Source organism: Camellia sinensis, chromosome 3 (genome assembly GCF_055761805.1).
Source record: "Camellia sinensis isolate YWXY chromosome 3, ASM5576180v1, whole genome shotgun sequence".
NCBI classification, from domain to species: domain Eukaryota; kingdom Viridiplantae; phylum Streptophyta; class Magnoliopsida; order Ericales; family Theaceae; genus Camellia; species Camellia sinensis.
This window is the reverse complement of record NC_138963.1, coordinates 185591474-185735652: the sequence shown is the minus strand read 5'-3', so window position 1 is coordinate 185735652 and position 144179 is coordinate 185591474. Positions and strand designations below refer to the sequence as shown.

The window sequence follows — 144179 nt, the reverse complement described above, 5'->3', positions numbered from 1 at the left end:
CAATAGAATTAGAAATTCAAAAAAAAAAAAAAAACTCAATCACTCTAAAAATAAAAAAATATCACCCACATCCTCATCTTCATCATTATGACTATCATTAACAATTTATGCAATTTCATAATTCCACCAATCTAAATCAAACCAAACCCACCTTTGAATAATATAGTTGTAACAAAATTGACTGGATACAAATAGAGTTTCAACTTACAACAATGGAAAAACATGTTGTGTTTGGTTAGCCTCTCTAAATATATTTCCACCCCATGTTTTGCACATGGCGCTTGTTTAGAGTTTTCAAAATGTAATTCCACACTCAGTTTTGAAAATTCTATCAAAGGCGGAAAAATTTGGGCTAACCAGCCGTGGCACCGGTCACACAGCCGGTTGATCGGAACATTGCAATTTTATTTTATTTTATTTTTTTGTGTGCAATTGACATATGTTAATTTTTATATATTTGAAAAAAATATTTTTTGAATTTTAAATTTTTTTTTTATGTGTTTTAATAGAATTTTGGGTTGTATGTTTGGTTATGAGTTGTAAGTTTTTGTATCAAATAATCATATGTCACATCAAAAATTCCTCACTCAATTCAAAACTCTTTTCAAAACTCTTTCAGCAAACAAAATTTTCACACTTATATAATAATTCCAAAAATCACAAACTCAAAATACATATACTCTCAAATCATAGTTAGAAAGTTCTACCAAACGCAACCATAAATTTTCAAATACAAAGCAACAATGGACAAAGAATTTTGAACACAAAGTCACAATGGAGAAACACAAAACTTCACCACAACAATAGAGGAACATAATATTATTTCACCATCATGTGTAAATTAGAGCTTCTAAACCTTAGCACAATGAAACAATACCACAAATCTGAATGAAACTGATCAAAAAGAAAAACATGAATAATGGTAACTACTAAAATAGAGGTAGTAACAAAAAGGAAATGTGTATATTCTTTTTCTATATAATACATATCAATAATATACATAAGGTTATAATAGTCCAACAAACAATAAAAATTAACAAAAAAAGACCTCATGAAATAAAAGTATAAATACATGAGACTAACTAGGCTATAATTTTTTTTTTGTGGACTTATTGGATTAGAACACCTCTAAATGAGATTTATCAACAACAAAAAAAAAAAAACCCATAAATAAAGTGGCAAAATTCTTTGCATTAATATTATGTTAATATTAAATATAATATAAATAAAGACCTTTTTTGGGAAGTGAGTTAAAAGTCATTTCCCAACTTTTAACTTATTTTGGATCATATCATCTCTCACATTTTTTACGCATTGTTTCAAAAAAAAGCCAAAAAAAGTAATAATAATAATAAAAAAAACCAACTTTTAACTATATTCTCAAAACATTCCAAAATAATAAATATAATATAATATAGAAATGTGATAAATGTAACACTTAAAATTGGGAAAATTATTTTTTTACTCTTGCCACATACTGACGTGGTGTTCTGATTTAATTTTTATTAGTTAAAATAATGGGATCTACTAATCTTTTTGTCTTATTTTAAGAATTAATTGAGTAAATATCTCTCGGTAAATAATGTAAACTAATGTTCCAAGGCCACAAAATATATATATATATATATATATATTTAATATTTTTTGAACTAGCCAGGCCCACCAAATAACTTCTCTTAAAATTCAAAAAATTATTTGGTGCTCATTGGGCCTTCTAGACACCCAATTTTTGACCGACCTTAAGAGTCAGACATCATCGATTGAGTGCTCGGTGATTGCGCATGTTGTGCTCGTTTTGAGGTTTTGGAGTTTTCAGCTGAGTGCCTTGCCTCCAGGCCTCTGAACTCTTTGTGTTTCAGCTAGGTTTGCGGACCAAGCCTTGTTTTCGTTGCCTAAGGGAAGGAGAGGTCTTGTAGACCACTTTTCCCGTTTGGAGACTAGTTTTCGATTTTCGGAGCCTTCGGCCGTGCGCCTTGTCTCGGGATCGCTTAATGTTCTCCGTTTGGCGTGATTTTTGAACCACACCTTGTTTCCTTGGCCTAGAGAGCCAATGTGGTTTGGAAGATCACTTTTGTGGTCGTAAACCATTTTTGGTACTTGTCAACTAGTTTTCGAGGCTCCCGGCTGCGCGCTTTGCCTCTCGAACTTTGGTCTTGCATCCGTTTTGGTTTGTTTTTGGTACAAACCTTGTTTTCCTTGTTTGGAAGGTTGTACAACGGTGGGAGACCAGTTTCTCTCCCCACAAAACACTTTTCTTCCTGCCAGCCAGTTTTCTGGTCTGACAACTGGTCTCCCTGATCTTTAGACCATCAAAAGTGGTCGGCCACCACACCATTTGCTTGTTTTCATGCTGCTGACCTTCTCCCACCATGGCCGACCACTTTTATTTTTGGGAGACCACTTAAAGTGGACGGCCGACCACTTAAAGTAGCTGGCTGACCACTTGAAGTGGTCGGCTGCTTTTTGTCACATTGTTGGAGATATTTTTGGCCAGCTGGTACAACTGGAGAGCACAAGAACCATCCTCCATACACGTGTATGGAGGGATGGCCTTGAGCCTTAGCTTTTTCAAGAAGCTTGTGCTTTTGCTCTTTATAAGAGGAAGGCTCCCCCTCCCTCTTCCAGGTTCAGAATTTTGAGGCTTGAGTGATAGATACACACTTGTCTCTATATTTCTTTGTTTGTTCTTGTTTTGTGCCTTAAAGTGTCATTTTGTCTCAGTTTTGTACACAAACACACACTTAAACACCATTCTTTGGTTGCTGAGGCTTCTTGAGGTTTGTTTTGGAGTTCTTGGACTGGTTTGAGCTCAAAGAAGTTGCTGGAGTTGCAACTTTAAAGATGGTCTTCAAGGGAAAGCTTTTAACCTTTTAAACCCCCATTTTTGCTTAATCTTTTACCCCCACTTCCATGCTGTTTTAGGTTTGACTTTAAACTACAAAAAGTTCTGTTTTTCAGTCCTTGTGAAGTTTGTTTAAGGTCACTTTTGTGTTGGGGGTTGTCTATCCCCTCTTAGGCCTTGTTTGGCCTTGCTTTTGTGCCTTCTTTTTGAGCCTTTGGGACCACCTTGTTTTGACCTTCTCACCACTGAAACTCAGAAGAATTTCAGTGGTGGAAGTGGTGTTTTGAGGTCCCAACAAGGAGAGGGTCATCCCCTCTCCTTGTGTCTTAAATACTTACTTCTTTTGCCTCATGTGTGAGCATGTTTGTTAAGCTTATGTTGATCATATCTTAGCTTGTATTTGGGCTTATTTTAGCATGTCATGCCACTGTTTTTACTTGGTTTTGTCACTCCATGCATGCCTTATACACTTGTAGTGTAAATCACAGAAACTAGCTTTGTGTGCTTCATGAAGTAGCATGTCATTCTAGCTTGTTTTGTGTCCATTTCAGCATGTTTTTGGTGATGTTTTGCCATATCATACCTCTTTTAGGGTTTGGTTTGGTCCCCTTTTGCATGCTCTATGCACTTGTAGTGCATTTTCATGAATTAGCCTAACATGCATCATGCTTTAACATGTTATTCTAGCATGCTTTTAGCTTAATTTTAAGAAACTTTTGTCCATGTTTTAGCATGCTCTAGCTCTGATTTGTATTGTTTTGGCCATGCATGACTTGCTTTGTATAGCCATGGTTCATTCTAGCTTGTTAGCTTTGTGCATCGAGTCCACTAGCATGCATTTCTTGGCCTATTTGAATGATTTGGCATAATTTATTATGTGATTTCAGTCCATGCTTCGTGCTCATGTACTTGCATTTATCACTCATTTAATGCGTTGGAGGGTTTGCCCCTTTATGCCTTAACATGAATCATTGCGTATGCCTTTATGCCTTAGCTTGCGAGCCATCGTTTCAATGTGTTTTTGGGGTTATCTTGCCATGATATAACTCTAATTTTTGTTGGTTAAGTCATCCCATGCTTGGTCTTAATAGGTGTAGTGTAATCCACCTTATTTGCCTTGTATGCATCATGCCGTATACCCTTCATGCTAGCTTGTTTTGGCTTCCTTCCATGCATGTTTTAGTATCATTTTGACATGTTCTAGGACTATTTTGGGTTTCCTTTGCCATATCCTACATGCTTTGTATAGCTGTAGTGCAATTGGTCTTGCTAGCTTTGTGTTTTGTTGACTCATGCATGCTATCTTTGAGCTATTTAGATGGTTTGGCATCATTTAATACTTCATTTCAGAGCTTATAGTATTGCCATGTTCCCACTTCTTTCATGCTTTGAATGCCTTTAAGTGTTGTGCATTGTTGCCTTACTTATGGCCTAGCATGTATGCCATCTTGCCTAGGTCTTTGAGCCTCTATCTTAGCATGTTTTGGTCATTGTCTTGACCGATTTCAGCTCTGTCCATGTTTGGTTCATGCATTTGTGCCATGTATTGCATGCCTCCTTTGTAGTCCTCCTTATTAGCTTTCATGCTTTAGGACTTTTGTATGCTATGCTTGCTTTGTTTGAATGATTTGGCATCATTTCTCACTTAATTTCATTGCACTTAGTGTTGTTACACTTCCACATTTGTCACTCCTTAAGCCTTCTTAAGGGTTGTGCTCTTAGGCCTAGTTGATAGGCCAATGCATTGTGCATGCATGTCTTGCCATTTGTGCCTTTATTTTGGTGTTTTAGCCACTGATTTGGGCATGATTAAGGTCTGTCCATTTTGGTTTAAGTCCATCGAGTATTGTGTATGCCATGATCATATTGCATTGAGTATGCTAGTTGACATTTGCATTGTGTATGCTAGTTGCATTATATCATATTGTTGCATGCTTATGTTGTCTTGCATTGAGATGCATGCATTAGTATTGTGCATGTCATTAGCCTTGTTAGGTTGTTCATGTTGCATTGCATGCTTGTGCTGCACTGCATTTTCGCATATTCCATGTTACATAGCATTGTGCATGCCATGTTATGTGTTGCATTGTGTTTGGAATAGGTGTTAGTCCAAACACGAGAAACGAGGGACGTTTCATACTTAAAGTGATGAAACGTGTCTCAATTCTCGGTCGCCGACGCTCTTGATCATACATGATAGAGTTTTAGGCCTTGTGTGTTTATATGTGCATTCATTTTCATATTGAATTGTGCAACTTTGCCTCTCGGCCATCATGCATTGAAATGCGCGATTGGCGGCCCGAGGGTTGAGAACCACACTCCCTTGAGCTTATGAAATGATAGGGAGGGTGGTTGTGCACACATATCTTGCAAATACATTGTCATGCCCTCTTTTGCTCTCTGTTGCAGCAAATTGGAAGAATGCAGTAGCAACTGGTCGGCCAGCCAGAAAAACTAGCTGGCCGACCACTTTTTCTGGTTTGCAGTAGTAAACCGTGGTCGGCAGGTGGCTGCAGACACCAACAACTGGTTGGCCACACTTCCTCAAGTTCCCAAGGTGGAGTTGAAGCCTTCTGGAGCTTGGTGCAAGTTTCTGAGAGCATTTGCAAACAGAGGCAAATCGGGGCATCACGACGGATTTCTGAACGAGACGACCGGGTATACATGTATTCTTCTCCCTTTGAGGACCATTGTTTTATTGCTTTACTTAGCTAATGTGATTAGCTAGCTTATGCTTTGGCTTTGTACCTAATTAGTTAATGCGTTAATTATTCAATTTGTGTTGTAATAGCTTAATTAGTTAGCTTGTTAGTTAGCTAGTTCTGATTTGTAATAATTAGTTTAATTAACTTAGATTAGCTAGTTAGCTTCTTATTCGGACCCTCTTGCGAGAAGGCGTATTGTTGTAATAAGCGTGCAGGTGTGATGCATGTCTTCCAACCCCCATTTCTTTCTCCCTTTTACTTAACCGCTTACGATGGTTAGTTTTAGGGCATATTTCATTAGCATACCTTATGCTTGCATGCGTGCATCCATTCATCTGTCTTGCATGCACCAGACTCGGTGCACCATACTAACTGCATTGTATTTCAATTCCTATTTGAATACATGTATCAAGTTGCATTTCATATGCCATTCTAGAATAGCCTAGCCTATTTTAGCTGCATTTTTACATGTGTTGCATTAGCCATCTTAACATGAACTAGGATCATGCATGATTTCTAACTAGTTCTCTGTTTTGGCTCGGAGTACAATGTGAGTGTTTACGCTTTAGCATACTGCATGTGTGTTATTGACTGCCATGAAAGCATGCTTGCCATGAGGCTAACTGCTTATGTGATATAACTGCCAGAATGCCTGTGGGTGAAGGTTGGATTACTTGAATTGGAACAATTCATTAAAATTCCTAATTTAGCCTACTTACGAGTAGCAAACTCCAAACCATTTTCAAACGAATATGCAATGTTTTTGTTCCAAATTAGGTGATCTAGTCTATACTTGTATGCTATGTGCATCACGTAGTAAGATTAGCTAATTAATCGGAATAAGAGCACATGTGTTTTCAAAAACAAAATATCATGCTTAGTACATGCCGATTTTTGATCGGGCGAGCGGGGGTGCTCATTGCATGACCTTCCCCTCTCGTACCCAAGTTCCTGAGCTGAGGCAACTTTGGTGATGACGGACACGTGGCCTTAGGCACGAGTCAGGGTTTCCTAAATTTCCCCAAAATAAAATATTTAGGTGGCGACTCTGTATCTGGCAAAGCAGTCCATGTTTGACACTTCTTTATTAAAATCAGTTTTTCAAAAATGATTTGCCGAATTTGGACTCTTTGGTGATTTATCGGTCTTACATCGCACATTGTCAGATTAGATTCAGAACCGTGACATGAGTCCGAACTTGTAGTAGCTTAGAACAAAACGAGATCTGCGCCTCGCAGGCGTGGATATCAGAGAGTTCCCGAGAGCGCATGTACAGGCCTTACATGGTTTTACTCCTTATTAATTACAATTCGTCATATCTCTTTCTATTCTTCATATTTTCTCTTATTCTGTAAGAATAATGCTATATGTATTAATTAGTGCATATAACATTATTCATTAATTAATGTATCAATTGATAATGTGACACAATTTAAGAAATTTTTAATATTTATAATTTGTATAATAAATGGAGTCAATAATAATATCATAACTAGTATTGGTATATTAATTAATACACTAATTTATATATGTAACACTATTAATTCTTTAATCATCAAATATAAAATTATAAATCTCAACTTTTCTACCGTACCTAAGATCAACCAATAATTTCGAGTTCGGATCCTCTCCTTAACGTGTCTCTTTCATTTCCTACTGGCAACGGCTGAGATCAGCCATTGCAGATCCAACGGCTATAAAAAAAAAATTAAAACAAATTGAATTTGGTTTTCCCGGCCCAAAACCTACATACAACTTATACTCACTCTCACTCTCACTCTCACTCTCACTCTCACTCTCACTCATCTCTCTTCTCCTCCATGGAACCCACAGTTACCGGCAACCCACTCCCGACGATGGCGAGAAGCTCCTGAAACCCAACCGATCTGCTTTGCAAACCAGAGCCCTTATGCTCTTCTTTTCCACCTCACCGAACCTGTCTCACCAGCGACCCTTTCGACAGCGACCCACTCCCCAAACCTAACCCATTGCTTTGCCCTCATTCTCTCTGCCCTCACTTCGCGAACAATAGTTCCCTTGTGAGCAAACTAGTCTTTGTAGCTTCAATCATAGCAGCTCATAAATGAAAGTTTTTGAAAAGTGTTACTGAAAAGTGTTGTTAAAACTGTTGCTGTTCAAGTTGCTAAAAATGGTGCTGAAAATGGTTGCTGAAATTGTTGCTCATAACTGATTTTGTTGTTGTTGTTGTTGATGCTGTTATGGCATAAGATGTTTTTCGGTGACAATGTACATTTAGTAATGTTGTTGATGCTGTTATGGCATAAGATGGACATCCAAAAAATTTCAAGATTCTTGATACAAATTGTACTCATTATTTTCTTATTGATTTGTAATACGTGCTGATAAACTAAGTTTTGAGTTTGTAAGTTTCGGGTTAAATCACATCCAAGTTTTGATTCAAGAGTTGTTTGCTAGTTAACTACTTCTATATGTGATAATTTGGTGGTGAACTTGCTTCAAAGTGTATGATAAATTAGTTATGTTATCTATTGACAAGGATGATTTGGAAACTTAATTAGCTTGGAATTTTTGGGTCTATCCAAGAACAGTATCTAGAGTGATTCCTAAACCCTTATTCACTCCCTATCTCCAACATTAAATGGGTTTTATGACAGATTGCAAGAAGAAATTGCAAGTGGAGGACATTTTGCATACTCCAAACCTCAAATCATTTATGTAAAAATGATGCCCTTTTGTGGTGGAAGCTCTACTATAATTTCTATGCAAAAAATTGAACTTTTCCACAATCTAGGTCCACTTGCTATTTGTAGTGAAACATATTATGCTATCAACTCCATTGGTGAACCATTAATAACTATAATATTTTGTTAGTCATATGTGGAATAGAAATAAAAGAGAGTGAGAACATGCAGTTACTACTCAAGTGGATTCATTACCTTTTACACAAGGACAGTTTCATTCCAGAACTTATACAACATAATTACCAGATGCTTTTAGTGAATTAAACCTATTAATTACAGAGAGTTCTGGTTGACCATTAAAACTTCTATAAGCAATATATGCTTATGGTTCGCGAAACAGAGAAAATAAGGGATGGAGCGGTGGGTTGGGTTTCAAAGTGGGTCGCTGTTGTCGGGAGTGGGTCGCCGTAGAGAGTCTGTCTCCGGTGAGGCTGGGTTCAGTGGAGGAGAATGGATGAGGGTAAGGCTGAGTGAGAGAGAGGTCAAATGTGTGAAGAGTTGGATATGGGTTGGGACATCAAAGCCGTTGTATGTAAGAAGTGAAGGAGAAAAATGAAGGAGGGGATCCGCACCTAATAATTTCTCCTTGAAATTGAGAGTAGGAGCAAGGCCAACTGGAAGGAGTCAGCTTTGACATGATAGCTGGAGTGGCATGTCATACGTGATACATCCACCTCACCTTTAACTCCTGGTTAAGCGTCAATCGTAATTGAATAATGTTTTGTACCTCGAAACTGTTGGAAAAAATGGATTTTTGGTGACTTTAATTAAATATTAAAGTGAGTCCCAACCATTTATTGTGTTGGGTCCAAGTGGGTCTAGATACTTTGCAATGAGATCTTTACACCATAAATATAATGGCCAAAAATCATTGAGAATTGAAAGATAAATTGACCATGAAATTAGCTTCATGAAAGAGTTAATGGGGTTTGTAACTTCTGCCTTTATTGCAGAGTTTGATAGTGCATTAATGGGGTTTGTAACTCCTGCCTATATTGCAGAGGTTAATGGTGCATTAGTGACCAGCCATAAAGACTGGAGGCTTCTCCTCTCTCCCCTATACATGTATAAATTGAGACCCTTCTATCAAGTCTCAAACACAAAAATTGTTTCTTCTATTCTTTAGTCAGTTTGCTAAAAATTTCTTACAGTGAGAGAGTGCTGCCATTGTCGGTTTGCCAAAACTAACAGAAGGTACTTCTGACTTATGTTCCTCCAGCACTCACGGTGGGGCGGCTAATCTGTTTTAAGGACACTGTGGTATCACACAAAATTTAGTTTGATTTTTCGTTATCATATTCATATTAAATATGTTGTTATATTAGTCTTGTTTCATATTTATGTTTTATAATGTAATTTATCAAGTATGGTTTTATTTGATGTTCTTTCAGTTAATTTAATAAAGCATGAATTTATTTATTTTGTTTCAATTATCCAATTTAAACAACAATCTTAAAACATATTATGTATTTCTCATGGAAAAGAAAAAATAAATAGATTCATATGTAATTTATATCCGTTAGTCCACTGTTGCATCATATTGTTACGTATGTGACTATTGCATACTGATCATAAAAACTTGTTGCTCAGAATTGTTTATTTTCGTTTCTATGTGTGTAATAGCATGTTTGCAGAATATGTCAAGAATTATCTAAAAGTCATGATTAGGATATTATATTATGTAACATATGTTTGGTTTTGAAAGATTAGAATGGTGTATAGACCACTGTTTCTAATATCATAGTGCTTGATTATAAAATTAATTCCATATGAATGTTGCTGTATTGGTTTTTATGTGGTTTTATAAAACATGGTGTGAGGTTTTGCTTCCTTTTTTTTTTTTTTTTGTGTGTGTGTGTGTAATACCAACAAGATTTGATGCTATTGTGTTTGTCTACAGTCTATTTAATATTTGTAATAGTTCACTGGTTTTTCTTTTTCCATGTAAATTAGTATATACTTTTGTATAATAATAAGCTCATTACTTATAATTTCATATATGATTGTCATAATTGGACTATGAATTTCATATAAGAATAGGATGAATGCTACTGGTTTCATCCTAATTGACTAATGTTGCATATATATATTTTGGTTTTGCATGCTTCTAGCTGTACTATCTAATTTGCATGTGAAATTGCTTCTAGTTTTCTAGAATTATACACATAAGTTATTTCCATGTTTATTATTTAATAATTGGTATATAACTCATGGCAATAAATTTAATTTTAGTATTTGAGATTATAAATTTTAAGGTTTGGAACTTGTGTATTTATTTCCATGAATAGTGTGTGATTTAATTAGATGAATTAAATTTTGAATTTAATTTATTTATTTTGGAGTTATAAAATTTGTGTAACTTGCCTATATTTATTTACATGGTTATTGTGAATTAAATTCTTATATAATTCATGGCAATTAATTTGTAATTTAATAGTTAGAGTTGTTAGTTTTGTAAGTTATTTAGGAGTTATAAGGCTTTGTAACTTGTATAGTATCTTAATTCATTATTTGTTTTGCTATTCTATGATTTGCTAGAAGGTTAAATAATATTTGATTGTATGTACAATTTCTTTAGATTAGTTGCTTTGTATTATGTTGTCGTTTACTACTAACTTTCTTTGTAGGCATACCTAAGCGTGGAAAGGAATTTTATGGACTACTTATAATCCTCAATTGGATTGGTTTATTTTTCCTTTATATTTGAAGCAATTTTTTGCTTGAGATTTATTTGGTTTGTTTACCAAGTTTGTAAAAGCAAGTTTTATTTGCTTATATTGTTGTAGCAATTGTTTTATATTGCTTATAAAAGTTTTGGACCTTGGTTTGTTTTAACCTAGTTCATCCCTTGGAAATTTAATTTTAAAAAATTGTTTCTCACAGACTAGGAGTCAATATGCTCTTGAAAGTTTTGTCAAAAGGTTAACTGGGTTTTAAGTGAGACTGTTGTGACCCCTCCAGTCTTCCTGGGAACATTCTTGACCATGTTCGATTCTAGGTTTAGTGGTAAGATTAATTTTGAATTAACTTTTCAACTATGAAATTTTCTAGTGTTAAGTTTCAATTTTGAAAAACACAGAACATGATATTCTAGTGTAATTTTCAGAAATGACCACTATTACTGATGCTGCTGCTACTGCTAACGTTGGTGAGGATCTGAACCTCGGGGCAACTGGGTTGCCAACCCCTACTGTTGTGACCTCTGTGGTCAACCCTGGTGTTACTTTGGCTGTTCCAGGAGGACCGCTCAGTCATCATGAGCGCCCAGAGAAATTTGCTGGGGTGAACTTCAAGTGATGGCAGCAAAAGATGCTGTTCTACTTGACCACGTTGAACCTTGCAAAGGTTTTGAGTGAGGATCCTCCAGCTATGGCAGAGAATGAGCCAGACATGCAGAAAGTCATGGCGCTTGACACATGGAAGCAGACAGACTATCTTTGCCGGAACTATGTGTTCAACAGCTTGGCAGATTCATTATATAGTGTGTTTTGTGCCAAGAGCTCAGGAAAGGAGTTATGGGAATCTTTGGACAAGAAATACAGGACTGAGGAAGTTAGGGCAAAGAAATTTGTAGTTGGCCGGTTCCTGGACTTTAAAATGATCGATTTAAAAACTGTGATAAGCCAAGTCCAAGAGTTCCAAGTGATCTTGTATGAGATTCATGCTGAGGGGATGCCGTTGAACGAGTCATTCCAAGTCGTTGTGATCATTGAGAAAGTTCCTAATGGTTGGAAGGACTTCAAGAACTACTTGAAGCATAAGCGCAAGGAAATGTCTGTTGAAGAACTGATTGTCCGATTCCGAATTGAGGAGGATAATAGAAAGAAAGGAGGGAGTACCTCCTCTGTAAAGGCCAATATCATCGAGCATGGCAAATCTTCTAAGGTGAGGAAAAAGCCTCTTGTGAACAAGGGCTCAAAGCTGGGGCCAAGGGGTGGTGTTGCAAAGAAGCCGACATACAAGCCGTAAGAACTTGGTTATCGGTTCTTAGGGAAGTGCTACAACTGTGGTAGCGAGGGGCATCGGGCTAGTGACTGCCGCAAGCAGAAGAAGCCATACAAGACCAAACCTCGTGCTCATATGGCAGATATACAAGAGCACTCCCATGAGGAGGATGATATGCACTTGTCTGCCGTTGTCTCTGAGGTGAATCCGGTGGGTTCAAACCCAAGAAAATGGTGGATTGATACTAGGGCTACACAACACATCTGCTCCGAGAAGAAGCTGTTTACAACTTTTAAGCCAGTTACAAACGATGAGAAGTTATTTATGGGAAACTATGTTACCTCGATTATCGAGGGGAAAGGAAAGGTGGTCCTGAAGTTGACTTCAAGAAAGGAGCTGACCTTGAACGACGTCTTGTATGTTCCGGACATTCGTAAGAATCTTGTCTTAGGGTCTCTTCTCAACAAACATGGTTTTCGTATGGTTTTTGAGTCCGACAAGGTCGTTTTGACCAAGAGCGGAGTGTATGTGGGTAAGGGTTATATGTTGGGGGAGGGGATACGTTTAAACTCAATGTAATGACTGTTATCCCAAAGATGAATAAAGATGCATCTTCTTCTGCTTATATGCTTGAGTCTTCCAATTTGTGGCATGGTAGACTAGGACATGTGAACTTTGAATTTTTACGTAGATTAATCAAGTTAGATCTCATACCATCTTTTAAGATTAATCCAAAACATAAGTGTGAGACTTGTGTTGAAAGCGAAGTTGACAAGGGAGCATTTTGGCAACAAGCTAAAAAAGCCATTTTTTTTGGTTTTTTAGCTTTTTTAGCCGAAAAAAATAACTTTTTACCTAAAAGAAGCCAGTTTTTTTGCCAAAAAAACATAAAAAAAGCCAAAAAACTAAAAAGCTAACTTTTTACCAACTTCCTAAAACACTCCAAGATCTTCGTTTCATTTTATTAAAAGAAGTTCAAAGCTGTTGGACTTAGTGCATAGTGATGTGTGTGACTTAAAGTTTATACAATCACGTGGTGGCAATAAATACTTCATCACTTTTATTGATGATTGCACTAAGTATTGTTATGTCTATTTGCTCAAAAGCAAAGATGAGGCTATTGACAAATTTGTTCTTTATAAGAATGAAGTTGAGAATCAATTAGGCCACAAGATTAAGGCTTTAAGAAGTGATCGTGGTGGTGAGTATGAATCACCGTTTATTGAGATTTGTACTCAATCTGGGATTATCCACCAAACCACGGCGCCTTATTCTCCTCAGTCAAATGGGATTGCTGAACGGAAGAATATGACGCTAAAGGAGATGATGAATGCCATGTTGCTAAGTTCTAGAATGCCACAGAACTTGTGAGGGGAAACAATTCTCTCTGCGAATTACATTCTAGATAGAATCCTTCGGAAGAAAGTAGACAAGACTCCATATGAGTTCTGGAAAGGTTGGAAGCCTTCTTATAATTTTCTACGAATGTGGGGGTGTCTTGCAAAAGTGGCGGTACCTACACCCAAGCGGGTTAGGATAGGTTTGAAAATCGTGGATTGTATATTCATTGGTTATGCACAAAATAGTAGTGCATATAGGTTTCTTGTGCACAAGTCTGATATTTCAGATATCCACAAGAATACCATAAGGAGTCAAGGAATGTGTCTTTCTTTGAAAACACATTTCCTTGCCAAACCCAAGGAGAGGATCAAAGTTCTGAGAAGGAACTTGAAGATAATGATCAAGATGATAATCAAGTAGATGATCAAGATAAGAAAGTAGATGAGCCTAGAAGGAGTAAGAGGGCTAGGACTACCAAGTCCTTTGACCCAGACTTTTTGACTTATATGTTAGAGGGAGAACCTCGAACTTTCCATGAAGCGGTGACTTCACTAGAAAGTCCCTTATGGAAAGAAGCTATTAAAAGTGAAATTGACTCCATCTTACAGAACCATACTTGGGAGTTGGTTGATCTACCCCCAGGCAGTAAGGCCTTGGGGAGTAAATGGATCTTTAGAAGAAAGATGAAGACTGATGGGTTAATTGATAAATATAAAGCTAGACTAGTTATCCAAGGATATAGGCAGCGAGAAGGTCTAGATTACTTTGATACATATTCACTAGTGACAAGAATTACATCCATTCGCATAGTGATTGCGATAGCCGCTTTACGTGGTCTAGAGATACATCAGATGGATGTAAAGATAGCTTTCTTAAATGGAGATTTAGATGAAGAAATCTACATGGAACAACTCGAGGGGTTTTCAGCTCCAGAGAAAAATAAGAAAGTTTGTAAGCTTGTCAAGTCATTATATGGTTTGAAACAAGTGCCTAAGCAATGACATGAGAAGTTTGACAACGCTATGTTGTCAAATAGGTTTAGAATCAATGAGTGTGACAAGTGCATATATGTTAAAGACACTGACAGGGGTTATGTCATTTTGTGTCTATACGTAAACGACATACTCATTGTTGGTAGTAATGATGAAATGGTTCGAATTACCAAGAGATTGTTAAACTCAAAGTTTGACATGAAAGATATGGGCCTTGAAGATGTCATTCTAGCTATTAAGATTACCAGAACATCTAGTGGTATTGTATTTTCTCAGTCTCACTATGTTGAGAAGATATTTGAGAAATTTATTAAATCAGATACAAGTGTGTCTAGGACACCAGTAGACGTGAGTCTACATTTGACCAAGAATAATGGTGAGAGTGTCTCTCAGCTAGAATATTCTCAGGTCATTGGAAGTTTGATGTATCTGATGAGTTGTATAAGGCCGGATATAGCCTACTCTGTTAGTAGGCTTAGTAGATACACGAGTAATCCTAATGCCACTCATTAGAGAGGCGTTATGCGGGTGTTAGGTTATCTACGCTACACCCGGGATTATGGGCTGTATTATACCAGATACCCAGCGGTACTAGAAGGGTATAGTGACCCTAACTAGATATCTGATATAAAAGACTCCAAATCCACTAGTTGTTATGTGTTTACCCTCGGAGGGGCAGTCGTGTCATGGAAATCTTCCAAGCAAACGTGTATATCGAGATCAACAATGGAATCTGAGTTTATTGTGTTGGATAAAGCAACTAAAGAGGCTGAATGGCTTCGCCAGTTCGGTAAGGATATTCCACGTTGGCCGAAACCTGTGCCTGTTATCTGTATTCATTGCGATAGCCAATCGGTAATTGGATGACACAGAGTCATATGTATAATGGAAAGTCTAGACATATCCGTCATAGACATAATTCCATACGACAATTACTCTCTAATGGAATTGTCTCTCTAGACCATGTAAAGTCTAAGGACAACATTGCGGATCCACTAACCAAAGGGTTAACTCGAGAGTTAGTAGAAACGTCGTCAAGAGGAATGGGGTTAAGGCCCTTAGTAATGTTACCGGAACGAAAAGCCCAACCTAGTTGACTGGAGATCCCAAGATCTAGGTTCAAAAGGACAACCTAATTTCGTGTAATGGATGAGTCACTGAAGAGGTAAATCCTCTTGCCCATTCCTTTGTACAGTGATACCCGATTGGGGTAGAAGGTTAAGCTAATGCTTTTAATGACCTAAGTGATATGATAGTCAACCGGGGTATAATGAGATACCTTATATAGGTCACCTATGTGAGTGCGAAGTGGGGCCGCTTCTTTAAGAATTGGTAAGGCTGAATTCTTTAAAACCACTCATTGAACCAGGCTAGTGTTCTAGGGCCATACCGGATACACAAATGAGAACAAGAACAATGGTTGGACTAACTCCTGTGTGAGGTCTATTGTCTCGGTTTACAAAAATCGCAGAACAGTTCAAGACATCACGTTCACTAGTCAGCCAGTAAATCCGATAGGTTGTCACTACGAAAGGTTCAAGGCCAACAGCTACCTTTTCTGATGCAGGGTTAGTCTGTATGCTCTCTCTCCAAGTCTTTGTTGAACGGTGTCTGTTTGTTAAGTCATTCGGTCAATTTTTATTCATGTGGGGGATTGTTGGAAAAAATGGATTTTTGGTGACTTTAATTATATTAAAGTGGGTCCCAACCATCTATTGTGTTGGGCCCAAGTGGGTCTAGATACTTTGCAATGAGATCTTTACACCACAAATAAAATGGCCAAAAACCATTGAGAAATGAATGAGAAATTGCCCATGAAGTTAGCTTCATGAAAGAGTTAATGGGGTTTGTAACTTCTGCCTTTATTGCAGAGTTTAATAGTGCATTAATGGGGTTTGTAACTCCTGCCTTTATTGCAGAGGTTAATGGTGCATTAGTGACCAGCCATAAAGACTGAAGGCTTCTCCTCTCTCCCCTATACATGTATAAATTGAGACCCTCCTGTCAAGTCTCAAACGCAGAAATTGTTTCTTCCATTCTTTAGCCAGTTTGCTAGAAATTTCTTACTGTGAGAGAGTGCTGCCATTGTCGGTTTGCCAAAGCTAACATAAAGTACTTCTGAGTTAGCCGGTTTAAACCATCTTATCTTGGGAGACAGAAGTTGACGTTCCTCCAGCACTCACGGTGAAGCGGCTAATCTGTTTTAAGGACACTGTGGTATCACACAGAATTTAGTTTGATTTTTTGTTATCATATTCAGATTAAATATGTTATTATATTAGTCTTGCTTCATATTTATGCTCTATGATGTAATTTATCAAGTATGGTTTTATTTGATGTTCTTTCAGTTAATTTAATAAAGTATGAATTTATTTATTTTGTTTCAAGTACCCAATTTAAACAACAATCTTAAAACATATTATGTATTTCTCATGGAAAATAAAAAATAAATAGATTCATATGTAATTTATATCTTTTAGTCCACTGTTGCATCATATTGTTATGTATATGACTATTGCATACTGATCATAAAAACTTGTTGCTTAGAATTGTTTATTTTCACTTCAATGTGTGTAATAGCATGTTTGCAGAATATGTCAAGAATTATCTAAAGGTCATGATTAGGATATTATATTATGTAATATATGTTTGGTTCTGGAAGATTAGAATGGTGTATAGACCACTGTTTCTAATATCATAGTGCTTGATTATAAAATTAATTCCATATGAATGTTGCTGTATTGGTTTTTATGTGGTTCTATAAAACATGGTGTGAGTTTTTTTTTTTTTTTTTTTGTGTGTGTGTGTAATACCAACAAGATTTGATGCTATTGTGTCTGTCTACAGTCTATTTAATATTTGTAATAGTTCACTGGTTTTTCTTTTCCCATGTAAATTAGTATATACTTTTGTATAATAATAAGCTCATTACTTATAATTTCATATATGATTGTCATAATTGGACTATGAATTTCATATAAGAATAGGATGAATGCTACTGGTTTCATCCTAATTGACTAATGTTGCATATGTATATTTGGTTTTGCATGTTTCTAGCTTTACTATCTAATTTGCATGTGAAATTGCTTCTAGTTTTCTAGAATTATACACATAAGTTATTTCTATGTTTATTATTTAATAATTGGTATATAACACATGGCAATAAATTTAATTTTAGTATTTGAGATTATAAATTTTAAGGTTTGTAACTTGTGTATTTATTTCCATGTATAGTGTGTGATTTAATTGGATGAATTAAATTTTGAATTTAATTTATTTCTTTGAATTCAAAAAATTTTAAATTTTAAATTTTTAATAGTGTGTATTTATTCAAAAAATTAAATTCAAAAATTTGAAATTAAACACATTAATCAATACCATTTTTCAATATCTAACAAAAAAAAAAATGTTTGTTTACGCACTAAAACACATGCGTGAACAAAATGGAAGTCATTTGTTTTTGATGTAACCAAAAAAAAAAAAAAAAAAAGTAATTTTTTTTGATTATTTTAGTTTGTGGATTAAAAAGTCTCGTTTAAGATATATAGATTTTTTGATTTTTTAACTTTTGAGAGAAAAAAAATAAAATAATTATGAATTGAATGTGATATTTTGTCCTATTTAATTAAAATAACTTATTTTGTCTTATATGATTATTTTAGCCCAAATCTTCTTCCCAAACAAACACTTAAAAGTTAGTTAAAATGATCACGATCATATTTTCAACAATTGCGATTGTCATCCTATCCCCAACACCTATTTGCAAGCCATACAATATAAATGATTAACAGTTTATGGTCTCATTTGATAATTTAATATTTTTTTTAAAATTTAAAAACTCACTAAAAAAATTAAAAAGTCAATAACATATACTAAAAATTTAATAATTTTCTTTTATCTATGCTTTTTGCAAATCTTTTTGCAAAAAATTAAGAAATCATTCCAAACATATATTAATTTTTTTACCTCATATTTTAGTTAAAAAAATCAAAAAGTTACTAAAATATTTTGTTCTCAAACGAGGCCTAAATGATAAGTTTACTTTTTTACTTATTACGAAAAAAAAAACGTATAAAAAAATAGAGAGGTAATATGATTCAAATAAGTTAATTAGTTAGCTTTTTTAGATGTTGCAAAAATAGGTCACTACTACAAAAACAGATAAAGATCATACTTTTTTTTGTGATGTTTGTTATTTAATCACACCTTTTTAGTTTTATTAAAATGTGATCTTTGAGAGTGTGATTAAAAGGGCTCATTTTTAATCACACATTTTAAGTGTAATTAATAACATTTAGATCACACCTTTTAAGTGTGATTGATAACATTTAGATCACACTTTTTAAGTGTGATTAAAAACATTCAGATCACACCTTTTAAGTGTGATTGATAATATTTAGATCACATCTTTTAAGTGTGATTAAAAATATTTAGATCACACATTTTTAAGTGTGATTAATAACATTTAGATCACAACTTTTAAGTGTGATTAAAATATTTAGATCACAACTTTTAAGTGTGATTAATAACATTTAGATCACATCTTTTAAGCGTGATTAATAAATAATAAAACCTGTGATAATAAACATTTAGATCACAGATTTTAAGTGTGATTAATATCTAATAAAACACGTGATTAATAATCAGATAAGGTCACATGTTATATGCATTTGAAGAATGTAATACACACTATATACTATATTTTGAATCACAGCCATATATTGAATGGAACAACGTCATATATTTCATAAATGAAAGTTAAATGTTCAAAAAGTATATACAAAGAAATTAGTAAAAAGTTTTTAACTGTGCTTACATATATTAAAAAATAAAAAAAAACTTGAAAAAACTAAGTTGTTGAATTCTTTGACCATATTTTGCATTTCTCAAATAAATTTCTGACCTGAAAAATAAAAACACAAATTAATTCAGAAACCGCTAGAAGCATACGAATAAACTTAGGCCTCGTTTGGGGTGACCTATATAATCCATCTTTTTATATTTTTATCTTTTTTCTATCACATTACCTCTCTACTTTTTTACACATCTTTTCGTAAAAAGACAAAAAGTACACTTTTTTAGGACACCCCAAACCAACCCTTAATATTTTTGTAGAGACTTACAAAAGACAAAATCGAACATTTTCTCATCACATTGACTCTTCATCTCCTGCATCAATAGAAAATGAATAACAACTTTGATTGTTACTAATATAAACTGTTTGGATTACCATATAAAAACATGACATATACATAGAATTAATAAATCCAAAATGAAAATCTTCAATGTATGAGCTGATATTTTAAAGTCATAAAACCAAATATACATAGAATCAACAAATCTAAAATGAAATCTTGAAGTGATTATATATTCTTTACCAACTAACGAAATTGTTGATTAGTAATTTAAAGAACGGAAGTTATATATACTTACATTGGATTTCAATTCATATTTTTTAGTACGAAATTAATTCATTCAACTCGTACTTCATCAAGTTCGGTTTCCGTGTAAGTCTTTTTTCCATTGAACTACAAGAGGTTATTTACAAACAATTAGATAATGAAGAAGATGTACAAGTATCATGAATATAATAGTAATAAAAGTTTTGAATTTATCTCACATTTTGTTTTCTTAGGATGCTTTGATCTCTAATGAGGTCTTTCATATACCGCATTACATAAAACCCACATTCCACGTTTGTAAGCTGTTGCGGGGACTATATAAAAGTATTTTCATTATTATTAGAAACTATATATAAAGTGTTATGATCAAGCTGAATAATCATTAGCATAATATAAGTATGATAAAATTAGAGAAAATGATATTGATTACCTGAACTACTTTCCAAACTGGATTGGTCCTCCTCCTCCTTTGGGTAGTTTCATAAATTTTCAAAGCACTTTACAAAAGAAATTCCAAATGTCAAAATATTTTTAGAGTAACTCAAATTGCTTAAAAATGTACGAACTAGCCAAACTTACGTGTTTATTACAATTTCAAAGCTTGTGTTTATTTTAGAATTAATCGGATCAAGTAAATACACAATCATCAATGTTAGATCAATGACTAACAATATCCAATGGTACCTACAATTGAACAAGTCACAAGTATAAGCTTAATAATTTATTATCATTTAAGCACATGAAATAAATAGTTTTAGATAATTATCCAATATTATAAGGAATTAAAACCAATTGTTCTAGCCTAGCCTCCTCTAATCTCCTTGCAAGCAACACTGATTTTGATTTCTCCCTAGCCATAGTTTTTTACTAACGACACAAGGGTTAACAAATACAAATTGTTTCCTCCAATTAGAAGCCTCCAACACTTGATGGAGATGACTAATAAAATAAACAAATTTTAATTAAATTTGTAATTCATAAAACACTAACACTGGTATTTTATCATCTCAATTTATTTACTTGTGTTAAAGAAATGTGACAGAGCATTGACATGCATAATATTTACTCGTGAATATTTTAAATGAAAAATGCTCTCTTGTACAAAAATTATGATGGTATGTATAGCATAATAGCAATTTCGTTTTGGAAAATATTTTTTGACAACATTTTGACTATGCAAAGTAATTAGATACCTGTCCCAATAAACTATTTCATGATGAATGATTGTACAAGATTTATATAATGAAAATTTTATTTTAATTTAAAAAAAAATAGATGAAATTTTAAAATTTAAACTATGTAGGTTGCTAGGATAGTTATAAGAATATATATAAACATATATGCAAGACTCTTTGTATAATTAAGAAAAAAACCTTCATTCAAATTAGACAAACCCGGTAAATTGAAAGGACAAAACAGGAAAACAAAATACAAGTCTCAAAGCAACTTATAGATATAAGTTCTACTTTCCTCACAATGAACTTCATTTTGAGCCAAAAATCATCTGTCACCAAATTCATGTCTCCCTATCTCAAAACACTCTACTTGGGGCAGATTCTCTGTTTTCATGCTGTACAAAAAACAAACAAACAAACAAACAAACAAACTCACAAGCTCAACATAACTTGTCTACTAGCCACTCCTTCTGACTATATGTTCACAATCTCACATAACCATTTCATCAAACAACTGATAAACATATTGTCAAACCCCTCCTATCCAAACAAGAAGCTAGTTACAGAAATATGACTCTAAAATGCCCATAATAATGCAAGATTAAAAGCCTTAGCATAACAAGAAGTTTTAGGAAAATGTGTGATTCACAAGTGTAAAAGACTATATACCATATATAGTTGAAGTTTACCTATATAGAAATTTGTCAAGAAATAGTACAACAAATGCCTGAAACAGAATTGTATTAATTTGAATTCTTCACAAAAATATAGTAGCCCATGTTGCAAAAAAATCGGCACTAGCAAGGTCGTCAATGTTGGAAAATCATTGTTGGTGCTTGAAAGTTGAAACTTCTTACCAGCTTCTGAGTTATTGGAGCGATCTTTAGTGTAGATGTTAAAATTGTTGTTTGAAGTGTACATCTAAGTGTAAGTGACATGAGAGAGGGCTTTTAAAACTGAATAATTATAGCACGTTACTAGAGGGAGACTTTAAACAACTAATTCCCAAGAACTTTCAAAATAAGGCATAACCTACCAAATAAGCAACACCTTGACAGCAAATCCAAAATTCAAGACACATCTATAAATCCAAATCCATATCCATGTCAACCAAAATAAAATGCATATATATATTAGTAAATAAAAGAGCAAAGAGAAACAAATCTGGAGAGTAAATAAGAGAGCAAAGAGAAAGAGAAACTTATCAGTTACCAAAAATAAAAATAAAAAGATAAAATCAGTAAGAATAACCTAATCATGTAGACTTCTCCACCCTCTGTTAAGCCCACCAACCATCAACAAAATCTTTACCCAATCATGTACTTTTGTAAGAAAACCTAGAAGAATTGCATGAGATGCACAATAACGCTTTGAATGTGAATGCAATAGTTCCAAAGAAGTCACAGAAAGCCACACAAAATGTCTGAGTTACTTACCAATTCATGAGAGAGGGGATCAATGATTTGAAGGTGTAAATATATATATATATATATATATATTCATTTGATGTCTTGCTCATGCTGCTTTCTTTGCTACTTGCTGAAGGTTTTTTGCTATGTAGTTACGGCATTTTATAGTTTTGGCTAGGTTGTTGTACATGTAACAATTTTGGTTACATAAAGAGTTGATAAAAATGGTAAAGTATACAGACCCGCAGGTCCATTCACATTGACCTATCAAATTATCACATAAAGAGTTGATAAAAAGCACTAAAGTTTAATGTTAAAGATTACCCCTAGATGGATTAAAGAGTCAACAGATGGCTTTGTCTAGTATCTGATAGCAGTAACAAAGACAAAGACGAAGGGATCGGTAAACAAAAGGATATGCAGAGAATATCCACAGAGATTGTGGTTCCCTCCATTCATCTCTACAGATAAAAGAAAAGTTTCCAATTTTTTAGGAAATTGAAAAATAGTTGCTATACCAATTTGAGGAGCAGGAGCAATAGCACAAGAGTGTAACTTTCAAAATGGGTAGGCATGATAGCACTCAACAGCACCTATGCTATACAATTTTACATCTTAAAATTATTAGGTATTATATTTTTAATTATTTTATATTTTTGCCCTCATTTACCTCAACAACCAAGGACTATAACAACCAAGCATGATCAAGCAAAACTGAAAAACAAAAAAAAAAAGGTGTTGAACATAGATCCCATGAATGAGCGTGTGAAGATTCTGTTATGGAATTAATAAATAATACCAATCTCCACGACTTGGGTAAACAATCACACACATAATTAATCTAAAAATGGACAAGAAGATCAAACACTCAAACAAGAAACATAAGAGATTTATGTGGTTCACCCAAACAAAATAATTCTTTTTTTAAGAAAGCAAGCCTTTCATAAATGAATTTTTTTGGGGAGGTCAGACAATTTTTTTTCTCTCTATATATCAATCTCCAAGTTAAAGATAAATGAATTTTTCCTTACATCCATCTCATCATGGGACCAAATCATTAAGCACCCAAGCACAACAGCTCATGCCTCACCTTTGACATGCAAAACTTTTTCCTTACATATTCTATTGAGTTTCCAAAACTTGTTTTTTGAAATCTTTTTGAAAAACTAGAAACTAGTTTTTTTTTTTTATTTTAAATACACCGTTAAAAAAAATTAAAATTTTCAAAGATTATTTATGCCCCATAAAGAGAAAAACATATGAAAATAATTATTATTTTTTAATTTTTTTCAACTGAACTTGTTTTTGAAAAAAAATTTAGAAACAAATTCTGAAAACTCAACCAAACAGAATAAACTATCTAAGTTAGAGTTAAGAACTACAAAGTACCAACTATAGCGACCCCGGTCTTTTCCCATTTGATTATTGTATCCGGACTTAGGTTCCGTAGATTCTGTTATTGTATATTTGTTGTTGTTGTCCCTTATTTTCTTATTTGGAGTTATAGGATGTGTTGGGCAGGTTTGTTTCAGGTTGGTTGGGTTTAGAAACCTAGTGTTGCTGTCCAGAATTTTGGTTCTTCGCTCGAGCGAGTGGTTGGTCGCTCGAGCGAGATGTTGTTTTTGATTCTTCGCTCGAGCTAGGGTTTGGTCGCTCGAGCGAGAGGTTGCGTCCAGTATGGACCTGTAGCATTGCATTCTTGGCTCGAGCGAGATTTTCTTTGCTCGAGCGAGGTTTTCTTGTGTCTTGTCGCTCGAGCGACCATGTCTTCGCTCGAGCGAGCCTGTCCAGTTTATATACGCAGCAGCGGGTTTTGATCAGTCTTTTTCATCTTCTTTTTGATTCCAAACCCTAGGTCCGACATCTCTCTCTCCCTACTCACCTTCTCTCTTAGATTTGCTCCACTTAGGGTGTGTTTCTACCCTAGATCCTTCATTAAAAAGGTAGAGTGAGTCGAGGGCTTCCATTTAATCTGAACATTTGGCAATTTGGAGCACTTTGGTATTTGGGTATTCATCTTTGTCTTCTCCATTTGGGTTGTTTTTCTTCGAGGTAGGGATTTCCTACTCCATTTTATAGGTTTTGTTCTAAGTTTTGGTATATTGATATGTTGGGGTTACTTTGATAATTTTGGGAAAAACCCTAGTTGAATTAATAAATTAATTTGTATATTTAATTCATGGAAATGGGGAATTCATTGATTAAATGGCATAGTTGGTTAATTTAAATCACTCGTCTATTGAATTGTTGGTATATTTATTTCCAAGTCTAGAAATAACTGTTTTGGGCTATCGGTGGAGGATAGTCGTGCTTGTTGTAGACTCTGCATGTGGATTAGGGATAACTGAAACTAATCATTGATTAAGTCATCAATCTTGACTGTTGAATTAATACAGACATTATGTGTATTGATTGTGTGTTGTATATGTTATGTGTTTGCATACATTGTTTTGTGTGGGAGGAGATAATGGATGTACTCCACGGTTTAGGGGAAGATAGGGGATGGACCTCTAAATCGGATTTTGTTTTGGGAGGAGATAGGGGATGGACTCCATTAGCATCACTTTTATGTGTGCTTATCTATATTGAAGTGTTTTTATTGATACAACACTAAAATGTGTATCAAACTGGAAGTATGAAGTGTTTTGATTTGAGCCTGAGTCTCATTTGTTTGTTGATTTGGAAGAATGTGAATTTGATATATATATGGTTCACTGTTGTAAGTTTGGCCAGGTTCTGAGCCATAGTGATAATGTTGAAAAGTAAAACGTATCTTAGACATTAATATCATGAAACTGTATAGAGATATAACTGATTATCTTGGTTAACCAATTATTGAATGCTATTGCTTTATTCAATGCTTATATTTGGTTTAGTATATTTCTGCTGGGCTGTGGCTCACCCTTTATGGGAACATCATTTTCAGGTTCAGGTGATAAGCTACCTCCAAGGACTTAGCTTGGGAGGGTTTGGGCTTCTGGATTTTGAAGAAGATTATCTTTAGTTAATTGTCTTTATTTATTAGTACATGTAAACATTCAAGCCTAGGGCTTTTCTAGTATTGAGTTAGAACTCATATTTTTGTATCCAAGTGTTGGCTTGGAAAGATGTAAGCCTGTTGGGCAACTTATTCGATGTTACATGTAATGCTTTTACTTAGTAATACTCTGATGAATGAATTAATAAAATGTTTTCATTAAATAATGTATGTCAATGATATATATAATGGGTTTATTTGGAGGGCGTTACAACTTGGAATCAGAGCGTACCGGGTTTGAATATTTTGGGTACGTGGGAAGTGATTAGTATCACATTGGGTTCGTCTCGTTTGATAGAGACTTAGTGTAATGCTATATGCTTATGTGATAATATGTTTATGTGATTATGTGGGTATGGAATCTAGTTTCTAGGATGTTGATTGGACCTTGAGTTTCTTATAGTCTTGTTGGAAAGACACTTGATCACTGCTGCTTCCAACCGGAACTATAGTAACGCATTGGAACTATCATTATTCCGGGAATGAAATTCGTAGGTGCTTATGTGATTATGTGCTTACATGGAATGAATTATTGTTGTCCAATGCATTAGGACGCGAGTGTTTAGCTTCGGCACATTTATTAATGTGCTAATGTCTGTGTTTCCTTTATTAGGATGTCAGGACGAGGACGAGGACGCGGACGCGGTAGGCGTGGTAGGCCGGGTAGGCAGGAGGTGCCTGTGCCAGAGGAAATTCCGGCAGTTCAGGAGGGAATTGGCCAAGCCAATGTGGCCGAACCAGTAGGCCAGCAGGCTATGGGCGCTTTAGCCCGAGAGATAGCAGGGGCATTCAGGGAGTCAGTAGGCATCCTCAGAGCTGAGAATCAAGCTCAGGTTGTTGTTGCGGATGCTGGACCTGCCTTTCTGAAGAGGGAGTTCTTCCTGTCTAATCCGGATGAATTTGTGGGTGATCCTAAAGAGCCGCTTAAGGCAGATGAATGGCTCGAACAGACAACGAAGACGTTTGAGATGCTTGGCATCGAAGACGAAGGGTTGAAAGTGACCTTGGCATCTTTCCAGTTGAAGGGGGATGCGGGTCAGTGGTGGAAGTTTACTAAGGGTCGTATAGGAGGTACATGAGAGGCTTTTGTGAATGCTTTCCAGGAGAAGTTTTTATCTCCAGCAGTTAGGGAGAAGCTGAGAGACCAGTTCTGCCAGCTTAAACAGTCGAGTTCTTCAGTGGCCGAGTTTGAGGCTGCATTTACTAGCTTGTCCAGGTTTGCACCTGAGTTGGTGGCGTCTGAGGAACGCCGTTGTATCGAGTTTGAGAAGAAGTTGAGGCGTGGCCTCAAGCTGAGAGTTGGGGGAACTATGATTCGGGATTATGGGCGTATGGTTGATGCTGCAGTCCATATGGAGATCATGATGCAGGAGGAGGAGGAAGGATAGAAGGGCTCCAAGAGGAGTCAGGATAGTCAGAGTGATGGTAGGAGACAGAAGGGTTTTAATCCTCAACAGTCTCAGGGTAGCTTTTCTAGATCGACTTTTCCTATGCCGAGTGCTAGTTCGGGGAAAGGCAGTCAGGGAGACATTACCTGCTTCAAGTGTGGCCAGCTGGGTCACAAGTCTCCAGTTTGTCCTCAGAGGGGAGGAGTTCAGAGAGCAGCATCTTCTTCGGCTCGATCTCAGAGCCAGAGTCAGGGTAGAGGCCAGCCACTCTCGTGTTATCAGTGTGGTCAGCCAGGGCATATGAAGAGGTATTGCCCGCAGTTAGGTGGCACACCTGGTGCATCTGGTTTGAGGCCGATTCAGGGTCAGCAGCCAGCTCAGTCAGGTCAGGCCTCGAGGGCCAATCAGGGGGCTTCATCGTTCCAGTCAGTGCAGCAATCTTATGCACCTAGGGTTGAGCAGGTTGATCAGAGGTCGTCTGGGCGCGTGTATGCTGTTACCGCGCAGGATCTTGTGCCGGCACCATCAGTTGTGAGAGGTACCTTTTTGTTTTGCAACTCGGTTGCTAATGTTTTGATCGATACGGGTGCATCTCATTCCTTTGTGTCTGCTGCATTTGGAGTTGGAGTTAGCACAGTTAACATCTCCTATTTGTGTAGTGTCACCTCTTGGGGGTGAATTGATCTTGAAACAAGGTGTTAGGGGTTGTGATATAGAGGTTGACTATCATAGAATCCCATTTTCCTTTGTAGTTATGCCTATGAGGGGTTTCGATGTTATTTTGGGTATGGACTGGTTATCGTCATACCGGGCAGTTATTGATTGCTACCGCCAGAGGGTCACTTGTTGTACCGTGAGTGGAGAGTATTTTTATTTTCTGGGGGACCGGGTTGGTGATGTGTTGCCACCGGGGTATGTTCCGCGAGGACGGAGTGAACTTAGTGGTCTACTTGCTAACCTTTCGATTAGTAAGGATGATGAGACTCAGATTGTGTTACCAAGGGTGGTTTGTGAGTACTCGGACGTCTTTCCCGAGGATCTTGTTGGTTTGCCACCGCATCGGGAGATTGAGTTCTCTATTGACCTAGTGCCCGGCACGGCGCCGATTTCCATGGCACCTTATCATTTTGCCCCAGCCGAGTTAGTTGAGTTGAAGATTCAGCTCCAGGAGTTGCTAGATAAGGGCTTTATACGTCCTAGTGTTTCGCCGTGGGGAGCACCGACCCTCTTTGTTAAAAAGAAAGGTGGTGCTTTGAGACTTTGTATAGATTACCGGAAGTTGAATCGGGCTACGGTCAAGAATAAGTACCCTATGCCCCGTATAGATGACCTGTTTGACCAGTTGAAGGGTTCCCGTTGTTTTTCTAAGATAGACTTGAGATCGGGTTACCACCAATTGAGGGTCAGGGATGAGGATATTTCGAAGACGGCATTCCGTACGCGGTATGGCCATTATGAGTTTCTGGTGATGCCATTCGGGCTCACCAATGCACCGGCAGTCTTTATGGACTTGATGAACCGGATATTCCGGGAATTTTTAGATCGTTTTGTAGTTGTCTTCGTGGACGACATCCTTATCTATTCACCCTCTGAGGAGAAGCACGAGGAACACTTGAGAGTGGTGCTTGAGTTACTTAGAGCCCATAAGCTTTATGTCAAGTTTGGGAAGTGTGAGTTTTGGCTAGAAAAGGTCAAGTTCTTAGGCCATGTCGTTTCTGGGGAAGGAGTGTCTGTTGATACATCCAAGATTGAGGCAGTGCAAGATTGGGCACAGCCTAAGAGTGTGTTTGAGATCCGCAGTTTTCTGGGGTTAGCTGGGTATTATCGCCGGTTTGTGAAAGATTTCTCCAGATTAGCTTCGCCTTTGACTAGATTGACTCGGAAGGGAGTCAAATTTGTATGGAGTGAGACTTGTGAAAAGTCGTTCCAGGAGTTGAAAGTTAGACTGACCACCGCTCCAGTATTGATTATTCCAGAGAGAGGGTTGGGATATGCAGTCTATTGTGACGCCTCACGAGAGGGTCTGGGTTGTGTGTTAATGCAAGAAGGGAAAGTAGTTGCCTATGGCTCACGTCAGTTGAAAATTCACGAGCAAAATTACCTTACGCATGATCTAGAGTTAGCAGCTGTGATTTTTGCCTTGAAGATTTGGAGGCATTATCTTTATGGTGAGAAATTTGAGGTATTCTCGGATCATAAGAGTCTGAAATATTTGTTTACACAGAAAGACTTGAACTTGAGGCAGAGGAGGTACTCCGAGAGTTTCATCATTCACGCCTTGCGGTGCATCCGGGAGGCACTAAGATGTATTGGGATTTGGGTCGCCAGTTTTGGTGGCGGGGTATGAAGAGAGATGTGGCAGCTTTTGTATCTAAGTGCCTTACTTGTCAGCAAGTGAAGGCCGAACATCAGAGGCCAGCAGGTTTGTTGCAACCCTTGCTTATTGCCGAATGGAAGTGGGAACACGTCACTATGGACTTCGTTGTGGGTCTTCCGAAGACTCAGCGGGGTAGTTATGCAATTTGGGTGGTTGTAGACCGGTTGACTAAGTCGGCGCACTTTATTCCTATGCGTGTTAGAGATTCAGTCGATCATCTGGCCGATTTATATATTTGGGACATAGTGAGGTTACACGGGGTTCCAGTGACGATCGTTTCGGATAGAGATCCTCGTTTTACTGCCAGGTTGTGGCAGAGTTTGCAGAGTGCCTTAGGCGCTAAGTTGACTTTTAGCACGGCTTATCATCCTCAGACTGACGGGCAGTCCGAGCGTACTATTCAGATCCTTGAGGATATGCTTCGGGGTTGTGTTCTAGACTTTAGTGGGTCGTGGGAGAGGCACTTGCCATTAGTCGAGTTTGCTTACAACAACAGTTTCCAGTCCAGTATCGGTATGGCACCATTTGAGGCCTTGTATGGCCGACCGTGTAGATCTCCTGTTTGTTGGGCCGAGGTGGGTGATGCACCTTTGTTGGGTCCGGAGTTGGTGAGGGAAACGACGGAGAAAGTTGAGCTTATCCGTAAGAGGCTTGTTACAGCACAGAGTCGTCAGAAATCCTATGCCGACCGTAGGAGGAGACCTTTGGTGTTTGAGGTGGGTGATCATGTCTTTCTGAAGATATCACCTAGACGGGGTTTGGTGAGGTTTGGGAAGAGCGGGAAGTTGTCCCCTCGGTTCATTGGTCCGTTTGAGATCCTTGAAAGGATTGGCGAGGCTGCTTATCGTTTAGCTTTGCCGCCGCAGTTGTCCGGAGTACATGACGTGTTTCATGTGAGTATGCTTCGGAAGTATGAGCCGGATCCATCACATGTGTTGGATTGGACTGATTTAGTGGTTGACGAGGATGTCTCGTATGAGGAGAGACCGGTTCGGGTCTTGGATAGGCGGGATCAAGTTTTGCGAGGCAAGACCATCCCTTTGGTAAAAGTTTTGTGGAAACATCACGGAGTGGAGGAAGCCACTTGGGAACGTGAGTTGGAAGTTCACGAAAAATATCCGGACATGTTTGTTGATTTGTAATCTTATAATTAGATTCTGTTATATTAATGAACTTAAGAGCTTTACATTTGTCTTAAGTTGTGAAACATTGAGTATGTTTTGGTAAATGGGTGTATTTTGAAACTTGCTTCATTATAAAAGTTTAGTGTAACATTGCATATGTTGATTGCATTGTTAAATGTGTTGTTTATATCATGCATTTGACTATGATATGGGAATTGCTAACATTGAAGGGAGTAATGCATAATAGTGATACAGGCTGAAATATATGTTGTTTTATATATTGTGAGATGCTTCTTGATAAAGAGATGAAATGACCAGTATTGGGTCAAGCTGTTTATTATTGTTATATAATATCTTTGGGAATTGAAAAAAAAAAAAAACTTGTTTTTTTATAAACTTATGCTTAATTTCGGGGACGAAATTCTTTTAAGGGGGGGAGGTTATAGCGACCCCGGTCTTTTCCCATTTGATTATTGTATCCGGACTTAGGTTCCGTAGATTCTGTTATTGTATATTTGTTGTTGTTGTCCCTTATTTTCTTATTTGGAGTTATAGGATGTGTTGGGCAGGTTTGTTTCAGGTTGGTTGGGTTTAGAAACCTAGTGTTGCTGTCCAGAATTTTGGTTCTTCGCTCGAGCGAGTGGTTGGTCGCTCGAGCGAGATGTTGTTTTTGATTCTTCGCTCGAGCTAGGGTTTGGTCGCTCGAGCGAGAGGTTGCGTCCAGTATGGACCTGTAGCATTGCATTCTTGGCTCGAGCGAGATTTTCTTTGCTCGAGCGAGGTTTTCTTGTGTCTTGTCGCTCGAGCGACCATGTCTTCGCTCGAGCGAGCCTGTCCAGTTTATATACGCAGCAGCGGGTTTTGATCAGTCTTTTTCATCTCCTTTTTGATTCCAAACCCTAGGTCCGACATCTCTCTCTCCCTACTCACCTTCTCTCTTAGATTTGCTCCACTTAGGGTGTGTTTCTACCCTAGATCCTTCATTAAAAAGGTAGAGTGAGTCGAGGGCTTCCATTTAATCTGAACATTTGGCAATTTGGAGCACTTTGGTATTTGGGTATTCATCTCTGTCTTCTCCATTTGGGTTGTTTTTCTTCGAGGTAGGGATTTCCTACTCCATTTTATAGGTTTTGTTCTAAGTTTTGGTATATTGATATGTTGGGGTTACTTTGATAATTTTGGGAAAAACCCTAGTTGAATTAATAAATTAATTTGTATATTTAATTCATGGAAATGGGGAATTCATTGATTAAATGGCGTAGTTGGTTAATTTAAATCACTCGTCTATTGAATTGTTGGTATATTTATTTCCAAGTCTAGAAATAACTGTTTTGGGCTATCGGTGGAGGATAGTCGTGCTTGTTGTAGACTCTGCATGTGGATTAGGGATAACTGAAACTAATCATTGATTAAGTCATCAATCTTGACTGTTGAATTAATACAGACATTATGTGTATTGATTGTGTGTTGTATATGTTATGTGTTTGCATACATTGTTTTGTGTGGGAGGAGATAGGGGATGTACTCCACGGTTTAGGGGAAGATAGGGGATGGACCTCTAAATCGGATTTTGTTTTGGGAGGAGATAGGGGATGAACTCCATTAGCATCACTTTTATGTGTGCTTATCTATATTGAAGTGTTTTTATTGATACAACACTAAAATGTGTATCAAACTGGAAGTATGAAGTGTTTTGATTTGAGCCTGAGTCTCATTTGTTTGTTGATATTGGAAGAATGTGAATTTGATATATATATGGTTCACTGTTGTAAGTTTGGCCAGGTTCTGAGCCATAGTGATAATGTTGAAAAGTAAAACGTATCTTAGACATTAATATCATGAAACTGTATAGAGATATAACTTATTATCTTGGTTAACCAATTATTGAATGCTATTGCTTTATTCAATGCTTATATTTGGTTTAGTATATTTCTGCTGGGCTGTGGCTCACCCTTTATGGGAACATCATTTTCAGGTTCAGGTGATAAGCTACCTCCAAGGACTTAGCTTGGGAGGGTTTGGGCTTCTGGATTTTGAAGAAGATTATCTTTAGTTGATTGTCTTTATTTATTAGTACATGTAAACATTCAAGCCTAGGGCTTTTCTAGTATTGAGTTAGAACTCATATTTTTGTATCCAAGTGTTGGCTTGGAAAGATGTAAGCCTGTTGGGCAACTTATTCGATGTTACATGTAATGCTTTTACTTAGTAATACTTTGATGAATGAATTAATAAAATGTTTTCATTAAATAATGTATGTCAATGATATATATAATGGGTTTATTTGGAGGGCGTTACACCAACAAATACTAAATGAAGCTTCATCAACTCCAGCCTTTTTGGTAAATATTCTAAATTAATAGAGTTATAGAATCAGTACTTGAAAAGTGTTGCAGAGCAAACAAGTCACCTTTAACAAAAACAAAGAAAAATTAACGTTCATAACTTATTACCTTCCAAACCATAAAAAAATAGAGAAAGAAAAACACGACTCTGTCTACCCTTTCTAGCCATGTAAAACACATCCAATTTGAATGGGAATTTCTGGTTCACTAGTCTAACCAGCTAATCTGGAACTTCAATGTTAAATGCAATGCTGCATGTGCTTGGACACAGGACACCCATCGATACAAATGACATGGATAAGTTGATACAACAAACCTTTTTTTATTTTAATTTTACTTTGGTGAAAAGGAAAATTTATAAAATAAATATATATAATGACACTTAACAGAGGCCAATAGAGTAGTGAGTTTCGCTATTTCGGCACTCAACCACTGGTTGCAAAGAGTGACAATCATCATTCGTATGGTTCGAGTAGGAAGGATAGCAACCTTCAAATGATCCAAGCATAGCAAGTTTCTATAATTAAGAACCGACGGAAGAACAGAAAAGCGAATTCCGAAATATATAGAAGGCCAACCAAATACACATCCTTAGCATACATACAAATACAATACACCCAACAAGTTAAAAGACCAATCAAATACATATCCATATCCAATACCACAAGAGGATAAATACACATACAGAGAAGAAAATTAATTAGTCCAACTCCTTGTCTTATTATGCAAGTCCTTTCTGGGAGTAATTAATTGTTTTCCTCAACACCCATATTCTAAAATGTTCACACATGACAAGTTTTAGCATGCTTTATTGTTTCTCTGAGTACACCCTGAAATGTGTAGTAATTGACGATGATTCACTATAAAGATTTCCCGGAAAGGAAGAGCTTACATTCCAACTTAGATCTAGAATTTTGCCTTGCATCTATTTAGCTTATACGAAGCATCAGTTCTTTGAGTCTAATGAAGGCATAGGAACTCAGCTTGAACGTGGAAAGTGGGTATTGAAAACTTACCTACAGATTCCACTAATAATAACCTATATCACACAGAAGGGGCATAAAAACCTATATCTATAAAATTCCACTAATAATAACCATAATCATAAATATATACACACAGAAGGGACATAAAAAAATAGAGAACTCACCAGAAATTTCAAGAGGTTTTTGATTTCAAAAGACAAATTTGAGTAACTTCAATGGTGGTTCGGAGCTATGAGTAACTTCAATGGTGGTTCGGAGCTGATGAAACAGGGCTTCGTTTCAGAAACAGAAGGCAAGGAGAAGGAGAAGGGACACGCGTGTTTGTGAAATTCAATGGGGAATGTAAGAGTCGTCTCTCTCATTCATGGGTATGGGTATGGGTATGGGTAGAATAAAGGCGTGAATTGTATAGTATATTTTATATAAAAATCAAATTAAAATGTTTTATACAACCATACTATTTAGGAGTGTGATTAAATATATATATATATATATATATATATATATATATATTCACATTTAGAAATAAAGTGTGAAAAAGTGTGAATAAGAAATAAAAGATAAAAAATAATTATCATTTAAGAGTAAAAAATAATTATCATTTTAATTTTTGGGCAGGTTATATACATACGTATGACTGTTTCAATTAAATTTGTAAAAAATTATTTCTAACCACTCGAAAGATAAAAATTATATTAAAATGATAATTATTTTTTATTTTTTATTTCTTAACCAAAATAATTTTTAATTTAAAAAAAAATTCTAAATATCAAACTATACATAGCCTAAGAATTTTTTGATAAGTTATTTCTTACGTTGGTAACTTATTTAATTATTTGTTAATTTTACGACATTTTTACCATCAAGCCTGTTTGGTAACCATTTCGTTTTCAGTTTTCAATTTATATTTACAAAAATTTTAAAAACTGTAATAAAAACTTATTTGATAATTTTTTTAGTTTATAAATGGTTATCTCAGTTTGTAAATTTGAGGAAAAAACGTAAATTCAAAAAATGAACTTACGTTGGCTTTTAAACAAAAATTTAAAACCTTTACTAACAATTTTTTTTTTCAATTAATTTTTTTTTCAAATAATTTTTTTCTAATGAATTTTTTTTTTCAATGAATTTTTTTTCCAACTAATACCAACCTAGAGGGCAATTGGTAATGCTACTTTAAACCTTAAAGAGGGGATTGTAATTTCTAAAATGTGAGGGGTGTCAATGTAATTTACCCAATGAGGGAAAAATTGGTATTTTAAAAAATTAAATTGCTGAAGGGGGGAATCTGCAATGAAACTTTAAACCTCAAGGAGGGAGATGTAATTTCCAAAAGGTGGGGGATGAACTACAATAAACATAAACCTCAGGGGGGTGCCAATGTAATTTACCCAAAAAAAATTAATTGGAAAAAAATTTATTTGAAAAAAAATTAATTGAAACAAAATTTTGCTAGTAAAATTTTTAAATTTCTGTTTAAAAACCAACGTAAACTTATTTTTTGAATTTACGTTTTTTCCTCAAATTTACAAACTGAGACAACCATTTATAAACCAAAAAAATTATCAAACAAGTTTTTATGACAGTTTTTAAAATTTTTGTAAATATAAATTGAAAACTGAAAATGAAATGATTAGTAAACAGGTTTTAGATGGTAAAAATGTTATAAAATTAACAAATAATTGAATAAGTTACCAACGTAAGAAATAACTTATCAAAAGATTCTTAAGCCATATATGGTTTGATTTTTAGAAATTGTTTTTAAAAATTAAAAATTAATTTGGTTAAGAAATGAAATATAAAAAATAATTATCATTTAAGGGTAAAAAATAATTATCATTTTAACTTTTGGGCAGGTTATATGCATACATGTGGCTGTTTCAATTTAATTTGTAAAAAATTATTTCTAACCACTCGAAAGATAAAAATTATATAAAATTGATAATTATTTTTTATTTTTTATTTCTTAACCAAATTAATTTTTAATTTTTAATTTTTTTTTTAAAAATCAAACCATACATAGCCTAAGAATCTTTTGATAAGTCATTTCTTATGTTGGTAACTTATTAATTATTTATTAATTTTACAACATTTTTACCATCTAAAGCCTGTTTGGTAACCATTTCGTTTTCAGTTTTTAATTTATATTTACAAAAATTATAAAAACTGTTATAAAAACTTATTTGATAATTTTTTTGATTAATAGATGGTTGTCTCAATTTGTAAAGTTGAGAAAAAAACGTAAATTCAAAAAATAAGTTCATGTTGGTTTTTAAACAGAAATTTACAAATTTTACTAACAATTTTTTTTTTAATGAATTTTTTTTCCAACTAATACTAACCGAAGGGGCAATTGGTAATGCTACTTTAAACCTTAGGGAGGGGAATGTAATTTCTAAAATGTAAGGGTTGTCAATGTAATTTACCTAGTGAGGGCAAAATTAGTATTTTAAAAAAATTAAATTGTTGAGGGGGGAATCTGTAATGAAACTTTAAACCTCAGGGAGGGAGATGTAATTTCCAAAACGTGAGGGGAGAACTGTAATAAACATAAACCTCAGGAGGTGTCGGTGTAATTTACCCTATATATATATAATCACACTTAATTAGAAAGTGACATAAAAAATAAATATTATCACACTCAATCAGATTAAGTGTGATTAAAAATTTGGGAATTGTATATTTTATATAAAAATCAATTTGAAATATTTTATACAATCACACCTATTTAGGAAGTGTGATTAAAAAGTAGTAATGTAGATATAATCACATTTTAATTACATTTTGTGATTAAAAAATATATAAATAATCACACTTATTTAAAAAGTGTGATTAAAAAATAATAGTGTATATATAATCACACTTTAATTAGAATGTGTGATTAAAAAAAATATATATATAATCACACTCATTTAAAAAGTGTGATTAAAAAGTAGTAGTGCATATATAATCACACTTCAATTAGAAGGTGTGATTAAAAAATATATAAATAATCACACTTTAATTAGAATGTGTGATTAAAATATATATAAATAATCACACTTATTTAAAAAGTGTGATTAAAAAGTAATAGTGTATATATAATCACACTTTAATTAGAATTTGTGATTAAAAATATATATAAATAATCACACTTTAATTAGAATGTGTGATTAAAAAAATATATACATAATCACACTCATTTAAAAAGTGTGATTAAAAAGTAGTAGTGTATATATAATCACACTTTAATTAGAAGGTGTGATTAAAAAATATATAAATAATCAGACTTTAATTAGAATGTGTGATTAAAAAATATATATATAATCACACTTATTTAAAAAGTGTGATTAAAAAGTAATAGTGTATATGTAATCACACTTTAATGAAAAGGTGTGATTAAAAAAATGTACATATATTCACACTTAATTGAAAAGTGACATAAAATATAAATATTATCACACTCAATCAAATTAAGTGTGATTAAAATATCAATCTAATTTTTTTTATCACACTTTCAATAAAAGTGAGATATTTTTTTTGTCAAAGTGTGATCTTTAACTATTTTTGTAGTAATGGGTCTAAACCTAACACATTCACGAGTTTTTTTTTTAATATTTTAAAAAAAAATAATTTAGAGAATTAACCTGCTTTTCGACTACACTGCCAACTTAGTATTCAACTGGATAGCACTGGCAGAATAAATGGCACTTGATTGACCTGCAACAGAAAGAGAAGATTCTAGCGGTGGTTCGTCCACCCGGGGGCACTCCGACGATCAAGTCAGTTATCTCCTAAAGATAAATCAAGTGTTTAACTCACTATTCAGAATACAAATTGCGTACCTTAGACCCATGGGGGTGCCTCTCTTTTATAGCCATTACTTACCTAATCCCAATAGAAGCCTTGTTTCAATGGACTTTGGATTACTGCTAATCTTGGACTCCCAGTTGGATTGGGATAAACTCTCTAAGAGTCTTATCTCTATCCAAACTGAAATCTTCTCCCATTCTAGGACTCATGTCCCTTATCCGCTTATCTCGGATTCCGATATCTTCGGAGATAACCTCGGCCTAGCCGAGATCACCTCGGCGTCGTGACCAGGACACGTGGCACCTCGGCTGACATGTCGGCGTCACCTTGGCCCCTTGTTGGTACTCAGAAAATATATCCCCACAACTGCCCCCAAAGTTCTATTACCTTGGCATTTTGAGGTGATGGAACCTATATCAGTATTTGTTTCCAGTATGTCGGCTCAAAATCTCTCAGCCGAGATCATCATTAAGGCCGACATGCCTTCTTAAAGACCAAGGATTCCAAGAGCTCCTTCACGCGTATGAGCTGTCATACATAAAAACTCAACCATTTTGGCCACACGTCTTCCCTTTACGGGATTGTACTCTGTACGTGCTTGCAAGTCATCTCGCGCCTGTATGCGCCGTCTGACAAATCCGTCATTCTAGGCTTATTAATTTCGTTCAACCGCCTTTTTGCATTTTTTGACAAAACTTCCATCCCTCCTCCGTCTTTTCACTCATCTCCATCGTTTATGAGGCTTTCTTTCTCTCTCTAGCTCTTTCTTCCAAATCCTCCATTGTTCAAGCTTCTCTAGCTCCGCAACTTGCTCCGCTTACCTCTTCCGGCGAGTTTTTCACTGCTCTGTCGTTTCTGTAACCGTCGTTTGACTTCGGCGATCCTTACACCGGCTTCACTTTTTCTGGTAAGCCACTATTTCTCCTGGTTTTATTTCTTGTTGATCTTCAAAAAGTTCCGCTTCATTATTTATTGCCATTGCTGTTTTGCTCAAGTATTCAATTTATGAATCACGTATCTGAGTGTGTTTATTGCATGACTTTGCCTTTGCCCATGTCTTGAATACGCACACTGCTCACAATCTTCTTGCACTTTTGCCACTGTTCTTGGCCTTATATCCTTGCACTAATTCTGGCACAATGTTCTTGATAGTTCATCATTGTTCTTGATTCTGAAACACATTCTTTCTTTTCTGTTTTTTGTGATTTTTCCAGATTCGTGCCTTCAATCTTCGTTTCCATAGATCTAGGTTTGGGATTTGTTTGTGAAACCCTCGAATTTTTAGGAAAAACTAAAACGTATTCCCCCTTTTGTTTTAACCGAGGTCATTCAAAATCATCACAAAACATTCCCTTCCGAAGTCTCACACTTTCATTTAAGCCGACATCATGGGTATGTGGAGGCATAGGGTAGGCACCCCGACCAAGCTAGAATATTTTAGGCGAGAGTTTTCCATCCTTGCCGACGTCCATCTGAGGTTGGCTGGGGAGGATGACTCCATCATGCCCACGACTGATTTTATGCCTTTCCTTGTCGTACCTTTTATTGAGTGCGGACTTTGGCTCCCACTAAATATCTTTTTCCGTGAGATACTTCATTATTATAAGTTGAACCCGATGCAGCTTGCCATCAACTCCTACCAAGTCATCAATGGCATAATAGCCTTAGCCAAACAAGAAAACGCTAGGGTTACCTTAGCCGATATCTAGTACTGCTACACCATGTGTGTCCTTAAAAAAGATACGGGCTACGTTTACTACCTTAAGCCGAGGTCCACAGAGTACAAAATTATTGCCGACCTTCCTGACTCCAACAAGGGAGCTGGGGATGATTATCTCATTACCTCGGGGAACTGGGAGTTCACTCCAGACGAGGACCTCCACCTCTACCCTCTTCCTCGATCAGTCTTTGTAGAGGGTAATGATAAGAGCCCAGTGTTTGCACTTATTCATTTTTAAAGTCTTCAATACTTTATTTGTTCTAATGTCTGTTTTTCTTGCAGCTCTTCCTCAGCCACCAAAGGGCTTCCGCCAGTCTTTATTTCCCAAAAAAGAATTGAGAAAACTATTGGATCTGCCAGTCCTCAAGCGGAGAGCCCCTTTGGTACTTAATTTTATTCCCATCTACAAGTCGGTTCTTCCCGACGTTCCAAAGAAGAAAAAGAAGAAGAGTCCGTCTCATCCTTCCACCACAACTCCTCAAGCTGCCTCCACATCTTGGCCAGATCAAGGATCAACTTCTAATCCAGCAGAGCAGCCATCAACGTCGGCTCCATATCTGATCCCAATATCCCAACGCCAACGCCGGCGACGAACCATTTTTGCTGCCGAGATGGGCCGCCAGAAAGCAGTTGCTAAAGATCTCTTGGCCAACATTCCATCCACCGTAGACGCTCAATCAGCACCCACTCAGCCTCCAAAGGCAAAGCAAAAAAGGATAAAAAAGGCTCAGCCAAAGGCAACGGTAACTCAGATTGACATTGAGGATACCTTGCCAATTTTGAAATTGGCTTTGAGCGAAAAAACCACCTCCGTCCCTGAGAAGAGGTTTGCTGAGGCCGAACCATCTCAATCAACTCGGTCTAAGAGGCCGAGGTCAGAGTCTGCCACAGCGTCGGGCTCCATGTAGGCTGGTGCCCCATGGGCTCCACCTATCACTTTGGAGAACAGACCAGTCTATGTTGAGGACAGTGCCGACAACATCAACGTTGGTGTTGCGCTTTCTACAGCCTTGCTCCTCCTTGGGGATCTCGACCGTAATGCCAAGATGACTGAGCATGAGAACTTCACCCTGATGCTCCAGCGTTCTATTCAAGTAAGTCTTCACACTTGGTATCTTTCTTTCTTTTTTGTGCTTAGAAAATTTTTTAATAACTTTTGCTCTGTTCACTTTCAGGCCATCCAGCATGCTCATTCCTTCTCAATGCAAGCCTTTGAGAACCGGAAGGAGCTGGCCGACAAGAGGAGGGAGGTCTTCCGTCTGCAGAAGGCCAATAAAAGCTTACAATAAAAAATGAAGACTTTGGCAGACCAAGCTGAAGCTGCTGTTAAAACCAAAGATGATGCCGAGGAGAAGGCAGATTCTGCAGAGGCCATCAAGAAGGTTCTTGAGACCGAGGAAAAGATGGCCCAAGCCCAGAAAGAATTGCAAGACGCCTTGGCTACGAAAGAGGCCAAAATAAAAGCCACGGATGAAAAGGCATACTCTGAGGGGGTGGCCGATGTCACGGCGGACTACGAAAAACAGGTGAAGCAGGCATGCAACAAGGGTTTTACCCTTGGTTGGATGGCTTTTCTAAAAAAACTTGAAATCGCCGAGGACTCCCACCTCAGGAACACCGACATCCTTCCCCTGCCATTCCCTTCAACTCTGAGCCAATCCGACGACGATTCTGAGTCTGGGGAGGAGGCTTTGGTGAGGAAGTCAAAGGAGACCATTGGGACCCAGTCCCTCGCTCAGAATGAGCAAGCCCTGAACTTGACCTAAGATAAGGAGGGTGAGGAGGTTCCCAAGAAGGTTACTCCCGAGAAGGCATCATCTGAAGTGCCTCTTGCCGACAAGAGTCTCGATCAAACCCTTAATGAAATAGATGCTGAGCTCGCGGCTGAGAAGGTTGCCGAGATGTCTTCCTAACAGTCTTTTGAACTTCAAACCCAATCTCCTCAAGACACAGAAGAGTCTTAGTTTGGATGTTTTTCTTTTGCTTCTGTACTTTGCACTTTGGTTTTTTTTTTTGAAACAATGTAAGCTCTTCACATGGCTGATGTGCCTTCTTATAAATACAACTTCTTTGTTTTGTTTGCATATTTGTCTTCCCTTTAATGCTCTTGTATGATTCCATACTTAGAATATTTTGCATATCTTCAATACACACTTTAATTGTGTAGTTTTCTCGGGGTGAAACACTTCGGCCATACCCAATAACGGTTTACATCGGCAAATACATAAGTACTTAGTTCAGCACAACCTTGGCCGTAATTTGTAAATTTTTTACAAATTTCAACAAATGTTGGACATAACCTCAGTTTAACTTTAACTTGTAAATTTTTCACAAATTTCAACAAGTGTTAAACATGATCCCGGCCTAACTTCAACTTGTAAATTTTTCACAAATTTCAACAAGTGTTAAACATGATCCCGGCCTAACTTCAACTTGTAAATTTTTCACAAATTTCAACAAGTGTTAGACATGACCTCAGTTTAACTTCAACTTGTAAATTTTTCACAAATTTCAACAAGTGTTAAACATGATCTCGGCCTAACTTTAACTTGTAAATTTTTCACAAATTTCAACAAGTGTTAGACATAACCTCAGTTTAACTTAAACTTGTAAATTTTTCACAAATTTTAACAAGTGTTAAACATGATCTCGGCCTAACTTTAACTTGTAAATTTTTCACAAATTTCAACAAGTGTTAGACATAACCTCAGTTTAACTTCAACTTGTAAATTTTTCACAAATTTCAACAAGTGTTAAACATGATCTCGGCCTAATTTCAACTTGTAAATTTTTCACAAATTTCAACAAGTGTTAGACATAACCTTAGTTTAACTTCAACTTGTAAATTTTTTACAAATTTCAACAAGTGTTAAACATGATCTCGGCCTAACTACAACTTGCAAATTTTTCACAAATTTCAACAAGTGTTAGACATAACCTTAGTTTAACTTCAACTTGTAAATTTTTCACAAATTTCAACAAGTGTTAAACTAATTTTAGCTTGTATATTCTATCTTTCCGGGAACCATTTTCCAATTCTTTGCCCCCTAATGTGAACTTAAGTTCCACATGGATTCTCATTATGCATGCATTCCAGGAATATTGGCAAGTATCGTATAATTGTAAGAAGTCAAGCTAAAACTTTATTTATTTACTTCAGCAAATAACAAAGAACAAAAAAATCTAATGATAGAAAAATTTTAAATTGCAAGTATTCCAAGGTCTTGGCAACTCTTTGCCTTCATTATCTTCAAGCCGATATGCCCCATTGCCCAATATCGAAGTGATTCTGTAGGGTGCCTCCCAATTTGGGCCAAGCTTACCCTCTCTGGGATCCTTTTTGTTGCCGACGACTTTTCTCAAGACCAGGTCGCTGACTTGGAACTCCATTGGGTTAACCTTCTTATTATAAGCCCTGACAAGCTGTTGCTGGTATGCTACCAGTTGAATTGCAGCTCTCTCCTTTCTTTCTTCTAGTAGATCCAGATCTCGGACTAATAATACATCATTGGTCCCATTCTCTGCTCCTTGGGTTTTGATCCCTAGGATACCGACCTCCAGAGGAATGACTGCTTCTGTGCCATAAACCATGGCAAATGAGGATTCCCTAGTTGATCTTCTCGGCGTAGTCCGATATGCCCAGAGTACACTTGGCAGTTCATCCACCCACTTTCCTTTCGTTGCCTGCAGCCTCTTTTTTATCCCATCTAGGATAACTTTATTGGATGCTTCTGCTTGTCCATTGCTTTGAGGAAAGCTTGGGGTTGAAAAATAATTTTTGATCTTGAATTTTGCACAGAAGCTCTTGATTAGCTTACTGTCAAATTGTGTTCCATTGTCGGCAACTGTTGCTCTTGGAATCCTAAATCTGGTAATGATGTTCCTCCATATGAAGTTCTTCACGTCCACATCTCAGATCTTGGCTAGGGGCTCAGCTTCTATCCACTTGGTGAAGTAATCTGTTGCTACCAGCAGGTACTTCCTTTGTCCAATTGCTTGGGACAGTTGCCCAACGAGATCCATGCCCCATTGGGCAAATGGCCAAGGACTGGATACTGGGTTCAGGTCTGCTGCTGGTTGGTGTATTAGTGGCGCAAACCTTTGGCACTTTTCACACTTCTTGACATAGGCCTCTGCATCCTTCTGCATGTAGGGCCACCAATACCTCTAGGTGATGGCCCTACGAGCCAGTGATCTGCCCCCAGCGTGGCTTCCACAAATTCCTTCATGTATTTCATATAAAAAATCTTCAATTTGTGAAGGATGTACACACCTCAAAAGGGGTCCAGTGAAGGATCTTCTGTAGAGATGTCCTTCCGCTGTCAGATTGAATCTTGCCGACTTCAATCTGATCTTGTGTGCCTCATTGTGATCATCTGGCAATTTTTCTTTTTTCAGGAATGCTACTATTGCATCCATCCAGCTTGGTCCCATGTCCACACACATTGCTTCACGCTCTGTGGTTAGTGGTTCGATACTCGGGCTCGACAAGTAGTTGACCGTTATCGTCCTTGCTTTTCCAGGTTGTATTGCACTAGCCAGGTTGGCAAGTGCATCGGCGTGACTGTTATCATCTCGGCTAACCTGATGTAGTCGGCAATTCTGAAACAAGGCCACCAACCTATTGACCTCTTTTGCATAGGCTGACATTCTCTCGTCTCTGGCTGCAAACTCGTCTGTCGTCTGGTTGACTATGAGCTGGGAGTCGCAGAAGACTATTACCTCATCTGCTTCTGATGCTACTGCCAGCTTCAATCCTGCAATCAATGCTTCATACTCTGCTTCATTGTTTGAGGCCTTGAACCCCAGATGAATGGACCGTTCCAATATTTGTCCATTTAGAGATACCAGTACTACTCCTGCCCCCGCTCCTTGTCGGTTTGAACTCCTATCGACAAATAGTCGGAAGAAGTCGCCGATGTAGATGCTGCAGGGTCTGAGTTTTTCTTCTTTTCTTTGTTCTGTCGCCTTTGGCTGGGCTCCTCCTTGCTTGGTATGACATCGTTCACCTCGGCTCATCGGAGACCGATGTATGATGGATTCTGGTGTGAACTCTGCCACGAAGTCGGCCAAAACTTGGCCTTTAATTACTATTCTGGGTTTGAACTTCAGGTCATACTGGCCCAAGGCCACCACCCATCTGGCTATTCTCCCTGTCAGGTCTCCTTACTGCAGCAGGGACTTCAATGGATGTTCAGTGAGCACCACAATTTTATGGGCTTGAAAGTAATGGTTCAGCTTCTTTGAAGCCATTACTGAGGCTAGCGCCAACTTCTCTAGGGGTAAATACCTAGTCTCTACATCAGCCAGGGTTTTGCTTACATAGTAAATAACTCTTTGTTTCCCTTTTTCTTCTCGGATTACCATTGCACTTACCTCATGTTCTGAAACTACCAGGTACAGGAACAGCTCCTCTCTAGGTTCTGGATTTGAAAGAACTAGAGCTGAGGTCAGATACTTCTTCAAGTCGGCCAAGGCAGCTTCGCACTCCTCGGTCCATAAGAAGTCTGTGGCTTTCTTCACTAAGTTGAAGAAAGGTTTGCACTTATCTGAGCTTTTGCTTATGAACCTATTCAGGACTGCGGCCCTTCTAGTCAGCATTTGTACCTGTTTTGCCGACGTCGGACTCTTCAACTCTAGGATGGTCTTGATCTAATCTGGGTTGGCCTCAATGCCCCTTCTGGTCACCAAGTACCCTAAGAACTTACCAGATCCAACTCCAAATACACACTTCGATGCATTGAGTTGGAGCCGATATGTTTTAAGGATTTCAAATACTGCATTTAGGTCAGCCAGATGACCTTCAGGTTCTTTGGTTTTCATGACCATGTCGTCGATGAAAACTTCCACCGTTCAGCCAATCAGGTGTCTGAACATCTTGGTTACCAATCTTTGGTAAGTTTTTCCTGCGTTTTTTAACCCAAAAGGCATCACTTTGTAGCAATACAGCCCTTTTGGGGTGATGAACGCAGTCTTCTCTTCATCTGGGGGGTACATGGCTATCTGGTGGTACCCCCTATAGGCATCCAAGAAACTCATCCTTCCATGCCCTGAAGTGGCATCTACCAGCTGGTCAATCTTGGGTAGAGGAAAACTGTCTTTGGGATAGGCCTTGTTTAGGTTGGTAAAGTCCACGCAGACCCTCCGTTTGCCATTCTTTTTCTTCACCACTACTATGTTCGATAGCCATGTCGGGTAGTTTACCTCTCGAATGGCCCCGACCTCCAGAAGTCTGTCTACTTCTTCCTCCACTACTTCGACGTGCATCAATGTCGGTCTTCTTGCTCGTTGGATTACAGGTTTGGCCGACCTGTCAACGTTCAGTTTATGGCAAGTGACCTCGGGGTCAAATGCCATGCATTTCGTAAGGCGTCCAGGCAAACAATTCAATGTTTGCTCTCAGGAAAGCCTCCAACTCTTTTTCCTCTTCTTCGGCTAAGCCCGAGCCGAGAAGGAAGAAGCGTTTTTCATCCCCCTCCTGGACGAGGATTTTCTTCAGTGCTTCTTCACTTTTCTCGGCTGGCTCTTTGCCAACGTCCTCTAGGACTTCCACATCTTCGTCTTCGATTTCTGCCCTCTCTGGTTCTCGTATGCTGCATGTAGATTTCATTGCTGTCATGGAGCAATTCTTTGCCTGCAACTGATCTCTTCTGACTTCTTCTATCCCATGTTCTGTCGGGAACCGCAATAGTTGATGTAATGTTGAGAGAACAACCCTCATTGCATGCAACCATGGCCTTCCCAGGATAACATTGTAAGAGAAGGGTGTGTCGATTACGGTGAACTCTGTCTTTATCTTTCTGGTGCCAACTTGTACCTCCAAGCTCGTTGTTCCCAGTGGCCATGTCGGCGTTCCATTGAACCTGACCATTGGGCCATTGGATTGCTCCATATCATCTGGGTGAAGGCCAAGCTCCTTGTAACACCTGACGTACATGATGTCACAAGAACTGCCTTGGTCGATTAGGATGCGCTTCACTTGGCACTCCCCGACTTGGAGGGATACTACCAAGGCATCATTGTGGGGATGTTGGACCATCTCAAGGTCGGCTTCAGTAAAGGACACTGCTGGTCCTTGGTACACCTCAGCCCGATGTCGTTTTTCCCCGACCTGGTACACGTGCTGTAAGTGTTTTATCCTCTAGGTCTCCCCCCTTATTTCGTTTTCGTTTTCGTTGACCTTCAAGTGAATTACATTAATTACCCGAGGTCCTCCTACCTATGGTTGCTGTGTTGGGGGAGGCGGAGCTGCTGGTGCCTGAGGCAGTCTTGCCTGTTCTTCCCTTGTCTTGGCCTCATCTACAAGGTTCCTTAAATGGCCTTGCCTTACCAGGTCTTCTAGTTGTGCTTTCAGGGCTCTGCAACCCTGAGTCATAGCCGTTACCTTTCTTTTGCTTTGTCTCCTTAGTTCCTGACGTGTCTTCCTTGGCTCTGGCATACTTCTTGATTCTGGTCATGAGCTCTTCCATGCTTTTTGGCAATGTCTTTGCCAAAGACTTTCGTAGTGGACAGTCGTCTTTTAGGCCGTTCTTGAAAGACACGACCGCCACCTCTTGATTGCACTCGGGTATTCGGTTGAACACCTCATAGTACCCTTTTGCATAGGCCCTAAGGCCTTTATCCTTACTGATTCTCAGAGCTATCAATGCGTCCACCCTTAATGGCTGTAGCTTGTTTGTCACGAACCTGGCCACAAACATCTCGGCCAGGCCCTCCCAGGTCTTCACACTTCCCTTTGGCAGTTTGTGAAACCAATTTGATGCAATCTCCCTGAAGGATGAGGGGAACACCTTGTAGAGCAGCGGCTCGTTCCCACTATACAATGCCATTGAGTTCAGGTATAATCCAACGTGAAAGTTGGGGTCTGACTTACCAGCGTATATTTAGAACCTTAGCATACTGAATCTCTTTGGAGCCTCAAATTTGTCCAATTCCACCGAGAATGGTGTTCTTGGCTTAACATGTGAAGTTACCTCGGCATCGGCATTCTGTTGTTTCCTCTTGAGGTAATCTCTCAAGTCTTCTTTGCTCCTCCCAGGAGCTCGGCTATCTCCTGATTTCAGTGTTTTCGGTATACTACTCTTGACTTTGTTGTGGGCTCTTTTCGACCTTTCTCCATGAGTTGTGTCGAAGCACAGCTCCTGCCTTTGAACATGCCGATGTTCTCTGGGGTCTGCTTCTTTAGTGCGATGTGTCCTTCGTGACTCTTCTCTCCTCGACTCTCCTCGCCCGACCTCCTTAGAAGGCCGGTGAGAGTGTTTTTCGCTTCTAGTGTGCTGAGGGGCTATTGGGATTGGTTTCTACCCTTCATTCTGGGCATTGGCCACTGGAATCGGCGTGTCCTGCAGCGGGAATGGTGGCTACATGACGTTATTTTGCATCATAAAATTGACGATCGATTACAGGTCTGCCAACTTGTTTTCCATCTCTTTCACCTCTTTGTCCCTCCGCAGGCATCTATCCTTCCATACCTGGAGGTCGTCCTCGTTGTAGTATCCGCTTCGATCTGGTTTCTTTGGCACGTCGCCATCCTGGCTGGCGTCTTTCTTGCCGTGATTCTGGTTCTGAGTCTCCTCATTGTGACCATCTTCCTCCATATTAGGATCAATGTGCTTACCGTTCCCAGTAGGGGTTTCGTCCCCAACCTTATTCTTTTATCCGTCGCTGGCCATCTATTCTCCTTTCTTTCCCACAAACGGCGCCAAATTGTGTGTGTCAATTTTTGACCACACTGCCAACTTAGTATTCAGCTGGAGAGCACTGGTAGAATAGATGGCACCTGATTGACCTGCAACAGAAAGAGAAGATTCCGGTGGTGGTTCGTCCACCCGGGGGCACTCCGATGATCAAGTCAGTTATCTCCCAAAGATAAATCAAGTGCTTAACTCGCTATTCAGAATACAAATTGCGTACCTTAGACCCATGGGGGTGCCTCTCTTTTATAGCCATTACTTACCTAATCCCAATAGAAGCCTTGCTTCAATGGACTTTGGATTACTGCTAATCTTGGACTCCTAGTAGGATTGGGATAAACTCTCCAAGAGTCTTGTCTTTATTTAAACTGAAGTCTTCTCCCATTCTAGGACCCTTGTCCCTTATTCGCTTATCTTGGATTCCGATATCTTCGGAGATAACCTCGGCCTAGTCGAGATCACCTCGGCGTCGTGACCAGGACACGTGGCACCTCGGGTGACATGTCGGCGTCACCTTGGCCACGTGTTGGTACTCAGAAAATATATCCCCACACCTAATCCTCCCCAACAGAACAGACGTGTCTGATGGACGATGTTTGGCAGCTAGAATATAGCTGCTTTATTCCATGACTTCCAGACATTGCTTTACCCATTTTTATTACCAATTAAATTCAACTTTTTCATATGTTTTGTGTAGTCAATCGTCGCCCACGAGTTAGTGCTTGTGAATCTAAGTTTAACCTGTATAATTCAAACTTCATCTATTAGTTTGCAATAATATTTATGTTCAATTATATATACATAGAAGTTTTGACTTTTATTTTTTTATACCCATTACAACTTTTTGTCTCTAATAATGTCTGAATATGCAAATGCTGTTTTTGCATGTCCATATGTTTATCAGTCATTATTGGATTAAAGAAACAAAACATCACACACCTCATCTATTAAATCAACTCATAGTCTTGCGGTTGAATTAAGAAAATGTTTGAGACTCCCGTAATGGTCTCTAAATTTATTAACAATGATGTGAAGTAATTATTGATTGATTTAAAAGTTAATAATTTATATTCTAATCTCTCTACCACATTATTAACGGTGAATTTAGTAATTTTATTTTTGAAATGTTTAATATTTCTCATTGAATTATTCATCTTTAAATTTTGCACGACGTTTGAATCTATTATTCATCTATAGATTTTTAATGATATACTTCATACCAAAAAACATACAAAATAAATGAATTAAAGTCATAAAAATGAGGCTTGTGGTGAGCTTCACAAACCAAATTAGATAGTTCAATCCACCATGTTGGACAAGAAACAAGCCACTAAAAAGAAAAGAAAAGAAAAGAAAAGGAAAGCCCATATTCAATAATACAATACTACTAAACTTAAAGCACCAAAAAAGTTAGTTTTTTGACTTTTTGGCTTTTTTGGTTCATATCACCTCTCTATTTTTTTACATCAAAAAACTAAAAAGTCACAAAAAATAAAAAAACCAGCTTTTTTTTTTATCAACTTCTCAAAATACCACTATATCATATTTACGTGTCAAGGTAATATTGATGTAATGAGTTTCAATACTCATGTCACTACAATGTAGACAAATAAAATTGTAAACTATAATATAAAAATGTGACAAGTTATGATGCGATAACGGGCCTGTTTAGTAGGGCTTATAAGCTGTTTATTTAAGCTTTTACCTTAATTTAAGCTATTTTGTTGTGTTTGGTGTAACTTAAGAATACAGATTATAACTTTTTGTAAGTCAAAAATCAACCTTTTCTTAAAGTGACTATGGGGATGCTTTTCTAAATCAACTTAAACGGCAAGATGGGAAGGAAGGGATAAAATTACTTAAATGCCCCTCATCAACTTCAAGTATTACCAAAACACTGATAGATAAACCCCCGATCTCAATCACTGTTCATTTTTTTGAGAGACAAAAACTTGAGAGGCGATTTCCGGCGTGATTTCCGGCGGCGATTTCCGTTGAGCTCTCTCTCTCTCTCTCTCTTTCTCTTTCGATCTGACGAAGGGGGCTGCCGGCAAACAAACCAGAGCTCTCTTTCACGAACCGCTATCTCTTCTCTCTCACGAACCTCCCGTCACCACTGCCATCGCGATCACAATCTGCTCCGTGCTCTCTCTTTCTCTTTTTGTGATCGCGATTGCGATTTGAAATCCTAACAACCGCCATCCCTCCCCTCTCTCTCTCTCTCTCTCTCTCTCTCTCTCGATCTACGTTGTTTGTTGTCGTCACCGTCGCGATCGCGATCGCGATCTGTGTTGATCTGCGTTGAAACCCTAGCCACCGGCGACTGTTCGCCGGTGGCGTTGAAACCCTAGAAAAAAAAATTGAAAACAAAGAAAAAAGTTAAAAAAAAAATTAAAAACAGAATGAATATTTAATATGAAAAAATTTAAAAAATTATTTTCAGAATTAATATTTAACACAATTTATTTCAACTAATATTGACTATTCATAATTAAAAAAATTACTTTTCAGAATTAATATTTACTTTTCAAAATAAAATGAAAAACAATTTATTTCAATAAAAAAAATTAATTGTAATGAAAAAAAAAATCAAAACAGAATTAATTTAAATTGACATTACACAGAATTAATAAAATAATATGTAATGACATCACAACATTAACTGAAATAAATTGATATTACAACATTACACAGAATTAAATAGAATTAATTTAATATAAAGAAAAATAATACGTAATGACATCACAATATTATTATAAATACATGGATATTAATTGATATTAATTGTAATGAATTAATAAATTCAATAAAAAAAAAGTAATGATGCTAATTAAGCCATTAATTGACACTAATTAATTTATAATGAAAAAATAAAATAATTTTATACTAATTGATACTATTAATAATTTTAGTATTAATTGATGCTAATTAAGCCATTAATTTTATACTAATTGATACTATTGATGAAATGATAATTTTTGTAATACTAATTATATTAACTTTATTAATGAGATAATTTTTTTAAATTAAACTAAAAAAAATGACAAAATAATCATTTTTAGATCATATAAAGACAAAAAGGACAATTACACAATAAAAAGTTATTTTATAGCTTATTAACCAAACATTACTCAATTACTTAAATCCATAATCCCACAGTTGTACCAAACACGTTAACAGCTTATGTTCACAGCTATAAATCATAATCTGTTAAGTTATCTATAATCACTTTTCCACAGCTCTAACAAACGGGCCAACATAACATGTATAGTTGGAGTTACAGGTGATGCATGGAAGAACCAGGAGACAGGAGGAATATCGTAGCTATCTGTATGTATATAGCTTGCTCCCTTTCATCCTAACTGTCTTCATTTTAAAACATATTAAACATTAATTGTGATTCCGAAAATGCAAACATAGCCTCATTTTAAAGCATATTACTCATTAAATGTGATTCCGAAAATGCAAGCATAGCCGTGTGGGACGTCACCAAGTTAGTAAGCTCATCATGGATGATGAATAAATACAGTTGTTATCTACACATATATAGTCAATCTCCTTTTCCCTTATTTTCTCTCTTTTTTTTTTTCATCTTATTTTAAAGTTTAATTGTTTAGAAACAAGTTCGTGCAAAGGATTGACTTCTTCTTCTAAAGCATCCCATAGTGGTTATATCTTGAATATTATGTTCGTTTTTTATGTGAAATATATATATATATATATATAGTATGACAAAAAAATAAAAGTCAAATGAGAAATATTTTTTTATAATTAATTAAATATGAGTTAATTTAAGCAAAAAATATTTTTCACTTATAACCAACACTACACCATTATCACCACCACACCACTTTTCTACCACCATCATTGTCACTCCACCTCCCACCACTGCCTTCATTAGCACCACTCTATTCTCATAAAACGTTAATTCAGTAGTGTTTTAAATATATATATATATATATATATATATATATATATATATATATATATATATATATATCAGGTGACCATAGCTTGAGTAGAATCGCCTTCTAGAAGGAGATCTGCAGAATGTATGGAAACCCTTAGATCCATCCTTTATTGACAGTAGGAACAACAGTTACCAGAGATAAGGACGTAGGCCCAACCTATCCAAACAATACAACCATCCGATGATCTTAATCCAACGGACGAAGCATTTGGCAAGTTGGCCACAAACATCTGAACTGATCTAAGTCATCCACAGCAAGGTGATCCAACGGTAAAGTATCAAAACAACCTGGCCATTTGCTCGACCGAAGTCTCGTAGCAGCAGAGCCCTTAGATTAAGATGTTAATCCAATAGCCAAGGCCCAAGACAATTGCACTATAAAAGGAGGAATAAGAAAAAGCAAAGGGGGAAACAAAAACAAGTCTTACTTCTTAACAAAATACTATATGACTGGTCATGATTTTGACTTGACCGTCGGAGCGTCCTTTCGACCTGTAGACACCCTATTTTAACCGGTCTTAAGATTTGGGCGCTTTCTTTTGAACACCCAATGATGAAAATTAAAATATGCTATTTTATGAATTTCTCAAGAGAAAAATCAGATTTAAGCTTTAATTCCAACCTTACACCCATTTTGGCCAAATTATTTTAGACCTATTCAAAAAAAATTTTTTGAATGTTTTCTTTTCGAAAAATTTAGCAGTTTTGGAAAATTAGTTCTCACACCACAAGGCAAGCCACATGGTTTTGAGATATCACATGGCAAGCCACGTGTTTTTGGAAATACCACATGGCTAGCCATGTGTTTTGAGTGTTTGAGAATTCTATAATACTTTGTTATTTTGTTGTTTTGGAAGGGAGAAAAAAAGAGAGAAAATTTTGAGAAAGAAAGTTTTATTTCAAAAGGAAAAAATGAGAGAAAATTTTGGAAAAATAATTTTTGTTTCAAGAAATCTTAAACCTTTTCCAAACTTTAGGTTGCTATGATAGGGTTTAGGTTAAATAATCTTTAGGCTGCTGTGATAGGGTTTAGGTTAATAGGCAGCTGTGGGCCAGGGCGAGAAAGGTTTTTTTTTTTTTTAAAATCAAAAAATTAAGAAATTAAGATTAAGATATTAAAACTCTCACAAGACTTGTGGGTTAAAAAGACCTTTTGTTAATAATCTTTACGCTGATAGGGTTTTGGTTAATAGGTAGCAGTGCGCAAAGTAGGGTAAGTTTTTTTTTTTTTTTTTTTTTTAAATCAGAAAATTAAGAAATTAAGATTAGGATATTGGAGCTCTCATAAAACTTGTGGATTAAAAAGACCCTTTTCCTTATATAATATATAGATTTACTGATACCATGAAGAATGAACAAATAAAATTTATTGATAACAGAAATATATTATCAACATATAACGCAAATAAGAGGTAGAAAACAAAAACAAAATTTACCCAAATGAGGTTAATTTTCGTTATTCAAACTTGCACATGGCTGATATAGAAAATATTTGTTATCATGCTGAGTTACAACTAAAATTAATATTTTTTATTTGATATGTATTAAAATTCTCAGTCAAAACAACAAAAAATATTTACCTTGGAGTACAAGTATATTGAAATCCATCCAAAAAAAAAAAAAAAAAAAAAAAGGAAGTTTAAGCAATAACGAAGGAAAATAGCTTCTTAGCAAAATAGAAAAAAGAGGAGACACCCAAACCGTCGCACTTTCGGAGAAGAGCTGAAGGGTAATTCCAGGCACCATTGGGCCGAAATTAATATTTTCGATTTCATAGTCCGAGCCTGGAATTTTGACAAGGAAATGAAACCAATTAATAGTTTTTGGGCTGTTCTTGTTGTCCTTGGGTTTTGGGCTTAAGTGGGTGTCATTGGGTTGATTTTTGTTTTATAAACTAGCATATCACACATGTTACAAACGAGATAAAATAATATATTATTTAATAAAAAATGATAATTATATTTAATTTTTTTTATATTTTGTAAATAAAAATTAAATAGAAGCTAATCAATCATAATTTTTTTTAATTATTTCAAATTAAGAAAATTAAAAAAATTAGTATGAGATATTGATCATAAGGCTTTTTACTAAAAATCTCATTTTGCTTATATAAATATGAGTATAAGATTTACTTTATATAAGTGAAACAATTCACTTTTTCCTTTTTTTCTCGATTTGAGATTATAAAATAAAAGTTAAATGAAAGTTAGCCACTAATGATTTTCTTAATTCTTTAAAAGTTAATAATTGTTTAGGCGGGAAATTTACTTCGAATCAAGCAATTTTAGCCGTTTAATCTTTAATTAGGTCAATTTTTAATTTATTTCGAATGAAACAAATTTAACCAATATATTTTGATAAAACCGTTAAAATCACAGTTAAACCAGCAAATCAGTCAAACTAAAAACAGTTCACCCCATCGGCTAGGTCAAAAGACCAACCAACTTATACAAAAATATTAATTAAAAATTTTAAATCTTATATTAATTTTAAAATTTAAACTGTTTTGAACTGAAACATACACAATAGTATAATATTAAATGAGAGTATAAGATTTATATAGTGAAATAACTCATTTTTTCCTTATTTTCCTAATGTGGAATTGCAAAATAAAAATTAACGGTTGTTTGGATGGGAAGTTCATTTCTAATCAAGCAATCTTAGTTGTTCAATTTTTAATAAAGTCAATCTTAGTTTATTTCAAATCAACAACTCTGAGTAATATATTTTGACAAAACAGCCAAAACTGTGGTTAAACCAGAAAATCAATAAAATCGAAAACGATTTAGCCTAATTAGCTAAGTCAAAAGACCAACCAATTTACAACAAAATTAATTAATTTAAACCTTGATAAATTTTAAACCATCTTGAACTGAAATATGTACAATATTATAATATTAAATGAGAGTATAAGATTCATTTTATATAAGTGAAACAGCTCATTTTTTTTTTCTTTTTTCTTTTCTCAATGTAGGATTGTAATTATTTTAAAGTTAAATATTATGAGAGTTTCAAAATCTCATACAAAATTATTTTTAAAATCAAAACGTCTATGTGGAATTGAAAAATAAAAGTTCAATGGAAGCTAACCAATGAAGATTTTCTTAATGGTTTAAAATTAAGAAAATAAAAAAAAAATTAATATTGATTATAAGGCTTCTCACAAAAAAATTTCTTTTGCTTATATAAATGAGAGCATAAGATTCACTTTATATAAGTTAAACAATTCACTTTTTTTTTCCCCGATGTGGGATTATAAAATAAAAGTTAAATGGACACTAACCAATGGAAATTTTCTTAATTGTTTAAAATTAAGAAATTTCAATAATTTATATAAATTGGAGCATAAGATTTATTTTATGTAAAAATAATTCACTTTCTTTCTTTTTCTTTTTTTTTTCTTTTTTTTTTGGGAGGGGGGAGGGGATTTTAAAATAAAGGGTAAATGGAAGGTAGCCAATGAGAATTTTTTTAATTATTTAAAATTGAGAAAATTCAATAATTTTAGAATGAGAGTTTGAAATTTTTAGAAGGCTTCTCCCTTAAAATCATCTTTATAAGATTCATTTTATATAAGTAAAACAATTCATTTTTTCTTTCTTTTCTCGATGCGGGATTGTAACATGTTATATAAGTAAAACAACTCACTTTTTATTTCTTTTTTTGATGTGGGATTGTAATTATTTTAAAGTTAAATATTATAAGAGTTTCAAAATCTCACGCAAAATTATTTTTAAAATCAAAACGTCTATGTGAGATTGTAAAAAAAAGTTAAATGGAAGCCAACCAATGAAGATTTTTTTAATTGTTTAAAATTAAGAAAATCAAAAAAATAAGTATGAGATATTGATCATAAGGCTTCTCACTAAAAATCTCATTTTGCTTACATAAATGGGAGCATAAGATTCACTTTATGTAAGTGAACTAATTCACTTTTTCTTTCTTTTTCCGATGTGGGATTGTAAAATAAAAGGTAAATGGAAGGTAGCCAATGAGAATTTTCTTAATTGTTTAAATTAAGAAAATTGAATAATTTTAGAATAAAGGTTTTGGAGCTCCTAAAAGCTTTTTCCCTAAAAATCTCATTTTCTTTATATAATATACTAGCATATCATCCGTGTGATGACCGGTTCGTATTTAACCTTATTCTCATGAGTTATGTCGGTATTGCCTTCGTTTGGACTCGGGTTTCAAAGTGTGGTCTTGCCGTTAGTGGTGTTCGTTGTTCCTGAGAATTAATTCTATACATATTTTCAGTTGCATTGTTTCATTTTCTGAGTTTTCACGTGTCCCGGAGGGTGCACAGTCGACTCCAGAGTGCCGGGGAGGAAGCCGTGGTTTTTCTGGGCTGGAAGGGCAAGGGCCGCACGTGCGGGGGCCCAGGGCTACACGTGCGGGAGGGGCCGCACGTGTGGGAGGTTGGGAGGAAGTGTTGTGTGCACACTGCCTAAAAAGCAGGTGTGCGAGTGAGGTGCAGGAAGAACCACACGTGCAGGGGTGAGAGCTGCACGTGCGGGAGGGGCCGCTCCGCACATGCGGGGAGGTGCGCCGCACGTGCAGCAGAGCGTGTTTTTGCTCTAAATTTCGTGCTTTCAGCTACATTTTGATATCTTGCCCCGTTTGCTTTCATTTTCAGATTATATCACTCTCTCTCTGCAATATTTTCTCTCATTTCTTCTCATCTCTCTCTACCCAAACCCACAAAACATTACATCTTCTTTGATCTCAATAAATCCATAGAGATTTTGATGTTAGTCCCTTATACCAAAATGATGAGTGTGTCGAGGGCTTCGTCTTGACTGGTGGAGATCGTATTTCGGCGAGGTCGGTTTTGGGCTCTTTCTCCTCTTCTCTCTTGAGGTAGGGATTTCTTTGATTCTTTTCAATTCCTCTACTATAGATAGATATGTGGTATGTTTTTATTGCATAAAAACCATGTGGTATGGGTTTATTTTCGAAAATCATGACAGAGGATGTGAGGCTTGGGTATTGAGATAGAGATTTCATGAGATGGGTTGATGTTGGGTTAAATTTTGGGGTGTGATTTAATATATGCATGAGTAGAGAGTCCAAGCCCTAGATTTTTTTTAGTAATGTCTAATGGATAAAAATGGATGGAATTTGTGAAACAATTATGTTATGAATTTATGGAATGAAGTTAATGTGTTGGAATTTGATTTAAGATTTAATTGGATCTTGCGATTTGGGTATTATTTTGGTGTTGGATTGACTATGTTTAAATACAACAAATTAATTAATTGTTAATTGTAAAAAGGGGATATAACCGTGAAATTAGATTATTAATGAATTTACATTACCATTAAATAGAAATGATGTGAATTATAACTTGCCGCCATGATAGAGATCTCCTATTTAAAATGATGGAAAGTGAATTGGTCATGTTTTTGTGAAGTGAAGTAAAATTGGATTAAGGCATAAGGTGAAGAATGTTATTGTAGGAGAAAACAGTAATTGGTTTTGTAATGGAAGGAATGAGACGTTAACATCATATGAGTCCCGGAGATTTACTTGAGTTTGGATCACTAATGCTTTACTTTTTTGTTGTTGATTGTTGGACTTAAGACCTCATGAGAATTGAATTGTTAAAACACATGCGTTGAAATACAAACACTTAGAGGTTTTGTCCTTGGTCATCGGTGGAGGATGACATTGTTGTGTTGAATAGTTGCGTGTACGTTTTACGCTTGAGTTGGTTGCACTCTGATGTGGTTGTGTATGCATTGCATTTGTTGGTTGTACCTTATCATGTTGTGATGATCGAAAGGGGTGTAATGAGCTGAGAATCAGAGGTATCATTACCTTTCAGCTAGCGCTTGGAGAATTGGCTACGCTGAGAATCAGAGGTACCATTCCCTTCCAGCTAGCGCCTGGTAAAATAGAGAAGAGGTACCATTCCCTTCCAGCTGGTGTCTGGTAAATTGGCATGTTGTTGTTAAGAGGTGAAATCATTGGCTTACTGTGCTTGAGGCAAGTAGAGCGGAGATTTGTTGTTATTGTTATCTTACTTGGTTATGTGTATTATGTGTTATGATGATCATGATTCGGCGAGGTTGAATTGTTTTATGTGTAGTGTAAATGTGTTTGAGTATGTTTGGACGTGTTGAGAGTGGTTGAGGGGGCTACCTACCAACAATGAATTATTGATATATCTCTTTAACTTGAACGTAAGGTTGAGATGCGATGAATGTGTGGAGTCAGACTTGGGTTTTTATTTTGAATTGATAAATATGAGAGTATTGGTTTTGGTGAACGTGTTTTCAAAAATAAAGTGGGTATCATGGGTATTTGTCATAAATGGAAACATGGAAATGGATAAGAGTTGTTCATTGGGAAAAATGGTAGTAAAAGTGAAAGTTGATGTTAAATAACGGAATGATTTTGGGAATAGCACATATATCTATACTTTGGTCATAAAATGTCACATTATTTATATGGTATGAGGCTAGTATTCATGATCATAGCTATCTATAAGTTGTTATTGTTGAGGATCATGTTGAGATCCCTACAGGATTATATGTTCATCCCACGTTGTTCAATCTTTTTCAGGTGATTATCAGGACGTATTACAAGATTTCAGATATTCTTTATTTGTTGGCCATGGGGCCTTTTTATGTGTAGACGGAATGCCATTGATGTAAAAGGGTTACACCCTTCCTCTTGATGTTTTTTTTTTAAACGATGTAAGTCTACGGGCAACTTCTTTAATTGTATATCTATGTTGCATTCATTTTTATCCGATTGAGGGAATCCTATTGATTTATTCCTTGAGAATATTATGAGCTTCTGTATGCTAACTCTGAAATTGAATGTATAATAAAGGCTTGGCAATAGTAATCCGAGTAATAAAATGTGGGGCATGACAACCCATGCTATGCACGGGATTAAATTAAAAAAAAAAAACCATTTATAGTTACGTCAAACATATTTTTAAATTGTTAGCATAAAATATATGTAATTTTAAAAGAAAATATTGACATTGCATAATTAAAGTAATAAAAATAAGAATTTATTACATTTGTTCGAAATTCACTGAATAAGTAGAATAAAAAATAACTAAAATCTAAATTGTTGTGGGCTTTCCATCAGCATTCCTGCATTGTCAACATGATAGTTAGTATTATAATTAATGAACAACACATATATTATGTATTTAAAAAATGTTATAAAGTAAAATTGTTATGCTTACATGTTTTTTTTTAACCTTCTGAAAGGTATAGACATTCTTCAGACCAATCTATATTTAAAACAAAGGTTACGCACGGTGCACAATCTAGTTGACGTGGCATTGTTGGTATAGGTATGATAAATGCATAGGCACGGTCTTGACATGGCGCAATATAATCTTTAATCCTTCTAACGCCATTATCCTATAAAATTTTGGAATTATAACTTTGTGTTTGAAAAAGTAAGAATAAGTTATTTATAATAAGTTTTATAATTTCCTACCTTTGATCTCATATTCTTCAAATATGATGGTTGATATCGCAAAATAAACTCTGCCTGTTTATTTTGAACATTGAGATTTATTGAATCAGTACTGTCTTTGACCACAAGGTTAACATTGTATTTTACCAACAACAACAACAACAACAAAAAAATGGACACTTGTTAAAAGGAAATATTGTACCTAATAAAAAATTAAAACACTTGTTAAGTTTGAATTATTATTGTACATAGCAATTATTTACCTAAAGAAAAATTACTTTGTTATAATATCAATATCATCATGTAGGCTGTGATGACAAACAATGTGAACATAATGATATTCAACTTTTTGATAGCAACTTTTGCACAAATCAATCCAAAGGTTGTCAATATCAATTTGTTCGATGTACCCAAGTATTTGAAAATATGAAACCTACAAAATATTTGAAAAAACATAAATTAATCTCCTTATAAACAAATTATATACATATCGTTTAACTTTCATTAATTGGGATGATAATAATTCTTACCTTTGGCATGAGTGCAAAATCACGTATTCGAATTATTTTGGCATTTGATATTATCAATGACTGTGAAATTGAGAATCCATTTTTTCGATTCCAAGATACCAACTTTTGTGATATAGGATTTATAGCAAGCCTTGATACACATGTCAATATATATAATTGTGAGAATTATATTGTCACATATAATTGATTAATATTATACAGTCATAACATACCGCACTCAAATATGATTTGTATAACGGAATGAATGATTAATATATAACTTGCTGCATTTGCATGTAGCGAGACATGGACCTAGAAGTTGAGAAAAGATAATTTATTAATATCAATATTTGTATATATACATGTAGATTTTGTAAAAGTGAATAAAAAGTAATCCTACCATGATAATCTTTAACTGTTAATCCAATGGAAAATAAAATATTATCATTCTCTAGAGCATGATATAGTTGCATGCCATCAGTTGTTTCAAACACATCCCATAGAGTTAGTCTTACCAATGTGAAACTGTTTTTTCAATTAAAAAAAAAAAGTTGAGATTAGGAAAAATAATATAATTCGTAGAGTATTTCAAATTTGGTAAAGACACAGAAATATGTTATAGTATCATACCTTGTATCAAGTAGTATAATCTCTTTCTTGTAATTATCATGATTTGCAATACCTTAACATTCAGTTACACTAACAACCAAGCCAATCACATCTGCATATTTTAGCATTGGCATGTTTATTGTTTTGATAATCACGAATTTTTTGTATTGGTAATAAACTATGTAAGTATATAATCTAGATAAGTATCATTTAATAAAAGTAACATACTTATTAATTGAACATCTTGATGAAGAAATTGGCCAATGTCTGATAATTTTTTAAGGAAATACCACTAAAGTGATATATTATTATCATGATCAAGTATGTGCACAATTGTTGTATCATTAGTAAAAGACATCTTATAATAATATGGCACCAACTTGAATTTCTCATTAGCCAATGTAATATGAACTCCTCTAAAACAATATATTTTTCCTTCAATTAAATGTTCTTTGAAGTAAGTATAATTCTCAGAGCATACAGTTCCTTTCATGGCATCATCCTTTCAAAAAAGGTAATAAGTACACATTTTTAACATAATATAAAACAAAATATTTAACAATTATCTCATGATAAGAGTTATAAATACCTGTCCATCAACAAAAATCATTTTGAATGTCATGTTTCCCCCAGGACGATTAGTCACAGCTAACAACTTGACTAATTGAGCTTTAACGCTCCAATTACTTGCATATGGATGTAAATCAACAAAATAGGGATATCTGATAATTCTATCACCTATTGACAATGTAGATGCATATGAGCAAAATATGAATTTATAATTTTTATACGATGAATCTATAGATCTCAAGAAATTTGAAAATGAAAATATTAAGAATTTTTAATTAAAAAAATAAAAAATGTTAAGTTTACATTATGATAAAATAGAAAAAATAAGTAATGAATTATTATACAAACATATTTTGTAAGGGTAAGTTTTTAAATTATTTTTATTAAATAAAAATGAAAAAAAAAAGATTAGATCATCCAATTTTTTGTACACTAAATGTAATATTTTGGATAAGATTTAGAATTTAGAGTAGTAAGTATTGTATAATTAAAGAATAAAAAAAAAACATAGTCATTCAAATTTTGAAAAGACATTTTATATCAATCTTCAAATGCCATCAAGGACATCACGATATACAATATTTTTTGTATAATTTGATGGTTGGTCAACCTTATTAACAATCAATATCTTGAAGCTTGATGGTGTGGTAACACGCGATAAGGCAACATATAACTGACCGTGGGAGAATACTGGATTAGGAAGGTATACATCAACTTTTTTTAAAGTCTGACCTTGACTTTTGTTTATGGTCATTGCAAATGCTAATTTTATGGGAAATTTTCTTCTTTTAATTGGGACAGGTGAATGTGTGGTAGATGGTGATAAAATGATACGTGGAATGAAGACTCCTTCCCCAATATTCGAACCCGTAATCACTCGTGTCTCAATCACTTCATCTCCCATTTTTTCAACAATAAGACGGGTGCCATTACATAGACCTTGAGATTGATTGAGATTTCTCAGTAGCATTATAGGCGCTCCCTTTTTGAGTTCAAGGCAATGACTTGGAATTCCTAGAAAATTTAATGAGTGCAATAACTCTGGTGGATGCATGCCTTCGTCAAAGTTCTCACCCTCAGCTGGACATATCGTATATGCACTTAGGTATTTTTGAGATTTTTCAGGCAACATTGATAGCATTATGACATTTAATTCATCAACATCAGCATTTTTTGGTGCTAAGATGTCACGTTCTTTCAAGTAAGAACTGTCACTGTATCTAGTACTCAATTCTGGATAGATTGCATGGATCAAATCATGTAGAGCATGTGATCCATTTCTAATCAAGAACTGTTTTGGAATTTCAATCCAATTAGTCTCCCCGCGTTCAGTGAAAGAAATTCCAGGTATTTTTCCATCACCAATCATCAATATCCAGTTAGCAAAATCCCTTAGTTGTTGACGCATTTGAATAGAAGTATCATGGGCCATAATACGCATATTGGTCCTCAAATGCAACACAGGACAATGATTCTAAATAGTCGATTCCTTCAAAGACGTTGCAATTGTGGCTTCCCGCCTACCTTTTGGTACTACAGGTAAAATTTGTCTGAAGTCACCACCAAGTAAGAATAGTTTTCCACCAAATACACAATCAGTTGAACAAAATTCTGTACCCTTTAGTATATCTCTGAAAGTACAATTAACTGCCTCAAATCCATAACGATGGTGCATTGGAGCTTCATCCCATATGATCAATGATGCGTCTTGAATTAATTTTGCTAGTTCAGTCTAGTGATTAATACTACAACTTGAGAATTCATCCAAATTAATTGGAACTTTAAAGCGTGAATGCGCAGTTCTACCTCCTGGTAACAGTAAAGTCGTAATTGCAGATGATGCAACTGAAATGACAAATTTTTTTTCTTGACCTAAACTTTACTATCAATATCTTCCACAAATATGTTTTTCCTGTTCCCCCACTTCCGTAAAGGAAAAATAAACCCCCTTTTTTACAATTGTATGCATTTATTATGGTGTCATAAACTTCCAACTGATCACTGTTTAAACCAGAATGTAATTCATTGAACAATTGTTTTTTCGAAACACTATTGTACTTTATCTCTTCTCTGATGAGCCTATTTGTCACACATTGAGCACCTTGCAAAGATGGCAATGGCATGGGAGGGAAATCCTTGAGAGATCTTCCATTTCTATTTAACATATGCTAAATTTCGAGAAGTCCTAAATTTTTTATGTCTTCATCGTCAAGATGTAGATCACTATCTCTCATATCTCTTCTGATTCTATATTGTATATCATCGGTGAAACGTTTCCTGTGATGTTCCTATAATTCGACTGGATTGGTTATATCAGAAAACATGAGCATTGTGCAATACATATGTCGAAGTTTTGTTGCTGATGCCCAATTTGATGCTTCTGCCAATGCCTCGTGCCATTCATTATCATCATCGAGTAGACCAAGTGGAATACATGCAGATTTAAATGTTGTATGCACGGCTCCATTTACAGTTCTGATATGCTCAAAACTTTCTGCACCACGAACCTTATTCAATAACATTCTCAAACAATGTCTCTCACCCGATGTTGGATGTGCATATGGCAATCTACCAATACATTTATGTGATTTTCGGGCATCCCATTTTTTTTTATCTCTTTTCCATACCCATTTTGTTGGAAATTCAACATAGATCAACTCCTTTGCAGATTGGTGGGTTCTATTTGCTTCAAATCATTTGGTCAACATTGTGTCATGAACACGTTGTTGGTCAATAACTTCGTGTAGATGATCATTGTCATTAAATATAGCAAATTGTTGACCTGGAGGATGATATTGTAAGCGCTTAACAGAAGGAGTTTGTTTCTGAATTTCAAACTCAAATATCCTCCAACACGCTTCAATCGCAGACACGTATCGAGTATCCAAATACTGTTTGATCTCATCAATTTTTTTGTAATGTCGTTGTCCATTATTGTTTGGATGAATAACATTATCCTCAATCACAGTTGTCGCACGATTAGGTCCTTTATTGACATATTTGTACAAATATTTCATCAACTTCGGGTGCACACATCGTTCAATATTAATGTGGCAATCATATCGCACCAAAAGATCACGATTATATGGAATGACCCATCTGTTGTCAACTATAAATTCATTTATGCTTACTGTGTTGCCCTCATCACATCTGCGCCTGTATGATACAAATCCATTATCATCAATTGTTGTTTCATCACAAAATTTCTTTGGATAATGTTTTGTACACTTTCCATCTACCATGCATGGAGCATTGGGATTAGCAGCACCACAAGGTTCATGTATCATGCATCTGACAACAGTTTCATATGCCAATGGGTCTGCATTTTTGTCAAGCAATTCAGTACATATAAACTCATCAATTTGTTCAGGTATGATTGGCTTATTCTCCGATGCCAGTGTGATTGTAATATGAGAATGCGACAATCCCCATTTTTGAAACTCGATGACGTAAATAATTGTTCATAAAAATAATTATTGATACATTAGACATTAAGAGTATTTGTTATATCATAAATGAACAGGTGTTAGAATAATAATACCTGAAAGTACTTCTCCAAATATTTTATTTTCCTTCAAGTCGGTTAGTAGTTGTTTAAACTTAATCCGAAAAACTCTAGCAACGATATCAAGTCTATCTTCTACACATTGATTCGGTAGTCTTGGAAGATCAACTTTTATTTCTGGCCATATAGGATTGCATGTGAACGTGACAAACAAATCAAGAGCTCTAATAGTTCTGTAAATTGCCATAGCATCTTGATAACGTTGGATCATACTACGTGGCCCCCTAGAGAATGATGAAGGCAACACAAATCTTCTTCTTACTGCTGACGCATCTACATCTCCAGCAACTACAACATCTTCTATTCCTTGATGTAGGTTTGCGTGCAACTCAGCTTGATGGGTCTTGATGTAACTCAATCTAGTTTGCTCAATAGCAGCATAATAGTCAACGACAAATTATTGAAACAAACGCCCTCCTCTTTAAAGTGTTTTACCTTCAAATTCTCTATGTTGGAGTCTAAATGCATAAAATTCTCTAATTGACACATTGTTTCGAGATCTGCTTGAAGATATATTAGAAGAGATGCTGCACCTCTATCTATCTATACCATATGGAAACAGTAATGGGTACTGTAATTGTCACACCCCACTTTTTATTACCCGAAATCCATTACCACATCCGTTAAGTTTATTCCATTTCAGAGATAACATGCGGAAACTCTTTACATCAAGTATAAGAATAAATAAATGTTCTCTCATTCAGAAACTCAAATTAAATGCAACATGTACATAACTAAAAGAACTGCCCGCAGGCTTACATAATTTAAATCAAGAAGAGGGGTTTAACCCTTTTTACATCCACGGCATTCTGCCAACACGTAAGAGGCCCCGTGGCCAACAAATCAAAAAGATCCAAGATCTCGAAACATTGCTCCATGTTCACCTGAAGAAGATTAGCAACGTGGGATGAACATATAGTCCAGTAAGGATCTCAACATGATCCTCAACGATAACAACTCACAGATAGCTATGATCATGAATGCTAATCCCATACCATATAAATAATGTCACATTTTATAATCAAAATATACTTACATAATACCTGCCTCAAATACATTCAGTTTATGTAACAACACCAAGTCTCGCTTTCCCTACTCATTTCCCACTTAAACGATTATTACTCGATAACCATATTTTCTGTTTGCGACAAAGCACCACATAATACCCACTTTATTTTTGAAAGCTCGTTCATTAAGTCCATTTTCTTCACGTTGTTCATAACTCAAATGTAAACATGATCCGTCTCAACGGGTTTGTCCCATCCCACAGTTTAGACTCAAAATTTAAGAAATGCCTTCAATAAGATAACTTGTGGTGGAAACTCCTTCAACCATTCTCAAGCACACCCAAATTTATAGGAATGCAATTACTCAACATGTAAGACAATTAGTTTTTACCCAATCACAATTATCATAACACTTGTTATACACAAATCAAAATGAAACAATAGCAATACACATCCCCTGCTTTACCTGCCCGCAGCACGGTAAGCCAAAGGTTCATCTCTCCACAAAACATGCCAATTTACCAGGCGCTAGCTGGAAGGGATTGGTACCTCTGATTATCAGCGCATCACTCACACAGCCAATTTACCAGGCGCTAGCTGGAAGGGACTGGAACCTCTGATTATTAGTGTAGCCAATTTACCAAGCTCTAGCTGGAAGGGAGTGGTACCTCTGATTCTCAGCGCAACACACATATCATTAACCAACAACATGAATAGGCACAACCCACAAGTGTAATGCACACACACAACCAATCAACACAACAATGTCATCCTCCACCGATGACCAAGGACAAAATCTCTAAGCAACATATATTAAAAGCATGACACAATTAGCCAATTCTCATGAGACTTTGATTTCCAATTACACAACAACAGAACAAAACATATTCGTGATTTAATCCAAGTAGATTTTCGACATTCGCACAGTGTTAGGGTTCCATTTCTTCCATCTCAAAAATCAATTATTTTATTTCTTCTGTATTAATATTCTCCGCCTTATGCCTCAATCCAATTTTGTTTCACTTCACAAAATATGACCAATACGGTTTCCTTCTTTTTAAAAAAAAGGGATTTTTTTTATCATGGTTGGCAAGTTATAAACTTACACAATTTCTATTTAATGGTGGTGTACTCAAAGATTTCCTAATCTCATGATTAATTTCATTCCCTTTAACATACTCATTATCATGACACTACAATCAACCTTGAACACACAACACTAAGTCAATATTAGGAACTTATGAGGCTTAATTAATTCCTACAACTCAACAATTTATTATGTTTAAAGACGACCAGTCCAACACAAGTTAATGTTTCAATTCATAAAAATGCAATTTTAGCATAAATCAATTATCAACTCATTCACCACATTTCTTAAACTCATAACATAATTATTCAACAATTTTAACCCCCTTTTATTCTATTAGACATTAATTCAAAAATTATGGTTTTATCTCTCTAATCATGAACATATTGAATAACACCCCAAATTTAACCCAATAACAATCCCTCTCATGAACTTTCAACCTCACACCCAAATCTAATGCCATCTACCATGATTTTCGAAAATAAACCCATACAACATGGTTTTTATGCAATAATAATATACCACATATCTATCTATAAAGCAGGCATTGAAAAGAAACCAAGGAAATCCCTACCTCAAGAGAGAAGAGGAGAAAAACTCAAAAACCAACTTCGCCAGAAAACGATCTCCACCGGTCAAGACGAAGCCCTCGACGCGCTCATCATTTTGGTATAAGTATAGCGATCCCGGTTGTCCCTTTACTGTTCTGTTGTATTCCGGACTCGGTTCTGTGGAGTTGGTAGTTGTATCTATCTTGTTGTCGTCCTTTAATTCCATTTGTTTGAGTTTTAGGATGTGTTGGGCATGTTTCGAACAGGTGGGTTGAACCTTGGTCTGAAATCTTGTTGCTAGGTTTTTGGTCGTTCCGCTCGAGCGGGTCTTGTTGTGCTCGAGCGGATATTGCACACTCTCAGTATTTCGTGTCCCTGCAAAACTTCTGGAGGTGTGATTTCTACGCTCGAGCGGTGGCGCTCGAGCGGGTACTCTGGCGCTCGAGCGGGTAGTACTTTTTGGTGTAAGTTCTGGGAGGGAGAAATCTACGCTCGAGCGGACTGGTTTTCGCGCTCGAGCGAATGTACTTTATTCTTGTATCTTGGCGCTCGAGCAGGTCTTCTTGCGCTCAAGCGTACCTAGTTTTTTGTTCTTGACGCTTGAGCGTTGTGTTCTTCGCTCGAGCAGGAATGTCGTATATCAGTTGGCAGCTGGGCATTTTAAAATAACTTTTTACATTCTCTCTCTCTCTCTTACTTTCTAAAAAGTTATTTTGAGAGCTTCTCTCTCTAGAAACTCCCTTCTCTCTACGGTTTGATCTAGTTAGAGTGTCTCACTATCCTCTGGCCTTTGTAAAAAGTGTGTGGATCGTCGAGGGCTTCATTTTGATCTGTGGATATTTGAGTTTGGAGTATTTTGGTTTTCTTCAACTTCCCCATTTGAGCTCTAACTTCGAGGTAAGGATATCCTACTCCTTCTCATGAGTTTTGTCTTTGAATTTTAGTATTTTGATGAGTTGGGGGTTGTTGGGTAATTTTGAGAAAGTTTGGACCTTTGTGTAATTTTACAAAAGTTAGGGTTTTGTTTATATAAACTTACATGCATGTTTGGCATAGAGATAATGGGATCAATATTGGGTTATTGGTGAAAATGGAACCTTAGGGTTGTGATGTTAATTATGAAAAATGCTCTAATTACATTGATAAATTAATTGGTATAATTAATTTGAAGAAAAGAAGAATTAAATTGAGAACGTTGAAATGTTGATTATATATCCATTTGATGCATTTATTTTCAGTATAGAAATAACTGCTTTGGGCTATCGGTGGAGGATAGTCTTGATTGTTGTAGACAATGCATGATGATTAGGCAAACTAAAACTAATCAATTGAGTAAGCCATTGAATATGGTAGTTGGTACAATACAGCACTCAAATGTGTATTGATTGATTTAATTTGTATATGATAATTGTTTATATACATTGTATTGTGTGGGAGGAGAAAGGGGCTGTACTCCACGGTTTATTGGAAGAAAGGGGCTGAACCTCTAAACCAAATCTTGTGACAGTGATACAGCACTACAATGTGTATCAGGCTGCGAATTTGAAGTGTTTGTTTGATTTGATATAGCACTAAAATGTATATCGTTATCAATTGTGAACTATATAAGTGTTTCTATGTTATGTTGATACAGCACCAAAATGTGTATCGTTCGTATAGTATGGAAGTAACTTATGTGTTATTGATACAGCGTCAAAATGTGTATCCACCATGAATTTCGAAAATGTCTTAAGATGAGTCTTATTCTCATCAAGTTATTTGGCTAAGTTTTGAGCCTTGTTTCCAAACTGAAAGTTGAAAAAGAAATGAGAAATGAAATGTAACATGGACTTAATGTCATGAGATCGAAATGTGATATATGTGGATGTATCTGTGTTAACCATCTATCAACTGCTAATCTTTTTAGTCATTGTTCATGGCTGGTTTAGTGTATTTCTACTGGGATGTGGCTCACCCTTTATGGGATATCATTTTCAGGTACAGGTAGCATGCCACCTCCAAGAATGTAGTTTGGGAGGCTAGAGGCAGACAGACTGTTTTGTTGTTTGCTTTCTTTTGATGTATTACATGTAAATTCGAGCCAAGGGCTTAATATGTATTGAGTTAGTACTCTTCTTTTTGTAACCAAGTGTTAACTTGGAAAGCTGTAAGCCCGTAGGGCATTTGCTTTTGTTGTTAACATGTAATACTTTTGTAAGAACTATTCTGATTTAATGGAAAGGTGGTTGGTTTCTTTGTATCAATGCATATCTAATGAGATGGGTTTTATTTATTATTTTGAGGGCGTTACAACTTGGTATCAGAGCATTCCGGGTTCGAATACTTTGGGTACGTGGGAAGTGATTAGTATCACAATGGGTTTGTCTTGCTTGTTAGAGACTTATGTGTGACATTATGTGTTTATTTGATAACATGTTTATGTGACTACTTGGGTATGGGATTTAGTTTCTAGGATGTTGATTGGATCCTTGGGTTTCTGTGAGTCTTGTTGGAAAGGCACTTGATCAATGCTGTTTCTAACCGGAACTCTAGTAACGCCTCGGGACTATCATTATCCGGAAATGAAATTCGTAAGTGCTTATGTGTTTATGTGCTTACATGGAGTGAATTACAGTTGTCCATGTATTAGGACGCGAGTGTTTAGTTTTGGTACATTTATGAATATGCTAACGCTCTTCGTTACCTTTATTAGGATGTCAGGATGAGGATGTGGTAGACGTGGCAGACATGGTAGGCAGGAGATGCCTTTACCGGATGATATTTCGGCACAGCAGGAAGGGGTTGGCCAGGCCAATGTGGCCGAGCCAGCAGGTCAAGAGGCTATGGGCGCTTTAGCCCGAGGGATAGCCGATGCTTTGAGGGAGTCTGTGGGTATTTTCCGAGCTGAGAATCCAGTTCAGGCTCCAGTTCAGGCCCAGGTTGTTGAGGCAGGGCCTTCCTTCTTGAAAAGGGAGTTCTTCCGGTCTAACCTGGATGAATTTATTGGGGATCGGAAGGAGCTACTGAAGGCTGACGAGTGGTTAGAGCAAATGAGTAAGACGTTCGAGATGCTTGGCATCGAGGACGGAGTGTTGAAAGTGACCTTGGCATCCTTCCAGCTTAAAGGGGGTGCGGGTCAGTGGTGGAAATACATGAGGGGCCGTATTGCTGGCACGTGGGAGGCTTTTGTGGAGACTTTTCAGGAGAAGTATTTATCTCCAGCAGTCAGGGAGATGCTGAGAGACCAGTTCTGTCAGCTTTTGCAATTGAGTTCTTCAGTAGCCGAGTATGAGGCTGCTTTTACTAGCTTGTCCAGGTTCGCACCTGAACTTGTGGCGTCCGAGGAACGCCGCTGTATTGAGTTCGAGAAGAGATTGAGGCGCGGTCTCAAGATAAGGGTTGGAGGTTCGATGATCCGAGATTATGGGCGCTTGGTTGATGCTGCAGCCCATATGGAGATCATGATGCAGGAAGAGGAGGGGTAGAGAGGCTGCAAGAGGAGCCAAGATGGTTAGGGTGATGGCAGGAGACAGAGGGGTGCTAACCCTCAGCAGTCTCAGGGTGGTGTTACTAGGTCGACCTTTCCAGTGCTGAGTGCAGGCTCGGGGAGAGGCAATCAGGGGGAGTTCACCTGTTACAAGTGTGGTCAGTTGGGCCACAAGGCTTCAGTTTGCCCACAGAGAGGAGGAGGTCAGAGAGATGCTTCATCTTCAGCTAGACCGCAGAGCCAGAGCCAGGGCACGGGTCGCCCTTGTCTTGTTATCAGTGTGGTCAGCCTGGGCACCTGAAGAGGTTTTGTCCACAGTTGAGTGCCACTTGGGGCACGTCTGGTTCTAGGCAGACGTAGGGTTTTCAGCCAGCTCAGTCTGTGCAGGCCTCGAGGGCCAATCCGGGAGCTTCGTCGTCCCAGTCAGTGCAGCAGTCGTTTGCTCCGAGGGGTGAGCAGTTGGATCAGGGGCCTACAGGGCGCGTGTATGCTGTTACCGCGCAGGACCTAGTACCGGCTCCATCAGTAGTGAGAGGTACCTTTCTGTTTTGCAACTCGGTTGCTAGTGTATTGATTGATACGGGTGCATCTCATTCTTTTGTATTTGCTGCATTTGCATCTGTTTTGGAATTGGAGTTGGCACAGTTAGCATCTCCTATATGTGTAGTATCGCCTGTTGGCGGTGAGTTGATCTTGAAACAAGGTGTTAGAGGTTGTGATATAGAGGTCGCCGACCACAGGCTTTCTTTTCCTTTTGTTGTCATGCCCATGAAGGGTTTTGATGTTATTTTGGGTATGGACTAGCTATCGTCATACCGGGCTGTTATTGATTGCTACTGCTAGAGGGTCACTGTTTGTACCTTGCGCGGGGAGTGTTTCCATTTCTTGGGGGATCAGGTTGGTAGTGTATTGCCACCGTTGTATGATCCGCGAGGGCGGAGTGAGCTTAGTGGTCTATTTGCTAGCTTTTTGAGTGGTGAGTGTGATGAGACCCAGATTGTATTGCCGAGGGTGGTTTGTGAGTATTCGGATGTTTTTCCCGAGGATCTCGTTAGTTTGCCACCTCATCGAGAGATAGAGTTCTCTATTGATTTAGTGTCCGGCATAGCGCCGATTTCTATGGCACCTTATCGTTTTGCCCCAGTCGAGTTGAGTGAGTTGAAGATTCAGCTCCAGGAATTGCTAGATAAGGGTTTTGTTCGCCCTAGTGTTTCGCCGTGGGGAGCACCGGCCCTCTTTGCTAAAAAGAAAGATGGTGCCTTGAGACTTTGTATAGACTACAGGAAGTTGAATCGGGCTACGGTCAAGAATAAGTACCCTATGCCCCGTATAGATGATCTGTTTGACTAGTTGAAGGGTTCCCGTTGTTTCTCTAAGATAGACTTGAGATCGGGTTACCACCAGTTGAGGGTCAGGGTGGAGGATATTCCTAAGACGGCATTCCGTACGCGGGAATTATGACCATTATGAGTTTCTAGTAATGCCATTCGGGCTTACCAATGCACCGGCAGTCTTTATGGCCTTGATGAACCGGATCTTCCAGGAATTCTTGGATCGATTTGTAGTCGTTTTCGTGGACGACATTCTTATCTATTCACCTTCTGAGGAGGAACACGAGGAACACTTGAGAGTGGTGCTTGAGTTGCTTAGAGCCCATAGGCTTTATGCCAAGTTTGGAAAGTGTGAGTTCTGGCTAGGAGAGGTCAAATTCTTAGGCCATGTTGTATCCGAGGAAGGGGTGTCTGTTGATACATCCAAGGTAGAGGCAGTGTAAGATTGGGCATAGCCTAAGAGCGTTTTTGAGATCTGCAGTTTTCTGGGATTAGCTGGGCATTACCGTCGGTTTGTGAAGGATTTCTCCAGATTAGCTTCGCCGTTGACTAGATTGACGCGAAAAGGGGTTAAATTTGTGTGGAGTGAGACTTGCGAAAAGTCGTTCCAAGAGTTGAAGGTTAGATTGACCACTGCTCCGGTCTTGATTATTCCAGAGAGAGGGTTGGGTTATGCAGTTAATTGTGATGCCTCACGAGAGGGTTTGGGTTGTGTGTTGATGCAAGAGGGGAAAGTGGTAGCTTATGGCTCACGTCAGTTGAAAATACACGAGAAGAATTACCCTACACACGACCTAGAGTTAGCAGCAGTGATCTTTGCCTTGAAGATTTGGAGGCATTACCTTTATGGTGAGAGGTTCGAGGTGTTCTCGGACCACAAGAGTTTGAAGTATCTGTTTACACAGAGAGACTTGAATTTAAGACAAAGGGGATGGATGGAGTTCATTGAGGACTATGATTTTGAGTTGCACTATCACCCGGGAAAGGCCAATGTTGTGGCCGATGCCCTTAGTAGGAAATCCATTAGTGATGTAGTTTGTATAGCCATCCGGGAATGGGAGATGTTGGGTGCACTTGGCGAGTTCGATTTGCTACTAGGCGAATTTGTTGAGCCTGCGGCCATGTTTTCTGTTGTTGCACAGCCTACACTTGTGACCCGAGTATTAGAGGCACAGAGAGGTGACCTTGAGGTAGAGTCCTTTTGAGAGAAGATCTCTAGTGGGAAAGTTGAGAAGGGTTTAACGGTGTATCCCGACCAGAGTGTGAGATACCGAGACCGTTTGTTTGTGCTGGAGTCTTGCCGAGAGGAGGTACTCCGAGAGTTCCATCATTCACGCCTTGCGGTGCATCCTGGAGGTACTAAGATGTATCGGGATTTGGGTCGCCAGTTTTGGTGACGGGGTATGAAGAGAGATGTGGCTGTTTTCGTATCGAAGTGCCTTACTTGCCAGCAAGTGAAGGCCGAGCATCAAAGGCCAGTGGGTTTGTTGCAACCCTTGCCTATTGCCGAGTGGAAGTGGGAGCATGTCACTATGGACTTCGTTGTAGGTCTTCCGAGGACTCAACGGGGTAGTGATGCCATTTGGGTGGTTGTAGACCGGTTGACTGAGTCGGCGCATTTCATTCCTATGCGTGTAAGAGATTCGGTAGATCATCTCACGGACTTGTATATTCGGGACATAGTGAGATTGCACGGGGTCCAGTGACGATCGTCTCAGATAGAGATCCTCGTTTTACTGCTAGGTTGTGGCAGAGTTTGCAGAGTGCCATGGGCACTAAGTTGACCTTTAGTACGACTTATCATCCTCAGACTGACGGGCAGTCCGAGCGTACTATTTAGATCCTTGAGGATATGCTTCGATATTGTGTCCTTGACTTTAGTGGGACGTGGGAGAGGTACTTGCCCTTGGTGGAGTTTGCCTACAACAATAGTTTTCAGTCTAGCATCGGTGTGGCACCGTTTGAGGCCTTGTATGGCTGACCGTGTAGGTCTCTAGTGTGTTGGGCCGAGGTGGGTGATGCACCTTTGTTGGGTCCGGAGTTGGTTAGGGAGACGACGGAGAAAGTCGAGCTTATCCGTAGGAGGCTTGTTACAGCCCAGAGTCGCCAAAAGAGTTATGCTGACCGTAGGAGGAGGCCTTTGGCGTTTGAGGTAGGTGATCATGTCTTCTTGAAAATATCACCTAGGCGAGGTTTGATGAGGTTTGGGAAGAGTGGGAAGTTATCCCCTCGGTTTATCGGTCCCTTTGAGATCCTTGAGAGGATTAGGGAGGTCGCTTATCGTTTAGCTTTACCACCGCAGTTGTCTGGAGTGCATGACGTGTTTCATGTGAGTATGCTTTAGAAGTATGAGCCGGATCCGTCCCATGTGTTAGATTGGACCGACTTGGAGGTAGAAGAGGATGCCTCGTATGAGGAGAGACCAGTTCGGGTCTTGGATAGGCGGGATCAAGTCTTGCGAGGCAAGACCATTCCCTTGGTAAAAGTCTTGTGGAAACATCACGGAGTGGAGGAAGCCACTTGGGAACGTGAGTTGGAGGTCCGAGAGAGATATCCGAATCTATTTATGGATGTTTGAGCATGTATTGTATATTTTGTTGTATTGTTGAACCTTAAGAGTATTGAGTATATCTTAGGTTGTAAAACATGGTTTATGTTTTTATTTAATGGAAATATTTTGAAACTTGCCTCAAAATGGAAGTTTAATGTAACATTGCATTTGTTGGATGTATTGCAGAAATGGAAATATATCATGAATACTGAATATGATATAGAATTGTGGAATGTAGTATTGAAATTTGTGGAATTTCAGGGAATGCATAGTTGTAATGCATGTTGTGGAAAATGTTGTAAACTACCTCTTGAAAAGAGATAAGATGACCGGTAACGGGTCGAATTGTTAAAAAATTCGCATTATGATAATGTTAGGAATTGAGAAAATCTTGTTTTTTTGAAAAACTTGTATTTAATTTCGGGAAGGAAATTCTTTAAGGGGGGGAGGTTATAGCGATCCCGGTTGTCCCTTTACTGTTCTGTTGTATTCCGGACTCGGTTCCGTGGAGTTGGTAGTTGTATCTATCGTGTTGTCGTCTTTTAATTCCATTTGTTTGAGTTTTAGGATGTGTTGGGCATGTTTCGAACAGGTGGGTTGAACCTTGGTCTGAAATCTTGTTGCCAGGTTTTTGGTCGTTCCGCTCGAGCGGGTCTTGCTGCGCTCGAGCAGATATTGCACACTCCCAGTGTTTCGTGTCCCTGCAAGACTTCTGCAGGTGTGATTTCTACGCTCGAGCGGGTTTCTTTACGCTCGAGCGGTGGCGCTCGAGCTGGTACTCTGGCGCTCGAGCGGGTAGTAGTTTTTGGTGTAAGTTCTAGGAGGGGGAATTCTACGCTCGAGCGGACTGGTTTTCGCGCTCGAGCGGATGTACTTTATTCTTGTATCTTGGCGCTCGAGCAGGCCTTCTTGCGCTCGAGCGTACCTAGTTTTTTGTTCTTGACGCTCGAGCGTTGTGTTCTCCGCTCGAGCGGGAATGTCGTATATCAGTTGGCAGCTGGGCATTTTAAAATCACTTTTTACATTCTCTCTCTCTCTCTTACTTTCTAAAAAGTTATTTTGAGAGCTCCTCTCTCTAGAAACTCCATTTTCTCTACGGTTTGATCTAGTTAGAGTGTCTCACTATCCTCTGGCCTTTGTAAAAAGTGTGTGGATCGTCGAGGGCTTCATTTTGATCTGTGGATCTTTGAGTTTGGAGTATTTTGATTTTCTTCAACTTCCCCATTTGAGCTCTAACTTCGAGGTAAGGATATCCTACTCTTTCTCATGAGTTTTGTCTTTGAATTTTAGTATTTTGATGAGTTGGGGGTTGTTGGGTAATTTTGAGAAAGTTTGGACCTTTGTGTAATTTTACAAAAGTTGGGGTTTTGTTTATATAAACTTACATGCATGTTTGGCATAGAGATAATGGGATCAATATTGGGTTATTGGTGAAAATGGAACCTTAGGGTTGTGATGTTAATTATGAAAAATGCTCTAATTACATTGATAAATTAATTGGTATAATTAATTTGAAAAAAAGAAGAATTAAATTGAGAACGTTGGAATTGGATGTGTATGGGATTCAATGGTGTAGTTTGATTCGTTCATCGCTTACCTAGTTAAAATGTTGATTATATATCCATTTGGTGCATTTATTTTTAGTATAGAAATAACTGCTTTGGGCTATCGGTGGAGGATAGTCTTGATTGTTGTAGACACTACATGATGACTAGGCAAACTAAAACTAATCGATTGAGTATGCTATTGAATATAGCAACTGGAATAATACATTAATTCTATGTATTGATTGATTGTATATGATCTATGTTTATATACATGTGTTGTGTAGGAGGAGATGGGGGATGTACTCCACGGTTTAGGGGAAGATAGGGGATGGACCTCTAAACCGGATTTTGTGTGACATTGATACAGCACTACAATGTGATTATTCAACCCTCAATATTTTTCCCTGCAGGTCGTCGGACGCTCGAGCGTTCACTTTCACGCTCGAGCGGGGACCTTCGTCTACAGAACTTCTGGATGTGTGCATCCGGCGCTCGAGCGGCACTTTTGACGCTCGAGCGTGAGTCTGTGTTTGATGCTCGAGCGGGGCGTTCCACGCTCGAGCGGACTATGTGATATATTAGCCCGAGAAAAGCCATTTTTGGATCACTTTTCGACCTCTTCTCTCTCTCTCTAGCTTTTCAAAACTTCATTTGAGAGCTTGTAATGCCCCACTTTAGTTACTCGAAGTCATCACCAAATTCATTAGCTTAATTCAAGTTCAGAGATAACATGCGAAAATAAACTCTTAGTCCCATGAGTAGAAATAAATAACAATTCTCTCATCCGAATGCAAATTAAATACAACATGAGCAGACTGAATAAAATGCTCGAAGGCTTGCATCATTAAAGAATCAAAAGAAGGGTGTAACCTTTTTACACATATGGCATTCTGCCAACACAAAAGAGGCCCCGTGGCCAACCAGTAAGAAGATCCACATCTTGTAACACATCCTGCCTAACACCTGAAAAAGATTCAACAACGTGGGATGAACATATAGTCCAGTAGGGATCTCTACATGATCCTCAACAATAACAACTTACAGATAGCTATGATCATGAATGCTCAATCTCGTACTAGAATAATAATGTGGCAGTTTATACATATAAGTATAAGCCTTTCTCAAAATAGTCAATCCATTCAGCGCTATAAGCGATTTATCTTTCATTTCATTTCATTAACCCTTGTTCCCAAACTTTCACAATAATAACAACTTCTTAGGAAATCAATTTCTCTAAGCCCATTATCTTTCTCCCATTTTCCATACTTACAACGGATGTGCCCTTTTTCAAAACATACTTTCAAATACCCCATTATTCCTTCACACCTTCCCAAAATCTCACAATGGCATTTTGGTTTGTTTCCAATACATTCATAACTACACATGCATGCCTTCAACATAAGGAAGATAACAAATCATCAACATGTATAGAATCAACAAATGAGGCAACTTGGCCCTCCAAAACTGTAACCATCACAATCCATGATATATTCAGATACACTGAGACAAAACAATATAACTCTGCTCTACCGGCTATATGCACAGTAAGCCAAAGATACAACTCTCACAATGGTATGCCATTTTACCAGGCACTAGCTGGAAGGGTGTGGTACCTTAGATTCTCAGCGCAGTCAGTTCTCCAGGCGCTAGCTGGAAGGTAACGGTACCTCTGATTATAAGCGCAGGGTATAACACCAAGAATCACAATACAACAGTGTATAACCAACAAGTGTAATACATACACATAAATTATCAAGATACATAAGCAATGTGTTAAAGTATATGAATACATAAGTATGTGTGGAGTACATCCCCTATCTCCTTCCACACGCTGGAGTACATCCCTTTTCTCCTCCCTAACAATTTATACATATATAATGTATAATAGCACTTCATTACACACAATGTTCAATCAACACAGGTGTAATGCATACACGACGATTCAACACAACCATGTCATCCTCCACTGATGACCAAGGACAAAACCTCTAGATGCATGATTTTAGCACATCTATTATAAAGACTCAACTCTCATGAGATCTTAAACCTAACAACAACGCTAGGATGATAAGTAGAGGTAAAACCCCAAATGTGTGTATTCAATACTCAAGATACAATATTCTAATTTCCAAATTCATTTTCCATTTTCAAAATCGACTTGTTCCGCCACTTATTCCAAGAACACTTTTCCCATTTCACAAAACCAATATCAATCCTCTCATTTCACAACGCCGATTCCATTCTTTCATAACTTTCCAAATCAATTATGCAAATTAATTCATAACAGTAAATTAGGGCTTTTCTCTCTCTTTCTCAAAATTGACCGAAAAGGCTCAAATACCAACAACAAATAACAATAATCTCATTTGAGACCCCAAATACATACTGTAGACGCGCCCGCGGAGGGGGGACCCCGCTGCTACAGTTCGGACTCGCGATTTTTGTTGTCGCGGTTCTTAATCTGAACCAAAGAGTCCAAATCCGGCAAATCGTTTTGAAAAACAGATTTTTGAAAAAGTAGTGCCAAACATGGACTGCTTTGCCAGATACAGAGTCGCCACCTAAATATTTTAAAATGGGGAAATTTAGGAAACCCTGACTCGGTGCCGAAGGCCACATGTCCGTTATCACCGGAGTTGTCTCGGCTCGAGAGCTTGGGTACGATCGGGGAAGGTCAGCTATGAGCACCCCCTTTCGCCCGGTCCGAAGACCGGCCTCTACTAACCGTGATATCCAATTTTGAAAACGCTATGTGTTCTTAAACCAATTATTAGCCTAGCGTTTACTATGTTATACGCGCAGCAAACAAGTATAGACTAGATTGCCTAATTTGGAAAGGAACATTGCATATCCGTTTGTTTGAAAATGTTTTGGAATTTGCTACTCGCAAGTAGGCTAAAACACGGATTTCAATGAGTTCTTCCAACTCAAACAATCCAACCTTCACCCACAGGCATCCAAGCAGTTTATAACACATAAGCATCTAGCCACATGTTAAGCATGCTGACATGGCAACATTCACACTCATGCGATATGCTAAAGCGGAAATACTTACATCGTACTCCGTGCCAAAACAAAGAACTCGTTAGCAAACATGCATGATCCAAGTCCATGTTAAGTGCCTAATGCATCGCATATAAAGTGTTGCTAGAATAGGCTCGGCTATCCTAAACATGGCATGTGAGAATGCACAACTATCACATATTCAGTTTAGAATTTGAAGTACAAATGCAGTTAGCGTGATGTACCGAGCCTAATACACGTAGCACAAATGCATGAATGCACGCATGCATAGCATAAGGTATGCTAATTTAAACGTGCCTTAATCTACCATCGTAAGCAGGTAAATAAAAGGGAAGAAAGACGTGAGGTTGGAAGACATACACACACTCACGCACACTTATTACAGATTTGCCCTCGCTCGGAGGGACCAAATAAATATTACAAATTAATTAACTACGCAAGCTAATTAATAATTACAAATTAATTAATTTAATTAACAAATTAAATTAAGCTAAGAAAACAGATAAACTGCCTCGGGAAATGCGCCGCCATGCATAGGCTGCCTCTGTTTTCCTTCCTTCACTCCTCTGGAGGCTGTCAAAACCTCAGGACTGCATCCCTGGACACTGGGGAGTGCCATCGGCTGAGTGGAATTACCACCGGCAGTGGTGTGTGGCCATCGGCACAAAATGAAGCTGTCGGCCGAGGAATTGTTGCCGGTCGGCACATTACACTGCCGGTCGGCAGAGTGTTCCTGCAGAATCTGCAAATGACAGCAACAGAGGGCAAGGCAAAGCATGGCAGCACAATTCAAGGCATATATGCACCAACCATGTCCCTTATCATGATAATGACTCAAAGGGGCATGTGCCTCGATTCTCGGACCACCAATCACGCATTTCCACGCATGATGGCCCAAAGAATCAAGTATGCAACTTTGATTTCAAATGAAATGCAAGCCAAATCAAACCAAAGTCCTAATCCCTATCACCAAATCAAGGGACAAGGAATGCATGCAAGATGCAATGCAACCTAAGCATACAAGCTAAGGATGCAACATGGCATGGCAACTAACATACATATGGCAATGCAAATGGATGCAAAGATGGTCTTAAACATGAAATAGGCAGCTCTAAATAGGCCTAAAACAGTAGCCATAATGCTAAAATGAGGGGCCAAATATACATGCACACATACACATGTTATGGTCCAAACCTTAGGCACAAATTGAACAACTCTCAAACACATTTGAAAGGGGGAATCAAGGACTATTAACATGCAACATAAGCTCTAAAAATGCATGTTAGGATGGTGTCAAACCAAGCAACAAAATAAGCTAACATTCACATGCAAAATGGTCCAAGTGTTCAAAGCAAATCAAAGGAGCATTGAACTACACTTAACAAGACCAAACATGGCATGAAAGGAAGGACCAAAATCAGAGGTTTAGCATGTTAAAACAAAGCTAAAGGACTACTTAGATGGCATCTAAGTGACTCAAAATCAAAGACATGCATAAACACCAAAACATGGAGCATTGCTACGCAAGCTTAAGAGGCATTAAAGATGCGTGCAAGGCAATCAAACAAGCATGGAAATGGGACTTAAATAACATATAAAGTGACCCCAAATCACCAAATCGATGCAAAGATGTCATGTTACACATGCACATACTCAAGGCCGACAAGCCCAAATACAAAGGAGCTATATCAAGCATGCCAAAATCAACCCAAACAACTTAGGAAAGACCTAGAACATGGCAAAACATGCACAAAATCTTCATAGGACTAAGCCTAAAACATGCTCCAACAAAGGCTAACAACCTAAGACATGTTAAGGCATAACAAGGCATTACAAGGCAACTATGCTAAGCATGCATGGAGTACCAACACCAACTTAAAATCAAGTTATATTATGGATATATAAGCATGAAAAATAACCTAAACATGCTCAACACACACTCATGCATAATGCTCTCTCAAGAGGCCAAAATATGCCCTTTTCAAGGACAACAAGGAGAGGGGGTGACCCTCTCCTTCTTGGGACTTCAAGGCATCATCTTCACCACTGAAATCCCTCAAGATTTCAGTGGTGAAGAGACTCCAACACCAAAATTCCAGAGCTAGCACAAAATGGCCCAAAATGAGGCTTTTCAAGGCCTAAGGGGGGTCAACCACCCTCAAACAACAAAACACTCTTAATAAACAATAAAGAGGGCCTAAAAACAGAACTTTTTTATGTTATACAATAAGCACAAAAACAGCTCTAAGATAGGTAGAAAATCAATGCAAAATTGGGGAAAAAGGAGACTAGGTTCTCACCCTTGAAGACCCCTTCACAAATGGTGCTCCAATGGCCTCCTTTAGCTTGGATCCAACACCAAAACTTCAAAACCAGTCCCTTAGAAGCTCAAGAGCCAAAGGAAGGTGAAACACTAGGTGTTTGTGTGCAATAGTAAGACACAAAACACCTAGTGCACAAAAGAGAGGGAAAGAGATATAGGGATTGTCTCTAACTCAAACCCTAAAACCAGAGCTTAACAATGGCTATTTTTGCTCTCAAAATCTCTTAACTCTCTCCAACCTCTCAAGCCAAGAGACCCTCTCTCTCTATATGGCACTTCTTGTCCTGTAAAGCTTACAAGACAAGCTTCATAAGAGGGAGATCCCTCCATACACGTGTATGGAGGGGAGCAAAAGCAAGACAGTTGTCTTAAAATATCTGCAAAAGAAGATGCACAGTAATCGGCCGGCCAAAAATGCCATCTTGGCCAAAAAGAGTGCCGGCCGGCACTAAAAAGTGCTGACCGGCAACAAATAGTGCCGGCCGGCAATATACATTGCCGGTGGCAGCAAAAACCAGCTGGTGGCCTCTAGCCACTGCCGGTGGTGGGTGGGGATGGTCCACAAGCCCTACCCTACCCTTCCAAGGCAAAACACAAGTGTTTGGTGCAAAACCAGACACTAAACGGTCGAGTTCGGAGATCCTGAGGCAAGGCACGCGAGCCGAGGCCTCCGGGAACTCCAAACGAACACAAACATGGATGATCACCGAGTGTTCAAACGGTGACGTCCAAGTCTTGAGGACGGTCAAAAATGGGGTGTCTACAGTTGCCCCTCTTTGACAGAACTCGAAAGTCATAACAATGACAGGAGTGAATGTCAAAGCCCAGAGACGACCCATTTTTGACAAGGCCGAAGACTTAGACAAACATGCAAGACAATCAAGATATGTGCCCGAAGGCAGGGGCAAAATGCAAGACAATGCAGAGAGCCGGACATAACTTTTGATCATGCAAAGAAAGCTGTAATGAAGCATACATGCGACAGTTTTAAGCTAGCATACACCGAACTACACTACAATGCAGAAAGGATGTAAGAGAATTATGCAATTCTCAATACGTCTCACTCGGGAGATACAATACCTGTGCGGCTCGTCTGGTTGCACCAGCCTCAAATGAACCGTACATACAATATCGTGCCTGAAAAGAAAACAAACTTAACAGGTACAATATTGTTAGCAACATGCATAACAATGCAAATGTGGATGCAAAACGAAATGCAATATATACAAAACAATGTATAAACAATGCAAATGGAGACGCAATGTAATTGAAACAATGCAAGCTATATGCAAAGCAATTGAATCGTGATCCAATCACGAGTGGTTCGAAACCACACCTATGTCAAATAGATTTGATGGAGATGACAAGTCTGTCTACCATAGAACAGTCAACTGAACTATGAGCATTGTAGACAGACGCAAGAACAAGTATTGGGTGGAATTGACACAAGTGGGGAAACGACCCGCTGGAGAAAGGACTACGATCCTAATGCCGGATACAGAAATTACACTACAATGTAATATGTATGGATATGCTAGGAAGATGGCAATGGATATGGCACGCAGGCCAAACCAAATCTTGCCTAGGAAAGGTATGTACGCATACAGGCCATGTGTAACACAGAAAAGGTGCCGCAACCCTCAACCAACATACCAGCGTGGAATCGGCGCGATACACATGCAGAACTGTGTTTTAACATGAAGAGTAAGGGCACATACCGGACCAAGCTCAACCTGGAAAGGCGCAAGCCATAGGCGGAAGGCGATGCAATGAATGCATGCAATCTACAATGCAATATCTACAAATATGCAATGGAGTGGATATGGATACAATGGATATGGCACGCAAGCCAAACCAAATTTTGCCTAGGAAAGGCATGTACACATACGAGTCATGTGTAACACAGAAAAGGTGCCGCAACCCTCAACCAACATATCAGCGTGGAATCGGCGCGATACACATGCAGAACTGTGTTTTAACATGAAAAGTAAGGGCACATACCGAACCAAGCTTAACCTGGAAAGGCGCAAGCCATAGGTGGAAGGCCATGCAGTGAATGCATGCAATCTACAATGCAATATGTACAAATATGCAATGGAATGGATATGGATACAAAAATGCATGACAATGCAGTGCGATGCGACTACTGGGAAAAATGCAATGGATGCATGCAAGCTACAATGGAAATGCATGACAATGCACTATGATTGTTTTTTGTTGTTTTTTTGAGATGCACATGATGCAAGTGCGGCACGCGTGCCATACGGAATGTAAGGTGATACGAATGAGACACGTATGCCTCATAAGGTGCAAAAAAAAGATTTTGACAATTGGACTTATACGCTACGCGAAGCCGGTTTGTGTTCAAAACAATGCAATGTACTAACAAGTACAAGCAAGATGCGCAAGATAGCGCGAATGGATGCATGCAAAATGCAAGTGAGGTGCACAAAATAGTGCGATGCGCAAAATAGCGCGATTGAAATACAATGCACAAAACAGTGCGACTATTTGAAATGCACAAAACAGTGCGACGGTTTGAAGTGAACAAAACAGTGCGATGGTTTGAAATGCACAAAACAGTGCGACGATTTGAAATGCACAAAACAGTGCGATAGTTTGAAATGCACAAAACAGTGCGCCGATTTGAAATGCACAAAACAGTGCGACGGTTTGAAATGCACAAAACAGTGCGACGGTTTGAAATGCACAAAACAGTGCGACGATTTGAAATGCGATACGCATGGGGCAACTTTTGGACCTTGTAAAAGTCAAAAGGATACGAAAAGGATACACCCTGCATGGGTTGGAGTGCTACGCACGGCAGATGCAGTCCGAAGTCAGAACGGAGGCCGGTTGACCATCGGAGGTGCACTTTCTTGCACTTTCTTGAGCTATGAAGACCAAAAACATCTCATATGGCCTTAACAGGGCTGTGGGAACATCACCGGCTGGGAGGGGAGACCACCGGCTATCCACCGGCTGAAAAACAATTCCATCGGCACAAAAAAGTGCCGGCCGGCACAAAACATTGCCGACCGGCAAACAGTTGCTGAATCGGGGCAGTTTCGACTTTTCACTTCGGGTGTTTTAAAATAGGGTTTCAAAACCCTATTCCTCACTTCTCCACCGCCGAAAACTCTTCCCCTCTCTCTCTAGAGTGTTTTTCTTTCATTTTTCGTCCGTTTCTTCGCGTTCTATGCCCGTTTCGTCGTCGGATTCGCGATTTCCTTCACGTTTCGGACATTTTCAACCGATCACATTTTTGTTTCGGTGCCTTGTTTGGTGTTCCCGCCTTTTCGGGGTGTGTTCCCCTTGTTTTCCTCTTCATTTCCGTACCTTTTCATATTCCGGCCTTTCCGGCCATTCCCGACCCTCTCGGGAGTCGACTTTTCGGTTGACTCTTCGTATTCCGGTCCGGTTTTCTTTCCTCCGGTCATTTTCTCATCATTTTCGATATGGCGGACAACATTCCACGTGGCGGGACTCCCCCGGACCACGAGATGGATCCCGGGGTCGAGCTCTTACCGTTGAGCGAGCGCCCGTTCGACCCGGCGACCTACCGGCCGGCGATCCATGTTCTGCCCCCCGACGGCCTGCGTCAGTTCCGGAGCTTCGAGAGGCATGTGGCACCTGAGCTACTACTGCGCGAGCCTACCTCCCACCTTTCATTCGGCACTTCTGAGGTAACTCTCTTTCTTCTGCTTTACTTTTCGCAATGTAGGATACAAAAACTGTCATAGCTAGTTGTATTCTTTAACTGCTGAAAACTGATATGCTGTAGACTGTAGTTGACTGTAAACATACATACAACTGGTATCTGCTTGAAACTGACACATGCACACACACTGCACTAGCCCTGAATTACTCAAACACACTGCACTCACTGTATTCTACTGCATACACACTGGCACCCAGTATTTGTCTGAATCTGTTAAATTTGTACACAATGCTATATCTGTTCGGAAACACCCAAACGCGCTGACACATCGCACGTATTTCAATGCAAGCACACCGGCACCCGGTATTTGTCTGAATCTGACAAACTTGCACACATGCTTCATCTGCTTTTTCAAAGCTGCATTTTGAATGTTGTCTTGCAATTGTTATTTTCTGTTTGCAGGAGGGTTCCCATACCATCCGTGGGTATGGGAATACTAGTGCTCGGGGGTGGTATGGTGAGCTCCCTGATGCAGTCCGGCACATCGTGGATCGAGCGGGTTTCGGCGCCTTCTGCCGAGGACTCTCTAGGCTCTCCACTTGCAGGCCTCTCCTTGCCGCTCTGGCGGAGAGGTGGTGGGACACCACCGACTCTTTTCACTTCTCTGCTGCAGGGGATATGACGATGACCCCTCATGATTTCTCGATGCTCACAGGCATTGGGGTGGGGGGGTGATCCGATCCCTTTCGACATCGCGATGGATGAGTGGACCGCCGCTCAGGTCCATCTACTGGGAGAGGCCCCGCCTCTTGCTCGTCCAGGCTTCGTTCGATACTCCTGGTTTGAGGTCCAGTTTCGGGTCCAGCCCGCGTTGGAGGAGGAGGCGGAGATGACCCCGGAGGACGCAGAGAGGTATGCTCACGGCTTCCTCATGTTCCTGTTCGGGACGACCATCTTCGCCGATCCGGCGAACACCGTGCCTCTCTGCCTTCTCAGCGCACTGGTGGACGTCCGGGGCATTCTGCACTATGACTGGGGCGGCGCTGCTCTGGCCACCCTTTATGGATATATGAGCTCGGCTTCGCGTGGCAGCGGCCAACTACTCGGAGGCTACTAGCGGGCTTGGGAGGTACATTTCTTCTCCGCTTTTTTTTATTTCTGTCTCGTACTTTCTGTACTCTGTACACTGCACACACTGTAGTCTGCTTTACACTTGCTGTATACTATACACACGGCACACACATACATTCTGCTTTACACTGACTGTACACTGCTCACACTGTACACTGCACACAATACACTGCACAACACACGGCTCTGCCATTTCTGCTTTATTCTGCATTCTGCTTCAACTGATAAATGCACTGGTATTTACCTTGCAGTTGTGGGTTTATGCCTATTTTCCTAGGCTCGCTCCTGTGCCAGTTGCGAAGACTCCCCTGGCCGTTCCCTTTTCGAGTCGCTTCGACGGGAGATGCACCCGGCGACCACGGGAGACATTCGGCTTCTTCCGCCGATACTTCGATACCATTACCCCTGCCGAGGTATGTTTTACTTACAGTTCATTTAAGCTTCGCTTTTTCACTGTATATTTCCAAAACAGTAGATAACAAACTGTCTGTCACTTTCAGATCACATGGCGGCCGTGGGCTCCCTTGCCGGAGGCGATGCGGGATCGGTTCCCTGGTGCGGAGGAGACCTCGCATTTCCGAATTTTGCTTGAGGGCCCGGTCTGTCGGGCTTGATACCTGGGGGAGCGTTTCCTACGCCAGACCCTAGGGTTACCTGAGCAGATAGTCCCGGTTCCCCCTCCTGCGGATATGAGGGAGACCGAGGGGCTCACCACTGAGCAGCTGGATGACTACTCCATTGGCTGGGAGGAGGCCGGCTTCAGAGGTACCGGAGACTATCAGGAGTACGTGCGGACGTACCTGATGCAACCTCTGAGCGGTCGTCGAGCAGAGGGGGCCAGGCCTATGGCATCGGCGGCTGGGGCCGGAGCGGGAGTTGGAGTAGGGGCTGCGAGGAGGGCAGGGCCCGGGTCCGTGGCAGGGGCGGAGTGCAGGGAGGACGAGGAGCTGGCTGGGCTGCCCTGCCCACTGTACTGACTTTCCAGGGGCAGGGTGGGTCGACCTATCAGATCCCCTTCGCCCCTCCACCGGCTGGTCACGAGTTCGTCGACGTCCCCGACTTACCTCCGGTATGTTCTACTGCATTTTGTACAGTTATTCATTTCAGTTTACTTGATATTCCACAGAATATTGATGCATCTGATACTTTTGCAGGCTTCTTCTGGGTACACCCGTCAGTCGTTGGCGATGAATGCCTCGATGATGGGGATGCTCCAGCGGACTTTTGATCTCCTAGCCCTCTACAGCATACCGGTATGTCCTTCTGACACTGGCCTCAAACCATTTATATACTGATTCGCATAATCTGATGCACGGCATAACACCTGATACACTGATCTCACAGTACCTGAACACTGCATACACTGCATTCTGCACTGTTAAACTGCCCACGGCATTCTCATACTGTACTCATATACTGCATTCTGCACTGTTAAACTGCTCACGGCATTCATACACTATACTCGGCATTGCATTCTGCACTGATAAACTGCTCACGGCATTCTCACACTGTACTCATACACTGTATTCTGCACTGATAAACTGTCTATAGTATACTGATGCATTTCCCTTTTGTGTACTTTTTCAGCCTCCTTTCCAGATTCCCATGGCAGGAGGTGCTCCAGCTGGGCCTTCTGTCCCTGCCCGGGGGAGAGATGAGGAGGGCCGGATATTTCCCCGTACCAGGGGAGGGCGTACTCATGTCGGGAGTAGCTCGCGAGCTCCAGTCCCGGACGATGATGATGATGACGAGGAGTCAGAGGTGGAGGCAGAGGCGGAGTTAGAGTCATCAGAGGAGGAGACCGGAGGCGGTTCTAGCTCGGGCTCTGACGACGATGCTGATGACGCTCCTGGACCCTCATCCAGGAAGAGGACTAGGACAGACTGACGGCCCTTGGAGTGCTCGATACAGATGCGGATTTTTGTCATCTTCTTCTTTTTGTACTTTTCCTCTTTTCTTTGGTAGTTAGATTACCCTGTGCTGCCGCAGACAGATTTTTGTTTTCCTCAAAACTTTGTACTTAAAAGATTATGAAATGAAACGGACTTTTTATCTTAAAAAGTGTTACATTTACATATCTCATGTATTGCATCGCATCTCATCATGTTACACCTCAATGTAAATGGAACTGATTGGTTGTCTGAAAATTGAACACTTGCACTGTAATAATCAGATAACTAAACAGCCAACAGCAAAACAAACCAAGCAACCCACTGCCTGATTCTGGACACACAGCCCTTACTCTGTTGGGGATTAATCTGCATACAGCCCGTAACACAGCATTCGTTTCATTCTGCACACGGAAAATTCTGAACAAACGGCCCAATCTAACAGGACGGACCTCAAAGATGGAATCGGTTGGAGTCGAAACACGTTCAAATGTAGAGAATGGCACAGCATTCTGAGCATAAATGATTTTTGAAATCGAATGAGGGTTTTTCAAAACGGGATATCGAGCCTACAACTGAACACAGCAGGAAGGACTCAAATATGAAGGTACACGACCTAAACACAACGAGACACACTCGGGAAAGACTACAAACAAAAGACGAGAACGTCAAATGAAAGAGACACGACACACAGACGCGTTAGCGAAGATGGGGACCTCGGATCGCGAGGAGCCAGTTCAATCTGGGTATTGTTTCCCACCCCCTTCTGTTTTGTGATTCTCACATCACTCGGCTCTCGAGCTCGGATTTTCTCTCAAAACCCTTTTCCTCACTTTTCTCTCAACTTACACCTCTCCATTCTTCATTCTCTCATTTTTCATCCCTCCCTGGGGTGATTGATGGATAAATAGAAAGTTGCGGGTTCATGCTCAACACCGTTAGCTCACAACTATTTCTTCTGGCAGGTAGAGCGCTCTTCTGGCAAGTACGTCGATGACGGGGGAAAGACAGAACACCTGGCTCAACTGTGCCCCTAGTTCATCATTTTAACCATTCTTTGTTTTTGCTTTCTACTAAAACAATTTTGATCAAAATGAGAGTCGGATTAACGTACTTGTTCGATTTTTTGATTTGAAAAGCATGCAAGTCAGGCAGCAAGCACTGAAAATTTTCCTTTTTGGGTCCAAGACAATGGTCCAGTTTTGGAAAATAGGATAGTTTTCGAGAAAATAGTCAACCTCAGTAAAAATTTTCAAAAACTATTTTTCAAACAGCTGATGCTCAACAAGCATAGAACTTACCCTTCGAGATGCGCAACCTCGGATCGGAGGCAATGGAAAATTGCCCCTGGTTTGAAGGGGGGTGGGAGGCAACGGAAAGTTGCCCTTAGTTTGAATGGCGGCTCATAGCGGCTCGTGGCAACGGAAAGTTGCCCCTTGTTTGGGTGGTGCCGCAGCAGTCCGCAGACAGTCTTCATTGGCGGTGGTCGAACTCTCGGACACAGCGATGACGAAGACGGTCACAACAAATATATGGACACAGTCACCTTTGGAGGGTGTTGGCGGCTGGACTTTGGGGTGAAATCGAAACCATTGCATGGACTGAGACGCTATGAAAGCGTTGGGGGCTGGACTTCATGATGAAGTTGCCTACGTATCCCAAACATGGGAATCAAGCCTTACGTAGTTCCGGTTAAGGTACACTCAGGTATTTTAACCTTCACTTTGTTTGGCTCTCACTTTTGCCAAGGCGCCCAATGCGGGTTTTCGACCTTGCGAGCTTCTTTTCATTTTCTATTTCTTTTTCTTTTTTTTGCATTTTTTTTTCTTTTCTTTTCTTCTTTTTTGTATTTTTTGCTTTTTTTTGTATTTTTCTCTTGCTCTAACTTTTGCCTGGGTCGCCCTTCCGAGTTTTCGGCCCAGCGAGCCTCTCAAAGGGTAAAAGTGTAGCAAGTCCATGCCAAATGGTTCCTGAAATTGAAGCCCCTCTGTGTCTAAGAGAACGGCTGTTGCACTGATTTGCAGAAGAATCCATCACGGTTACTCCACGAGCTTCTTCTGGTAAGATCGACTCGTTTTGATTCGGCTTTGATGCCTCCTGCTTGAAGGCTACTTCAAAACTGGCCATACAGACCTTTCCTGGCGTCTGACCGTTGAACTTCTGAACGTTCTGAACGGGTTCAAAGTCGGAAAACAAATGGGTTGAGTCTTGAGGCTGAGAGCGATCCTAGGCTGCGCGACCTTAAGAGGGATTCCACACAAGTCTTCACAGGGCCGCGCAAAACATTTGCTTTTGAAAGTTTTTAAGAAAGCGACAAATCGCTCGCGCCGAAGATAGTGTGGAACCAATCTGGATCAGGCCAGGATCCTTCTCAGTACTCACGCCGACAAGCATGATTCCACTCATTAAAAGGCTTAGCACGCCTCTCTTTCTCTCAAAATGATCAAAATTTTGCAAAACCCGAGGGATTCCTCCCTCTTCGTTTTTCATCACCGCAGTGTTCAAAAAGTTCATTTTTTGGAAAACTTAGGTTAATGCAATGAGTTTGGCGCGCAGGGGAGCAGGCGAGATGTACTGTCAGCCCAATCAAATTCTCTGGTACTTATGTTGAAAGCAAGCATGAAGTTGAGATAGCAACAGCTGTTCCGTTCGGATTTGATTGGTGTAACTGGCTCCTTGGCAGAAACAGACTCAAAACAAAAACAGATAATTACAAAACAAAACGGTGTTCGGGACAACAACCCCAGAATCACCTGGTATTATATACAATGGGGACTGACTCGATACAACCAGACAGACCCTTAAGCAAAAAAAAAAGACTGACTCAAGACAAAGAGACAGACTCAAAACAAAAGACTGACTCTATATCCAAGCCAGGATTTACAAAACTCGGTTTCACCGATGCTCAAAAATGCGTGCCAGACGCTTCATCCAAAATATACCAAATGTTGCCCGCAGGCGGTCCATTTCACATACTCACAGTATCTGAGCCCTCGAAATCCAACAACTGGGTGGTAACTGACTTGGCTGAGGCGGGTGGAAGGATAACCTTGTTATCGATCAAATCCTGCACTTCATGACAAAGGCGGGAACATCCATCGGTACTGTGACGGGACTGTTGGTGGTACGCGCAGTATAAGGTAGCATCGTGCGTGGCGGGGAGATTCTTCGGGAGTGGCCGGGGCTCCAAAGGTTTAAGATGCCCATTCTTCGCCAATATTAGCAATGCCCTAGACAAAGGCATGTGGAGGTCGTGAAAGACCCTGCGCCCTCAGGGCAGGTACTTTGAAGTTTGGGAATTCTTGCCAGATGCACTAGCGAAAGGATCGGCTGGCGCTGCCTTGGCTTTTTGAACCTTTCCCGGTGCAGGGTTGGGAACTACAGGCATTGTCTGGGCATGACGGGGCCCATCCCGATTTTCTACCTGGCTTGAACTGCCTTTGATCGGAGTGGGGAAAGCATCATCCACAGCTTTGATCATGATTGCAGATGTTTGTTGCTTGTTCATCCCTCTGACTTTCAGAGCCTCGACTGCCACAGCAGTTGTTCAATAGGGTCGGCGTCTACCTTTGCCTTGTCTTTTCCTCTGGCCTCAGCCTGATCAAGGGTCTGGGTCGGTGCTGGCATGTCACGGCTGTAGCTGGAAGCCACCTCTGGCTGGCTGAGCTCTATCACAATCCGCCCCTGTAGCGGGGGCTCCTGTGGTACGAAATTCCAGGCATACGGCGCCGCTGGCGGTGAAGCCGACATTCCATAGGCTAGATTGGCCACGGACCTCTGGAGGTCCCCTATCATTCCCATCAATTCAAAGGTGGTGGGCTCACGAGCCTGATATAACTGGGGAGCCCAAACCGGGTGCACAACGGGCGACCTGGGTGGGTGTGACATGCTGATGCTGGCCTCACTCTGCGGAGCGTTCCCCTGCTCCAATGCAGCCGTCATAACCACAACCTCTTCTGTATTTTGTGCCGCCATAAATCCTGCTTCAGCAAGGGGAGACACTGGCTATTCTGTATCAACTCTGCCACTCTCTGAACTGAAAGGAAAAACAGGCAACATTTCAGTCCAAACTGATCAAACACGGGCGTAGCCAAACAATTGTACCCTACTGCTGATCACTGTTCCCAGATTTCTGTTCCCAAAATACTGAATCTGATACCCACGGATAACTGATTCCTGATAACTGATTCTCAACAATACTGATTCTGGTGCCCTCGGGCCCGATACTCAAAATCGCAAACTGGTATATGCGTTCCTGTAGAGATACATTCTAAAAGCACATAGCAAGTAAAGAGAGCTCAATCACCCCTATGTTGGGGTAGGGTTTCCCTGTCCTATTTTGTCAGGAACTAGGGTTTTACTACGCACGCAGCGGTTCTCAAACAACCTAACATCGGGTAAGCAACCTGTCCTAACTTGGAATGGTCACTATGGATTCCGAATATGTACTAGGTCGAATGGTCAAAAGGGGTGCCCCGGTAAACCGGGATTTGTGTTCCCATGCTGTTAGAGCCCATAGCCGGTCAGCCTTATGGACATGCCTTGACAAGACAAGCCTCCGACAAACCGTTCAGGAATGGCAAATGGCAAACACTGTGTTCCTAGGCGCACCAATGCACATGCAATGCAAAGAAACACATAAGCGAAATCAAAACAGGATATCATGAGTTCGAGTCAAGCTCTCTAAACTCCCCAGCAGAGTCGCCAGAAACTGTAGACGCGCCCGCGGAGGGGGGACCCCGCTGCTACAGTTCGGACTCGCGATTTTTGTTGTCACGGTTCTTAATCTGAACCAAAGAGTCCAAATCCGGCAAATCATTTTGAGAAACAGATTTTTGAAAAAGTAGTGCCAAACATGGACTGCTTTGCCAGATACAGAGTCGCCACCTAAATATTTTAAAATGGAGAAATTTAGGAAACCCTGACTCGGTGCCGAAGGCCACATGTCCGTCATCACCGGAGTTGTCTCGGCTCGGGAGCTTGGGTACGATCGGGGAAGGTCAGCTATGAGCACCCCCTTTCGCCCGGTCCGAAGACCGGCCTCTACTAACCGTGATATCCAATTTTGAAAACGCTATGTGTTCTTAAACCAATTATTAGCCTAGCGTTTACTGTGTTATACGCGCAGCAAACAAGTATAGACTAGATTGCCTAATTTGGAAAGGAACATTGCATATCCGTTTGTTTGAAAATGCTTTGGAATTTGCTACTCGCAAGTAGGCTAAAACACGGATTTCAATGAGTTCTTCCAACTCAAACAATCCAACCTTCACCCACAGGCATCCAAGCAGTTTATAACACATAAGCATCTAGCCACATGTTAAGCATGCTGACATGGCAACATTCACACTCATGCGATATGCTAAAGCGGAAATACTTACATCGTACTCCGTGCCAAAACAAAGAACTCGTTAGCAAACATGCATGATCCAAGTCCATGTTAAGTGCCTAATGCATCGCATATAAAGTGTTGCTAGAATAGGCTCGGCTATCCTAAACATGGCATGTGAGAATGCACAACTATCACATATTCAGTTTAGAATTTGAAGTACAAATGCAGTTAGCGTGATGTACCGAGCCTAATACACGTAGCACAAATGCATGAATGCACGCATGCATAGCATAAGGTATGCTAATTTAAACGTGCCCTAATCTACCATCGTAAGCAGGTAAATAAAAGGGAAGAAAGACGTGAGGTTGGAAGATATACACACACTCACGCACACTTATTACAGATTTGCCCTCGCTCGGAGGGACCAAATAAATATTACAAATTAATTAACTACGCAAGCTAATTAATAATTACAAATTAATTAATTTAATTAACAAATTAAATTAAGCTAAGAAAACAGATAAACCGCCTCGGGAAATGCGCCGCCATGCATAGGCTGCCTCTGTTTTCCTTCCTTCACTCCTCTGGAGGCTATTAAAACCTCAGGACTGCATCCCTGGACACTAGGGAGTGCCACCGGCTGAGTGGAATTACCACCGGCAGTGGTGTGTGGCCATCGGCACAAAATGAAGCTGTCGGCCGAGGAATTGTTGCCGGTCGGCACATTACATTGCCGGTCGGCAGAGTGTTCCTGCAGAATCTGCAAATGACAGCAACAGAGGGCAAGGCAAAGCATGGCAGCACAATTCAAGGCATATATGCACCAACCATGTCCCTTATCATGATAATGACTCAAAGGGGCATGTGCCTCGATTCTCGGACCACCAATCACGCATTTCCACGCATGATGGCCCAAAGAATCAAGTATGCAACTTTGATTTCAAATGAAATGCAAGCCAAATCAAACCAAAGTCCTAATCCCTATCACCAAATCAAGGGACAAGGAATGCATGCAAGATGCAATGCAACCTAAGCATACAAGCTAAGGATGCAACATGGCATGGCAACTAACTTATGCAAGCATACAAGCATACATATGGCAATGCAAATGGATGCAGAGATGGTCTTAAACATGAAATAGGCAGCTCTAAATAGGCCTAAAACAGTAGCCATAATGCTAAAATGAGGGGCCAAATATACATGCACACATACACATGTTATGGTCCAAACCTTAGGCACAAATTGAACAACTCTCAAACACATTTGAAAGGGGGAATCAAGGACTATTAACATGCAACATAAGCTCTGAAAATGCATGTTAGGATGGTGTCAAACCAAGCAACAAAATAAGCTAACATTCACATGCAAAATGGTCCAAGTGTTCAAAGCAAATCAAAGGAGCATTGAACTACACTTAACAAGACCAAACATGGCATGAAAGGAAGGACCAAAATCAGAGGTTTAGCATGTTAAAACAAAGCTAAAGGACTACTTAGATGGCATCTAAGTGACTCAAAATCAAAGGCATGCATAAACACCAAAACATGGAGCATTGCTACGCAAGCTTAAGAGGCATTAAAGATGCGTGCAAGGCAATCAAACAAGCATGGAAATGGGACTTAAATAACATATAAAGTGACCTCAAATCACCAAATCGATGCAAAGATGTCATGCTACACATGCACATACTCAAGGCCGACAAGCCCAAATACAAAGGAGCTATATCAAGCATGCCAAAATCAACCCAAACAACTTAGGAAAGACCTAGAACATGGCAAAACATGCACAAAATCTTCACAGAACTAAGCCTAAAACATGCTCCAACAAAGGCTAACAACCTAAGACATGTTAAGGCATAACAAGGCATTACAAGGCAACTATGCTAAGCATGCATGGAGTACTACCACCAACTTAAAATCATGTTATATTATGGATATATAAGCATGAAAAACAACCTAAACATGCTCAACACACACTCAAGCATAATGCTCTCTCAAGAGGCCAAAACATGCCCCTTTTAAGGACAACAAGGAGAGGGGGTGACCCTCTCCTTCTTGGGACTTCAAGGCATCATCTTCACCACAGTGGTGAAGAGACCCCAACATCAAAATCCCGGAGCTAGCACAAAATGGCCCAAAATGAGGCCTTTCAAGGCCTAAGGGGGGTCAACCACCCTCAAACAACAAAACACTCTTAATAAACAATAAAGAGGGCATAAAAAATAACTTTTTTATGTTATACAATAAGCACAAAAACAGCTCTAAGATAGGTAGAAAATCAATGCAAAATTGGGGAAAAAGGAGACTAGGTTCTCACCCTTGAAGACCCCTTCACAAATGGTGCTCCAATGGCCTCCTTTAGCTTGGATCCAACACCAAAACTTCAAAACCAGTCCCTTAGAAGCTCAAGAGCCAAAGGAAGGTGAAACACTAGGTGTTTGTGTGCAATAGTAAGACACAAAACACCTAGTGCACAAAAGAGAGGGAAAGAGATATAGAGATTGTCTCTAACTCAAACCCTAAAACCAGAGCTTAACAATGGCTGTTTTGGCTCTCAAAATCTCTTAACTCTCTCCAACCTCTCAAGCCAAGAGACCCTCTCTCTCTATATGGCACTTCTTGTCTTGTAAAGCTTACAAGACAAGCTTCATAAGAGGGAGATCCCTCCATACACGTGTATGGAGGGGAGCAAAAGCAAGACAGCTGTCTTAAAATATCTGCAAAAGCAGATGCACAGTAATCGGCCGGCCAAAAATGCCATCTTGGCCAAAAAGAGTGCTGGCCGGCACTAAAAAGTGCTGACCGACAACAAATAGTGCCGGCCGGCAATATACATTGCCGGTGGCAGCAAAAACCAACCGGTGGCCTCTAGCCACTGCCGGTGGTGGGTGGGGATGGTCCACAAGCCCTACCCTGCCCTTCCAAGGCAAAACACAAGTGTTTGGTGCAAAACCAGACACTAAACGGTTGAGTTCGGAGATCCTGAGGCAAGGCACGCGAGCCGAGGCCTCCGGGAACTCCAAACGAACACAAACATGGATGATCACCGAGTGTTCAAACGGTGACGTCCAAGTCTTGAGGACGGTCAAAAATGGGGTGTCTACAGTTGCCCCTCTTTGACAGAACTCGAAAGTCATAACAATGACGTGAGTGAATGTCAAAGCCCAGAGACGACCCATTTTTGACAAGGCCGAAGACTTAGACAAACATGCAAGACAATCAAGATATGTGCCCGAAGGCAGGGGCAAAATGCAAGACAATGCAGAGAGCCGGACATAACTTATGATCATGCAAAGAAAGCTGTAATGACGCATACATGCGACAGTTTTAAGCTAGCATACACCGAACTACACTACAATGCAGAAAGGATGTAAGAGAATTATGCAATTCTCAATACGTCTCACTCGGGAGATACAATACCTGTGCGGCTCGTCTGGTTGCACCAGCCTCAAATGAACCGTACATACAATATCGTGCCTGAAAAGAAAACAAACTTAACAGGTACAATATTGTTAGCAACATGCATAACAATGCAAATGTGGATGCAAAACGAAATGCAATATATACAAAACAATGTATAAACAATGCAAATGGAGACGCAATGTAATTGAAACAATGCAAGCTATATGCAAAGCAATTGAATCGTGATCCAATCACGAGTGGTTCGAAACCACACCTATGTCAAATAGATTTGATGGAGATGACAAGTCTGTCTACCATAGAACGGTCAACTGAACTATGAGCATTGTAGACAGACGCAAGAACAAGTATTGGGTGGAATTGACACAAGTGGGGAAACGACCCGCTGGAGAAAGGACTACGATCCTAATGCCGGATGCAGAAATTACACTACAATGTAATATGTATGGATATGCTAGGAAGATGGCAATGAATATGGCACGCAGGCCAAACCAAATCTTGCCTAGGAAAGGTATGTACGCATACAGGCCATGTGTAACACAGAAAAGGTGCCGCAACCCTCAACCAACATACCAGCGTGGAATCGGCGCGATACACATGCAGAACTGTGTTTTAACATGAAGAGTAAGGGCACATACCGGACCAAGCTCAACCTGGAAAGGCGCAAGCCATAGGCGGAAGGCGATGCAATGAATGCATGCAATCTACAATGCAATATCTACAAATATGCAATGGAGTGGATATGGATACAATGGATATGGCACGCAAGCCAAACCAAATTTTGCCTAGGAAAGGCATGTACACATACGAGTCATGTGTAACACAGAAAAGGTGCCGCAACCCTCAACCAACATATCAGCGTGGAATCGGCGCGATACACATGCAGAACTGTGTTTTAACATGAAAAGTAAGGGCACATACCGAACCAAGCTTAACCTGGAAAGGCGCAAGCCATAGGTGGAAGGCCATGCAGTGAATGCATGCAATCTACAATGCAATATGTACAAATATGCAATGGAATGGATATGGATACAAAAATGCATGACAATGCAGTGCGATGCGACTACTGGGAAAAATGCAATGGATGCATGCAAGCTACAATGGAAATGCATGACAATGCACTATGATTGTTTTTTGTTGTTTTTTTGAGATGCACATGATGCAAGTGCGGCACGCGTGCCATACGGAATGTAAGGTGATACGAATGAGACACGTATGCCTCATAAGGTGCAAAAAAAAGATTTTGACAATTGGACTTATACGCTACGCGAAGCCGGTTTGTGTTCAAAACAATGCAATGTACTAACAAGTACAAGCAAGATGCGCAAGATAGCGCGAATGGATGCATGCAAAATGCAAGTGAGGTGCACAAAATAGTGCGATGCGCAAAACAGCGCGATTGAAATACAATGCACAAAACAGTGCGACTATTTGAAATGCACAAAACAGTGCGACGGTTTGAAGTGCACAAAACAGTGCGATGGTTTGAAATGCACAAAACAGTGCGACGATTTGAAATGCACAAAACAGTGCGATAGTTTGAAATGCACAAAACAGTGCGCCGATTTGAAATGCACAAAACAGTGCGACGGTTTGAAATGCACAAAACAGTGCGACGGTTTGAAATGCACAAAACAGTGCGACGATTTGAAATGCGATACGCATGGGGCAACTTTTGGACCTTGTAAAAGTCAAAAGGATACGAAAAGGATACACCCTGCATGGGTTGGAGTGCTACGCACGGCAGATGCAGTCCGAAGTCAGAACGGAGGCCGGTTGACCATCGGAGGTGCACTTTCTTGCACTTTCTTGAGCTATGAAGACCAAAAACATCTCATATGGCCTTAACAGGGCTGTGGGAACATCACCGGCCGGGAGGGGAGACCACCGGCTATCCACCGGCTGAAAAACAATTCCATCGGCACAAAAAAGTGCCGGCCGGCACAAAACATTGCCGACCGGCAAATAGTTGCTGAATCGGGGCAGTTTCGACTTTTCACTTCGGGTGAATCTAGAGTTGGTTATTTGAGTTGGTTATAACAAACCCATTTTCAAATAACCAACTATAGATTCACCCCCATGATTTTCAAACAAACCTAACATGGATATAATTTTCATACAATATAAAACTACCACATGTCTATCTATAGACGAAGCATTGTAAAAGAACAAAGAAATCCCTACCTCAAAAGGAGAACCCATGGGGAAGAAAAGCCAAATTCGAAAGTGCTCCAATCCCAAAGTTTTTCGGATCAAAACGAAGCCCACGCAACCCTCTAACTTTCTTACAAAAAGATGAGGGTCGGAACACCCAAGAACTAGATCAATCCCTAGAAAGAAGTTTTATTTTAGAGAGAGAGGCTCTCAAAAATGGGGTTTTGAAAAGTAGGAGAGAGAGAGAGAGTGTAAAAAGTGATTTAAAATATTACAGTCCAGATCTGATATAGCGATCCCGGTTGTCCCTTTACTGTTCTGTTGTATTTCGGACTCGGTTCCGTGGAGTTGGTAGTTGTATCTATCTTGTCGTCGTCCTTTAATTCCATTTGTTTGAGTTTTAGGATGTGTTGGGCATGTTTCGAACAGGTGGGTTGAACCTTGGTCTGAAATCTTGTTGGCAGGTTTTTGGTCGTTCTGCTCGAACGGGCCTTGTTGCGCTCGAGCAGATATTGCACACTCCCAGTATTTCGTGTCCCTGCAAAACTTCTGCAGGTGTGATTTTTACGCTCGAACGGGTTTCTTTACGCTCGAGCGGTAGCGGTCGAGCGGGTACTCTAGCGCTCGAGCGGGTAGTACTTTTTGGTGTAAGTTCTGAGAGGGGGAAATCTACGCTCGAGCGGAGTGGTTTTCGTGCTCGAGCGGACTGGTTTTCGTGCTCGAGCGGATGCACTTTATTCTTGTGTCTTGGCGCTCGAGCGGGCCTTCTTGCGCTCGAGCGTACCTAGTTTTTTGTTCTTGACGCTCGAGCGTTGTGTTCTCCGCTCGAGCAGGAATGTCGTATATCAGTTTGCAGCTGGGTGTTTTAAAATCACTTTTTACATTCTCTCTCTCTCTCTCTTACTTTCTAAAAAGATATTTTGAGAGCTCCTCTCTCTAGAAACTCCCTTCTCTCTAGGGTTTGATCTAGTTAGAGTGTCTCACTATCCTCCGGCCTTTGTAAAAAGTGTGTGGATCGTCGAGGGCTCCATCTTGATCCGTGGATCTTTGAGTTTGGAGCATTTTGGTTTTCTTCAACTTCTCCGTTTGAGCTCTAACTTCGAGGTAGGGATATCCTACTCCTTCTTATGAGTTTTGTCTTTGAATTTTAGTATTTTGATGAGTTGGGGGTTGTTGGGTAATTTTGAGAAAGTTTGGGCCTTTGTGTAATTTTACAAAAGTTAGGATTTTGTTTATATAAACGTATATGCATGTTTGGCATAGAGAAACGAGATCAATATTGGTTTATTGGTAAAAATGGAACCTTAGGGTTGTGATGTTAATTATCGGAAATGCTCTAATTACATTGATGAATTAATTGGTATAATTAATTTGAAGAAAAGAAGAAGTAAATTGAGAATGTTGGAATTGGATGTGTATGGGATTAAAGGGTGTAGTTTGATTCGTTCATCGCTCACCTAGTTAAAATGTTGATTATATATCCATTTAGAAATAACTGCTTTGGGCTATCGGTGGAGGATAGTCTTGATTGTTGTAGACACTACATGATGATTAGGCAAACTAAAACTAATCGATTGAGTATGCTATTGAATATAGCAACTGGAATAATACATTAATTCTATGTATTGATTGATTGTATATGATCTATGTTTATATACATGTGTTGTGTGGGAGGAGATGGGGGATGTACTCCACGGTTTAGGGGAAGATAGGGGATGAACCTCTAAACCGAATTTTGTGTGACATTGATACAGCACTACAATATGTATCAAGTGTTGATTATGGAAGTGTTTGAATTGATTTGATATAACACTAAAATGTATATCGTTATCAATTGTAAAGTATAGAAGTGATTCTATGTTATGTTGATACAACACCGAAATGTGTATCTTTCGCAAAGTGTGGGAATGGTTTATGTGTTATTGATACAGCATTAAAATGTATATCCCTCATGAATTTTGAAAGTGTTTTAAAGATGAGTCTAAATCTCATTAAGTTGTTTGGCTAGGTGTTGAGCCTTGTTTTCAAACTCAAAGTTGGAAAAGACATGGGAAATGAAATGTAACATGGACTTAATGTCATGAAATCGAAATGTGATATATTTGGATGTATCTGTGTTGACCATTTATCAACTGCTAATCTTTTAGTTATTGTTCATGGCTGGTTTAGTGTATTTCTACTGGGCTGTGGCTCACCCTTTATGGGACATCATTTTCAGGTACAGATAGCATGCCACCTCCAAGGACATAGCTTGGGAGGCTAGAGGCAGACAGACTGCTTTGTTATTTGCTTTCTTTTGATGTATTACATGTAAATTCAAGCCAATGGCTTAATATGTATTGAGTTAGCACTCTTCTTTTTGTAACCAAGTGTTAACTTGGAAAGCTGTAAGCCCGTAGGGCATTTGCTTTTGTTGTTAACATGTAATACTTTTGTAAGGGACCGCTCTGATGAATAGAAGAATATTTATCTTTTATACCAATGCATGTCTAAGTTGATGGGTTTTAATGTTATTTTTTTGAGGGTGTTACAACTTGGTATCAGAGCGTACCGGGTTCGAATACTTTGGGTACGTGGGAAGTGATTAGTATCACAATGGGTTTGTCTCGCTTGTTAGAGACTTAAGTGTAATGTAATGTGTTTATGTGATAACATGTTTATATGACTATTTGGGTATGGGATTTAGTTTCTAGGATGTTGATTGGATCCTTGGGTTCCTGTGAGTCTTGTTGGAAAAGCACTTGATCAATGCTGTTTCTAACCGGAACTCTAGTAACGCCTCGGGACTATCATTATCTGGAAATGAAATTCGTAAGTGCTTATGTGATTATGTGGAATGAATTACAGCTGTCCATGTATTAGGACGCGAGTGTTTAGTTTTGGCACATTTATGAATGTGCTAACATTCTTCGTTACCTTTATTAGGATGTTAGGACGAGGACGTGGTAGACGTGACAGACGTGGTAGGTCGGAGATGCCTTTACCGGATGATATTCCGACACAGCAGGAGGGGGTTGGCTAGGCCAATGTGGCTGAGCCAGCAAGTCAGGAGGCTATGGGCGCATTAGCCCGAGGGATAGCCGATGCTTTGAGGGAGTCTGTGGGTATTTTCCGAGCTGAGAATCCAGTTCAGGCTCCAGTTCAGGCCCAGGTTATTGAGGCAGGGCCTTCTTTCTTGAAAAGGGAGTTCTTCTGCTCTAACCCGGACGAGTTTATTGGGGATCGGAAGGAGCCACTGAAGGCTGACGAGTGGTTAGAGCAAATGAGTAAGACGTTCGAGATGCTTGGCATCGAGGACGGAGCGTTGAAAGTGACCTTGGCATTTTTCCAGCTTAAAGGGGGTGCGGATCAGTGGTGGAAATACATGAGGGGCCGTATTGCTGGCACGTGGGAGGCTTTTGTGGAGACTTTTTAGGAGAAGTATTTATCTCCAGCAGTCAGGGAGAAGCTGAGAGACCAGTTCTGTCAGCTTTTACAGTTGAGTTCTTCAGTAGCCGAGTGTGAGGCTGCTTTCACTAGCTTGTCCAGGTTCGCACGTGAACTAGTGGTGTCCGAGGAACGCCGTTGTATTGGGTTCGAGAAGAGGTTGAGGCGCGGCCTCAAGATGAGAGTTGGTGGTTCGATGATCCGAGATTATGGGCGCTTGGTTGATGCTGCAGCCCATATGGAGATCATGATGCAGGAAGAGGAGGGACAGAGAGGCTCCAAGAGGAGCCAGGATGGTCAGGGTGATGGCAGGAGACAGAGGAATACTAACCCTCAGCAGTCTCAGGGAGGTGTTGCTAGATCGACCTTTCTGGTGCCGAGTGCAGGTTCGGGAAGAGGTAATTAGGGAGATTTCACCTGTTACAAGTGTGGTCAGTTGGGCCATAAGGCTTCAGTTTACCCACAGAGGGGAGGAGGTCAGAGAGCTGCTTCATCTTCAGCTAGACCGCAGAGCCAGAGTCAGGGCAGGGGTCAGCCCTTGTCTTGTTATCAGGTGGTCAGCTTGGGCACCTGAAGAGGTTTTGCCCACAGTTGAGTGCCACTTCGGGCGCGTCTGGTTCTAGGCAGACGCAGGGTTTTCAGCCAGCTCAGTCTGTGCAGGCCTCGAGGGCCAATCAGGGGACTTCATCGTCCCAGTCTGTGCAGCAGTCGTATGCTCCGAGGGGTGAGCAGTTGGATCAAAGGCCTACAGGGAGCGTGTATGCTGTTACCGCGCAGGACCTAGTACCGGCTCCATCAATAGTGAGAGGTACCTTTTTGTTTTGCAACTCAGTTGCTAGTGTATTAATTGATACGGGTGCATCTCATTCTTTTGTATCTGCTGCATTTGCATATGTTTTGGAATTGGAGTTGGCAAAGGTAGCATCTCCTATATGTGTAGTATCGCCTGTTGGTGGTGAGTTGATCTTGAAACAAGGTGTTAGAGGTTGTGATATAGAGGTCGCCGACCATAGGCTTCCTTTTCCTTTTGTTGTCATGCGCATGAAGGGTTTTGATGTTATTTTGGGTATGGACTGGCTATCGTCATACCGGGCCGTTATTGATTGCTACCGCCAGAGGGTCACAGTTTGTACCTTAAGCGGGGAGTGTTTCCATTTCTTGGGGGATCGGGTTGGTAGTGTGTTGCCACCGATGTATGATCCGCGAGGGCGGAATAAGCTTAGTGGTCTACTTACTAGCTTTTTTAGTGGTGGGTGTGATGAGACCCAGATTGTATTGTGGATGGTGGTTTGTGAGTATTCGGATGTTTTTCCCAAGGATCTCGTTAGTTTGCCATCTCACCGAGAGATAGAGTTCTCTATTGATCTAGTGCCCGGCACAGCACCGATTTCTATGGCACCTTATCGTTTTGCCCCAGCCGAGTTGAGTGAGTTGAAGATTCAGCTCCAGGAATTGCTAGATAAAGGTTTTGTTCACCCTAGTGTTTCGCCGTGGGGAGCACCGGCCCTCTTTGTTAAAAAGAAAGATGGTGCCTTGAGATTGTGTATCGACTACCGAAAGTTGAATCGGGCTGCGGTTAAGAATAAATATCCTATGCCCCGTATAGATGATTTGTTTGACCAGTTGAAAGGTTCCCGTTGTTTCTCTAAGATAGACTTGAGATCGGGTTACCACCAGTTGAGGGTCAGGGAGGAGGATATTTCTAAGACGACATTCCGTACGCGGTATGGCCATTATGAGTTTCTGGTGATGCCATTCGGGCTTACCAATGCATCGGCAGTCTTTATAGACTTGATGAACTGGATCTTCCGGGAATTCTTTGACCGTTTTGTAGTCGTTTTCGTGGACGACATTCTAATTTGTTCGCCTTCAGAGGAGGAGCACGAGAAACACTTGAGAGTGGTGCTTGAGTTGTTTAGAGCCCATAGGCTTTATGCCAAGTTTGGGAAGTGTGAGTTCTGGCTAGGAGAGGTCAAATTCTTAGGCTATGTGGTATCTGGGGAAGGGGTGCCTGTTGATACATCCAAGGTAGAGGAAGTGCAAGATTGGGCACACCCTAAGAGCGTTTTTGAGATCCACAGTTTTCTGAGATTAGCTGGGTATTACCGCCGGTTTGTGAAAGATTTTTCCAGGTTAGCTTCGCCATTGACTAGGCTGACTCGGAAGGGAGTCAAATTTGTATGGAGTGAGACTTGTGAAAAGTCGTTCCAAGAGTTGAAAGTTAGATTGACCATCGCTCCGGTCTTGATTATTCCGGAGAGAGGATTGGGTTATGCAGTTTATTGTGATGCCTCACGAGAGGGTTTGGGTTGTGTGTTGATGCAAGAGGGGAAAGTGGTAGCTTATGGCTCACGTCAATTGAAAATAAATGAGAAGAATTACCCCACATACGACCTAGAGTTAGTAGCAGTGATCTTTGCCTTGAAGATTTGGAGGCACTACCTTTATGGTGAGAGGTTCGAGGTGTTCTCGGACCATAAGAATTTGAAGTATCTGTTTACACAGAGGGACTTGAATTTGAGGCAGAGGAGATGGATGGAGTTCATTGAGGACTATGATTTTGAGTTACACTATCACCCGGGGAAGGCCAATGTTGTGGCCGATGCCCTTAGTAGGAAATTCATTAGTGATGTAGCATGTATAGCCATCCGGAAATGGGAGATGTTGGGTGCACTTGGCGAGTTTGATTTGCTTCTGGGTGAATCTGTTGAGGCTGCAGCCTTATTTTCTGTTGTTGTGCAGCCTACACTTGTAACCCGAGTATTAGAGGCGCAAAGTGGTGACCTCGAGGTAGAGTCCTTCCGGGAGAAGATCTCCAGTGGAAAAGGTGAGAAGGGTTTGACGGTGTATCCCGACCAGAGTGTGAGATACCGAGACCGTTTGTTTGTGCCGGAGTCTTGCCGAGAGGAAGTACTCCAAGAGTTCCATCATTCACGCCTTGCGGTGCATCCGGGAGGCACTAAGATGTGTCGGGATTTGGGTCGCCAGTTTTGGTGGGACAAGTTGGAGACCGCAGTCATGGTCTCCACATATGACGTCAGCATATATGAGTTAGCTTCGATGTCAGACTGTGCCACCATTATTTGCTCAACTGACATCGCTGGAAAGCTGAAAGCAAGGGAAGGAGGAGGAGCACGCGGTTGAGGTTCAGGGTAGTCGGAATCGGTCATCTCCGTTGTGGACTCGTTAAGGTCTAGAAAAAGAGTGAGAGAACCGTGGGAAGAGGCCATAACAGAGGAGAGTAGTGCAAAAGAATGGGGTTATAGAGTGGTGATAGAGAAAGTTTACAGGCTTTTTCTCTGCCTCTCTCATAGGCTTTGGCTTAAGAGAAGAGTGAAGAAGAAAAAGACAAGGTGGGAAAAAAAGCTTGAGGCATCGTTGAAGATCGGGGCAGCCTGTCGATTAGGCATCGTGATTGTTGAAATTGCACGGCCAGACACGACGCTCGAAGAAGATGAAGGAAGGGGGAGACAGAGAGAGAGACAAAAACAGGAGAGGAGAGAGAGATGTGTATATGTATATATATATATATATGTATGTATGTTTGTATGTATGTATGTATATATGTGTGTGTGTGTGTGTGTGTGTGTATATTTATGTACATATATGTCTGTGTACATGTAATTATGTATATTTTGTCCGTATATGTATATGTGTGTATCTGTATACGTATATAGTTTGCCTGTGTGTATATGTATACATATGTAATACGTATTTTGTATATTGTTCATGTGTATATGTAACCTTCCCCCTCTCCGTGTGAGATACGGTTAGGTATGCTTGCTAGGTACACCAAATTTTCTCCTTTCACGTGAAACGTGTTAGGATTTGAAGTTTACCCGGTGAAAACCTTCCCTCTCTTCGTATGAAATACGGTTAGGTACGCCTGTTGGTTATACCACATTTCCTCTTTTTACGTGAAATGCATTAAGATTTTCAAGTTTACCCTGTTAAAACCCTCCCCCTCTCTGTATGAAAACGATTAGGTACGCTTATTGGTTATACCACATTTTCTCCTTTCGCATGAAACACGTTAGGATTTTCAAGTTTACTCAGTGAAAACCTTCCCCTTTCCATATGAGATACGGTTAGGCATGCTTGTTGGTTACATCACCTTTGCTCATTTCACGTAAAATGTGTTAGGATTAGAAATTTATCCGGTTAAAACCTTCTCCCTCTCCGTATGAGATATGGTTAGGTATGCATGTTGGTTACACAAGCTTTGCTTCTTTCATGTGAAACTTGTTAGGATTAGATGTTTACCTGGTTAAAACCTTTCTACTTTCAGTATAAGATACGGTTAGATATGCTTGTTGGTTGTACCACATTTTCACCTTTCACATGAAACGTGTTAGGATTTAATGTTTATCCAGCTAAAACCTTCTCCCTCTCCATATGAAATATGATTAGAAATGCCTGTTGGTTACACCACTATACCTTCTCTCGCATGAAACATGTTTGGATTTTGAGTTTCATTATTTTCTCTTCTTACATGAAACGCGTTTGGATCTCACGTTCACTATTTCTCTTCTCACGTGAGACGTGTTTGGATTTTGAGTTCACCTTTCTTCTATCAACTGAGTTGTGGCAGATTTAATACAATGATATGACACATTTGTATGTGATGTATTCTCTCTATTATTTGTGTTATGACACATTTATATACGTTATACCCTCTGTTATGCTTTATATCATTCATACGAGGCTTGTCTTATATGTTACTATCTTCATACCTTTATCATTACTCCATGACAACGCATCCCATTACATTATCATGAATTTTCAAAACAACCGGCTATACGAAGCGTATAAGTCCAATTTTCAAGTGGCATTTCGAGCATATCATTTGCATTCTGCCCATGAACTACACTAGTTTGATTCCTTGCAAAGGGATACGTAGGCAACCTTTGGGGTTCAACTAATTGCATCTGCATTTTGTTTGTTTGCCCAAGTCTTACGGCCTTGTCAAAAGGGTTGTTTTCGGGCTTTGACATTCACTCATGTCATGAAATGACTTTGAGCTTTGTCAAAGAGGGGCAACTGCAGACACTCTATTTTGACTGGCCCTAAAACTTTGGCGCTTTCTTTTGATTACCCTATGATGACAAAACAAGAAGGTGTTTCTCACAGAATCCTCAATAAGAAAACTTAGAATTTGAGCCCTGTTTCTAACCCTAAATAGTCATAAATTACCTTTCCAAGGGAATATTCTGACCTCACGGTTGTGTCTAGAATGGTTCGTTTAGTTAGGATCAACCTTCGTTGCACTTCCAGGGGCTTCACTGAAAAATTCTCTCAAAATTTGGGTTACAGCACAAATATTTGAAACTTCATAGAATATTCTGTATGTAAGGGAATATTCTATTAAGGTCAAGGAATATTTCATCTATATGCAGAATATTCTGTTAATGCTGATGTGGCGATCTTGCTAGAGTGGCATGACTGGATTAGTCCTTGCTGATGATGTGGCGCTGATATGTCTTTGCCCAAAAAAATGAATTTAAGGAATGCTTAGAAGGGGGTTTGAATACTCAACCTACTACTTAGCACCCAACATCTTAACCACTCTGTCAAAGCTTTGCCTTGTGTTATATTTCCCCTTAAATAATATTTGACCATTCTAAACTAGTAGGCAGAGAAGGTTTTCTTTTCATTTTTTATGTGTGTATGGGACACTCCCCTACCCCATTGGCCAACCCATATATCACCAAATACATACCTATCCCCCATTGTCAAAAAGAGATTTTGTTTGCATCCATAAAGGAGTATCCCATGCAACCACCTTGAAAATTCATCTCTCCTATCACATTCTTGTCTCCCACATTCTTTTTGACCTTAACTCTCCATCATTGCCTATATAGAATGATCAGATGGTAAGAGAGAAAGAGGACCACGAAATTGAAGAGGAAAGAGTGAGAAAAAGAGACAAAAAAGAGAGAAAATTCAAGTTTTGAGCCAAAAACACTTACATCTTCCATATACACCTTCCATGGCTTATACACACTAAAATTCCACCTTTTATACATCCAAAACAACTCCAAAATTTTTGAAATAGCTAAATTTTAGTAGTGATTGATCAAAGGAAAGAGTGAGTGTTATTGAAAGTGAGGAAAAATAAGAGAGTTAGCTACTTTTCCACCACACATACCCATGACTCCATTCTAGTTTCGAATTGAGGATTGAGAACACACTTCCTAAACTTGAGGGTGATCAAAAGGAAGTTTGGAAATCAAGAAGTTCAATCTTTCTTTAGAAGGTGAATTTTTAGTCTTTCATTTTCTTATATTTTCTATCGTATATTTATTTTCTTACTTCTTATTTCATAGTGTTTTGTTATAATCCAAGTAGTTTGTTTATCTCATATTTATTTTCTTGCTTCTTAGTTCATAGTGTTTTGTTATATTCCAAGTGGTTTGTTTCTCTTATATTTATTTTCTTACTTTATACTTCATAGTATTTTGCCATAATCCAACTCATATTTATTTTCTTGTTTCTTGTTTCATAGTGTTTTGTTATAATCCAAGTGATTTGTTTATCTCATATTTATTTTCTTACTTTATATTTTATAGTGTGTTGTTACAATTCAAGCGGTTTGTATAGCTCATTATTATTATTATTATTATTATTATTATTATTATTATTATTATTATTATTATTATTATTATTATTTTTACTTATTTCCTTGCTTTTGTTTTATCTTAGTTGTGTTGTAAGCTAACCGGTAGTGGTTAGTTGAGCCAACTACATATTTCTTGTTTATTCATTTTCTTGATTTTGCAACAAGACAGGCTTTGCTCGGCCTAGTTGGCTGGCCGGCATATTTGGCTGGCGGTTAGTTTCTTTTGGACAAGATGGCATAATCTCCCAATGTTGACCAATCTTCGCCGACGGTTCCAAGGAACATGAAGCTTTTATTTTGTTTCTTTTTATTTTGAGTGTTTTGTAAGGTTATGTTTTATTCTATTGTAAAATTCCCTCATTTCTCTCTCATTTGGTTTGTAATAATTTCCCACCCCATTTCTTTCTATCCCGTTCTTTCACTTGCTTTCCTTATTTGTAGATATGCATCATGTTTATTTCTTTTTTTAATTTTTTTCGTTATATCCATATTTTGCATTCATGTTTCATACATCTTGATTCGGCTAAGTTTGCATTTGTGAATTTAATCAATTCCTATGTGATTATGTGCGCTACCTCATGTTTTTGAGATGATTCACATGTCATATCTTAGAAGTCGAATCTTTAGTTGCATCTCATGAGTGAATTGTATTAGGATTTTGTATATAAGATCATGCATGTTTTACTAACTTTGTTTTGTAACTGTTCGCGGAACGTCGGTAAATATGTAAGTTTTGATACTTTAGCATCCCGTTTGTGTGTGTTTTTTTCTTATTATGTTTAAGCATCATACCATGTGGCTACTTGCTTACTTGATATAACTATATGAATGCCAGTGGATGGAGGTTGTGTCGCTTAATTTGGAATAATGTTGATTTTTCATGTTTGTAAACTCAATTTATTTGGGTTATACATCTTCAAAACTCTTTCAAAATACATGAAATCAAATTATTTTAAAATAAATGACATAGTCTATACTTGTATGATTCACATAGTAATTTTTAGGATTTATTAAATAATCAAAATATGAATATATAAAGTAAATAAAATTCATATCATGGTTTAGTAAAGGCCGATCTTTTGATTGGGTGAGCATGGGTGCTCAATTAATGACCTTCCCCTCTTATACCTAAGGCTCTAAATGGAGACAACTTTGGTTATGACGAACAGTGGCCTTGGCACGAGTCATGAGTTTCCTAATTTTCCAAAATATTAGGTGGCGACTCTGAGATTTGATGACGCGGTCCATTTTTGGCAAATAATTTTGTAATAAAATGAATTTTCTATAAAGTTGCCAAATCTAGACTCTCATTTATGTTTCACATTGCATTCGTGAAATTAAATCGAAGAAATCGAGGGTCCGAACTGTTTAACGCGCACGAATACCCCTTGGGCGTGTTACACTCAGTCATCAATTTTTAATTTATTTCGAATCAAACAAATCAATCAACTTTTGATAAAACCACTAAAATTGCGCTTAAACCAACAAATCAATCAAATCAAAAATGATTTAGCTTAATTGGCTAGGTCATAATTAATTAATTAAATTTTTAAAATTTAAACTATATTGAATTGAAATATACACAGCACTATAATATTAAATAGGATGAGAGTATATGATTCAATTTATATTAGTAAAATAATTCATTTTTTCTTCTTTTTTCCATGTGAATTATCAAATAAAAGCTAACTAATAGAGATTTTCTTAATGGTTTAAAATTAAGAAATTCAAGAAAATTAGTATGAGATGTTGAAACTCTCACAAGGCTCCTCACTAAATGGGATAGGAGTATAAGATTCCCTTTATATGAATAAAATAACTTATTTTTTTTCCCCTTTTTCCGATGTGAGATTATCAAATAAAAACTAGCTAATAAAGATTTTCTTAATTATTTAAAATTAAGAAAATCAAGAAAATTAATGTGAGATATTGAAGATCTTTCAAGATTCCTCACTAAAAATACCATTTTTTTTATATAATAGACAAGCTTGCACAAGGGATCCTTTTTTTCCATTGCACTCTAGTTGCATATCTCAAAATATATTTCAAAACAAAAAAAATTTTGACCATGAAAATTTATTTCAAATTTATATGTGGATGTAGGTTTAAGATTTGTAGAAATGGGCTATATCTACAACGAATGTGGAACATTTATTACTTTTTTTAGATAATTTTATGAATAGTTTTTTTCTAGAGTTTTTAGTATTGCTATTTCAAAATCTCACAATATAGTTATATTGAGCGGACATTGATGGAATGCATTTCTAGGAACAAAAAAAGTTTCCTTAAACTTTTATTTATTTATTTATTTAAGGAGAGTAATTACATTATTATAAAAAAATATTTATACCATCAAATAGATAATAGCTAGAAGGTTAACAAATCTAACAACCAATCTATCAAGCCAAGCATAATAACCTACTACAAATTACATACAATTCCTATAATGGGTATAAACCATCTATCATAATGAGTATCAAACTCTCATCCATAAGAGTTGAACTTGAGATCTCACAACACAAAAGGTACTATACAACCATTACACTAAATGTCCTCGTTTAACTAAAGTAGAAAATCCATGATTAGGAATCTTGGGCTTCTTGTAATGCAAGTGGTTTCATAAATTGGAATAGATTTATTGATTATTAAAAATAACCATGTTTGGTGTTTAAGCACACCTCCCATTTGAAAATACAATGCCCTTTTTTGAGAAAGATTAAATAGTTGTTTGAGACGTGCTATATAAGTGTACTTTTTGAATTTTTGGTTAAAAAAGTAGAGGAAAAAAAAAGTACGTTTGGGATAATTTTTTGACTTTTTACGAAAATGTGTGCAATAAAATATTATAGTAAAATCAAAATGACGATTTTTCCTTTTGACTTTTTGGGTAATTGAATTCAAATGGCAAAATAATAATTTTTCCCTAGTGGCTTCCCCCACAAGCTGTCCTTGAATAGTATAGATTTTTTTACATTTTTTAATAACTTTTTGACTTTTTTATTTTATCCCAAACAAAGCCTAAACGCCCTTTTTTGAGAAACACTGTAAATTTTCTTGAGGGAAACTCATTATACGTGACCAAGGCTAATAATTACAATTCTTTGAATAACATTTTCTAAAACTAAAAACTAATAAATGAATGGATCAGCCAAGCATTGTCCTGGGCATTTTGAGATGGCTTAAATTTGGCTCTTGATAAATATAGCGATCCCAGTTTTTCCTTCCTTATTTACTGTATTCCGGACTCGGTTTCGTTGATAGTTGTGGTTGTCTGTATTTCATTTCCGTCCTTTAATGCTTTGGATTGGAGTTTAGAAATGTCTTGGGCGTGTTTTGAACAGGTTGGTTGAGCTTTAGTCCCATTTCTTGTTGCCCAGATTTTTGGTGGTCCGCTCGAGCGGATCCCTTCACGCTCGAGCGGAGTTTGCACATCTTCAGTAGTTTGTTCGTCTGCAAAAGTGCTGCAGATGTGTTTTTCACGCTCGAGCGGATTTCCTCACGCTCGAGCGGTCCTTGCGCTCGAACGGGTGTTTTTCGTCTGTAAAAGTACTGGAAGAGTGTAATCGACGCTCGAGCTGGTGTTTTTGCGCTCGAGCGGGTTCAGTTTTTGTGCTTGATGCTCGAGTGTCCTATTCTCCGCTCGAGCGGATTAGTCGTATATCAGATGGCAGCTGGGTGATTCTAAATCACTTTTCACACTTTCTTTCTCTCTCTTACTTTTCAAAACCTCCATTGGAGAGCACCTCACTCTAAAACTCTAACTTCTCTCTAGGGTTTGATCTAGTATGAGTGATCTCCTATCCTTGGGCCTTTGTAAAAAGTGTGGAGCTTGTTGAGGGCTACCTTTTGATCTGAAAATATTGGGGTTTGGAGCATTTCGAATTTCTTCATCTTCCTCCTTTGAGCTCTGAATTTGAGGTAGGGATAACTACTCCTATTTATGGTCTTTGACATAAACTTGTTGTTATTTTGATGTAATGTTGAAGTTGGGTAATTGTGGGTGTTAGGGTTTCAATATGATAAGAGGGGTTTTGTTCTTTTGGGCCAATACATGTGTATTAGGGTCCTAAAATGATGTTGTAGTTGTTTAATGATAATATTTGGACCTTTGGGTCAATATTGGAAAAAAGGAAAAAAAATGCCATATTTGGGTTTTAGTGGGTCATTAGTGTAATTAATGACTTCCATTGTGAAATAGTGAAATTGTGAAGTTATGAGAAAGAATGGTGGAGTTGGATTTAATAATCACTCACCTTTAAGAGTTATTGATAATTTATCTGTTGGTGCATTTATTATCTGTTTAGAAATAACTGCTTTGGGCTATCGGTGGAGGATAGTTTTGATTGTTGTAGACACTGTTGTAGACACTGCATGATGATTAGGTGAATTAAAACTAATCAATTTAAGTATGTTATTGAGTATGACGGTTGGAATAATACAACGAATATGTGTATTGATTGGTCATTGTATATGATGAGTATTTGAATACATGGGTGCCGAATCCCGCGGATGAAATTTCCGTAAAATGACAATTTGAAAATAATTATACATGGGTGCCGAATCCCGCGGATGAAATTTTCGTAAAATGGCAATTCGAAATATTTATACATGGGTGCCGAGTCCCACGGATGAAATTTTCGTAAAATGGCCATAAGAAAATAATTACATATGGGTGCCGAATCCCGTGGACGCAATTTCCGTAAAATGGCAGTTTGAAGTATTGTTGGCATGAGATGTAGTTTCATTTAAGTTGTTTGGCCAGGTTCTGAGCCGTGTTTATAAGTTGAGAATTGGATAAGTAAAGGATTATGAAATGGGATTGTACTGTATATTGGTTTATATGAGTTAAACATTTATCAAGTGCTAATGTTTTAGTTATTGCTCATACTATGTTTAGCATATCTCTACTGGGCGTTGACTCACCCTATTTGGGACATCATTTTCAGGTGCAGGTGACATGTCACCTCCAAGGACGTAGCTTGGGAGGCTTAGTGGCTGAGAGACCTTTTTGATTACTTTTTGTATTACATGTATATCAAGCTAAGAGCTTATTTTGTGTAGAGTTAGTACTCTCCTTTTTGTAACCAAGAGTTGACTTGAAAAGTTGTAAGCCCGTAGGGCATTTACTTTTGTTGTCAACATATAATACATTCTGTAAGAATACTTTGATTTATGAAATGTGATATCTCTTTCTTGTATCATGGATGTCTGTTTTTGGGTTTATTTTGAGGGCGTTACAATAAAGGTTACAGAAACATTAAAGTGAAAATTGACTCTTTACTTGTTAAACAACCTTTCATGGGTAGAGAAAATGCTAACCATCACTTGAGTAATTTAATTCATGATTGTAGGTTCCTGTTAGAGCAGCCGGGAGTCCAAGTGATTAATTATATCTATCGCGAAGGGAATATCTGCATGAGTACTCTGGCAAATCAAACTTAGCTTACATATTTTTTACTTTACTCTATCATGTATTGCTAATGATGATGCTCGTTGAATTAGTTATTTCAAAACTTTGCATTGTTCTATTTAATCTATTATTAGTTCTAGTTTACCAAAAAAAAAATATAAAAAAAAAACTAATAAATAAATGAAATGAATTAGTTCAGTAATGCTTTATGAGGGTTGTTATGGGGGTGTTTGGGAAGAAGCTTTTTTAGTTTTTTTGGCTAAAATAACACTAAAAGACAAAATAGATTAAAATAGTCAATAAAACAAAATATCACATCAAATCCATAATCATTTCACTTTTTCTTTCACACACATCACAGCAAACTAAAAAAAATCCAACTATCTTTCAAAACACAAATTTTAATCTCCTAAAATATAGTTAAAAAAGTAAAATAGCTTACTAAACTAGGAACTTCCCAAACACCCACTATCACTACTACAAATACAGATAAAGATCACACTTTTTTTGTGTGGTGTATGTTTTTTAATCACACCTTTTAAGTTTTATTAAAGTGTGGTCTTTGGGAGTGTGATTAAAAGGGGTCATTTTTAATCATACTTTTTAGGTGTCATTAAAAAATGCTTTCATCACATCTTTAAAGTGTGATTAAAAATATTTAGATCACACCTTTTAAGTGTGATTAAAAACATTTAGATCACACCTTTTAAGTGTGATTAATAATATTTAGATCACATCTTTTAAGTGTGATTAATAATTAATAAAACCTGTAATAAAAAAAAATAGATATATTTGAAGAATAATCAATATTATTTTATACGCGCATTTCAAGAATGTAATACACATTATATACTATAATTTGAATCACAACCACATGTTGAATAGAATAATGTCATATATTTCATAAATGAAAATTAAATATGTTCAAAAGTATATACAAACGAATTAAATAAAAAGTTTTAAACCATGCTTACATATATTAAAAAATAAAAAAACTTAAAAAACTAAGTTCTTGAATTCTTTGACCATATTTTGCATCTCTCCAAGAATTTCTAACCTGAAAAATGAAAACAAAAATTAATTCAGAAATCGCTAGAAGCATATGAATAAACTAACTATTTGTAGAGATTGTTCTAGTCTTACAAAAGATAAAGTCCGACCGATCACACCCTTTCAAATGTCTTAAGACTTGGACAACAAGGTATCATTTCTTGTATCGCTGAAGGGAGGCGAAGATGAACTGAATGATGGAAAGTGGCCAGCAATCAATGAAGACAAGGTTTCCCCCGTCCTCCACAGGCAGCAATTTGCTGATAGCACACAGGGTTGTCATTTGTTAAGTTCATCAGAACCTGCCAGAAGGAGCATAGTATAAGTGTTGACAATCATCACATGAATCACAACCACGTTAAACAGATTCTCAATAAAACACATTTTTAGCCACTCCATTGCAGATGCTCTCATCTTTTCTCCAACTTCTATATTTCAATATTCTATTTGACATAAGTAAAACCAATAATATAAAAAATATTTGGAACTGATGGGCAACTTATTAATGTTGTAATTTATCGAAGATATTTTGTTACAGAAAGGATCATGCTCTCTTATTCATTTTCTATTTTTCTTCCTCGAATAAACAACACACAATCAAATCCTAAAATCAATCAAGTTTCAGAGCAAAGTACACACCCTTGGGAATCAATTCAGAACAAAGTGGCTTAATGACAGCTGTTAATGTCACCAACTACATGTAAAACGATAAAATTTGTATGCTATGTTGCATGTTGTCTTTATGTTGAAGTTCACACCAATCACTCTTTGTTTATCTATTGTTCTGAATCCTTTCTTTTTCATATGATATGAAGTTTATGCTATTAGTGGTGGTGGTGGTGGTGGTGGTGGTGGTGGTTAAGTTTCTATTTTCCTATATACTTGTGTTACTCATTTTACTGTTGTTACTCATCAAAGAAAAAATTACTATAATAATTTTTTACAATAATTAGGCACCTTGGTATTAACAGGCCTTATTAACTCAAATTACTTAATACACTTTATGGGTGAATATCTAATTACACATGTTAGACATGTACAGAAAACAAGACATTGTTATGCATAGAAAATCAAGACCCACCGTACGCATGACATAAAGGAAAAATGGCAGGATGGCAATTCTTCCTGACTCACCTTTCTCGAACTTCATGAAGTTTGACAAACTGAAAAAGCGTCGACATTTAGGGCCTATTTGTTTTGTACAGAAATAGTCAGTGTGGCAAAAGTCCTCATAATTCATCTAAAAATATGAGAAACAAGACATGTTTCAGCATCATTGCAGAAGGGAAAAAAAAAAGAAAAGAAAAAGAAAAGAGGAGTTATAAGGCTATAACTGTATGAGGAATATAATCAGAGATGTTAAAATAATAATAATAATAATAATAATAATAATAATAATAAAAGAAGAAGAAGAAGAGTTGTACCACAGCATCACTAAATACCTGTACATTCGATCAAACATGCCAAATTATAAACTTCAAAATTAATAAGCTTAAACAAGCAGTTAGCAAGAAATCTAAGAAAACAAATGCACCAGATGTGGCTATAGCAGTCTAATCCACACTCAACAACATCTACATCAGTGAATGTCTGCTAATTCAATAATGTGAAACAAATATGACATTTCTTTCGGTCAGGCTTGAATAGAAAATAAATGAAGGACAGAAAAAAGAGAAAAACTATGAAAAATCAAGAAAAAAAACTGGCATGAGAGAGAAAGAAAACAAAGTATTGTATTACATGGATAATTGGTAAAATGTTTGCACAACAAAGTAGTGTACTTAAAATTATCAAGACATGTCAGAAATCCAGAAGAATCTAAAAAAGAAAATAAGTCAACTACCACTGCTAGTGTAGACATTCGCAAAGAAGCTGAACATATATATTAGATTCTTAGAAACATGAAAGAGAAATTATATAAAAATGATAAGGTGTACAAACCTTTCTAGCACCAGTGGCATCATCAATCACAGTGCAATTGATCTTCATTGAAACCTCTTGGCTTTCAGAATTAGAGTAACTGAAAACAACCGCAACAGAAGAAATATAAATTTATTTACTAATTCTAATAATGCATCGAAGGAAATCTACATATACTAAAACATTGGCACAGGCATTGCCATAGAGCAGAGTCATTAACATTGACTTCTGCATATTTTCTTGGCAATCATTAATAGTTCCAAGGGATGGGCTATTCTTAAAATCTTACATGCATATTCCTCAATCACTGAACCTTCCACTCCTTTACAAACACAGAACAACAATGTCCTTAGGTATTTCTTCTGCAATGCATCATAAACACCTACAAAAATTAAGAAACACAAACAGATTAAGAAGAGTGTAAGAACATTTGAGTGTACAAAAGTATCATATCAGCAAAATCTACATGCCTTTCTCCATCCAATCAATTAGTCTGCAAAACTTTGCATCCATTGGTGTAAGCTTCTTGATCTTCATCTCTGTTCATAATTTCATGATTGTTCAAATATATTCACCAATGAGAACTTAAATTTCATAGAAAACTTGAAGTAAATCTGATGATGACAAACTCACCTTAAGGCAGGAACAGACTTATCATGGAAATATTTCTCAGGAAAAAGGCCTCTTATGTAGCTAATGTTAAAAATGGCAATGCGCAGCAGATTCCCTGTCTGTTTCAGACAAAACCATTAAAGAACATGAGATCAACACTGAATAAATTAACATCAATAAAGTTTTTGAACATCCATTTTTGAAACATTAATGTCAACACAAAGACTGACCATTTTTATATAATTTTATGTTTGGGAGGCCATAAATAATTTTTTTAATATATTTTGATATTTATTTTTATTAAATTAGTTTCTACTTTTTCAAAAAAGAAATTGAATTTTTTTTTTTCTGAAAAAAAGAAAGAAAACAAACATGGTCGTATTTATGGATAGATTAGGTGAAATGTTTACCAAGGCATATGAGGATATAAAAGTTATTTGACATTTTAACTAAATAGATTTGACTTGTGTTGATTTCAAGGAACAAGGGGGGTGACAGTGTGATTTCAAACAAATAGAGGGGGTGTCGTTGTAATTTACCCTAAAGATTGCTATGAAGGATAGTCATACACATGGATCATACTTTATCACTTTTTTAGGAAGATATCGTAAGTATATTGTTAGGTTTTTATTCTTGGCAATCCCGTTTGACAAAACTCCTTTCAGTTGTACTTATTTTCGCACTTTTTATTTCAGTAAGGTTATGAATTTTTAGATGCGAATCCAACCCGAATTGTGCCTTGCAGAGAAGTTTGTGATGTTAATGCTTTCAAGATTGTCACATCGCTGATTATGACGGGGATCGAGCTGCCCGGTCAGCTCGCGGGGGTCGAGGGAGCAGCACCCCTTAGCGGGTCCAGGGCAGCGCCATGGCGGGGTCGAGGGGCAGCGCCCCCGAAGTAAAATGCAAAAATGCATTCCAAGTTGCCTATCCGCTCGAGCGGACATTCCTTCGCTCGAGTGAAGAATCCTTGGTTCTAGAAGTTTGATCGCCTGCAAAAATACTGCGATATTTTTTTTCCCGCTCGAGCAGAACTTTTCGCGCTCGAGCGTAGGTCCGCTCGAGCGGAGATCTCGGGACAATTTTTTATAAATACGTGTTTCAGTCCAATTCTAGGATTACTTCTCCAAATCTTCTTCTTGGGTTCTAGGGTTTATATCTGGGGATATTTTGCTAGTTTTCTTTGATGTTTTGATTGAGTATTCAACTCATGGTTTAAAGAGTATACATCAAAGGATTATTTGTTTGTTCTACACAAAAGAGAGAGTTGTTCTTCGATGGATTCTGAATAATTTAAGTCTGAAGCTTTGGTGGATTCTGAAGTGGCTCATCGTCAAGACAATTTCGAGGTGAAGACGGGGTTGGAAGAGACACATAGAGGTTGGTTCAATTCGGCCGTGGATTCGCTAGGTAATTGAGAGTATACCTGTGTAATTCCTTTATATCTTCTTAGTAGATTGTTTTGTGGCTGTTGCTCATGGTTTTTTTATCACAATTGGAGGTGTCCAATTGTGGTTTTTCCACGTAAAATCGTTGTGTCGATTTGTCTTGATTGTTTGATTGGGATTGTTATATACTACTTATAATTGATACATAATCACAAATCAACATCTAGGAAATTTCTAGATTTTTCATATATCTACTGTGACATCATACCATACTAAATATTTGATTCAGAAAGAACACACAGCAACAATGAAGAACAAGTTCCATCTCAGCACATTGGACAATCGAGGTTCCAATTAGTATACATAATATTGGTGCAAAATCTGAACCATACACTCAGATAATAATGCACAATGCAATATAAGTTTCAATGTATAAAGTTCATTAGAACAGAATGATGATGTGCTCCATACTTCTATTCTATACACCCGTTTGTGCTACCATTCTCCCAAAAAAATAATTCATATGCACTACATATCCTTTCAGCTTTGCATCAAATTATATGAGAATTACTAAGGAATAGTTGTCAAATTGTATATGAATTGTGTATTAAATCTTGCTCTTTTTTTGTTTAATTCAGAAAATGTCACATTGAAAAAAAAAATTACAACATTACACCAAAATCAAAAGTAGCGGACACAATAGAAGTATGTCTAAAGCTAACTTACAAACTAAAGTCCAAAATGACACTTGCACCAGTAAAAGTAGCTAGCAACAATTACTTACATGAGAGACCAGCAGTAGCACCAAGAATAAGAGATGAAAAACAAAGATCAGTAAAAGAGGCAATGTGTACAAAGGCTAGATTGATTGTTGCGGGCAATAGCAGGGAGAAGAACTGAGCAAAAGAAAAGAAGATGATGTTGGAGACAATAATCAGAATCCAGAGTATGTTTAGTAATCACCACTGGATTTAATAAGCATGCTATCAACTTCACAATAATATAAATGCCTAATATCTAGAAGGTGTTAGAAAGTAACCACATGCACATCTTTGTCCTTTAAAATGCTCATCCATGATAATGGAATCATACAATAGTCTCTTCTCCAAAGCACTATGACCTGAAAGCACACATGACATGTCCATTCACAATACAGAACAAGAATAATGTAACACTATAACAGAAAGAAGATAATGAAAAGAACCTGGATAACCCACTGTAGAAAAACACCAAGTGAAGCTCCACAAGATATAAGAATTCCACCTAAATCTGGAAAGCATTTAATTGCCTTGCAAAAGCATATGTAAAGCACTGTAATAATGATTAAATAGTAGTTACATTCACATTTTTTAGTGTTAACACAACACGATTCTCTATCTACTAAGATCATTTTTCAGATTTAAAATAAGAATTTGGAAGGTAAAATAGTGAGTAGCCAAAAATGTTGGAGGATAACTCACACCAGTAATAATGAGCATGCTAGAGAAAACAAGGCTAACAAAGGGAAGGATGTTATTTCCTTCTGCACTGAGAGTAAGGATTAAACTTGGTTATTAGATCTTTGCACAAGAATTGCATAATCGCCAAAATTATTAACAAATCAAAATGCAATTACAGCATATAGTACTTGCCTCATATATCCAAAACCAAGACCAATAGGGCCAGCAAGAACTATGCAGGGAATCATTATTTTCACCTGACAATGAAAAGAAAGCAAGCTAATCATAACAAAGTGTTGTGCGTTGGTTGGCTTATAATATGCAATTTCACAAAATTATTATCATAAAAATTACAGTTTAATTATGCAATTTCTTGGTTGGCTTATAATATAATTAACATCAAATTAAAATATGTTAAGAGGCACGTTGAATTAGCAACATAGATGGGCTACCACAGAAAATCCAGGCATGACCAAAGTTATTGGTTGCTCATAAGAAGTTAACATGTGCAAACTTATCCATTTCCCTCACAGTTTGTGATCTTATTATAAATGCCTAATATCATTATTTTTTTATTTTATTTTGTTTAAAGAATGGTAGAAATGTGTTGGGTGATACCATATTATGCTCATCTGCCATACAGAGTTTCACCAATAAATACAGAATTACAAGCTAAGCAGTGTAAGATTGGTCTTCTTTCAATCTCCTTCAACAATTTGTTTACAGAAACAGATTGTTTAAAATAATTATTTTTTAAAAAACAGAAATTGTTTCACCAATTTTGAACAGAAATTTCAACATAAATTATGCTATAAATCAACAAATCTAAAGCAATTAACAGAAACAATGAAGCAATTTTTTTTAAAAAAAAATTTGGCAATTTAAACAAATCTCAAGCAATCTAAAGCAAATAAATATGAAGAAAATTGAAGGGAATAAATACTTGGGGAAGAATGGAAAGAGAGAGAGTAGAGTATTTGTGAAAACTGAATGGTTCATTGGTTACAAAGAGTGCAGTGCACGTGGTTAAGGTCAACTAGCATATCAAAAGTTCATGGGGTTGAGGAAGGAATTGAAGAACTTACAGTGAAAGAGAAAACATAAACTAGAGAGAGAGAAAGAACAACGGTGAGAGGAGAAGCAGCGCCGGAAAGGCCAATGGCGGCGACTAGCAAGAGCAGCGGCGACACTGATCAGCAAGGAAAGGAGGAGGAGCAAGAGGGGAGATGGAGAGGCGCGTTGATCAGTGGCCATCGGCGGTAGAGGCGAGATGGAGAGCCGCAAGAAACCCTAGAAAGAAATTGCCCAGCTCTTTCTCTCTCCACCAAAGCAATTTCATGAGCTTATATACAATATGAGAATAATTATTTAATATAAAAATTAAATTGAAAAATTATATATAACCACACATGAAACTATGATGAAAATAAATATATATAATCACACTTATTTCAAATGTATGATTAAAAAAAAATATTATCTCACTCATTAAATTAAGTGTGATTAAAAAATTATTTTAATTTTTTTAATCACATTTCTAATAAAAGTGAGATATTTTTAATTCTTTTTATGTGATCTTTAATCACATGTTAATTAGAAGGTGTGATTAAAAAATATAAATACAATCACACTTAATTGAAAAGTGACATAAAAAATAAATAGTATCACACTTAATCAAATCAAGTGTGATTAAAATATCAATCTAATTTTTTTTTATCACATTTCTAATAAAAGTGAGATATTTTCATTTGTTAAAGTGTGATCTAATCACACTCATTTAAAAAGTGTGATTAAAAAGTAGTAGTGTATATATAATCACACTTATTTAAAATGTGTGATTAAAAAGTAATAGTAGATATATAATCACATTTCAATTAGAATGTGTGATTAAAGAGATATATATATATATATATATATAATCACACTTTAATTAGAATGTGATTAAAAATATATATATATATATATATATAATCACACTCATTTAAAAAGTGTGATTAAAAAGTAGTAGTGTATATATAATCACACTTTAATTAGACGGTGTGATTAAAAATATAAAAATAATCACACTTTAATTAAAATGTGTGATTAAAAAATATACATATAATCACACTTATTTAAAAAGTGTGATTAAAAAGTAATAGTATATATGTAATCACACTTTAATTAGAAGGTGTGATTAAAAAAATGTATATATAATCACACTGTCACGACCCCAAACCGCCCCTAGTAGTTTGGTGCCGTGATGGCTAGTGATCCGTAATTACCGAAGGCCAACTTTTCAAAACTTAACACAATCAGAGTATGAATATAGGGGGGCTCACAAATGCGGAAGCAATAAACCAGTTGCAAATGGTCCATAAGAGATGTGCGTAGATCAAAAGCAATGCCAAACATTTCCAATTAACTTACAACTTGAATACAACAAGATGAAATACATGTTACATCTTGATCAAAAGGCTTCTCGAGCCGACATATACAAAAGATACAACGAATACAAGTCAAGAAGCATGATTTTCAAGATTTGCCGACATGTAAAACAGGGCACCGCCGACATAAATACAAAGGTAAGGCCGACATATACACGAATCCAAAACAAGCATCCAAAACGAACTAGGCGTCGCCGCCGTCCTGCTCATCACCTACATATATATAGAGGGGTGAGTACAAAACTCAGTGAATGGTACTAAAAATAAAGGTTTTGCATGAATAAAGCCGAGGTCCTTCAAACGAAGCACATCAGAACTTTAACAAGACAAAGGATGAACCGTATTCATCAATCAATTATTACAAGTATCCAGAGATGTTTACTGACATAGGCAAAACAAGAGATGAACCGTATTCATCATTCAAGTATCATAACATCGGCGAAACAAGGGATGAACCGTATTCATCATTCAAATATCATAACCATTCGAGTATCATAACATCAGCGAAGCAAGGGATGACCGTATTCATCATCCAAATATCATAACCATTCGAGTATCATAACATCGGCGAAGCAAGGGATGAACCGTATTCATCATTCAAATATCATAACCATTCGAGTATCATAACATCGGCGAAGCAAGGGATGAACCGTATTCATCATTCAAATATCATAACCATTCGAGTATCATAACATCGGCCAAGCAAGGGATGAACCGTATTCATCATCCAAATATCATAACCATTCGAGTATCATAACATCGGCGAAGCAAGGGATGAACCGTATTCATCATTCAAATATCATAACCATTCGAGTATCATAACATCGGCGAAGCAAGGGATGAACCGTATTCATCATTCAAATATCATAACCATTCGAGTATCATAACATCGGCGAAGCAAGGGATGAACCGTATTCATCATCCAAATATCATAACCATTCGAGTATCATAACATCGGCGAAGCAAGGGATAAACCGTATTCATCATTCAAATATCATAAGCTGTACGATCCGTAATCGTTCGGTCAAAAGTATTGCGAAAGTTTAAAGTCCTCCAATACAAGGGACTTGTGTTACTTAGGCCCGTAGCCCGATTTAACAAGGACCGTATCCCTTACACATAGTACTGCGAAAGTTTAAAGTCCTCCAGCACAAGGGACTTGTGTTACTTAGGCCCGTAGCCCGATTTAACAAGGACCGTATCCTTTACACATAGTACTGCGAAAGTTTAGAGTCCTCCAGCACAAGGGACTTTCCGAGGTTAGCAATCAAATAAGGCCATTTATTCATGCTTAGCAAATACCACGTCAAAACAAACAAAACAAGATTTATCAAAGCAAGTGTAACATAGCTTTATTAGAAATACCACTCACCTAGTTCTTCAGGTGTAGACTCAAAGCAAAGATCAAGGTCCTACAAATCACACGGCAAACCACATCCTCAAAACAAGCTCTATATATACATGCAAATGATCTCGGCATTCTTGCCAGATCCAAGTCAAAGGCAAAGCAAAACAAGCTGGGAGCTTAAACACCGCTCCCGTTCCTCGAAAACACACTGAGTACCGCTCAGGACTAAGCCAAGGTCCCGTTATACAAAGTCAGGAAAAACCTGGGTTTTCCTTTGAAGAATATGAAGAACATGATCATTTGAAAGATGGATGCAAGCTCACAACTTGTTACAAAAATCTAAGTTTTCATGCCAAGAGTGCAAAATAGGGACCTGGGTACCCATTAAAGAAAGGCATGCAAAAACAAGCACAAAACATGATTTTCGTTCCAAACTTTTCGATCAAGATGAGACCTTTTTCAAGAACACATAGAAAACCGTTTTCTCTTTCCAAAACCAACTTCAAAACGATGCATGACATGCAAAACAAATCCGATCATGCAATGCAGCTAGGTATTCAGCAAGAACAACCAAAGGAGATCAAGATTCTAACCTCGAAACTCGGATCTAACGGTTTAAGCCTCAAGGATCAAGCTTGGAAGACAACTCTCACTCAAGAACTCTTCTCCCTCCTCTCTAGAGCTTCTCTCTCTAAAACAAGGATTTGAGGTAAGAAATGATTTGTTTCAAGGTCTGCCGGCTGCCTTAACAATCAGCTCGGACACGTGGCGTTACCGGGTTGGTTCAGCTCCAAAAAGGTGATTGATGGACAAGACAAGTCTCTGACAAAGCTTATGCAGCAAGCTCGGGTAAGACACATCGGCAACAAGATGACATCGGCTCAAATCAAGAATCCGGCAACAGGATAACAAAACATCGGCTAGGGAGGACGACACTTGACTAAGCTGTGCCACACCTTGGCCGGGGTGTGCCACATCTCGGCCTAGGCCATACCTGCCTGCGGACAAGGTTCAAGTGTAAAACACCTCGACAAAGAATGCCCGAGGTGAAGATGGGGTTGAACAAGATCTCAAAACAAGTCTAAGTACAAAGGTTCAAGGGCGGACTATGCTCAAGGCGATCTCGGCTACGCACACACATACACTAAGCAAGGAACAAAATCATGTAAGCAACTTAGTAATAGTTATTGGATTTCTTAGTACAATTGAAAAGGCTATTAGGATATGAGTAAGGATATTTGTAAAATAATAATTTAAATTGAAATATAAAATATGAAACAAGTTTAGTGACGAATTTGTTTCGTCATTTATACTTGTTATTATGACAAAGTGATTGTTCGTCGTTAATAAACATTTTTTGTGACAAAATTTATTACAGTTTATATGTGAAAATTTTCATTGATTTTGTTGGTTGGTGACTAAAAATTTGGTTATGTTTGTGATGAAATATATTTGGTCACTCATGTATGATTTTTGAAGACGAAAAATCTCATTAACTTTATATCTTACTGTGACGAAATTATTTCCTCATCAATGATCAACATGCGTAGCACATTTATTCGTTAATTGAAGTTATAAATATGATACTGAATAACTATTTGGTGACGAAAATAAAAAAATTTAGGGGCAAAATGTTGCTTTAATGGTGATAAAAAAATTGTCACCGAAATAATTTCATTTATAATGAATTTATTTTTCATTACGGTGGATTTTAGGGGTCGTTTGACAGTGGCTAATATAGCCAACGTTTTTAACTTAGAACCTTTTTAATTTGGTTTTTTTAGCCTTTGTTTGGTTTTTATTTGGGCAAATTACATATACCTCTCTTGAGGTTTGGCTAAATTACAGATACCCCTTGAGGTTTTAGAAATTACATCCCGCCCCCTGAGGTTTGTATTTTCATAACAATTTGCCCCCTGATGTTTAAATTTCATAACAAATTACCCCTAATTTGTTATGCAAATATAGCATTCAGGGAGAAATTTGTAATTTCTCAAACTTCAGGGGTATTTATAATTTAGCCAAATCTCGAGGGGTATATGTAATTTGCCCTTTTTATTTTGGGACTTTTTTGCCTTTTGTAAAAAAAAATATAATGATTATGAATAAAAAGTTATATTTTATCTTATTGACTTATATAATTTATTTTGTCTTTTTGTACTTTTTTTTTTTTTTTTTTTTTTTTTTTTTTTTAAGTCCCAAAATGTTAGCCAAATGTGCACTTTCTAGTGACAAATATTCAATGACAACATGGGTGAGGAAAATATTTCGTCAGAATTATCAATACAAAAAATTTCATCATTCAAGACTCAAGTGATTGCAGTGCACATTGGATCAGTTCATCAGCCCGGTAGTTGCGAGAATTCATCAAACCACAAAAAATGAAAATTCAAAGAACCAAACAAAAAACAAAAATGGCAATACACAAACAGACAAAATCTTATGAAAAAGCAAATCAAAGTAATTTGCTGTTATATCATCTAACTTCTCGCAACCAAAACAAACAAATAAACGAACGAATGAATGAATCAGTACACTATTTTTCTATATAGCCTTGGCAATCTCCTATATACACACCACCCCTATTTTTAATCAATCCCATGTTTTTTCAGACCAAAGTGGAACAAGACGAGGTAGCAGGATCATACAAAGCAGGAAGCAAGTACTTCCTCCCATTATCACCAAGCGCATTGTAGCTAGCACCAGTGGAAGCATCAACCAACAAGTCCCCTGGGTACCCTGAATAAGCCCCCTTAGCATAGACCCCAGGGCAAGCCGATGCAGCCTCCAGAGGTGCATCGGCAGGCCCTTGGTAGTAGCCATTTCCAAATGGGTTCGTGGCGGTCCCAGCCAATAGGCTAGCCAGGTTGGTGACCATCCCGTCTAGACCCACATCGTTGTTGGGTGCGACCAATGGTGGGGTCTGTGGTCCGTACATGGGTTGGTGGAACGGCCAAGCGCATTGACCCGGGCACTGAGTTTCCGAGTTGCCAACCCAGATAAAGGCGAACTTGTAATTCTTTCCCTTAACTTGCTCACTCGACTTCAATGACCCGTGAGTCCCACACCGACTCATACAAAACCCGTCAACGGTGACGTCCGAGGACGTCAAAACAACGTTAACGGCGTTCTTCTGATCGCCCTTTGACGCCAATTGTTCGATCTGTGTCTGAGTGAGCGACTTTCCGAGAGAGTAGCTCTCGTCGAGAATTTGGTTGCCCAGAGAGAGTGAAAGGGAGGAGGGTTTTTTGGATTTGGCGGCGGCGAGGTGGTAGTACTTGGCGGTGGTGCTCCACCAGGCTGCGACCGAGGGGTTGCTCTGAGATGGGGAAGAGGAGAGGGAGGTGATGAAATCAGATACTATGGCTCTCTGGGAAGGCTTGAAATTGCCGTACCAGATGAGATTGATTGGGATTTTGCCGGAAAGAAGAGGACCATTGTGGTATTCCAGGAGGGTACTGGGTTGGTTTTGGACTAACTCAGTGAGTTTTCTAGCTGCTAGAGAGATTTGGAAGAGAGAGATTAGAAGGAGGAGTTGTGGGATGAGAGAAGACATTTTTGTGATGTAGAGAGATTAGAAAATGGTTTTGTGGTAATGGAAGAGAGAAGAAAGAGAAGAGTAGATGAGTTGGTTTGAATGGAGGTGTGTGTAGAGGTGGGTATTTATATAGGCCTCCTCTGAATATTTTGTTTAACGTGTGAGTAGGAGTGTGAAGGTGCTGAGAAAGAAAGAGATAAAAAGTAGTTGCTGTGATCCAAAACTTTAATACTCCTTGCTTAGCTAGCAACAGAGGATAGATAGAGAGCGAGAGAAACCCAACGGCACCCTCCATGACGCGTCTTTTCAAAAGGATATCTGCACTTCAAATTTATTTTTTTATTTATTTTTTTAAATTACAAATGGACTTATGAGGTTTTTTTTTTTAAATATAATTTGTCTGATTTAAAAAATTATAAATATATTTTTATTAAAAAATTTTATTTAACAGAATTAATATAAAAAAATAAAATTTATAATTGCTCTTCTATATAATTATAAAATTAACTAAATTATTAATTGAAATATATTTTTAATATTATTAAAAAAATTTAATTAACTTGATGAATTATACTTCAGATGGTGAAATGTAATTTTCAAAACCACAATGAGCAATTCGTATTTTATTCAAATCTCAAAAAATATATTTATAATTTACTTTTCTTTTATAAAACGATTTTACGTTAGTTATTAAATCATTTTAGAGCATTTTTAACAATTTATCAAATTTTTTATTAAATTTGAAGACAAATTTCATTTAATATTAAGTGCCTAAGAGAGGATTTTTGAAGGTTTATCAAAATATTGATTGACCGGGCGGACGACTTTGGTAGATGTTCGGTCAATCAACCGGTTAATATAAAATTTTCACAAACTTTTACCTTGAGGCGGTCATCTGAGGGTCAATTGGGCATATGACCAAAGGATGGACTGGTAAGTATAATCTTCTCACAAATTTTTACCTTGAGGCGGTCATCTGAGGGTCAATTGGGCATATGACCAAAGGATGGACTGGTAAGTATAATCTTCTCACAAATTTTTACCTTGAGGTGGTCATTCGGGAGGTCATTTGGTACTAAAAATCAAATGATTATAAACAGTGATTTGATGAAAGTCATATTGATCTGCAGTTTGATGAAAAAAAAGTAAAATTCTAAATTTGATACCTATTTAATGAAACCATTGGAATAGAAAAATGAGCCATTTTTTACTAAATTCAAATTTGATGACAAATTTAAGTAATCATTGGAGTAATCTTATACAATGACAATCACAAAAGGTTTATTTTTAGAAGTAATTTTTTTATTTATTAATTTATTATAAAAAATATATAATAAAAAAATAGAGAAATCATCATAAATTATCAATTAACTCTTTTTAATTTTTACACATATTTTTATAAAAAATTAATTAAAATAATCAATTTTCAAAGCATAGTCAATGCATCAAGGTGGGTGTTTGGAAAGTTAGGTTTTTTTAATCGTTAAATATTATTGGAGAAGTTTTTTTTTTGTGTTTGGAAAATAGTTGAGTTTTTTTTGTGGGTGAATATTATATTTGTAAGAGAAAAAGTGAAATGATTTTAAGATTTGATGTGATATTTTATTTGAATTGATTCTTTTTAATTTTGTAAAATATTTGTTTTGTAGTGAAATTTTTTTTAAAAAAAAACCTAAAAGCAAGTTGCCAAACACCGCCAAGACCAATGCTATCATATGCATATGCATATGCAAGTGGTTTAGCCACATGACAACATCTCTGTAATGTGTGCGTGGAATGGGGAGTTGTTTACATTTCTTTTCCTTTGCCAAAAAACAAAAAAATTATAACAGCTTCTTCGGTACAGTTGTTCGAACTTCTTGGACCGGTTGGTTACTTTTAATTGACCAAAATGTCCTTCAACGTAGGCTATAGTGTATCCCAAATGGAAAAGGGCAATTAGGGGAATAACGACAGGCTGGACAGTGTTGAGTTGTAACAACTGTAAAAAGCGAAAGCAAAGTGTGAGAGAGACTGCATTGGGAGGTGTGGGGAATGAGGATGGGGGGACAAACAATCCAGCTGAATTGGAAAAATGGCAGTAGTCAGCGTTTTTTAAGCGAAAAATATTTTTTTTTTTTTTAAATAAAGGTATCCTAGGTGAATGCAAGTGAAATTTCTCATCCCCTCGTCTCCACCATTTTCTCCGCCTCAAAATATTAATTTTTTATTTTATTTTTATTATCTTAAAATATTAAGTTGTGTTTAAAGAAATTTTCCAAACACATTTTTCCTTGTTGATTTTAGTATGATATTTATTTTGAGCTTTTAAATTATAATTTGATACCCACTTTTAAAATTTTCTTTTTAGACGAAAAAATTTGACTAATCTAGTCGTCTCTCTGGACGTTCGGCTAGTTGATCGGAACGGTATTTATTTTTTTTGACACCTGTTATTTTTATATTTTAAATAAAAAATATTTTTATAATTTTTAAAAAATTTTTATGAGTTTTGAATAGGATTTTAGATTATGTGTTTAGTTATTAATTGTAAATTTTTGAATTAAATTTCACATGTCATATCATTTATTCTAAACTCAATTCAAAACTCATAGTTAAACAAATTTTTCACACTCAAATAATAATTTCAAAACTCACAAATTCAAAATATAACTCTATTATCAAATTATGTGTAGAAAACTTTTCCAAACGCTACCTTAGTTTTTTTGTTAAAAATTAAAAACGAAAATAACATAAATTTCTTATTTTGTTATTCTTTTAAATTCATTAACAATACAAAAAGTACAATTATGACAATTGATATTATCCAAAAAAAAAGGATAATTTTAAAAAATTAATATTTTTAAAGTGTAATATTGTACTACAAAAAAAATTAAATTCTCCAAAAGACACTATTATTTTGGGATGGGAGAGTATTTAATTCTCAGTGTTTAATAAAATAATTTAATTTACAAATTCAGTGTAATTTTATTTTCAAATTAAAAATTAATAATAAAAATAAAAAATTCAATTTATTTTAATTGTTTTTGTGTTATAAACTGTAATCTAAAACTATACTAAACAGATTATAGATTCCCAAAATAAATATAAAAAATTATAAGAAAACCTATAATCTGTACCAAATAGTACCAATAAAAATATAGTTCTCAATATCCGATCAACGTGAGTTTTTACGAACATATAGTATTCGACAAGTTGTACATATTGAACGATTTGAATTATCGAAATGGGACCCATGATAAACTCCTATGGACCCAACAATATCTTTTAGTCTAATCTGAAACTTGAAGAAAGCTAATGCCTAATGTAATATATGTTTTGTTAAACAAAATTATGCTATTTTGTTTTTATGAAACTTGGTACCAAAAGTGACTGTATATTATATCTTTCACTGGTTGATTTTTTTTTTTTTTTTTTTTTGGAGATAAAAACTACATCAATTCTAATATAATTAGAATTTAAATAATTATAATTAAAAAATGAGAGATTAAAATAAAATTAAGTTAAAATTGAAAATAAAAAACTATACTTTTACCAAAAAATTTGAATAGTATAAATTAAATAACTTACGCTCTACTCTACGCTTTGTTTTAATATGATGATTATTTACTTTTATCATTGTTTTTAATTTGATATTAAAGGGATAAAAATGGACTATTTTTTGATAAATTCTCTTTTTGAGTGTTTTATTCCATCTAAATCATATTCTTTTTAAGTATTTCATTAAGTCATGTTTAATATAATATAACCAAATCATAATTTTTAATTGTTGGTACATATTTTTATTTTGAAACTAATAATACATAAAAATATTCTCCCATTTTATGGAAAAAAAAAATCTCTCTCTCATTTTAAAGAGAATCTTTTTCTTATTTCATGGAGAAAATTTTTCATTTTTCTAAGGAGAAAATCTCTCCCGCATTCCATGGAAAAAATCTCAAATTATGAATTTTGAACTAATCTTAGAAAAACTAAATTTATAAAAATGTGAACATTCACATTGGAACATGAAATAAATTTGGAAGAAAAAAAAAGATTATTTCAATTGTTTAATGGTAACAAAAGATGATTATTCAAACAACAAGTATAATAACAAATAACCAATAATATGTGAACATTCAAATCTTACAAAATATATAATTATGTCTAAATCTATATTCCAATACTGATTTCTCAAACTTTTGAACAATGTAAAATGTGAACATTCACTCTGATTGACAAAGAAGAAGAAGAAGAAGAAGAAGAAGAAGAAATAATGGCAATAATATAATTAGAAATTCAAAAAAAAAAAAAAAACTCAATCACTCTAAAAATAAAAATAAAAAATCACTCACATCCTCATCTTCATCATCATTTTTATCATTATCATTATCATTAACAATTTATGCAATTCCACCAATCCAAATCAAACCAAACCCACTTTTGAATAATATATTTGTAACAAAATTGACTGGATATAAACAGAGTTTCAACTTATAACAATGAATAAACATAAATTTTTGAATACCAAATAATGGACAAACACAAAATTTCGAACACAAAGTGACAATGGAAAAACACAAAACTTCACCGCAACAATGGAGGAACATAATATTATTTCACCATCATGTGCAAAATAAAACTTCTAAACCCTAGCACAATGAAACAATACCACAAATCTGAATGAAACTAATCAAAAAGAAAAACATGAATAATGGTAACTATTAAAATAGAGGTAGCAACAAAAAGGAAATGTGTATATTCTTTTTCTATATAATACATATCAATAATATAGATAAGGGTATAATAACAAACAATATAAATAAATAAAAAAAGACCTCATAAAATAAAAGTATAAATACATGGGACTAACTATGTTTTAATTTTCTTTGGTGGACTTATTAGATTAGAACAAATCTAAATGGGATTTATAAAAAATAAAAAAAAATAAAAAAAAACCCATAAATAAAGTGGCAAAATTCATTACATTAATATTATGTCAATATTAAATATAATATAAATAAAGACCTCTTTTGGGAAATGAATTAAAAGTTATGTCCTAACTTTTAACTTATTTTTGGTCATATCATCTCTCACATTTTTTACATATTATTTAATAAAAAGTCAAAAAAAGTAATAAAAAAAAAAACCAACTTTTAACTACATTCTCAAAACATTCTAAAATAATAAAATATAATATAATATAGAAATGTGATAAATGTAACACTTAAAATTGGGAAAATTATTTTTTTACTCTCGTGTCCTGCTGATGTGGTGTTCTAATTTAATATTTATTAGTTAAAATAATGAGATCTACTAATTTTGTCTTATTTTAAGAATTAATTGAGTAAAAATCTCTCACTAAATAATGTAAACTAATGTTCCAAGGCCACAAAAAATTAATTGGTGCTCAATAGGCCTCCCATGGTTTTACTCCTTATTAATTACAATTCATCATGTCTCTTTCTATTTTTCATATTTTCTCTTACTCTTTAGGAATAATGTTATATTTAATACATATAATATTATTCATTAATTAATATATTAATTGATAATGTAACATAATTTAAAAAATTTTTAGTATTTTTAATTTATATAATAAATTGAGTTAATAATAATATTATAACTAGTATTGGTACATTAATTAATACACTAATTTATACACGTAACACTATTAATTCTTTAATCATCTAATATAAAATTATATGAGTTATTTATGTGTAAGTTTTAATAAGTGGACTTATTATTTAATAGGTTTTATGAGAAAGATTTGTCATAAAAAATTCACTAATTATAAGTTTTATCGATAATTTATAAAAATTATGACAAAAAAAGTTACTATTTATCAAATTTTAGTGTCATATATAAAAAATTATCACAAAAAAATTATTTTTAATAATAATTTTATCAAAATTTATCTTTAATAAGACTTAATAAAAATTAAGAACTGGGGCAGTTTAATCTCAACTTTCTCTACCGTACCTAAGATCGACCAATAATTTCTCCTTAAAATTGAGATTAGGAGCAAAGCCAACCGGAAGGCGTCAGCTTTCTCCACCGTACGTCCACCTCACCCTTAACTCCTGGCTAAGCGTCAATCGTAATTACAGCTCATTGGCTTACTTTGGTAAATTAACAAAAAGTTAGCTTTTAGTTTCTTTTAACGAGAAAAAATTAGCCTGCGTTTGGTTGTGTTTTGTAAATGTGATTTGAGAGTATGAGTTGTATTTTGAGTTTGTGTGTTGTAGAATTATGATTTGAGTGTAGAAAATTTGTTTGGTAAAGAGTTTTGAAAATAATTTTGGAAAAGAGGTTTGATTTGAGTGGGGAATTGTTGATGTGACAATTGATATGTGATACAAAAATTTACAACTCATAACTAAACATACAACTCAAAATTATTTTAAAGCACATAAAAAATTTAAAAAATTTCAGAAAATATTTTTCCCGATTATGTAAATCAATTGCAAAAAAAAAAAAAAAAAAAAAAAAAAAAAACTGGAATTCAGAGGACATCCGGGTGGACGTCCCCAAGGACATCCGGGTGGACATCCGGGTGGTCTTCCAGGTGGACATCCCCAAGGCATAAATTTCAAAAAAAAAAAAGGAACAATACGTCTGATATTGCAGAGTAACACAGATGCTCTGTGCAGAGTTCTCAAAACAGCATTTGAGAATCACAACCAAACACAATGCTTGAATTAAGATGTAGAATTGTGATTTGAAATCACAACCAAACACAGCCTTAGTTTTTTTTACTTAAGTCACCATCTAAAAAGTTAATTTTTTTTTAATTAAAAAGTCAAAAATCAATTTTTCACCGATTTCCAAAAACACCACGTTATCATTTGAATTTTGAATGTGACTTCGTGCCTTTATACTTTTGTGAATGTCGAGAATAATCATTTCAATTTAGGCTTTATTGGAGAAGTAATTTGATTTCAAATTATAATTATTTGATTTTGTTTATTTATAAAATTACAAAAAAACTAAAAATTATTTTAAATAAATTTTTTTATTCAAACTAAAATAATTCAAAAGTCAAAAAATTAGACTAATTTTTTTTTCACAGGCGAAAGCTTATTAGTATCATACTTCTTTAGATGTATGAATAATACACACAGTTTATAATTGGTGAAAAAAATGGACCATTCATGCTTAAAAATTATTTATAATGTTTGGTTTTTATTTTCAAAATTTACGTTTTGGAAAATTTTATTTTTGACATTTTTTCCTTTTTTTTTAATTTTTATTGAATTTTTTTAATATTTTAGGTAATTTTTTTTTAATTTTTAGGCACACCTAACATAAATACATTTAAAATGCATAATATTAGTAAATTTTTTTTTAAAAAAATTCACTAAATATCAAAAATACAAAAAAAGTACAAAAAATCAGTATATATTTCATATTTTTATGTATTTATTGAGTTTTTAAAATATTTTTTTCATAAATATTTTATTATTTAGATACATCTAAATAAGGTATATCTAAATAAGGTAATCCATTCATGACCATCAAAGTGATTTAGGGGGGTTGGCGGGTTGACATGCAATTTAAATATTCTTTCTTGAATTTGATTTTTTCTAATTTTTTAAATAAATATTATTAATTAAATTAAATTAAAACAAATATACAATAATTAAGGGTAATGTAATGTAATGTGTGATCATGCGTCCACTTGCAATGGCCTAATCCTCCCCCAACAGAACAGACGTGTCTGATGGACGATGTTTGGCAGCTAGAATATAGCTGCTTTGTTCCATGACTTCCAGACATTGCTTTACCCATTTTTATTACCAATTAAATTCAACTTTTTCTTATGTTTTGTGTAGTCAATCGTCGCCCACGAGTTAGCCCTTTTGAATCTAAGCTTAACCTGTATAATTCAAACTTCATCTATTAGTTTGCAATAAGATTTACGTTCAATTATATATACATACAGCAACTTTTGACTTTTATTTTTTTTAATTTATTTTTTATTTTTTATTGTCTCAGTAATGTCTGAATATGCAAATGCTGTATTTGCATGTCCATATGTTTATCAGTCATTATTGGATCAAAGAAACAAAACATCACTCACCTCATCTATTAAATCAACTCATAGTCTTGCGGTTGAATTAAGAAAATGTTTGAGACTCCCGCAATGGTCTCTAAATTTATTAGCAATGTTGTGAATTAATTTTGATTGGTTTAAAACTTAATAATTTATAATCCAATCTCACTATCACATTATTAACGGTGAATTTTGTAATTTTATTTTTGAAATGTTTTACATTTCTCATTGAATTATTCATCTTTAAATTTTGCATGACGTTTGAATCTATTATTCATTTATAGATTTTTAATGATATACTTCATACCAAAACACATACAAAATAAATGAATTAAAGTCATCAAAATGAGGCTCGTGATGAGCTTCACCAACCAAATTAGATAGTTCAATCCACCATATTGGACAAGAAACAAGCCACTTGGTGGGTAAAAAGAAAAGAAAAGAAAAGAAAAGAAAAGCCCATAGTCAATAAAACAATACTACTAAACTTAAAGCACCAAAAAAGTTAGTTTTTTGGTTCATATCACCTCTTTATTTTTTTATACCAAAAAGTTAAAAAGCCACAAAAAATCCAAAAAATTAATTTTTTAAAATTTTTTTTTTATCAATTTTTCAAAACACCACTATATCATATTTACGTGCCAAGGTAATATTGATATAATGAGTTTCAATACTCACGTCACTACAATGTAGATAATAAAATTGTAAACTATAATATAAAAATGTGACAAGTTATGATGCGATAACATAACATGTATAGTTGGAGTCACAAGTGATGCATGAGAGAATTAGGAGACAGAAGGAATATCGTAGCAATCTGTATGTATATAGCTTGCTCCCTTTCACCCTAACTGTCTTCATTTTAAAGCATATTAAACATTAATTGTGATTCCGAAAATGCAAACATAGCCTCATTTTAAAGCATCTTACCCATTAAATGTGATTCCGAAAATGCAAGCATAGCCTTGTGGGATGCCACCAAGTTAGTAAGCTCATCATGGATAATGAATAAATACAGCTATTATATACACATATATATTCAATCTCCTTTTTTTTTTTTCTTTTTTTTTTTCATCTTATTTTAAAGATTAATTGTTTAGAAACAAGTTCGTGCAAAGGATTTACTTCTACTTCCTAAAGCATCCCATAATGGTTAGGTCTTGAATATTATGTCCCTTTTTTTATGTGAAATATATATATATATATATAGTATGACATAAACAGGCCTGGTCTTGAGATTTTCGGGGCCCAAAGCCAATAATCAACTACTAAATTTCTGGGACCCTTCACATTTTTTTTATTGAATGAAAAAAATAATTAAGGTAAAGGACAAAAGATTTGTATTAAAATCACAAAAAATACTTAACATTACATTATAACAACTAACATGTATCACTTGATCCTCGCTCTTCTTGCATTTTTAGAAGCAAATAAATCAATCATACTTGCATAATCTAGTTTTTTTGCAAAATCATTTTCAATGGATAACAATGCTAATCCATTCAATCTTTCTTGTGACATGGTTGATCGAAGGTAATTTTCGAACGATTTTTAACTTTGAAAAGCTTCTTATCCCCGATGCAACTGTAACTGGAATAGTCAAAAGTATCCTGTAAGCAACCCATGAATTTGGGATACAATTTGCCATCAACTGCAGACGATTGAGCATTTCAATTGGCTTATTGACTTTTTTTGGCAATCTCTCTTTCAAGACTTTTAGCTCCATCAATAAATCTCTTCCATCAATATCGGAAATCTCACAATGTTTTAAAAATTCTTCAAGGTTCACACACCCCGCCTTCAACGATTCATCGCTGCACTTTTTCAAGTCAAACAAAAAGCCAAAGTATGCCTCATATACTTTGAATTGTTCGAACCTATTTTTGAGTGAACAAACGGCTTGATCAACAAAATAAAGGAAGTAACCAACTCTAAATGATTCTTCAGCCGACTGGGTCATCTCTCCACTAACATTCCCATCAAATTGTTTCTTTCTAGAAATGATGCGCTTTTTAACAAATGTAGGTTCAATTCCCAATTCACTTGTCATTTCTTTAGCTTTAACCATAGCCTCCGTGAAACCAATTGTGAATTGTAAAGTATTATAACGCAGCGGGAAAAACATTTAGATCATACCTTTAGGTGATAGAACCTCGCGGGTAAATCACGTGCTTCCAGAATCTGAACAACGAACCCAGCAGTGGAGTGATACTACAAAATGAGTATCACCCACACAAATCACAGTGCAAAATGGCTTGATCGTTATTTAATGGGAGAGAGTCAGAGAGAGAGTCTAGGAAAAAATGTTACGGGTAAAAACCACATAACGTATCTGATATACTTATCTGATATATCAATACATTATCTAAAATATATAATTAGATATATAACCACCAATATATATCTATCCATCTATCCATATCTATTGATATGATAGATATAGATATCCTGAATGGTTATCCAAATAAGTTTTGAATTAAAATTCAAACTTACATGGTTAAGGTTCAAAAGGTTCAAAAGGTCATGCCACATGGGCGCCCAATTTCTAACATCTCCCACTCGCACATGAGTTGGCATGACATTGCCACATCTCTATCTCAATCTCCCCAATAAATGAACAATCTCATACTAGCCAATGCACCGTGCGACTGCTGAGAATACCTGCATGTGGGAGCTCTATACTAGAAACTCAAAATGAGCCAGTATAGAGACATCAATCCAAAAAGAACAGAAATAGTGTCTCATATACCCCAGACCCATCTAATTACACCGGTCTAAAAAAAAAACATCTCTAATCCGTAAAAAAGAGCATGTTTGACCCTCTCAATTCTTGCAATATATTCATACTCAATCCGCTTCTCATACAGAGCGATGTGAGTTGCCAATAGTGAATATACAACAGTGGTGTAATACTAGATGATCTTCCCTTTGCCCTCATGCCATTTAGTTTAGGATTGACCGTTTTCCCAGTGATGTCCCTTAAGGCCGAATCATACATGACCGCAGGCAACATATCAAAGTAGCAGAACATTAACCCTTTACCTTATGACATAGTCAAAAGTCATAAAAGGGTACATAAATGAAAGTCATGTCAATAATGACATGTAAGACTCACACGGTGAGGAAATAAGGATATATTCTCTCACCTCATTACTCAGTCGCTAAGCACATATAGTATGAATACATGTTATGGTGGAGTAACTCTTCCAAAAGAGTTACGTCATACTCGATACACCGTACAGATATTAGTTTAGTCGCTTTCTAGCGCCTAACCCGAATTCTCTATTTGCTCGCCTTCCAGGCGCCAAATGAGATCTCGCATCTGGCTAATCATAACAGGCACAACATGGAAAGTAGGTGCTAACATCCATGTTTGGTCCTTAACATGACCTCATCTGGGTTGAAACCAAGGCGACATGCATAGTGGATAATTTAAGCCTCTTTTGACTCCAAATAAAAAATAAACCACTAGTCTTATCCTTGCTCACTCCCAAGCGCCAAGGGCAATTGCTCGTGTGAGTGAGCCAATCTTGCCTGCTGATATCATCATCTGCTAATCATTATGACATAAACCATAATAGTGTCAACATCCCATAATCTCACAACAAATAAGTGATCGATCTAAAAAACATGACCACAGCTTGCGCAATTCTAGATTCCAAACATAAGCCTTATCAGCACATCTTGCGATAAGCATATACAACGAAATCCTCCATGTGTGCCTCACATGAAGTGATTCAAGATCAATACCTTTTGCGCAATAACCTCTCTAAAGATATTTTGGTGACCAATTTGCGTTCATTTTTGATGCGCCCAACTAGCGCATTGAATCTTACAAGGAGCAAATTTTTATACTACTAGTAAAGCATTCTATCCACAGTCTAATGAGCAAGGTCAATGTCTAAACAACTCAGTTGATCATTTACCAAGAATAACACTTATCATGTCGAATACGCCCACATAGCGTACTTTAGACTCCCACAACAAGAAAAGATCAAGGAATATAGGTCATTTGTTTCTCCCAAAGACAATCCGAGGATTCACTCAATAGCTAAGGCTCTGACTTTTACCGATAGGTAAGTCAATGGGTTTGCAATTTTGCATCTAGAATCATTCTAGGATATTCCTTATGTAAGTCATCGAAGACAAACCTGGAATTCTCCCAAAACAAACCCTAAGGATCGTACATCCGAGCATATAAATTATATCACTCATGTTCATCACATCTAAAATAGAGGACTGCCCACCCTAGGTGGTGTAGACGCGCCCGCGTGGGGCCTCGCTACAGTTCGGACTCGATTTTGTTACGGTTCTTAATCTGAACCAAAGAGTCTAAATCTGGTAAATCGTTTTGAGAAACAGATTTTTGAAAAGAAGTGCCAAACATGGACTGCTTTGCCAGATACAGAGTCGCCACCTAAATATTTTTTATGGGGGAATTTAGGAAACCCTGACTCGGTGTCGAAGGCCACATGTCCGTCATCACCAGAGTTGCCTCGGCTCGGGAGCTAGGGTACGATTGGGGAAGGTCAGCTATGAGCACCCCCTCTCGCCCGATCCGAAGATCGGCCTCTACTAACCGTGATATCCGTTTTTGAAAACGTTATGTGTTCTTATTCCATTTATTAGCCTAGAATTACTATGTTATGTGCACAGCACACAAGTATAGACTAGATTGCCTAATTTGGAACTAAGCATTGCATATCCGTTTGTCTTGAAAAAAAACACTTTGGAATTTGCTACTCGCAAGTAGGCTAAAATACGGATTTCAACGAGTTTTTCCAACTCAGACAATCCAACCTTCACCCACAGGCATTCAAGCAGTTTATATCACCTAAGCAGCTAGCCTCATGGTAATCATGCTATCATGGCAACACTCACACGCATGCAAGGATGCTAAAGCATAAATACTTACATCGTACTCCGTGCCAAAACAATAAACTAGTTAGCCAACATGCATGGTCCTAGCTCATGTCAAATTGACTAATGCAACACATACATGATGCAATTAGAGTAGGCTCGGCTAACCTAAACATGGCATGTGAAATGCAATCAATTGATGCACGTATTCAATTTGGAATTGAAGTACAAATGCAGTTAGCATGATGTACCGAGCCCGGTGCGTGCGAGACAAATGCATGGATGCACGCATACGCAGCATAAGGTATGCTAATTTAAACATGACCTATTACTAACCATCAAAGCAGGTAAGTAAAAAGGAGAAAGAAGTGGGGGTTGGAAGACATGCACACACTCACCCACACTTATTACAGATTTGCCCTCGCTCGGAGGGACCAAAAGAATAATACAATTCGAATAATGAATTAGCTATCCTAGCTAATTAATTATTACAAATTACCTAATTAGTTAACAAATTAACTAAGCTAGGAAAAACAGTAAATCGCCTCGGGAAGAGAGCTCAATGCAATGCATGCTCGGTCTTGCTCGGGAATTCACTGCCATGCGCAATCTGCCTCTGTTTTCCCTGCTCTGCTCCTCTGAAGACTGCCAAAGTCTCAGAATTGCTTCTCTGGATATTGGGGAATGCCACCGGCTGGAAGGAATCATCACCGGCTGTGATCTGGTGGTCATCGGCCAAGAATGCATCCATCGGCCATCGATGGGTTGCCGGTCGGCACTCTATGCAGTCGATCGGCAGAAAGTGCCTGCAGAACCTGTTTGACAGCAGCAGAGGACAGGACTTTGCATGGCAATGCAATTCAAGCAATGTATGCACCTACCAAGCCCCTTTTCATGTACATGACTCAAAGGGACATGGTTCTTGGTTCTCGGACCATCAATCGCGCATTTCCATGCGTGATGGCCCAAAGAATCAAATGTGCATTTTGATATGGAATGCAATGCACATAAACAAACCAATAGGACTCAACCTCTATCACAAGCATTTCAAGAGGCCAAGCATGCATGCAAATGGAATGCAATCCGAAGCATGTGAACTAAGGATGCGACATAGGAATGCATGGATGCTACCAACACGCATGCAATGTGTAGTGCCAATGTGCACACATGTGAGGCATACAACAAGTTAGACAACTTGGCAAGGAATACATGCTAAATGTACTACCACCTAAGAATGTAACAACATACCAAAGGGGCCAAATGTATTACAACATGCAAGGTAAGCATGCTACAACATATAAGAGTGGTCTTAGACTAAGTTAGGCAGCCCTAACTAGGCCCAAAAACAGTGGCCAAAGTGCCCAAAAATGAAGGACTAATGGCATGAAAACATGCATGTATACAAGGACCAACACTTAGGCATAAAGGGACAATTCTCAAGCACACTCAGGAGGATGTAAACATGGACAAATAGCATGCAACAAAAGCTCTGAAATTATGTTAAAAAAAGGTGCCATACCAATTAAACAAAGACAAGCCAAGCATGCAACATGGTCCAAAACTTAAGGCTAACAAGCCAAAATGCAAAGGGGCTATACAATGCATGCCAAAGTCGACCAAAGTGGCTAAGGACAGACCTTAAATATGGCAAAATAAGCATGAAAGCTTCACAAAGCTAGGCCTAAAGCATCCTAGAACGATGGTTTACAACCTAAGGCATGTTAAGGCAACAAAATGGCATTACAAGGCATGTATGCTAAGCAAGCATGATGTACCAAAACCAATTAAAAACAGAAGCATATTATGATATAATAAGTATGAAAATCAGCTAAGGCATGGTAAACATGAAGCTTAGCTAGGTGCTCCCTCAAGAGGTCAAAAATGGTCCATTTCAAGGACAACAAGGAGAGGGGGTGGCCCTCTCCTCCCTAGGACCTCAAGGCACCATCCTCACCTCTGAAATCCCTCAAGATTTCAGTGGTGAGGAGGCCCAAACACCAAGGTCCCGGAGCTCACTCAAAATAGCACAAAATGGGGCCTCTCAAGGCCTAAGAGGGGTCAAACACCTCCAAACCACGAAACACTCTAAACAAACTATTTAGAGGGCCTAAAAACAGAACTTTTTTATATTATACACTAAGCTCAAAAACAGTTCTAAGATAGGCAAAAATGCAATGCAAGAAAGGGGGAAAAAGCGGTAAGATTGTTACCCTTGAAGACCTCTTCAACAATGGTGGACCAGCTGCTCCTCCAAGCTCAAAACCACCCAAGAACCTCAAGAACAACCTCTTAGAACCTTAGTAGCCAAGGGAAGGTGTAACACTATGTGTTTGTGTGCAATAGTAAGACACAAATGCACTTATACACACACAAAGGTAAAAAGAAAGAGAGAAATAGAGATAGGTGAGACACAAACCCTAACCCTAATCTAGAGCTCTCCTCTGTATATTTTCTAACCTTTTTGTCCAACCCTAAAGCCAAGGGGGGAGGGCTCCTCTTATAGAGAAGCCAATCTTGTAAAGCTTACTCAAGAAGCTAACAAGGAAGCCATCCCTCCATACACGTGTATGGAGGGGAACAAAATGCAAGCCAACTGTATTAAAATATCTGCAAAAGCAGATGAACAGTAGTCGGCTGCTCAAAATTGCCATTTTGACAAAATGGACTGCCGACCGACAACAAAGAATGTCGACCGTCAATATACATTGCCGATGGCAACAAAACACCGGCCGGTGGCCTCTGGCCATGGCCGGTGATGTGTAGGGATGCCTCACAAGGCATTCCCTGCCCCTCCAAGGCAAAACACAAGTGTTTGGTGCGAAACCATACACTAAACAGTCAAGTTCGGAGATCCTGAGGCAAGGCACGTAGCCGAGACCTCCGGGAACTCCAAACGAACACAAACATGGATAATCACCGGGTGTTCAAACGGTGACGTCCAAGTCTTGAGGACGGTCAAAAATGGAGTGT

General features: G+C 37.6%; 5 protein-coding genes across 30 annotated transcripts; all 5 read right to left on the bottom strand.

Moving 5' to 3' along the window:
• Positions 1 to 59047: 59047 nt before the first annotated feature.
• On the bottom strand, positions 59048 to 62532 carry LOC114265231 (uncharacterized). The gene is made up of 4 exons (XM_082918688.1): positions 61833 to 62532; positions 61120 to 61268; positions 60911 to 61032; positions 59048 to 59078 (listed from the first exon to the last, which is right to left on the bottom strand). The coding sequence occupies exons 1-4, from the start codon at positions 62530 to 62532 to the stop codon at positions 59048 to 59050; spliced, it is 1002 nt and encodes a 333-aa protein (XP_082774814.1).
• A 1261-nt stretch (positions 62533 to 63793) lies between these two features.
• LOC145822098 (uncharacterized) lies at positions 63794 to 105734 on the bottom strand. The gene is made up of 5 exons (XM_082918687.1): positions 105576 to 105734; positions 65463 to 65549; positions 65101 to 65208; positions 64642 to 65008; positions 63794 to 64419 (listed from the first exon to the last, which is right to left on the bottom strand). Exons 1-5 carry the CDS (start codon positions 105732 to 105734, stop codon positions 63794 to 63796), a joined length of 1347 nt encoding a protein of 448 aa, XP_082774813.1.
• A 9736-nt stretch (positions 105735 to 115470) lies between these two features.
• On the bottom strand, positions 115471 to 122367 carry LOC114263766 (uncharacterized). 26 transcript variants are annotated; one of them, XM_082921671.1, is made up of 13 exons: positions 122088 to 122367; positions 121195 to 121259; positions 121024 to 121085; positions 120768 to 120832; positions 120603 to 120683; positions 120348 to 120459; positions 118197 to 118294; positions 118034 to 118102; positions 117853 to 117945; positions 117585 to 117663; positions 116725 to 116883; positions 115737 to 115945; positions 115471 to 115650 (listed from the first exon to the last, which is right to left on the bottom strand). In XM_082921671.1, the coding sequence occupies exons 1-6, from the start codon at positions 122254 to 122256 to the stop codon at positions 120395 to 120397; spliced, it is 507 nt and encodes a 168-aa protein (XP_082777797.1). In that variant the 5' UTR covers positions 122257 to 122367; the 3' UTR covers positions 115471 to 115650; positions 115737 to 115945; positions 116725 to 116883; positions 117585 to 117663; positions 117853 to 117945; positions 118034 to 118102; positions 118197 to 118294; positions 120348 to 120394. The 26 variants fall into 26 exon arrangements, with proteins under 26 accessions (XP_082777797.1, XP_082777796.1, XP_082777799.1 ...); XM_082921670.1 differs by having other exon boundaries at positions 116778 to 116883; XM_082921673.1 differs by having other exon boundaries at positions 116778 to 116831.
• Positions 122368 to 127216: 4849 nt separating this feature from the next.
• On the bottom strand, positions 127217 to 128534 carry LOC114301181 (protein PHOSPHATE-INDUCED 1). Its single transcript, XM_028246105.2, has one exon. It carries the CDS (start codon positions 128330 to 128332, stop codon positions 127385 to 127387), a length of 948 nt encoding a protein of 315 aa, XP_028101906.1. The 5' UTR covers positions 128333 to 128534; the 3' UTR covers positions 127217 to 127384.
• A 9292-nt stretch (positions 128535 to 137826) lies between these two features.
• Positions 137827 to 138474, bottom strand: LOC145822097 (uncharacterized). The gene has a single exon (XM_082918686.1). The coding sequence runs from the start codon at positions 138472 to 138474 to the stop codon at positions 137827 to 137829; it is 648 nt and encodes a 215-aa protein (XP_082774812.1).
• Positions 138475 to 144179: the final 5705 nt, after the last annotated feature.

What these genes read in the sequence shown, in the direction of transcription:
- LOC114265231 (XM_082918688.1), bottom strand. Translation starts at nt 62,532, where the DNA reads ATGGCCCATGATACTTCTATTCAAATGCGTCAACAACTAAGGGATTTT. An exon ending in GACCATAAACAAAAGTCAAG is followed by an intron (nt 61,269 to 61,832) that starts GTCAGACTTTAA and finishes CATTGTCAATAG; the next exon opens with GTGATAGAATTATCAGATAT. An exon ending in TTGGCTAATGAGAAATTCAA is followed by an intron (nt 59,079 to 60,910) that starts GTTGGTGCCATA and finishes TTGACAATGCAG; the next exon opens with GAATGCTGATGGAAAGCCCA.
- LOC114301181 (XM_028246105.2), bottom strand. Translation starts at nt 128,332, where the DNA reads ATGTCTTCTCTCATCCCACAACTCCTCCTTCTAATCTCTCTCTTCCAA.
- LOC114263766 (XM_082921659.1), bottom strand. Translation starts at nt 122,256, where the DNA reads ATGGCCACTGATCAACGCGCCTCTCCATCTCCCCTCTTGCTCCTCCTC. An exon ending in TTTATGTTTTCTCTTTCACT is followed by an intron (nt 121,260 to 122,087) that starts GTAAGTTCTTCA and finishes TTTCATTGTCAG; the next exon opens with GTGAAAATAATGATTCCCTG. An exon ending in TTCTACAGTGGGTTATCCAG is followed by an intron (nt 120,684 to 120,767) that starts GTTCTTTTCATT and finishes GTGTGCTTTCAG; the next exon opens with GTCATAGTGCTTTGGAGAAG.
- LOC145822097 (XM_082918686.1), bottom strand. Translation starts at nt 138,474, where the DNA reads ATGTTTTTCCCGCTGCGTTATAATACTTTACAATTCACAATTGGTTTC.
- LOC145822098 (XM_082918687.1), bottom strand. Translation starts at nt 105,734, where the DNA reads ATGACCGATTCCGACTACCCTGAACCTCAACCGCGTGCTCCTCCTCCT. An exon ending in CCAACATAGAGAATTTGAAG is followed by an intron (nt 65,009 to 65,100) that starts GTAAAACACTTT and finishes AGTTACATCAAG; the next exon opens with ACCCATCAAGCTGAGTTGCA. An exon ending in ATTTGGAGAAGTACTTTCAG is followed by an intron (nt 64,420 to 64,641) that starts GTATTATTATTC and finishes ACAAAAATGCAG; the next exon opens with ACCCATTGGCATATGAAACT.